This window comes from Dermacentor silvarum, chromosome 1, assembly GCF_013339745.2.
Source record: "Dermacentor silvarum isolate Dsil-2018 chromosome 1, BIME_Dsil_1.4, whole genome shotgun sequence".
NCBI lineage: Eukaryota > Metazoa > Arthropoda > Arachnida > Ixodida > Ixodidae > Dermacentor > Dermacentor silvarum.
In genome coordinates, this window is record NC_051154.1 from 66,293,722 (window position 1) to 66,408,093 (window position 114,372).

The following is a 114,372-nucleotide window of genomic DNA, read 5'->3' on the forward strand; positions in this document are numbered from 1 at the left end:
ATGAAGCCATAGGTGGCTTGGAGTGAGCCATCATCCAGTTTTCTGCCTGGGCTTCCCCACCATTGCTGAAAAAGTTTCCACAATATATATTTTTTTCTTTGATTATGCTTATCTCAATGTTTTTTGCATATGTAGATAGAAAATAAACATTTGGGGGGGGGTATTATATTATGTGCTGTCATTAAAAGATTAACCTGCCACTTTGTGTGTATCCCGAGTCTGTTGTTGCAGGCATTGGCATCATATGCCTGATATTGTAAGCATTGGAGTGCTGTGTGCACATGAAAAGGAAGATGTGCCACTTTGTGCATGCTTTGTGGAGAACAGGCAGATTTTCTTTTGTGTGCAGCCAAGTTTCTCGTGTGTTGAGTAATTAACCTGAAGCATTTGTAAAAGGGAAGGTCAGTAAGTGAGAGTCCCAACACATAGTAAGTTATACACATTGTTGAGGTTCTAGTGTAAATACATTTATTAGAGAAAACATGGGTCCTTTTGGCTATTGCTATTGCATATCCCGTTCCCGTTCTAAAGGGAAGCGTCTTGTATTTACAATTGTTGCTTGTTCATGTCTCAAAATGCTTGCTAATCAAGGTTGTGCACTATTTTCTTCATCAACTCTACCAAACTAGGAACTGCTCTACCTAACTAGAAACAACTAAACTAGGAAAAAAGTCGAGTGCTCTTGTGCTTGACTGGTGACTGCTCTGTTATGGATTGTGCACTGTTGCCCTATAAATGCGTGTTTGATTGTTAAGTGCAGTCGAATTCCTATGTAACGAAGTGCCTGAGACCTCTGAAATCATTTATTATACAGGTCACTTCCCTGTAAAGGTTGTGCACCGCACCGTTCGCATTATAACTGGGACAGAATTATTCCTTCATTATACAGGTCATTTTGCTGTAGAGGCACTCAACTGTACTTGCAATTGCTGCCTTGGTTTATTGGGAAGCTTCCAAAACTTAGCTCTGTGACCCAGATGCGTCAAAAACAACCAGTGTGAACAGAAATGTCAAAAGAGCGCTGCTGCTGTGACCTCAGCGTGAGACGTGACTAAGCGATGGCCGATTTTATCATTTATTTCTTGCTGTTACGAAGGAGAACACGATTCACCAGCGAGTTAGGATCGAAGCAGGAAGGCTGAATGCTGCCATGTTATGGGGGGGGGGGGACATGGTATATGATATCGCATAAGCGTTGGTATACGGCGGGACGTTCCGGTAACCTTATACCGGAACCCGGTGAACTCCGCGCATGCACAGCCGTGGTAGCCGTTATATGGTAATGCTCTGCTACAACTATCTCTACTTCTAAAAAAAAGGCTTTTTTTGCGCCTCCAAAGCGTCGTAACGAGTCGCAAGCGTTCTTCAAATGTAGCAAATAAAATGTGACAAATAGTCAAAATTAGTCGCAGAGTAGATAAAAGTAACGTTACGGGCGTAATTAGTGCCAATATAGAAAACCACACTGAACTATACCCCTTTAAAGGGTGCACCGCGGTAGATATAGACATGTTGAGGGAAAGCCACCTTACGGCATGCTTTTGGGAAATGTAGCCATTTGCTTGGACTAAGCAGGGCTCGCGCGAGGCAATAGTGCCTGGAAGGCGTCTTCGGCAGTGCCCACAAGAAGCGATAATTATGACAAGAGTTAACGGTATGGGCGTAATTAGTGCTAAAATAGTCGAAAATTAACCGCCTTGCACCAAGGACGACATTATCTCCGGGATCGGCCCACCTGACCTCTTGGTCAAAAGGTCAACCAAGTGTCGACGCTAAAGAAGACGAGGTAGACGTAACTGCGCGTGGAATACAATGTGAATAAAATGCGAAATGAGTGAATAATGAGCGTGAAAACGAGACAGAATAGAGAGGTATACTCATCATTTAATCATGGTATCATATGAAACCCCCTGTACAGTGCTCGGCAAGTGAAACGCAATACTGGGAGCGCAGGGCTATCTGCTTTCTTCGCGCCCACCGTGAGCGCTCGGGACACCAAGCTGATGCATCGTGGTATACCATGAAAGTGAGAGCCTTTGTTAGGCATTGTGACTGCATTTGCCACAGCAATAGCCCAGCGCTCAAAAGCGGAGGCACCCACCCGCTACGAGTGTCGACGTTTCAGTCGCTGAGCACTGTACGTCAACCTCGTCTTCATTAGCGTTGAGCCGTCGACACTTGGTTGATCCATTTTTTTAGAGCGCAGCCCGTCCTGGTTTCAGCGTCGGCGTAATCGCGCGAATGCGCTCGTGCCACTGCTCGTACACTTGTCGTCTTGTTCTAGAGCTTGCTGCGATGCCGCTCATGCCAGTGTTCCCATAGTGCCCCTTGCGCTCGTGTCACTGCTTGCGCCTTCGTCTTCTTCCGCAGCTGGCTCCCATGCCGCTCATCATGCCAGCGTTTCCATACTGCCCCTCCCTCTGCGAAGGCGCTGACGGCACTTTCCCACTGCCAGTCGGTGCGGTGATTTCGGTCTCAAATTCTTTGCCTCAATATATTGCGAAATGAAAACACGTATCCAGCTGCGTTCAAATTTCGCATTGGGAGTACCGTAATCGTGGTACGCACGGGCGCGCGTGCACGCACGCACACACACACGCACGCACGCACGCGCACACACACACACACACACACACACCATTTCGTAGTTAGGTGCGTGTGAAACTGTCTCAAGCCAGCCAATTCAGGAAGACAGAGACCTTCAAGATGCGTTTCGAAAGGCAGAACACGGCCTAAGTGGCCAGCGAGAATTTATCGGCAATCCTGCAACAGCCCTTGTGTCGCGAATATTTTATTTAACAAACTTGATCACCCAACTTTTAAGAACTTAATCTTTAATAGAAGAGAACTGCCCTGACAACTCTGATGAACTCGTACCTTCGAAGTGATTTACAAGGAAAACATTGAGAACGTTCGCGCACGTGTGGTTGTTTCGACTGTACATTTCCGAATGGACGAAACTAATCCCTGCCACTGCTACGTGATCAACGTGCTTGTGGCTCTACTCAACGGATATTTTTGCCGGCCTGGAATCCCCTCAGCTTTGTGGAGAAAACAAACAGCAGGGCAATTTAGTGTGCATTTATTGATGCTTGCAAAAGGTTGTGATTGGGTGGGATTCCGTATGAAAGACTTAGTGTCATAACAAGCGATCAAGCTTCATATATGAAAGCCGTTTTCCAGCATCGCAAGTGCATGGTTCATAACCTCAAACATGTGACTTGCATTGACCGCGCTCTTCATCGCGTTTCAGAGAAGATTCGCGATATGTGCCCTGTCGTAAATATGTTTGTTTCAGACGCGCTAAAAATCAAGTACCCATCTCCCGATGAATGTCGATGTTTATGCGATTAGCATTAAAGCAATGTAACGACACACAGTATTGCCACCACTGAAACGTGTCATGTGTGATGATGATGATGTTCCTATTTTCTTGTGCGTGCCCACTCAGAGGGATAGGTCAAGAATCGGGCGGCAGGAGGAAGAGGAAAAAATTAAGACCTCTTCCCCTGTCGATAAAATAAGGGTAAGGACAAGACGACGCTGTCGCAGGCTCTTTGCTGATGTTTGGCCTCAACGTCGCGCTCCCGCAACTCGGGGTCCGCGGCTCTTCGCTGACGTTTCGCCTGGGCTTCGGAAGCCCTCAAAATAGAATCGGACGACAAACTTCGCTTACCCCCATTTTCCTCAACAGGGGAAGGGCTGGTGATTTTGTCTGTTTGGGTCCCCACGTGTGACAAGGGTAGTTCAAGGGTGCGTTACAGGTCCCCGACCCCACAGGGTTATGTGCCAGTGAGTTTCTGCGCTATCACCAGGGTCGGCCCACATGACACGGGTATATGCCATTGAGCTTCGACCATTTCTGCACTATCACCAGGATCGGCCCACTTCTCGGAGTGACACCACCACCTGGCACGCCATCTAGCGGCGTCGCCGCGGAGTCCACGCACGTGTCACAAGTTGGTGTCGGTGAGGGTTCATTGAAGACCGGCACATACCGACTGACCCAAGTTGGTTTCGAACCCGCGGTTCCCTCAGCACAGCAGCCCGAAGCTATACCCATTAGACCATGAACTATCTAGTGATCCACTTTGGCGTGAAAGAGGTTACGTACGGACAAACATACAAACTGACCACAAACTATAGGTGAAGTTCCCAAAAAATGCTAATCGAATTAAATGTTCCCTCAGAATCGGTGAAGCAACATTCGCTTTTTGTCTGCTGCAAATCAATTCTCTTGCCTCCTGAACCTGTGGTGACCTGTTTGGGCACACTCCTACGAGCAGCCATGTACATATATGCAGAAAACCACGGCAAGGTGGCAGACTTCGTGAAAGAAGTCTGTTTCGCATGAAAGGTGATACATTGATAGTGACCCTGCGGCTACTTTAGCATAGCTCGGGATGATTGGGTGCAATTTGATTTAGAGAAAGTGTCATGACGTGTATACACACTAAACGTCCAGCGGACATTACTGTCAGTACTTTTTGGTGACATTTAATTAATGTCAGTGTGGAGCACGTCTGCACGCGGCTTCGGACGTACGGATATTAATAGTACGTTCATCGAACATAGCGTGCCGTCTGCGGAACAGGATGTATGAAGTAAATGACAGAAACGTCGCAGTTTCGCCCGAAAGGCGTAGCATTGATAGTGGTAGCAAAGTATCAGACAACTACACGAAGTAAGGTTCGTAGTTTTATAAGCCGCATAAACTGCAGTAATCATTCTCTTACTATAACTATACAAGCATGGTGTCACGCGCGCGCAGGAAGAAACATGAACTGATCTTACACGATGACCGCGCGCACATGCTGTCGCAACGCTGGCGTGATAAGAGCGTCGACAGCGGGGAGAGAACACTTCGTGCTGCCTCTTGCTTCACCGCGTCTTGGAAACTTGAGATCATGCGACTTCCAACACTAAGAGAGCGGGAACGCAGCGCATATGAAGCCACCAGCCTTCTCGGCTCTCCCTCCCGCTTTGCAACCGCCACAGATTACCTCCAAGATACGATGCGTGGGCCGCGTATGCACTCAGCCACGCAGTCACGGCCGGGCTAGAGGTCGGGAAGCGCGCTCACCCCCCCCCCCCCCCTTCCCTAGCACGCGCTTGATCCATGCCTGCAACATTGGGCGAGCATCAAACCACCTTTCATCTTGGCTCAGCGTTGCACACTTCCCTCACACCCGCAGCATACGGTGCGCGGGGCGCGATATGTTTTTATCAGACCTGGAATTTATACGGAACATCACAGCAATAGCCAAGACGACGCCGAGGAAAATTTGCCTGTAGTATCTATGTACTAATTGCCATTTGCAATAAAAATGGAAATGGATATGAAAGTGTAACCAGTGATGCTCTCACTAGTGAGCTGTACAGCATTAAGTATGTGTTTCTACCGAATGCAATTGAAGGGCTGGAGACAGTCTGGCTTGACGTAGAGGCGCAGCTTGAAATCATGGATCCTGTAGCAGGAAAGTTGGATGGTCCTGACAACGAACAACTTTTTAAGGGGGGACGCGGCTTTCGCATCGCGAAAAATGGCTAAAAAAATCGATTTTTAGAAAATCACATTTTCAGTTTCTGTAACTCTTATCCTATCTGATTCCGAAATATCATCACTGAAAACCAAGTAGAAGTGGTCTAAAAATTTTTTGTATCAGCCAAGGTGCCGTAAAATTGCGCGGAAATCACGAAAGAACGGCGTTTTTCAAGCCACGATATCGCCGGAACGGCGCAGCCGAGCGCTGCCATCTTGGTCTCGTTGGAAAGCGCATTTCTCCGTCTTCAAATCTGCCGCTTCAGCTATCTGCTCCATACAGAAACAAGCACACAAAAAGCAAATGATTGAAGGTCGTGCCGGAGCCACCGATTGGCCGCGCCCGCCGCGTGACTCCAGCGCGGTTCGCCATTGGTCCGGTGCTCGCTCCGTGATGGCGTCGTCTGCTCCGCTTGTTGCGGTCTCCTCGCGAGCTCCGGACAGTTTCCGTAATCTCGACGAGTGTTAAAGCGGGCGCTACGCGGACATCGCAGTAGCGTGGCTGATGCCGCTTTTTGTGGACGTCTCAGACCCGCGGCTAAGCATTCCGAGCATCGGTGACGCGGACTTCGCGACCGAGCTTCGGGCACGGAATGCTAGGACACGCCTTTCGCGCGTAGGCGTCTCCGACTCGGCGATGAAGCACATCGCGCGCGGACTTCTCGGATCCTTGCCTAAGCATTTCGTGCGTTGGCGCCTCCGACTGCGCGACTAAGCAAATCGAGCGTCGACTCCTCGAGCTCGCGGCTACGCATTTCGCGCGTCGGCACATCGCTCAACAGGTGTCGACTCCTCAGACCCGCGGCTACGCGCTTCGCGCGTCGGCACCTCGGACTGTGCGACTAAGCTAATCGAGCATCGACTCCTCGAGTTCGCGGCTTGGCATTTCGCGCGTCGGCACATCGCTCATCGAGTGTCAACTTCTCGGACCCGCGGCTAGGCACTTCGCGCGTCGGCACCTCGAGCGTCGACTCCTCGAGCCCGCGGCTAGGCATTTCGCGTGTCGGCACATCGCTCATGGAGTGTCGACACCTCGAGCGTCTATTCCTCGGACCCGCGGCTAGGCATTTCGGGCGTCGGCACTTCGGACTGCGCGATTGAGCTTACCGAGCGTTTGGACCCGCGACCAGGCATTTCGCGCATCGGCACCTCGGACTGCGCGAGCTCGTCAAGCGTCTATTCCGCGGACCCGCGACTAGGCATTTCGCACATCGGCACCTCGGACCCGCGACTTAGCACATCGCGCGCCGACTCTGTTATCGTAATGCCACGATATCTTGTAACAATACCTATCATACCACCCCTTCATAAAGAGAACCTCATCATGAGCGTTCACTAGGCCACTTGGGCTGGCACAGACACCTGGCTGCAGAAGTGCATCATTCAAAAGTACAGGCTGGAAAGCAGCTGCATTGCTGCCTATCTATCAGTGGCTCTCTTAACATCCATAGCCATTGTCAATGGAAGATGATTCAGAAGGCTGCTGAGAGCCTTCATTCAGTAACATGGTCGATTCTACCAAAAGAAAACAATGCTTCACTTACTGTACTAGAGCCTCCTATCAATGAGGTAGTCTGCAGGTACAACGCTAGAACTACTGTATATTTATGCCCACATAGAAACCCAGGCACCATGCTCTTTGTAGAGCAGCAGTAAAGAATGCCATACAAACATGAAAAAGGCAGAACGAAGGCTCAGCAGACCAGAGGCCACATGCCCAAGAAGCCCCACGTCACAAAACACATCAAAGATTACAGCTTTGGTGCGTTTTAGAGAACTGAAGAGAAGGTGCAACGTTGAGAGCCGTTTTCTCAAAACTGTTTTTTCGCCTTTCTGCTCAGTTTCTGGAGCTGATTTCTTCGTTACCGTTTAGCCTATTTTGATTCAGTTTTTTTTTTTTTTTTGTCACGTTCCTTGGACTACAGTGCAGGTCGAGACAGTCTCGCATTTTTATCTTGACTTTTTATAAATTTATGGCGTGGCTATTCGTTCACCCCGAAAGTGTGCTTGGTGTGAAGGTAACTTGAAAAATGACTCTAAAAAATTTGTGTTGCGAAAAAAAAAAGTAAGACTGTCACGACCTCCAGCAGGCATTGAGCTATGCAGTCAATACTCAACGAGCCTTCCATCATGTTTTTCAAGCTCCCCAGGCCCTCCAGAAAGTTAAAGACAGAAAAATTCTGCTGAATAAAATGTTCTCAAGGTATCACTCTGAAACTTTTATGGAAGTGTCAGGGAGACATTCTAAACATTTGTGTCAATTTTCATCAAAATCCATGAAGAAACCAGGAAGTTGATTTTCAAAGCCACGTCCCCCCTTAAGTCGCTCGAAAAAAAAAAAAAAAAAAGAAAAACATTGGCATTTAGCGGGTGCATTCGCCAAGAACAGCGAATGGCGATTATGACTTGGACGCTAAACGAGCAATTAGGTCTTTACATCTCGTCTATGTAGAAGTGGAGGGCTCGTTCGCTGACTTCAAGAATCTCTTCACAGAGAAAATACACTGGCTTAGCGAGTAGACGCTTGAGATGTTTTTAACTATTTCCTTCAATGGTAGAGAATAGAGCTGCATTTGTTTTCGTGGGCAGAGCACAATAAAAATTTTAAGGTCAATAAAAAAGTGGGACCTATTCAGTGCTCCGCGCATTGTACCGGAACTTGGCCAGATTTTTGGCGTTTTATGTCCTGATTTTGTCCCGATTTTAGTGATGTTCCTGTCCAGGGTTTCCCTGACATGACATGACATGACATGAACTTTATTTGAGTCCTGAGGAACTGAGATCTAGGCGAGCCGAAGGCTTCCCCAGATTAAGTCGGTGGCTCCGCCCACGATGGCACCGGGAGACCAAGTCCCGTCGCGATGTCGTGGGCCCTCTGGACAGCCTGGAGTTGAATTTGAAGATTGCTGCTCTTGGAGGGATTCCTCCCATTGCTCTTTCGTGATGGGTGGAGAGGCGTTAAGGGCTGGGCACAACCAGAGCATGTGATCAAAAGAGCATGAGTCATGACCACATTTGGAGCACGACTGTGAGTGGTCAGGGTCTACCCTGTTAAGGGACCGGACAGTGGGATACGAAAGGGTTTGCAGAAGTCTGAGTGTGCTAGCCTGAGGTTTGTTCAATTTGGTGTGGGGGGCGGGGGGGGGGGGGGGAATGTCCTTCCTGCCGAGACGATAATGGGAAACAATTTCGTGAAAAGTATATAATGGATCTTTGTGGATGTCCTACTCCAATAATTACTTCCAATTCCTGTGTGCAAAGTCTTGTCAAGTGAAAAAGCAGCATTAATGTTTATTGATAAGATTGGCTCTAAGCAATCTTAGTGACGTTCAATGTTTTCATTAGCAAAGGCTCGGGTTTTGCACTGACCGAAACCGAAAAATGCAACATGGAGGGCTCTGTCGACCAACGTTTTGCAGGGCCACCTGGGCAGTGCAACATGCCTCTTTCCGAGCTATTATCTGTCTTAACACAGACAAAGTACCGTCCTGTATCCCTGTAGAATTAGATTAGTCCTCGTTATTGTGTGTGCCACCCATAGACCTTCCTTACTGGGTAGGTTTATTCTCTGCCAATTCGCCAACTTCTCAGAAATGAGCATGCCTATGAAAGAATATTAGAAATTTATTCTATGGAATTCTTAAAATTCCATGGTAACTTATTAGTGCACAAAAACTTATGAACAGTACAAAAGAAGCTTTGTCTGCGTCTTTTGTAATCTCATTTATTTTATTTTTGCGTGATAATAGGCTAAAATGGAGCATACCCACCCCGCCTCCTTTCTTGTCTTCTTTTGTTCTGTTACAACTTTCCCGGATGTAGCGCTCATTGAGTTGTCTCAGGCTGCATTTTTTGTCTGTCACCAACTAAGACGGCACACTAAGTACGGCGGATGCCCGATTGATATCAGTCAGCGACGTCTTAAGCTGATCGAGTGGGGACATACGGGCGTCCTTACAGACATGGCCAATGGATGTTCACAGTGCCGACGTCACTGGCGCTATTTCTAAATTTACTTCGAACTTTCAGATGCCCTTTAAGCAGTGGCGCACCGACGGGGGGTGATTCGGGGGTTGGAACCCCCCCCCCCCCCCCCCCCCTGAGGCCGACTTAACCCCCCTTTTGTTTAACCCCTTTTCTTTCCTTACGCATTGGAGTACTGCAACTAAGATGTAAGACGCGCAATCGTCTGCACACTCGCAAAAAGCGCATTTTATTGACAATTTCCCGTGAAGAAATCGAAATTACTGCTGTTTAGATGGTACTTGCAAACTGTGACCCCCCCCCCCCCTCGCAGAGATCCTGGGTGCGCTACTGCCTTTAAGGATGTCCGAATCATATCGCACCTGGACCATTTCCGGCCCGCACATAGATATCTATCCTCCCAGAGGCTCTGTCTTTTAGTTTCCGAGAGAAACGTTTCCTGGTATGTTCAAATTATAACCCAAAGTTATCTTAGCTCGTGAAAACTAAAGCTCAGTTAGCTTTTTAGCATCTGTACACCGTATTTAGCCAATTTTATGATAGCACTGACTGAAAACTTTATTGTTGAATGTGCCACTTGTGCGGGGCACAGGAAGGGAGGGGGGGGGGGGTGTTAAAAAAGGAGCTGTCCGCTGCAATTCCTTGGAGCGTGCGTGCGCATACGTTCACACTCGATCTATCTGATCTTGTTGCTTGGGCACATTACAGCGTGCATAAAACTCTTCGGTGATATGTTTAAGGCAATCTTATAGACAATGACGGCCGTTCCACTACGCATTTAATTGACCACGATATTTTTTCATTTTCAGAGAATCATTCGATTGTCCATTTGTGCGGTATGACCTGCCGCGTTGACGGATCTTGTACGAATGGTCCACTGGATGTCCTTAGAACACATAGCGGCGGTAAATAGATGTCGGTGGGACATGTAAATGTCTAAAAAAGAGTGTCCTTTCTAACGTGGCAATTTTGGTCTGCCAGACATCCAAAGGACAGCCAGTCGACATGGCTGCAACTTTGTTCATGGCCGCCATGTTTACGGCATCGCGCAAGCGGTTCAAGCCCGAAACACCGTGCACTGTACGAAATTTCGATTATTGCCGTTATACATTGTTGCTATATGTGTAGGTGGTGGTACCGCAGGAATCGTTCCGGTCTAAGAAATCTAGCATCTCAAAAATTATGGGCGACTGTCTGACATTTTTGCTACCAGAATATATATTTTGAGGCACGTGCAAACAAACCCGTACCGTTTGACATCCCGAATTTTCGATATTGTTATAGCCAGGATAATACTCCATCCATTGAAATAAAGCATGACCAACCGAATTATATATTTGTTTTGTTATATACGATAATTCGTTATATAGTCGTACCCGGACATATCGAATTTGAAGGAGATCACAAGAAAGTTCGGTATATTGGTAACTCTATATATAAAATAAAAACTTTATACAAACATTTTCTGGGGGATTTTACTGCTGCTCGTTATACACAATAATTCGTTATATTTGGGTTCGATATATCGGGGTTAGACTGTATCCGTGTTTGTCATATCAATGTTCGACTGTATCAGAAAACATGTTTCCGTCTATTGAGAACTGAAAGACAGAGCCTCTGGGAGGGTGACTATGTGTGGGCGGCGGGCCGGAAAGTGTTGGAAGAACGATATCATTTAGATGTCTGGGGTAGGATGTCGGGATTTGCAAGTAAATTTAAATTTAGCACCAGTAACGTCGGCACTGTGAACGTCCAGCAAACATACCTAAGGACGTCCATTTGGGAGCATTAGTTGTCCTTGGTTTCTGAGGTACGGATCATAATCGGACATCCGCCTGAGTATAGGTTCTTGCGCTTACACATCCTGTCTTCTCCTATTTAAAGCTAAAGCCTGCATTCTTTGATCAATGTTGTATAATTGATCGAAGTAGAGTTAGTAGACAGCGCAATGCTTTGCTAAGCAAGTGGCAAAAGCAACTATCGAAGCTGCTCATGGGGCATGGACATATAACGACTGTGCATTCAATTTGCGCTCCCGCCTAAGCAGGCCAGAGGGGGTCGTGACCCCCCATGGCCCCTCCTGCGCGCACGCTAATGTGTTTATGGAACCAAGCCTTAGGTATTTTCCCCAGTGCTATGTGGCATCCATTAAACCACAAACGTGTCTTCTCATGGACCTCGTTTGTGGAATGTGGTCTTGGAGAAGACAGCTGGGCAATACGGCCTCGTATGCTACCACAAACGCAACAGACAGCTGGAGGCGAGGATCTCGCTTTGCATTGAGCCAGCAGGATTTCAAGGGGACTTAGCGGTTCGATTTTAGTCACGCAACGGGCAAATGTTGGCGTCTGAAGCGGGAGTTTTGAATGGGGAGATTGAACACTTTGTGGCGAGAAGTTAGGGCAACTGAAAGCAGGTGGTGCTACTAGCCTACTTCGCACCTCCGTCTATTAGCGGCCTCGCGTGGAGCCGAAATGCGCAGCGAGCAGCGGGAGATCAGCCAACTGAGAGAGCAACTGAGAGATCGGCCTGAATTGAAGTTCTGACCAACTATTCGGCATTAGGAGAAAGGCAATGGGATCAACAGAAAGAGAAAAGGGTTGGTGAAGGAACATGAACAGCGGAGTGTTTTCAGAGTATCAAATCGAGACCACTCTCGCGCAGGAGTTTGTTGAGAACACTTTAGAACATCTCGTCAAGCGACAATAAAGTTGATTTCTTCTCCCCCTTCTCCGGCGACGACGTGGGTCCGGCCAAGGCCCCAGAGAACCTTTTCGGATAAAGCTTGATTGTTGAACTTTAACAAATGCTCTGCCAGTGAGTCCTTCCACACCATAGCGTCGACATGTGCACTACATATATTCTGTAGTCTCAGTTATATCGCACTCTTAGCAGTGCGGACTGTCTGGGTGGTCAATTAGGTGCCGTCAGCACTGAGTGACTTCCATAGTTGTAACCTGTGCAACAATATTGCGTGATTTATTCTGTTGGCCTGTAATTTAAGTCGCATGTAAAAACGATGATGGTGGTGGCTCAGATGTGCCATGTGCAGGTGAGCTTGAGTGCCTTACGGCTCCATTTGTGCTTGTAAATTTGAAACTGTATATTTTCCCACCTGCATGGTCCTTCGTGACCGCAGTATACTGTAAATAAAAAATAAAAAAAAATAAAAAAACAAAAACATATACGCTATTCTTGGTCGTGGAAACAATTATGTACTTGTCAAGGGGCGAGGTCTGTCTGTATATGAAGTCCGGTTCCCTCTGCTGCCTCACTTCATGCGCTGAATAGCACGAACGATAAACGTAACCCAGCAGTGTGGCACAACAGCTCGCCCGCCTTGGTGGCTTAGTGGCTACTGCTAAGCACGATGTCGCGAGTTCGACTCCCGGCCGCGGCAGCCGCAATTTGATGAGAACGAAGTGCAGAAACAATTGTGTACAGTACATTGGGTGCACCTTAAAGAAGCCCAGGTGGTCAAAATTAATCCGGAGTTATCAACTGTGGTTTTGCATACATTTTATTTCTAGAAATGAAGAGTTCTAGTGGAAACCATCGGCTAAGCTGTTTCAAACAACTCGACTAAGCCGAGGGCCCATTACAAGACATATATGACGGTATAACAAGATAGCACCCCTTTTCGGCCACTCAAAGTGAAATAAGAAATCGATAATAAACGGGATTAATATGAAGGCTCAAAAAACACATTGAAGATTTAATTACAGAAATGCAAGGCTTAGAAAAATGCAACATTCCTTGCTCTTGAAAATGACAACAAAATCGAGAAAATAGAAAGTGCTAAAAGACTAATAGGCATGCACAAAATCACAAAATTCAAACGAGGATCACATGTTTATAAAATGCGTTCGAAGTTCCTTGAAGAAGCATTTATACTTTCATACTGACTTAAAATGTATGGTAGATTATGCTGCAATGGCTGTGGTTTATAGTTATTGCAAAACCGCTGGACGTACTACAACCTAGGACGCAGACAATTTCCATTGCCACAATCAAAGCTGAACTTATCCCACGCCGTACCACCTTGATAAAATTTATCCAGAAAGGGAAGTCGAGAAAGATTGTCTCACACACACACACACACACACACACACACACACACACACACACACACACACACACACACACACACACACACACAACACACACACACACACACACACACTGTGTATCGCTATTTCGCGTACTGGCAGAACTAAATCATTGTGTCAAGGACGCGGTAGCCACCAGAAAAAATTGACAGGCAACATTTTAAAAGTAAAATAAATTTAGAAGACGAAATACATAGAGCTGTTATGTTTTAATAATGTTGAGCTTTAAAAAAGCTGGCCTTGTCTCTAGAGGCCCGTAAAACCTCAGCATAATTTTGTTTTATTAACAGCTCGAAAAAGGACTCATTATTCGATTTTGGTAGCGGCTTATCGCGAGATGTTATTTCTGCGTTACCATGGTAATGGTGCAATCGTCCAAAGACCGTTTTGACGTCACTTTCACAACTTTAGCAGCGAGGGAACCTTGAAAACGCCGGCAACAAGCTAATGCTGTTTTAATACGAGGCATTCTCGGCGAGTTCAATTCAGTTTTCTGTAAAAAAATATCTGGCCATTTTCGTGGGCCGATATCGAAGTTAGTGCTGTCCGAAAAATGTGGGCTGTTCCCGTGGGTATGTGCCTCAGGGGCCACTGGGAATGTGCCACTGGTTATGGGCCCTTCTTCAGTGAACTCCGTTGACGACCAACTGCTTTGTGCGCCGGTCGCGTCTTGTGATCCTAAGTCTGCATCACAAATCATCGCATTGCACAATCATACGAGGTCCTTACCACATTTTTTTTGCCCTTGACATTGCACAGCTTATGAGCATCGCGATGTGAACGTGCAACGAAATTAAACTTCAGTGGCTTCCTGGGCCCTGCCGTCTGAAAGGCAAGCAACATGAGTACACCGAGGCAAGGGCGGCCTTGCATAATGACATATTGGCGAGCACTGTGTTTTCAATATCGGTTACAATCTTGATTGCTTACGTAATCCGAAGCTTTCAATCTGATCACTGGCCAAAAATTTTGTGCACAGGATATGTCAGGATGCGACATTCACCCGGAGCTATATACGCACCTCATCAGCTGTGAGAGCAGAGCAGATTCCCGTGTCTGGGATGTGTTAGAGACGCTAACGCACATCTCTTGCCTCTGGCCAGAGTACATGTGCGCGTGGGTGGCTTCGTGGACGTCGGCCTCTTCTTTAGCAAGCACGAATGCCAACCCATTCTCAGTGGACTTCATTTTGTATCGTTGGCCCCACCCGAGATCTGCCTCGGGTAAAAGTACGGGCCGTGTTGCAATATTCTGCGCTACCACAGCTCGGGCTTGGGGCTTTAAGAATGACATTGTGTGTTGACCACCAGCATACTCGCATCACTGTTTTTGTCACTATATTTCTCCCCCCCCCACCCCCCACCCCACACACACACACACACACAAACCACACAAACACACGCACACCTTTAATTTCTTTACCCTTTCCGCTTCGCTTCCCAGTGCAAAGTAGCAGGCGAAAACACGTAATTGCTCGAGCTGTCTGTCTGCCTTTCTCTGAATAAGTTCACTGTATATCTTAGATTTGGCACCATTTCTTGCACTGAACTTTTAACTTGCAGTGAATGCTATTATGGGGCGATCAGTTAACCGTGATGGGTAATATAGCGTGCTACTTCCTCTACTGTAGCGCACTCATCTTTCAATGTTACTTTTTTCACAGTAGCAGTGTTTTCTTATGCTACTGCTATTACTGCTGTGGATTCGGTCGAGCATAATCCTTGACGCTTGTGACGCCGTCCCTGAATTTCTGATTTTATTCACAGACCTTTGTAGGGTCCATAAACTTATCGCCGTGCTTATTTCTCATTCGGCAAAGATTGTTCACATGTTTTCATGCTTTCCTTAACAAAACAGTCGCAACATAGCGCTTCTCTTGCTTGGTGTATCTAAGCAAGGATGCCGCTATAGAGTCCCGATTATTTTTACCGCCGTCCTATACGCAGCACGCGCTTGAACGCCACCTTTTTGATAGGTCGTGCATGGTCACTACCATTATTTGTTCGATGGAGGTTGTGGGTTCGATTCCCTCCGCCGCCGGCCACCCACTGGTTCAAATGGGCACAAGCGTACCCCGGCCATGGCATTCGGCTTCCTTCAGGGTAGATGAAGGGGATGCTTCGGCAAAGGGCGCTCGGCTCATGTAAAAAGCGAAGGAGGCAGACTGTTTCCTTCCTTAGTAATTGTAAGTGTAATAAAAAAAAGTTTTATAGAATGGGGACAATGGTTACCTCTGCGGTTTGTCGTAAAAAAAAAAAAAAAACAGAAAAAAAAAACATGGGAATCGCACGCGCTGTGGATATTGGAGTAAGGGTGTTTGGTGTTTGCGAGGAACGTTGTTGTTCTTTAGTAAAGGCCCGTTTATAGTCCGACGTTATCGGCGCGCGGGCCAGCGTCGTTAGCAGCCAGTCACGCTACGCCGGTTGCGCTCGACTATAGATGCCATCGACTATACTTCAACGCGCGCGCCATCCGCAGCTATCTTCGGAGCATGTGCAGAACGATCCCCAACTCGCGCGCCAATTTGAACAGCTGTCTGCGACTGTCGGCGAAGCAGCGTGGGCGCCTTTCTTTCTTCGCGCGCGATGCATTGTGGGTTGACGATGCCATGCGGTCGCCTCCGACGCGCGAATGGATCAGGAGCCATTTCGGCGCCGGGCCCGTCGGGGCGCGTCGGAAGCCGCCGGTTACGTTGGTTGCGCCGTTTTCGCCAACGTGACGTAGCGTGCGCGCGCGCGTTACGTCGGACTATAAACAGCCCTTAACAATTGGCAAGCATAAACCACACGACGAAGTTGGTCACGTTTTCACCGTGAAACTGCTTGCTCAAGGTAAACTGGCGGTGCTCAAAGACCGCCAGACACGTCTGACAGAAACCACAGTATACCGCACACACGGTACATCGAACCGTGCTCATCTTGCACGAAGGGTTGATAAGTACTTGTTTGCACACGTAAACAAGAAAAAGAAAAGAAAGAAAAAATGTTATAAAGAATGCGATTAGCATGCTATGGGAGGTGGTTATTTGTGGCAATATGTTGGCAATATGTGTTGTGGGTGGCACTCCCCTTACCACCATGCCTAATCCGTACGCAGTAGCAAACCCGTACTTCGAGCGCCGCTTCCTCGAGGACGCAGACCAGAGGGGCAGCGTTACGGTTAGACATTCACAAGACAGTCACAATAAATCGCGGTTTATTCTAAAAAAATGCTACACCAAGCATAGTATATAGCAGGCTATAGATATGGCTAAACGCATTAAAGAGAGAGAGAGAGAATTCGCAGTTTCGCCCGAAACGCGAAGCATCGATTACGATAGCAAATTAATAGACAGCTATACAAAGTAAGGATAGTAGTTTTATCGGCCATATAAACTTGCAAACGTTCACTTACTAACTCAATTAACAAGCATGGTGTCAGTGCGTACAGAACTGAACACATCATACTCGACGAGCGCGGACACTACTACTAAGTTGTTTGTTATGAGGAAAGGAAAGGTTAGCGCTACCTTATGCAGCCCTTGAGCGAGTGCTCCCTCATACGGGCACTCGCTTTCAAAACGCTGGCGTCAGGAAGCGCAGCAGCAGCAGCGGACACTCGGTGTCAAAACGCTGGCGTGAGGAAGCGTGGTAGCAGCAGCGTCAGTACAGCGCCGCCCCACCTCCCTCCCCTTTCCCCGGAACCTAGCACGCTACTGAAGACGGCGCGCTTCCTTCCCGCTTTCCTCCCTTGAGCGTGCGAGATTGAGCTGGGATTGAGCCGGGATTGTCGGCTCCCGTTGCACGCTTTGACTCGCACGTACAGCATACGGCGTGCGGCGACGGTCTTATCGCCCTTGGACTTTATACGGAACATTACGCCGACGCAGACGGCAATAATGCGCCTGGAGTGTCCATATAATTGCTATCGCAATAAAAAAAGGAAAAAGTTGCAGTGGCTTAGCTCGGCTATGCCAGGATATACGTAGCGTTAGCAAAGGTTCAGCTGATTATTCTTAGCTTTCCTGGTTGTCTCCTACGCTCAACCGCTAATTGCCAGGCAACTACTTCGGGATCCGATTAGTCAAGCTTCTCCGTTCTTCTGCGCTGTTGAGCAGCATTTGCGCTCTCCTTCTCCGTGGCTATACCACACTGGCAAACGCCAGTCAGAAGCGCAGCGGTTCCAGCGCAGTGTCAGACGGCGACTCCACAGCGAGCGCGCGCCGGCGCCAGTGCGTCTACCACGGCTACGACGTCACTCCTCTGGAATGCGCAGACCGGCGGCGGTGAGTCGCGCGCGGCGGCGGCGGAGTGCGCGAGAGGTGCCGGCTCCGGTGGCTCCGGTGCGCAAGCCGTGTGACATCACTGATCCTTGCGCATGCGCAGCACGGCTCTTGATGTGCCGCGCGAAACGGGCTTGGCTAGGCCAGTGTAGCTAACGCTACAAAAAAAAAAGCTCGATATGGTCCCGTTCCGCTGCTGCCTCATCACTTCATATCGACGCGTTCATATAATGCTGCTCCGATTCGCGTTTCTGGGCGAAATGTTCACCGCGCTCGTTGCTCATCACCCGACGCTGCTGCAGTTCAGGTCTACGGGCCAGCCTGCGGTCACGTTCTAAGTCATGTTTCGCTGCGTATCCAGGATGTTCCTGCACCTCGACGCTTCTGGGCCTCTGTTTCCCCCGCAATCAGTATATGCTTCGGCTCCACTTTATAAGTGTTTCTTGGAACAGAAACTTCTGCCGTAATAGAAAAGTGGAAGTCTTGTTCACCAAATTCCGATGTCGAATACCTACATTAAATTTTTATCTGCATCGATCTGGTCTGGCGCCCTTCTCCTTGCGCTCATACTGTGGTGAGGATGAGACTATAGAACACTTCTTCCTGTCATGTCGCCGTTTTTCTTCATTAAGAAAACATACTTTAGAAGAAAAAATTCATGCTACTGGAGTGAATATAATGATTCCCGGTATTCTTTCTTTGGGAGCCTCTTCTCTGGGACATTATCATAGGGATGTTGGTGCACCTGTTGTTAGGTATATTATTGAATTAGGACGATTTCTTTGCTAACTTCTTTAATTTTATCTAACTTCATTCTTCTAGCTATTCAAAACTTCTCAATAGTGCTTCTTTTTAGACTCATGTAATCTTTTTTCTTAAATCACCCGATTCTTGGCCACTCCCCCATAGCGGGTATGAGCCACTCTCCGAGGCAAGCAAGCAAGCAAGCAAGCAAGCAAGCAAGCAAGCAAGCAAGCAAGCAAGCAAGCAAGCAAGCAAGAAGTGGTATCGTGTTCAACCGAGCATACCAGTCAATCACCACTACCACATGGCCAATGAGGATAGCTCGAGGCCTGGCCCTTCGTGGAGCCCTGACCCTTCGTGACCCATCTTGCAATACAGCAGCCAGCACTTACAAAGTGGTCGGAAGAGGCGGAGAAAGCGTCGCTTTAAAAAAATTCCAACTGTAGTGGTGCATGGTGGGTGCTTCTAGCAGCCCATATAAAAAGACAGAGCGCTTACAGCAATGGAACATGTGGAGGAAGAGGAAGATGCCGAAGCTTGGCCTAGGGCGCGCGTTCGCCGTGCATGGCGTTTCTCTCCCGCTTCGAATTTCTGCGTAGAGTGCGCCGAGCAGCCCACCGGAAGACCATGGTGGGCGCTTGGAGAAGCTGAGGTTCAGGAGAAGGCGGCGTGGAGAAGCTCGCGCGCGCGATGGCTTGCCAATTTCACTGAGCGCCTCCTGGTCTACAGCAGCGAGTCGTGCGAGCGCCATGCTGCCGCGTAGCGTCGAGCACAGACGGGCCCGCAAGATGTGTCCTCATAGATGCGGAGCGCGTGCCACGTCGTCCGCCGGCAATGTGCCGTAGAGACGCGGGGTGACGGCATGCAAGCGAGCAGCCCGGGCCAGGGTCCGCCAGAGCCAAGGGGCAGCGTGGGCGTCCTGTCCCCGGCCGAAGCGGAAGGACTTTGCTGGGACCCGCGGCAGCGCAAGCAGCGGCTGCGCAGAAACCTGCTCGTGGTGAGCGCCAGTTCGTTCCTCGTCAACTCGGCCTTCCTGTCGCTGAGCCACCTGCAGACGAACGTGCTGAACGTCGAGAGTGGCCTGGGCACAGTCTCGCTGAGCGCTATTTCATCGTCGTTCGTGCTCTCGTGTATGTTCCTGGCGCCCTTCTTCATCAGCGTGGCGGGCCTCAAAGTTACCATTGGTGCTTGCACTCTACTCTATACGCCGTACTTCATCGCCAACTTCTATCCACACTGGGTGACCGTGCTGCCCACGTCTTTTGTACTGGGTTTCGGAGCAGGGCCTTTGTGCACGGCCAACAGTGTGTACGTGGCCGAGCTGGCATCCCAGTACGCCGGACTACACCGCCAAAACGCCGACGCGGCGCTGGGCCGCTTCTTCGGCGTTTTCCTTATGTTCAGTCAGTTGTCCCAAGTGTTTGGAAATCTCCTGTCCTACGTGGTCCTCGGGGCCGGCAGTGCCACTGCGGATGGCACTGTGGTGAGCCAGGAGGCCAGCAGTGACAAGCGCACCAGCTGTGGAGTTAACTTCTGCCCTCAAACGACACTTCCGACCAACATGACAGCACCGTCAGTGACGAGCCGCTTTCAGTTGTGCGTGGTGTACACGGCTTTCGGTTGGATCGCCGCGCTCGTCGTCTTCCTGATGCTCGATCCGCTTGAGCGCAAGGTGCAGCGCCACGACAGGGCGTCCCTGCAACTGCTCATGTTCACCATGCGACACATGAAGAACCCGTACCAGTTATTCATCATCCCCTTGACCATTTTCAGCGGATTGGAGATTGCGTTCATTGCGGACGACTTCACGAAGGTCCGTGATTCATTCCCGTGCAGTCTGCCCGACTGGGCTGAGCAGCGTCGCGAAACACGTAAAGCCAACTCGCGCACTTGCCATGTATTGGTCGCTGTCGCTCAGAGTGTTTTTGATGGAATTACGAGAGCACCAGTGCTGCGCCATGTTACAGTTAGAAGCATGCCGTGAAATTATTTGCCAATTTCTAGTATTACTGAGCATGATCGAGAGGTGAAAACGTGCACAGCCCGTGCCATATATGTGGTGAAACGCTCATGTCTACAGCAACAAAAACATAACGCTTTACATAACTTCACAGTACCGGCAGAACTTAAGCACATCTCGGACGGGTAATATTTGCGGAATACATTTTTTATATGGCGCGCATGGATAAAAAAATATCTGTACTTAGATTTTATTGCGATAGCAATTATATGGACACTCCATGAAGTGTCCATATACGGCAGAAATGCGCCTGCTGTCGCCGTGAGGTTCCGTATAAAGTTCGAGGGTGATAAAATCGTCGCCGCGTGCCGTATGCTGTATGTGCGAGTGAAAGCGTGCGAGGGTGAGCCGGCAATCGCGGCTAAATCTCGCACACGCAAGGGCGGAAAGCGGGAAGGAAGCGCGCCGTCTTCCGTCGCGCGCAACGTTCCGGGGGGAGGATAGGGAGGGGGGGGGGGCGTCCTACTCTGAGCGGCCCAGGCAGCCGCGCGCGCCCGCCATTGCCGTAAGGATCCGCAAGGCTCCGGGGGCAGAGTCCGCCGTGCGCCATGTTTTCGCGGCTTAGTTCGCGTTGATGCGAGAGGCAGCACGAAGGTCAATTCCCTCGCTGCTGCAGCCGCGCTTCCTCACTCCAGCGTTTTGACAGGGAGTTTCCGCGGTCATCGAGTGAGATGTGTTCATGTTTGCTTGTGCGCGCGTGACATCATGCTTGTTAATTTAGTTAGTATGCCTATCTTTACAAGTTCACACGACAGATCAAACTGCTATCCTTACATCTGTCCACTAATTTGCTATCGTAATCGATGCTTCGCCTTTCGGGTGAAGCTGCGACTTTTGTTATCAGGCTCGTAAGGGGCATCACTGCGCTTGGACCATACGAGATAAATGAGCGCATTCTCCATCTCGCATCCGCTCTTTTCAAACCAACCCTCCTTTGAACCCCCACTAATGTTCCGCCTCATGTGACCCAATATAAACTTTATATAAGCGGTATAAAACAGTGCGTGGTTTAGCCTTTATGCACATAACGACCTTTCAGTGCTTGCATAACGCTGTCGCCGATCTTTTCCCTCTGTGTTGACTGAAAAACATTTAATAATATTCACATCAAAGCACAGATATAATACGTTATGCTTGGTTATCGTTACAGTGCATTTGCTATTCGGTGCAGTACACTGGCTATCCTGTCATGTGGTGCAGTTTGTGAGGAGTTGCTTCCCAACGGTTTGGCATTTACCCATTGGAAACCCGTGATGCCGGTATCATTTGATCTTATCAAGGCAATTGAAATCGCTCCAATTAGGCAGGTAGGCTTGGAGAGCAATACATTTTGTGAAAAGGACTGGAATAGACCCATCCGTGTCGAGTATTTGTGCTAGGAATATAACATTTGCCTAATGTCACCTTTCACAACGAGCTTGCGGCTTATGCGTAGTGGGGAACAACGTTCTTTTCGCGGGCTACAGAACGTCTGATGCACGTATTCTTATGATAGTCATTCGTGCGCCAAGTGCCTTGTACATCGCGTTGCAGGCATACATCACATGCACATGGGGCGTACAATACGTGGGGTTGTTCTTGGTGAGCCTGGGCGTGTCTGGAGCGCTCTTCTCGCTAAGCTTCGGCTGGCTGCTGCACCTCACCGGCCGGCCACAGATAGTGCTGCTCGGCGCCGTGGTGAACGTGGCCATGATCGTTATCATGCTTAGCTACGAGACCGGCTACCTTCTACTCGTCCTACTTGTCGCCTCCGGGGTCTGGGGCATCGCCGACGCTGCTTGGACCACGCACCTCATCTGTAAGTCACTGTGTCTGCTCAACAACGCTGCGCGTCCTTTCCAGAAGGCGACGCAAGTTACGACTTTCATGAAGTGTGCATGAAAAACATTGTAAGGTCAGATCACCTTAGCGCTTGTAAAGGCTTAGCTTTGCGAAGGTATGACGTACTCAACACTTCCACGTTGAAGTTGATATTGAAAAGCAGTTGGCGAGCGCGAAACAGCCGATGGATGCGTTTAAAGACTACACACCTTATAACGTAAGCAATACAACCCAGAGTCGTAGAGCGGCAGCAGTCGGGCGTGCTTTTTCCGGCACCTGCAAACGTTTCCTATGGCGCAGCCTTCTACGCCGTGGCCTTCTGGCAGAACCCGGAGGCAGCATTCGCCAGCTGCCATCTGTGGCGATCCGTCGGCACCATCGCTTCGCTGAGCTACAGCAATCTCGTGTGTACCGACATGAAGCTGTACATTATGCTGTGCGTGCTCACCGTAGGTGTGGCCGGGTACTTTGCCGTTGACGCCGAAGTGAAGCGCGCTGCTGCTGCCGTGGTGCTACCGCACTCCACCGTGGTCAGCGCCACCGTGACGCCCATCGTGAGCGCGGCTGGCCTGCAGTCGTTAACCGCGGCCCGAAGCCTCGACGCGGGCATCCCAATCGTCATCCCTGCTCTGCTCACCTCGAACCCTGTGGTGGGGCGCTGAGCTCAGTAAACTGGCCCCGTGCTGGCCCGTGCTCCTCTACACTGGGGGCGCTCTCCGTGTTGCTCCTCTCTCGCCCGCCTGGGTGGACCGCCATCGGCGGCTGGGTGTGTGCGTGTGTGCGTGCGCCTACTTGTTGTCGTTTGGAAACTGATCTTCGAGCATCTGCCATGTTTCACCTGACATAAGGAAACGTTTATTAAATATGTCTCGTTCGTTGCTGAGGTAGTGCGGCTTTACCATCGCATCGGAATCAGCGTGCCGAACGCGTTTAGTGAAAGATGAACATCGTGATCCCTCCCTCAGAAAGAAAACGGTGACCCCGTGGCCCAAGTAAATCTGCGTGCGCGCTGGATTTGACAGGTTTAACTTTGCTGCAATAGCAGAAGGGCGGCCCACGATTTACACCTGTGGCAAAGTCGGCTTATTGTATAGTGCAGCTTGTGAAAATAGGTGACGATTGCCTTGCTTAACAGCGTTATCGCAGTCACTGTGCGATGATAATCGTAAAATATTAGGTGGTCATTATGTAAAAATAGCCATTCTCGCATTTGCTTGTGATAACCTAAAGCAATCGGGCTGTGTGTATAAATTGAGCAAAAGTGGACTGAGTCAGCTTGTCGAGCGGAAGTTTGCCTTGTGTTCATGCAGTTGAATGGTAGTTCATGGGTGGTATTCTCGGACGATCATCTTCAGTGATAGTTTCACTTTCGCGAGACTCAGCCCACGAGAGCCAACGAGAGCTCCTTTCTCGCGCTTGTCTGACCGTTGTGCGCATACGACGAGTGCCGATTCTCGCAACATCCCGCGAAAGTGAAACTATACCCCTGAAAGTGATCGTCCGAGAATACGTCCCCAGCAAACGTAGGGTTGCGATGGGTCAGAGCAATCTGCTTGCGAAAATGCATGTAAACGCGGTTGGGTGTAGTCGGCGGTCCTAACTAGCCGAGAAAAGCTGGATACGCACGCTTTGCTGTCTCATTCCGATACAGGCTACCGCTGACACACTACCGCTGACACGCCTAGCAGAAACGCGTGCAAACGCTTCCGGGTTGGGCTGTCTCATCCTGACTCGATCTTCTCACGTCGCGTTCATGTAAAGAACGTATTAAATGATACTTGAAAGTCTGCGCCGCGCAAAAGAGGGCGCATAGTATTTGCGCTGAATAACCTATCTGATATGGAAATACATAGGATACTGGCAATTTGACTGTGAACTCGTGTACAAACGTGCATTGCGCATTTTACATCTTTATCTGTAAAACGTGCGAGCAAAGCATGCAAGTGAAGCATCATATGTTCTAGTGCTTGTTTTGAGAAAGGAGCAAAATCCTGGTCATATGCCACATAACAGTATTGCCCGCCTTCTGTCGACGCCTTGTCGCCTAGACAGCGCCGTCATCAGAAGCCTTCTCTATAGAGCTGTGATTTCACGTTCGGGCTGGATGTCAGTTTAGAGGCGAGATTCCGCTTTATATGTGTGCTCTGATCTTGTTTTACAGCGACAGCTGTTATGTGCTCTTGGAAGTACTGGAACATTCTGTAGTCTGCGATGAAAGGGTCGTGACTCAAGTTTAAGCTGATTCCCGACGCGGCTCTCCGTGCGACCACCATCGACGTTGCTCTCCCAAAGCAGCTTGGAGGTGCAGGGATGTTTCCTGTTGCAAGAGACTGACAGTCACGTACTTGTTACAGGCCTTCTGTGCCTTTTGGCCTTCTTCCGGTGCAAATTGCCCTAGTTTTTTACAAGCTTGCGCCAATGAGGCTGCGTTTATAGAAGCACGTTGCAGACGTCGCGCCACGTGCAATGATATGAATTGTGGACCAAAACGGCGACCGAAAAGTAATACGTATAGTGCCTTCTAGCATTGCGATATATATAATTTTCGTAACCATGAATTGTGTGAATGCTCGTTAACGTGAGCTATACTCTCTAGGTAAAGCTATCTTCTCACCTAAAGTCTCCGGACTAGACGCAAGACTTTAAGGAAACCACTGTGTTAGTGTATACATATATGCGTCTCTTCTTCCTGTCCTCATCATCATCTTCCATCACTCTTTTTTGTCCCCTTTCCTTTTTCCCCTGTGCAGAGTAGCAGGCGAGAGCATGCTCGCTCAGGCCGACCTCTCTGGCTTTCTAATAAATTATCTCTCTCTAGCTTCTCGCCGATCTAACGCGTGCTCGTACGATGTCGCCCGCCCCTGCCAACGTCTGTAAGGCGCTATATATGCTGTGCCAGACGTGGTGTTCTCATGGGTTTCTTTGCTAGCGCTACCCAAAAAAAGGTAGTCATCACCGTCCACAGCAGCTTTAGCTGTTGAGGACAGAAAAGGGAGTTCAAATATTCAGAGATTTCTGCGTCTTTTTTGGTAGACGTGTGTTCTTTGAAATTTATACCATGAACATTTTTGACCATTCTGCGCTGCTTCAGGACGATAACATGCAGATTTATAAATTAAAATAAAAAATAAAAAAGTACAGAACTTTAATTTTACGACCTTCAACATAATTGCATTGCACAGTTCCTGCTTGAAAGCGCATCGATTTTAAAGGAACAGATAATACTTTAAATTACAGTTCTGGGACACTGAAAAGGTCAGTCTTTCCAAACCAGAAAAGACGGAAGAACTAAACGTGCGAGTGGACTTCATCTTCAAGTTTTGCACTAGCAGCCTGTGAAGCTGCATCAATTTGAATTTCCCCGTGATGCCATAGATTTTTTCAGCATATGTTCGGGACAGGTTTATAGTTTATTGATAAACAAAGCCCATACTCATTATAAAGAAGCAAGTGACTCGAGCTAGCGAGTTACGAGAACTTTCTTCCCACAGAACCAGTCTAAACATGCTTTAGTATATTTGTAAACCCATGACGTCGTGCTGACGTACCAACGCTGCTGTTTAATTGGGCGGTAAATTCAAGGAGGGAATCTCTGGCCTTGATTTTAACAGTTAGCAATCAACTTTTTTTCCCCGCAAAATAAACAAAACAGTCATGAAGAAAAAATTGTCAAAGTCAGCGATAGTTTTCTTGTGTAACCTGCTGCATATCCCCATGCCATCCGTGAATCAGGAAACTTATGGACACATTAGCAGACATATGTAGTGGCAATTTCGCTGCCAAGCCACAATTTCGAATGTACCATGATACACTATATCTTGTTGTCATAACGGCACCCTTGTGTCACCCCTTGTGCCAACTTGGCATATCCATTCTGGGGGATTGGCCAAGAATGGGCGCACGCCAATACCACATACTCTGTGCCGAAGTTGTCTGTTCGGGCACATAACCAGTGATACATTTCGTCTAGTGACCCAAGTTGACTCTCCTCCCGGTTTTTATTGTGCGACATCAGGCGACGTCCATCCAAGGTGGGCAAGGTAGCTAAACAAGCTATCACCAGGCTAATACTCCCAGCTAGTACGCAAATACCCTAGAACTGGACAGGGGTACGTCCGCCGCTTAGACCCTTTTCGCTGAACGGTTTGCTCTCGAGGAACGCGATGGTACTTTCTGCGGCGCGCTGCACGTTGTCTCAGCGAAAGCGCACGAATACGAAACTATTACCACTTCTGCCTTGCGTCTGTGCAATCAGCTGTCGGAAATGCAACTGGGTTTTCGCAAGCGCACTGTGCTCCATTCATGCTGCAAAATGTGGAGCGCTAGAGAGAAGACGTGTGCTGTAGTTGGAGGCAAAAATAGAAACTGACATATTAAGGAATGGAATGCATCTGTGTGACCAAGTTCATGAACCGCTGCCACATAAGGACTGCCTGTGTTGCCGGCTTTTTGCGATGCACGGCTTTTTTGGAGGATAAAAAAAAAGATTCACTCATCCGCGAGCTTTGTATCACTAACCTCCAAAGCGAGGACTTCAACACTGGAACGTCGCCAAGAGTGAGTCCCGCTCGTTACACAGTGACAAAGGAAGTAGCGCCGCTTCCTGGCATAGTTAGTTTCTCGCACATTATCTACCCCAACTCACACGCAAACTTACGCCCACTCTATCACAATCGTATCCACAATAATTGAATGGGCGCACATTTTAATCAATGCGCCGTAGCATGCGTGATGGCGACTACAGCGGCAGCATGCACACGAATGTTCGAAGCTGAACGTTACGCGATGGTCCACAGATTGAGCGAGTAACTAGCGATAATACGTCTTTGCTACTAGCTATTACAAAGTACAGCACATGTACGTTCCAAGCCTTGTGCATAGCAAGAACAAATGATTGCAACTGAGCACACGCGTGAGCGATCAGGCAGAAAAAAAAGCTATCATGTAGTGGCTGCATCCAGGAACTTTACTGAGTCAGAAACATGACAAGCCGCTGCTTCAAAGTGTTTGTCAAATAAAGAACGAAGAGCAAAACAAAATGATACTGATTTAATTCATCAGTGGAAAGTTTGGACAGCTTGGAATAGATTTCTAGCGCTGCATTTAGTACAAGCACTGTATGCGCTACTCACGCCGTTTGGACAAGGCGTAATGAGCTCCGAAAGCATGTACGTTTACACCGAAGGTGTGGCCTTCGGAGTACTTCGTGTCGTTCACCCAGTCACCCTCTACGATATACGCCGAAACAGAAGTTTGCTGAGCCGCGCCGGCGTCAGGCACATCCATTATAAACACGGAGGCAACAGAGGCAGCTCAGGCAAGCAATGGACGCGTCACCACTTGATCAAACATGGCGGCGCCCATGGTATCGCCGTGAAAAGGGTCCACATAGAGTCAATTGCTGGAGCATCGCACGCGCGCAATGGGGAATATGTGAGTTCGGCTCCTACTGGCGGGCCAGTTGTCTTTTCGTCAACTGTGATTTCCACTTTCCGTATTATTATTTTTTTTTTTGCATTTCAAGTACAGGAACAATTTCCTCTGTACTTTCCTTGCGTTCATTGTCTGTTGACTACTGCTATGGGCGAAAATATGGCGCCATGACGAATTTCAGTCATTGCCAGATATTGTTTCTTGCATTCCTGGTCACGTCTGTATCATGATAAATATGACAGCTATATACACCGCATTGTGGCGACTCTTAGCAGGCCATGCAACGACCTGCTGCGAAAACACCTTCAAGCTACTGAAGTGGCATGGCCTACCGATTAAGGAGCCACTACGTACGTTGAGGCTTTCAGAATCGTTTCCACCGCGTCGATATACATTCAACATCCACTGTTATTGCAGATTATTTTCCTTTCAATTAGATATTATTATTATTATTATTATTATTATTATTATTATTATTATTATTATTATTATTATTATTATTATTATTATTATTATTATATGGAGACTCCAAGCGCACTTCTGCCGCCGCCGTCGCCGTGAGGTTCCGTGTGAAGTCCAACGGCGATAAAATCGTTGCCGCGCGCCGTACGCTGTGTGTGTGAGTGAAAGCGTACGAGGGTGAGCCGGCAATCGCGGCTTAATGTAGCGTACGCGAGGGAGGAAGGCAGGCCGGAAGGGTGCGGTCTTCTTTCGCGCGCGAGGCACGGGGGCGAGGCGACGGAGAGGGAAAGGGAGGGGGAGGGTGCGTTCTGCTCCGTCAGCGGCTGCTCACAGCGCGGCCGCGCGGGCGCCGTATCTATCTTGAAAGCGATCTGCGATGTCGGCGAAGAAAGCGATTTGCGAGAAAGTGCATGCGCCGAGTGCCGGTAGCGTTGTATGCGCTGTGCTTTCGACGTTTAGTTCTTGTTGAAGCGAGACGAGAGACAGCCCGAAGGTCAATTTGCCCACTGCTGCTGGCGCGCTTTCTCACTGCGGCGTTTTCACAGCGAGTTTCCGCGGTCATTCAGCGAGATGTATTCATGTTTGCTTGTGCGCGTGTGACACCGTGCTTGTCCATTTAGTTAGTAAGCAAATGTTTACAACTCTATACGGCCCGTTAAATTGCTATCCTTGCTTCGTATAGCTCTATACTAATTTGCTATCGCAATGGATGCTGCGTCTTTCGGGCGAAACTGACTTCTTCTTCTTCTTTATTATTATTATTATTATTATTATTATTATTATTATTATTATTATTGTTGTTGCTTTCTGTGATATGCACTGTTAGCAGTAATATCTGCTGTGCTCATATGCTTTCTTTAGTTCTCAGACTTGCTCTGTGAGTTTTGTGGTTTTTTTTAAAGCGATAGCATTATATACAGGTCAAAATTTGGCACTCAGCGATGTAGGGAGGCATTCACAATGCAACTTTTGGGGGGGGGGGGACAACGGGGCGGGTGTGCAGCGGGCGCACTGAATTGCGCAACGCTCTCGACCTCACTGAGCTTATTGAGGTGTTTGTAATAAACGATAGCTGGGGTTCGTGTAGGTGTGGGCGTTGGTATATATCAATAGGTGTGGTCAACGTGTACCCACTCCGTATAGTAATCACTGCATGGCACACTCTATAGCGATCATTTCTTCTCTGTGTTCGTGGTCGAGAACTGATTCGTGGCGTTAGGGCTATAAAACTCAGCGTAAATGTTGGTTTTGTCTTTGTGTGTGAGCGCCTACACCGATAACGACGTGTAGGAGAATCGGTTTGGCGCTTCTTGTGGTTCCTGTGAGGCACTTGAACACTTGAAATTGGAGGCTTCGGCTTTCCCCGCACAGCGCACGTCGCCACTGAGATACTATTGTCTTTGCGTGCTGTGTACGACCCTCGATGAAAGCGTGTATGCCAGAGGTTCTGCGTCTCGACGAAGAAGGGCTCATGGCGTCCTCATTTCTTTTCTAGAAAAAACGGACTTCCCTTTTGTAGAGCACATTATTTTTTTTTTCGGAGTGACGAGACCTCGGACGTTTCTTTTTCATTTTCGAGTATACTTTTTCTTTTTAAAATTACTGTGACCTGAAGCGATTTTTTTTTCTGTTCCTACTGCTTTGCTCTAGTCTTTGTCGTAGTGGTCCGTCATCTTGTTGGTTTTTTCCTCTTTCCTTGCCTTCTTGCTATCTTCAATTTCTATGTTTGTATCTCCTGCTTTTTAAATAGTAGGCAGGCCTTGTGGGCCTTCCCGGGGCAGTTGACAGCCTGCTAATTTCCTTCTTTTCGCTTTGTATATTTGTATACATGTTTAAAAAATCTATAATCAATTGAATAATTGTGTACTTAGCGTGCCTATATAGGATCAACACCAATGTCTGCATAATGGTGCACGAGTTCAGTAACAAAGAAAACTAAGTTGAAAACAACTACAAGAGAATAGTAAGGACGAGGGAAAACATACAGGAACAAACAAAGTTCACAGACAATTACGATATTCCCTAATGCGAAATTTGAGCGCAGCTGTATGCGTGTTTTCATTTCGCGATATATTGGCTGGCGCGGACAATATGTCTCGTACGGCACGTTGCAAATGGAGCGAAGTTTGGCGCGACTGCCTCGCTAATCCGGAGATCGCGAGAGGCCACGCGGGCGTGACTCGTAGGGGCGATACACAGAAGCCGCCGCAGACAGACCTCCGCTCATGCAGTGCTTTTTTTTTTTTTTCATACAGACGACGCGCGATACTCTGGCGCAATCTCGTAGACATCGTCGCCGCAAAGCCCGTCTTGCGCGGCACTACGCTTTTCCTCTCACGCTTTCGCCATACCCTCCTCCTCCGCTTTTCGCCTCATGATTCCGCTGCAACCTCCTCCTCTGCTTTCCTCCTCGCGCTCTCTTCACTATCGCTGTCTTTCATCTCCCGGTATGCGCTCCGCGTTCGCTTTCATTTTTCACTGTGCTCATTCGCTTAGCTACGAGGGACCACGCCGACGCTCGCCGCAGGAACGATCGAGTAAGGGCTGCACTTTAAAACTTCGAGGGCGCTTAAGCTTCGCCTTTAAGAGTGGAACACGATATCACTCAAGGATCCCTGACTTCTTCTCACGCTTCCCGGCAACTGCAGCTTATGTTTACCGTAATGTGTACATGCAAACGCTGGCGGTGAATGCTATGCACGAAGGCGAGCTCAGCGGGATCCGCCGCTGCCGAGGATGCGCGGAGGCGAGCGCCAGCTGGGTGGTGTTGGAAGGAACCGAGCGGGGCGCGCCGCTCCCACTAGTTACCGTGTAACAGAATTATGTTTTCTCATATTCAAATTACAATCCGACGCCATCATGTCTGTAGGTTGTGTCTAAGTGGTACTTCACGAATTTGCTGATGCATTTTACTTTCAGAAATTCAATTATTCGAGTAACGCCTATGCGCCACGCGGAGGGTTTACGTGGTTCGGGATGCATGGTTCAGGATTATTTTTCCCGAACGGACACCGCCACCGACGCCGACACCGGATTTTCTGCGACAGGGGGCCCTTATCGTTATCGCGGTAATATACACAAAAAGCCGGTCAAACGCCCATCTGACAGTATTTGGTTCGGTACATGCATGAAATAGATATCTGGTCAAAGCAACTGTAGCTTATTCACAACAAGAATACATATGAATCAAAGAAGTAATCGAAGATGCACGGTAGCACCAAGCATATATGGTATTACAGCGCAAGCTGTTATGGGCTCATTCCAATAGCCGTTTTGGTTGGCGATGGTGTCCGCCGCCGCCGGTGTCTATCGCAGTTATCGCCAGGCTCCTTACCCACTATGGGGGATTGGCCAAGAAATGGTTGGATTGTCTTCAGAAAGAAAAATAAGATTAAGAAGATTTATAAAACATGCTAAAATGAAAAACATGTATGGCATACCTGATTAAATCAAGCAGGCTAGGGGACTGTTTCTCACCGCCCCGTTTCAAAGGGGATGCCAATAAATCATAATAATAATAATCATCATCATCACTAGCATCGTATCGTGCCACGGGTCAAGGGATGTGATGTGCGCTGCGTAGTCTCTGTGTACCTGTGCTTACTCTTCGGTACACTTTATGGCGCCTCCTAGCAAGGTACGAGCCGCTGCTGAAAAAGCGAATCGTAGAGTATGCGCGCGGCTACCACCAGGCAACGTTGGGCTCAGCAGACCGCTGTGCAGATATCAGCACAAGCCGTAGCTCGCCGTCGACGCCGGGCGGACAGTTCATATCGTTCTCATGAAAACGACCAAAAGAGACTTCGCCGGGAAGACCCTCTAGTGCGTGCGGCTGAAAATGGAGCTCCTATGGAGCCGCTGCCCCAGCTTACACTGTGACTGTGCTGGGTGAGCCACGCAGGCCTGTGACTTGTTTTGTTAAAGGGAACAAGACAGATATATATATATATATATATATATATATATATATATATATATATATATATACACGAGGGGCGTTCAATAAAGATTTCCCCTGACCCACTTCCTGTGGACGGAGAACAACGAAACTTTGCAGATTTATTAGTCCTTCTCTACATAGGTGCCACCTAGGAACACACACTTCTCCTATCTTTTTATGCAACTGTAAACATCTCGCTTGTAGAAGTCGACAGGTTGCTTCAAAAGCCATGTTGTGACTTCAGAAATCAGAGTCTCATCATCTGGAAAATGCTTGCCGTTCAAACATGACTTCATTGTTGGAAAGAGGTCGAAGTCCGATGGTGCGAGGTCGGGTGAATAAGGGGGATGCGGATAATTTCAAAGCAGCAGCAGCGTGCTTCCATCTGGGCAATATGTGAGTTGTTAACTGGGGCATTGTGTTGTAGAAGGCGGACACCTTTGTTGAGCATGACACGTTTCTTGCTTTTGATGGCCTCCCGCAATTTCTGCAGCAGTAATCGTGGCACCCTTTGCTAGGTAATCCATCAAGACTACTCCGTGCTGGTCCCAAAAGACTGTAAGCATGACCTTTGACCTTGCCCTCCGAGGGCTGGGCGCGTGCCTTCTTTGGAGGCGGTGAGTCCAAGTGCTTCCATTGCATCCACTGGACTTTAGTCTCCGGATCATAGTGATGGACCCAGATTTCATCCTGTGTAATCAGTCTGTTGAAAAAGTCCTCCTGGTTTCCATGGCACATGGTCAAATGAGCCTGGGAGCATTCGACTCGTTCCTGCTTTTGGAAAGGTGTGAGCAGCCGGGGAACCCAGCGAGCGGATACCTTACGCATATGAAGATGGTCCTGAATGATTTTTTCCACGGACCCCACACTAATCTTGAAATTTTGGGCTAGGTCTCGAACGGTTACGCGGCGATTTTTTAAAATGGCGGCCTCCACTTGCTGGATGGTGTGTTCATCGATAGCGGGGTGGGGTCGCCCTGCAATCGAAGCCGTTTCCACCGAAGTCCAACCGCATTTGAATTGAGTTCTTCGATGCATCATATGATGGGGAATCCGCCACATAAACCTCTTTTATCTCATCGAATGTCTCCCTTGGAGTGCGGCCTTTCAAGTGCGGGAACTTGATGACTGCTCTGTATTCCACTGCATCCGTTATCACACCTCACACCACTTCAGCACCTGTAAAAGAAAGACCGTTATTAGTTCAGAGTTGCACATTGGCACGTGACCTATAGTGACTTATGTCATTACACATGCGCAGTTTCAGCATCCTGCAATAAATAGAAGTGAGTCAGGGGAAATCTTTATTGAACGCCCCTCGTACATCGATAAACAAGGATAAAAAGTACATATTTTTTTACGGTAATGGGTTATCATATAACACGCACAAACAAACAATTGAAATTTCTAATTGAAAACCTAATTAGAGAATGAATTATGGACATGGACTCGAGTGCTGCTTGGAAAGTGGGCAGTTGTTTGTGGAATATGTCATTTTCGAGTGAGTGTTCGTTGCCGGCGCGCACAATTTTATCCTTAGGATTCTTTGAGACGCCAGAAGTAGATACATGAAAAGGTCAAGACACACTCGTTATTTCTCGCGGAATTCTTAAACTAACGCCATTTAATATTTTCGTACAATCAATGAGGCTATTTACAAGCTTGAATAAGAAGGTCAAGTCAGATTTCGTGTGTCTGCAGTCCAGGTCTTCTAGACCGAGCGAGGACTGAGAGCGAGGTTGCTGTTCACGGCCGACCTGCCTGGAGCACTGATAGTATACTGCAGTATAGACACAAATTACTTTTGAACTCTGTCTACTCGATCTTTGTTAGAACGGCATGTACTTATGAACGGTATATTCTAGCAAAGTTTGGCAGAAGAATGTGTACTGTTTAAGAAATACACCTGCATTTTTAAGTTCCCTCGAGATTCGACGTGTGCCGAGGGTGCACAAGCCGCGCTTAGTGATACAGTTTATGGGGGCGAGAACGCGAGCTTGGAATCAAAGATGACTCCTAGGTCAATAACTTCGCACTCCCCAGAGTCTTTACCCAGGTGGTAAAGGAAACGGATTTCTTCAGTCTTGCACGTATATGACACCACTGTCGTCTTTTTGCCATTTAACACCGGTTTGTTTTGCACGCACGCCAGTCATCAAAGGCGGATATGTCTTGTTCAAGTAGAATGCAGTCACGAAGGTTGTGAATTTCTTTGAATACCTTTATGTCGTCCGCATAAAACAAGAAAGACGAGTTCTTTAACATTTCGGATATATGATTTACAAATAGACAAAAGAGAAATGGTCCTAGGACAGAGCTTTGTGGCACACCACTGGTAGCTATTTGCTGGATTGAGAACTGTCCGTTCTAGGTAACATAGCATTGTCGGTCTGACAGGTAGTCTTGCAGCAAAGACATTAATGAGGCGGAGCCACCGTAGTCAGAGAGGTTTCGGACCAACGGGACGTGACTGACAACATCAAACGCCTTGCTCAGGTCACAGTAAAGAATGTCCAGTTTCCTTCTGTTCTCGACCGCTTTCTATGCGTGGGCCATGAAGGGGGCGAAGTTTGTTGTTGCTGAACAGCCCGGGTTAAACCCATGTTTATTAGGTATTAGACTGTTGCGTAGGATTAATGTGTGCAGGAGATACTCAAAGATTTTCGAGGCAGAGCAGAGGAGAGATATCGGTCTGTAGTTTTTCACGTCTATTTTCTAGGCAGTTTGTACACGAGAATGACACGATATATTTTCCATGGTATGGGAAATGTTCGTGTTTTGAGGCAGGTGTTGTATATGCAAGTTAATATTGGAGTAAGCACAGCACTGAATAATTTAATTAAAGCCATAGGAATACCACCAGGGCTACATGGCAGCGATGGCTTTGCACTGCGACTTTGACTATAAGTTCTTCACTACAGTTGACGCAGTGCTTGGCGCATCGCCACTGGGCAGCGAAAGTTCAAACGAAATGGCGCCACCGTTCCTGCTGAAAATTGATTGAAAGTATTGTGCGAACGCATTTGAGATGTTTTCGATATTTTCATGATTGCTTTTTAACAGAGATATAGTACCTCCTTTACTTTATGTTGACCGCATTTGCACACATTTTCACATACTTCTAGGTTTTTTAGAAAGATAATTTTAGACTGAGCTAATGTAGTTAATCAGATCACAGGGATATAGTTTATTACGGAGATATTAGTACTCCTACAATTCAGCTTTCCATTTCCCCGATCTGCTCTTCGCTGTTTTGTGGGCACGCTCTTTGCATTTCAGTGACATGCGGAGTTCAGTCGAAAATCAAAATGGGTAGCTTGAAGAGCGATTTCGCTTTAGGGGATCATGCATACGCATTCCCTCCTGCAGGTCGCTCGTGAAATGTCAGACGGGACAATTCGCAATACCTGGCGTTAATATAGGGGACCAACCTGCATTAGAAAGAGAGTAATAAAAACTGATCTACTCGTAATCACCAACGGGGAAATTACACTGCGGAGAGGCCGAGGCTTTCGGTGCATTTATTTTGAAGCCTTGTCCGAGTATTGCCCCAATTGAAAGAGAAGAGTGATACTTGTCTACTCGAACAAGTTTAGTCTCACCATGGAAGATACGAACGCTTTCTATGTTCGACAAACACAAGTCCAATATGTTGCCAGGCGAGTTCGGCATGCGGTCCAACTGCTGAAGGTTGTTAAAATAAATAAAATCAAGGAGATTGGATCTTTATGTTAATATAGTTGTTAATGTGAGATATTTACAGGCTATCCTATTGTATTCCAGGTACGTTAAAATGTCCAAGAACTATAAGCTTATGCTTAGGGTGAGAAATGACGAAGTCCTCAATCGATGATAAATGCTCATGGAACAAAGGCGGATTTGTCCAGAGGGATATGTAAAATGCACCTTATTGTAAGCGCTCTGCCCCACCGCAGGACAGGTCTACTCATACAGGTTAAGGCACGGATTCCAAGTCCAAACGCCACACGCACGCAAGCGTACTACGAACAGCGATCAGGACTCCTCCGCCGATGCTCCTACCACCATTGGTGTCATGGTCGCGGCAGTAGACGCACGGTGACGCGTGCGACCGCACCGATTGTTTTCGCTCTAGTGGCAGCATGTGAAACAGCCTTTATCATCGGTAATGCTATCGAACTCACTTGCATGAAGCAGTCTTTCGCGGAGAGGTTTTTCGAATGTCTTTAATAGGCAGTTTTTTTGACCACATGGAGGGGTCTTGCAGGCGTTGCAACGGTTTTTCATCAGCGGATGCATAAACGAGGCGTACGATTAATGCTATTAAGGCTGACCCTGATCAATAAATCAGGGTTATTCCACGTCAACTGTCCCAACCATGACGCTCGAACTATATTCATTTCTCTCAAAAGCTTACAAAGAATTACATGTATATAAGTACACAGTACTCCCAGCACAGTATTCTCCCAAACTATATTAAGCGAACAAAATTTATTGCGCCCGTGAGGGCCATTTGCATTTCACGAAACGTTGGAAAACCATGTGCGAAGCAACAATTTGCCAAAAATCGACCGTGTCGCGCATTCTTTTAAACATTGCCTTTTTGCGTTGTCTGAACATTTTGGTTTCATTATAAAACAGTTTCACAAAATGCTTTTATGTTTTTCAATCCTTAAACCGAGCTAAAACTGCGCAATTATAGCGTTGTCGGGAAATTTTTCACAAAAAACGGTCACAGTAGGAAATGGAAACCTGCAATTATTTTTATAGAACTTTCTGTAAAACGTAATATGTTCTAATATTTCATTTTTGCCGGTGTGCTGTCCACAAGCTCTAAAATAAAAGCCTCGCTTTGGCAAACACGCTATTTTGGCCTATGTTCAAATGTTGGTAACACACTAAGGTGGTCTATGGAAAAGTGCGCAGAAAAGCGTAAATAACTGAGAAGCATAACAACTTTCGCCACAGAAATTTTAATCGAAGTAATTTACGTTTTCACGAAGAAAAAAAAATTAATTTGAGTCGCACCATTGCAATATTTTGCTTCGCGCTTCGACTTCACCTCACAGCATGTTGGCGGGACAACTGATGTACAACTAATGCTTATATACGCGGGATATTTTTGTAATTTTCGAGAGAATTGTTATTGGTCGAGCGCCACGTTTGGGACAGTTGGCGTGGAATGACCTATCAATGAAATGTTTATTTTAGTGGCCAGGAACAGCTACCTAAGAAGGTAAGTTCCAGTTACTTTATTAACAAAACGTCGTTTTATGCATTGAACCGCAAAAGTAACTGGAACGCCAATGCATTTCTCCGCAAAGTTCGGGGATTAATATCTCGAAACTGGTGTCATCCTGAGAATTCGTTCCAAGTGGATCCGTCTTGCGAACTCCACGGCTAGTAAATTGCTATATGGGCTATAAGGTAATTAGTTAAAAACCTAATTAGTGAATTTTGTTAATTAGTCGATTGTGAATTTCGATTTTTTTTGCAAGTAATATCCGCTTCTTCGAGTAGACCAGCTCATGAACTAGAATTGTGCTATCTTCCACAGGCAACCTTCAAAAGCTTTTGAAAGTGTTCACTGAAACACCCGGTATAAAACACAGGAAATGTACTCTGGAATATGTCAATAGAGGCAAAATACTTATTACATGTTTTTTGGAGTCGAACCATAGGACAGAGAATGCGGACTGTTGCCTGGTATACTTTTGCGGCACGGAAAATTGGACATGATTAAGACGCTTTGCGCATTGTATAATGCCATGGACCACCTTATAGAGGAACAGAAGGTCTGATTTATTAATAATGCCATGGACCGCCTTATAGAGGAACAAAAGGTCTGATTTATTAAGTTTTTATTTTAGAGGTGTGAGTTGAGGTACATTTGAGAGGACTGGACTATGGTCGCCAGAACGGCGAAAGCGGTGCTGGAAAATAGATATCAGTTTATTCTGGACGCATTCAATGAGGTCCGAATTTGATTTGCACTTCCGCTCCAAACTACAGAAGCATACTGTAGTAGTGGAAGGGACACAGTAGAATACAATTTCAGAAAGGCAACAGGGGTGTAGAAGTTATGGGGTATACGACAAACAATACCAAGACCGCGAGTACGTTGTTTCGCATACTTAGCATGTGAAGAGAAGCTTAGCGTTTTGTCGAAGTACACACCAAGATCTTTCAATTCATCGACTCTGTGCAATGGAGCACCCCGAAGGGTGTATGAAAGAAAAAAATAGCGGTGGTGTACCTGCACCGTATTTAGTAGCGCTCACTGTGGTACGACCATGTAGCAGCAGCAGTAACAACCGCAGTATATCATAGGGTCATCCTTGATAGCTCACAGACGACCATGAGGTAGAAGTCATGTGGATGTCGAACGGCAATCGTCGAATTATAGGATCTCATAATGCTATCGCATTATAATCGCTCGTTTATTGCGTGAGGAGCTGTGACTTCTTTTTTTTTTGCATATTTAATTCAGTGCCCTCGTGAGCGAATTTTCCGCCAAGGAGTGAATTGAAAACAGTTGCTTTGCCTCCAGAAGGGAATAGGTTTGGGCATGTTGGTTGTTGATCGTAATACAAATAACATAGCGCAGGTTACTGCGCTGTGACGAGTAACAAGTGGAGACAGGACAACCGCTACGGGCGACCACCTTTTTTCCGGATCAGTGTTAGATTAGAAGGGGGGGGGGGGGGGAAGGGGTTCACTGAGCTGTTGTTCATTGAATAATGTCGCTGCACCGGCCAATGTCAGCAAACGGTGAAAGCCCGTGTTGTGTTCTCAGGTTTTCCCTCCGAAGCCTTATTGTCTGTCGGTGCGAGGCTATCTGTCACAGAGGCGCGGGTTCAATTTCCCGCCATGGTGGCTGTATTCCGATGTAGGCGGAATGTTAACGCTCTCGTGTACTTCTGCTTAGGTGCGAGATAAAATAACTAAATGTAGTCAGAACGAACCCGACCCCTGCGGCTACGACGCCTCTCATAGCCCAGGGACCGGGTTTTGTAACGATCCTTTTGATTTTCTGTTCTTTTTTTTGCCCTTTGTTATCGAAGGATTACCAAGTTATCCACCGCGATCGCCTGGATCTGCCGCTCTGCGGGATGGATGATAACGTTTGATAAGAAATTATTATCCTCCAAATAAAACACCAATATAAAATACGGACACGGGTGTTGCTTTGGAACCTTCAACACATTCATTCGATCACCCGAATAACCTGCATGAATTGCGGCCCGAAACGCTTTCATAACCGCTGTTGTTTTATTTTGCAATCAACAATTTTAATAGAGACACCAAACAATTGCCTTAAGAAATATCGAAAATTGTGTATTTCTGCTTTTATTTTAGTTCATCAGTGTCAATTATTTTACCTGAAAACGAATTCGAGATTTATTCACATTTCTGCATTTTTTGCTCTCTCCCACACTCTAATATTCGAAGTTTTAATTATATATATATATACATACATAACATAGTAGTAAGGCCACTGGCTTCTTGATTGGCCACGATTCGCATTATCTGAAGCCGACAAGTTTTCAAGAATCATCGGAATGGCGTCTTCTTAAGAGCTTAGATCGCTCTTGTTGCAGCGACAAAACATCTTCGTTCGGTGTGCCCACTTCTGCACTAATAACGTCTTCGGTATCAAATTGTTTTTCACACATGCGATCGTGTTTCAAGTCAAAACAATGGCTCTGATCCCCTATGAAGGGCAGGGGGTAAGAGTCGTATAGCAAACAACCAAAGGCCAGCAGACGGTTGCCGGCAATGGCCAGCTCCTTTACGTTTTTGCACTGGGGTGTAGTACAGAACGCGCTTGACGAGACGGTCACTGTTCGCTAGCAAGCTTTATTGAATGTTTTTCGGCTGGTGGCTGCTCGCATCTGCCGCATTTACGGCGCCTTCCAGTGCCCGAACAGGAGCATAAGTGTCCGGCCCGGAAGAATAGATCAGATACCTGTCATTGACCGGCCACTTTCGCTAATATAATGTCCAGCATCACGACTGGTTGGCACCTGCTTTTAGGAACCGTCGTGGCGTTAATGCGGGCCCAGTAGAGCCGCGAGAGCCGCACTGCTTGTTCCGGAATCCGTAGCAATACATGCTTTATAATTGCTCTTTTGTCTGGGCGGAGATAGCCTGCAGGTTGTTTATCTTGCTTTGCAAAGAGCTGTGCAACGTTGAAGGGAATCGCTCGCAGCGAGCTTCCTCCTTTGCGCACCAGTTTCTGCGTGCGTGTGCAATAATCGGCTTGTGCGCACACCGCGTGGGAAATACCCGCGCACTTCAGCACGCCGTGAAATGAGGTCGTTATCACGGTTTCCTCCGCTTTGGCCGTGGTGACGCGTGATCGTTTAGTAGAGACCGTCCGGTAGTTTCGCGTTTACTTTAAGAACAAGCAAAAATAATACGCGGTCGTTTATATACTATGATAATGATGACGATGATGGCATCCCCTTCGAAACGAGGCAGTGACAAATAGTCACCTATAGCCTGCTTGATTTAATCAGATATGCTATACGTGATTTTTATCAAGCACTTTTGTATACATCTCCTTAATCTTTTTTCCCCTATTTTTTAAACACAGTGACACCTGGCTGCGTCTCCTCTCGAAAATCAATAAAATATAAAAAAATGAAAAATAAAGAAAAAGCTCTAATCATTGGTGACAAAGGAAGCCAGCATGTAAAGAAAAGAGCGTTTGCTTTCCACGTGCACTATTCCGCAACACAATCCAGTGACGTGCAACGTCACTGGATTGTGAAGCTAAGAAAAATTAAACAACGTCACTGGATGAAGCTAAGAAAAAATTAAACCGCGGGAACCAAAGGGGAAGTTTTTTTAATTGTAGAAATAATTATAGGCGAGGGTTTTATTAAACTCGACTGCTTGCCCTGCAGCATAAAACTGGTGGTGAATTTTATGTATACAGGGTGTTTCAGCTGACTCGTGTCAAGCTTTAAAAACACGTGTGCACTACGCGACTGTAACAAGCCGAATATTGTCTACTGTGCTTTCAAGCAATTCAACGTGCTTTTATGGAGATGAAGTCATTAATTAAAATAAATAATTAAACAAATTTTAAAATGATGTAAACGCAAAACCTGCATCGAATGGACAAGTTGTAGAGTCTATTTAGACATAGTTAACTGATTTCTTTCCAGGAAAGTAGATACTGTCGTTTTCATTTTTCGGTTCTCCAAAAAAATTGCCCGATATCTGGAAAAGTACGTGGTGACTAGGCGCTTGCGCGCATACAGTTTCCTACAAAAATTACTAGAGGCAACTCCAGCGTTTCGAATGTTCAGTTACCATGGGAATGAAGGTGATTGGTACATGAATTTGTCCGACCTTTGTGCTTGTGGCTTCATAGATTTTTGTGACGTCATTTATTACGCGTTATTTTTTCTAGATTTCCAAGCACTCATAATTTTCTTAGACCAGCAAGGCCATTAATGTCGGCACACATGCGTAATTATTTAGAATCGCAGCATTTCAAACGCAACATGTTGATGAAAATTAGCAATTAGCAATGTCAAAGGGCGTTTGACGCTGGAAGGACGACGTTTATAGGCCGATGCATGCACTGCTCATAATTTCCATGCTCGCTGCGCCACTGAACACCGAGCACCGATAGACACTGTAGAACCAAAGTCATATTTGTAGGAAGCTCTATGCTGGCGTGCAGTGACATTAGTGCCCTCAAACATGGTTTGAACGAATCATAGATGCTACACGCGGAAAGGATGTATATGAACAGGCTGTGAGGAAGTACAACGTTCGTGGCTTGGAATTTGGCATCACTGTGTGCTGAAGCGACGGGGCAAATGCAGCCCCGCGATATAGCGATAAATAGCGCATAACAACTCTTGTAGCTCTGTCAGCTCACAGATTTTCTGCTCACAGATTGCATAAAGGACGAGCAGGCTTTCGCGGTGGATGGCAATACGTCCAAGATGACTGTAGTGGCCGTCGGCTCTTAGCCATTCATTTTCGCTTGCGGACTATATTCATACCTTCGGTCCACGTACAATACAGATTATTCATGTCGCTGGCCCAGTCACGTCGTACTTTTAGAGCGCAGCTCTTAGACGCCCGTTCCTGCGTTCAGCGTCCCTGTCAGCTTCCTTCGATGTAACCGAGTGAACGAGCACAGCGAAGGATGAACGACCGAACGCGGAGTGCAGCAGGGGATGAAAGACGGCGATAGCGAAGAGAGCGTTAGGGGGAAAGTGGAGGAGGAGGGTGTGGCAAAATCGTGAGAAGAAAAGCGTACTGCCGCGCAAGACGTGTTCTACGATCGCCACGATATGGTGCCAGAGTAGGGAGCGTCGTCTGTTGATCGATGACGCCATCGATAAGCCATGCGGCGAGCTCGTCCACCGATACCATATATGGAAACGAAGTGCTGCATGAGCGGAGGTCTGTCGGCAGCGGCTGCTGTGATTCGCACCCAGGCGTCACCCAGGCGCTGCCTCTCGCGATATCCGATTAGCGAGGCAGTCGCGTCACGCTTCGCTCCGTTTGCAACGTGGTGCACAAGACAGATCATCCGCCCTAGCCAATATATCCAAATGCCAAATGAAAAGACGTATATAGCTGCGCTCAAATTTCGCACTAGGGAGTATCATAGTCGTCTGTGAATTTTTTCAGATCCTCCACGCTTTCTTTGAAGTTCTGAAAAATAAAAGCAGAGTAGCTATTTTCATGAAAAAAAAAAACCATCTCGCGATGAGTGTCGATGGTTATTGCGTTAGCTTTGAATCAATATAGCGACAGAACGTATGACAGCGTAAGCTGTTATGGGCTCATTCCAATAGCCGTTTCTGGTCGCGATTATTCCGCCGCCGCCCCGTAACCGCTATCGCCGGAAATGCGAAAAAAAAGTACCCACTCTCCGCCAGGATCGAAACCAGGCCCTCTGCGTGGGAGTCGGATACTTTACCACTGAGCCACGCAAGCACTTGCTATCAGGCAGAAGAAAAATTTCCTTTATACGCGCCCTGCGCCTCTGCGCCTGCGCGCCTAGGCAGACGACCCGAACCTCCGCCAGTATGCTGGCGCAATCTAGTTAACTTGCCTGCAACCACTGCGTGCGACGAGATGCGATTCAGACGCGATGCGATTCAGACGAGGCGCGCAATCAACGCTATCCCGATGTTAGATTTGCGCCACGTATTCTGGGTACCTCTTCAGTACACGTTATGGCGTCTCCTCGCAAGGTACGAACCGCTGCAGAAGAAGCGAATCGTAGAGCTGCGTGCGCGGCTACAACCAGGCATAATCGGGCTCAGCAGACTGCTGTGCAGGGAGCATTACAAGCCGCAGCTCGCCGTCGACGCCGATGCCGGGCGGACAGTTCAGATCGTTCTCGTCAAAATCGAGGCCAAGACACTTTGCCGCGAAGACTTTGTTGTGCGTGGTGCCGAAATTGGAGCTACTCTTGCGCCGCTCAACCAGCTTACGCTGTGACTGCACTGCGTGTGCCGCGCAGACTTGTGACTTTTTGCCACCGTCGAAACGAGTTATGTATAAGGCGTGTACTGCAGCGGGACTTCTCTTTCGCGCTTCCCTAAGAACACTCGGCGCCATCAAGCACCGCCGCCGTGAAGCCTGCGCGTGGCCTCCGAAATGCATGGCGCGCCGTGCGTGGGAACGCTGAGAAAAGCGTCATGCAGTAACCGGGCTCCTCTCTCGTGCTTCTTTCTAAACACGCTGCGCCATCTTGTGGCACTGCCGAGAAGTCCGCGCGTGGCCTCCGAGACGAGAAGCGTGGCGCGCCGGTGCCTGCGAAAGCTGAGAAACCTCCTTTCTCATGGCGCGAGAGCATATGCACCCTGTTCTAACAGATTAGTCGCGAAACGTTTTGGAAGGGTCGAGGGCGCGGCCGCGCGGCCGCGTGGCCGTGCGGCCCGATCTAGAGGAAAGGACCCAGAAAAAAATCAGCGCACGGACACGCATATTGCTGCAAACATTCGTGCCGTGTACCGCGTTGCGGAGAGAGCGAGAGAGAGAGAGAGAGAGAGAGAGAGAAGGGAAGAAGGAAAGGCAGGGATGTTAACCAGATTTAGTCCAGTTTGCTACCCTACACGTGGGGAGGGGGATCGGAGAGTGAAAGAGAGAGAGAGAGAGCTAAGCTAGGTGCAGCATATTACAGCCTGGCACACAAGTCTGTCGCCTTGAGGTACTGAAGAAGAGCTCGAATGGCTTTATGCGCTGATGAGCTGAGGCCAAGCTCCCAAGACCTTTGCTTCCGTAAATGGCCTATCGTCCAGTCTGTTCAAGGCACACTGGAGAGTCTGGCGTTGTAGCACAGAACAGTAGCACAGAAGATGATTGATGGTCTCTTCACACTTGCACTTAACGCACATGGGTGAGTCCGCCATTCCAATTCGATAGTTGTCTGGAGTTAGTGAGGACTACTCCTACCTACAGCCGACACAGCAGTGTCGCATCACGTCGTGAAAGGTTTTTTGGTAACTTCAGTTTCAGTGATGGGTCGAGGCTGTGTAAACGAGGGTTAGAGTTCTGCGGAGTATGCCACTAACTCAACGTTATAGTATGCACGAGATTGCGAAGCTCTCTTGCAGCGTCTAATCTCGATAAAGGCATAAGGAGTGTCGGTGCTCCAGCCTGGACACGTCGGGCAACGTCATCAGCGAGGTGATTACGAACGAAGCCGCAATCTCCCGGCAGCCACTGAAAGATTATATCATGTCCTCGTTCAGAAACGCAATGGCAAATTTCGTTGATTTGGGACACCAGCTGGTCGTAATTTTCCACGTCGTAAACCTCGCAAGCTTTGGAGGGCTGCTTTCGAATCACAAAGTATTGCCCATTTGCTAGGGGGTTCTTTTTCAATGTATTTCACAGCAGCGCGAAGTGCGGCCAGTTCGGAACCTGTAGATATCGTGACCTGGGATGTCTTAAAATTGATGACGGTACTTAAACTTGATGATGATACCATCATCGAGATGGTATAACAATGGCGCCCGTCGAACTTTCGGAGACCGAACCGTCCGTGTAAATACAGATTCGGTCAGCGTACGAAGAATGCAAAGTTACAATGTGATCTGCTTCAGAGCCGCGGTGGTTAGGCTAGCCTTCTTCGCAATTCCCGGAACAGCAATGTACACAGGAGTCTTTTTCAAGCACCACAGACGGGATGGGGTTCTTGTTGCAGGCGAGTACCTCATTGGGGAAGGGTGCTCGTTAGCCGGAATTGATCTGGAAAACGCTGCATTGGGTCTTTTCTCCGGCAAGCGAGCGAGATGAGATGGTGGTCAGGAACGCTGGATATGTGGCGAACATGCACCCGGAGTGCGTCGACAGCTATATAAGTCGTTATTGGGTGGTCTCTCGCCATGGCGATTGTTGCTATGGTTGAAGCACATCGAGGCAGCCTCAGACATGTTCGAACAGCTTGGCCTTGAATGCTCTACAGAGCATTCAAGGCCAAGCCAAACTAACATCCATGTCCTACAGGACATGGATGTTAGTTTTGTTAGCATTGGACAGCACTGGTGTGCTATATCGAAAGTATCCTAGGAAGAGCGTCCTATATAGTTGAAGCATAGATGTTACGGTGGGCCCCACGTTTTATCGGCAAGAAGCTTTAGTACATGGGCGATGGAGGTAAGCCTCTTCTTCAAGTATGAGATGTGGGGGCTCCATGAAAGGTCTCTGTCGACAATAACGCCTAGGAATCGGTGAGATTTTGCGTATGAAATTGCCTGGTGGTCAATAAAAACGGGGTACCAGGTCATGGGATTGTGGGTAAAAGCGATTAAAGCGCACGTCTCTGTCGAAATACTGAGGCCTTGAGCCCGCAGGTACGATGATGTCAGGGTCACTGCTTTTTTGAGCCGTGCACGCACCTGGGGACGCGTAACTGCCGAGGCCCAGATGCATATGTCGTCAGCATACATGGACTGTATGTGGTAGAACCTTGGCAAGTTCAATGATGGCAAAGTTGAACAAATTGGGGCTGACAACCCCGCCCTGCGGGACGCCACAGTAAGTGTAATGGTCAGTGGTTTTGTCATCCGCACTTTGCACAAAGAAGGATCTCTTGAATAGATAGCTCCGGAATTCACCGAAACTTTCGTCCAACAATTCCATTATTTTGTTGGGCATCACAGATGGCTTCATGCGTTTCATTATCATAGGTGCCTTTCACGTCGAGGAAAAGCATAACCGATCTACGTTTGAGGTGTTTTTCTTGTTGCACAGACGTCACGAGGTCGATGACGTCGTCAACATAGGAGTGGCTTCTTCTAAATCCAGCCATGGCCTCGGGGTTTATGTTGTGGCGCTCAAGATACCACTCGAATCGTGTCAGAACCATTTTGTCGATGAGGTTCCCAATGCAGCTGGACAGCGCAATGGGCCGGTAGGATGCTAGGTTAAATGGTGACTTTTCAGACTTCAGGAGTGGCATCAAGCGGCTGGACTTCGACCGTTCAGGAACAACGCCATCATTTCATGACTGGTTGTAGCATTCCAGAAGTCGTCCTCGGCCATATTCACCTAGGTGGCATAACGCAGCGTAGGTGATGCCGTCTGGCCCTGGCGACGATGAGCGACTGCATCTGGCCAGAGCAGCGTTCGGCTCCTCAAGTGAGAAGGATACATTCAATTCTGGGAAGCGTGTTGTATGAACTTCGCCCAGAATTTCGCCATTGATGATGACCACACTACCCGCAATCTTCACACAAAAATCTTCGGCTATATAAACCTCCGAACGGCCTTGATGGAGGGATAGGGCGCAGAATGGATGTCATTGTTGTGGAGACGAGCCAAGACCGCGCACCGTCTTCCATATGATAGATAGTGGCTTGCGAGGGTCAAATGATTCGCAGAGCGTCTTCCACCGTTGTTCCTCCAGCCTGTCCATACGATGTTGGATTTCCTTTTGTATACGCCGAGCGTCTCTAAGGTCATGAATTGACTTGATGCGCCTGTATCGCCCATCGGCCCTTCTACGAATCGTTCGAAGTTGCTCAAGTTCCATTTCGAAATCCGTACGTTTTGCTGTGTATTCAAATGTGAACTTAGACGCTTCCAGCACACTTGTAATGATGTCCTCAATGCTGCAGGCAAAACCTTCTTTGCATGCCTCTTCCACCTTTGTCTTATACGTTGACCACTTTACTTGTCGGTAAGTAGAAAAGGAGGAGCTGCTAAACTCCGTGATTTTCAAGTAGGTGGAAATATGGTCACTGCTGTGAGTGTCGATGTCAGAAAACCATCGAACATTTTGACTAAGACGCCGTGACACCAAAGTCAAATCCAAGCAGCTGCAATCCAAGCAGCTGTCGAGTCACGCAAGTACGTTGAACTGCCATCGTTCATAATGCTGAGTTCGTGGTCGGAAGCGAATTCCACAAGTTTCCGGCCCCTGGAATTTATTCTGGAGCTTCCCCAAACCAAATGATGAGCAGTAAAGTCACCAGTTATAATCCAGGGTCCAGGAGTCGCCGTCAGCATGCCTCGCAGTTGGTCGCTGTCAAACCGACTAGATGGGGAAATGGGGGGCGCCGATAAGGGTGAAGGCCACTTTCTTCATTGTAATGCGGAGAAACACGTATTGGTTTCCATCATTAGGTTGCACCGAATGGGGAATGTAGGTTAGTTCTGTGCGGATATAAACAATTACTTTGCTGGATTACTTGCCGCACGTCGACGCCATAAAGGTTTCGTACCCAGAGAGCCTTAGCGCTTTTGACACGTTGGGTTCACATATTACCACTATATAGGAAATCAGTTGGTAAAAACGTATTGGCGAAAACATGAGATTCGTTATAAGTCCTCTGGCATACCACTTTACAATAGTCGCACTGCGCACTTCATCACGGAAAGAAGGCAGTGGAAGAGCCATTGTACATACGCAAAATTTGCAAGCACTGGGCTCAGGGCATCCAATACTTGTACTGCGTTTCGAGCTGTTGGCCTATCCGAATTGCCCACAAGCGTGAGAATCGCATTTATCAAAGATTTGAGCATCGTAACAATTCGGCGGTCATGCTCGGTCAGCTCATCTGGGTTAGGTGTGGAGCATTGTGGCGCCACGCCTTGTTGCAGTTTATCCGCAGGGCTTGTCCTTGGCAATGGTGGCCATGCGTCATCCACGACATTCTTTTCAGCTGCTGCATTATCAATGCTGGGTTTGGATACATTGTGCAGCGGTGGTGGAGCGGAGTCATCAGCAAGAGGCTTTGCGGAACTTGTATTCTGTGTGCGCTGAGCAGAATTTCTTGATGAGCGTCTGCGACGAGAACGACGTTGCCTGACGTCGGCAGCTGCTTCTCGATGAGTCAAACGGTCCCTCACCACTTTCTTCAAGACGGAGAGTTCCCGCTTAACTTTTGGACATTCCTTTGATGAGGCATCATGGGGCCCCTGACAGTTTGGACGCTTATAAGTTTTAGCCTGGCCGTTGTCTGCAGAATGTGGTCTGCAGAATGCTGTGCTTCACAACGGGAACATATCATAGTATTTCCATAGACGGCGCTCACGTGAATTTTATGGAATTTTCAACAACGGGCCGGACAGCAGTCGGCAATGACCTACCTTGACATGCGACGAAGGACAGTCACTCTTAAAGACGATTTTGCACATCGGGAATTTCCTAGACGGGCTACCTGGAGTATTTCAGTCCCATCATTGGCAGCCTTAATCAAAAGTGGCAGATCCTCGCTTGAAATGGCCACATCAATGTCATATATGACGCCTGTAGTAGCCTCTTTTCCCAGCTGGATGATGGTACGAACGTTCATGCCACCGAGGACAGTCACAGCACTCAGAAAGTCTAAGGCTGACGGTTGAGTGACGTCTACCGCAACAACATTCTTCCGTGCGTTGACCATGACGTCATCAGTGCCATTTGGTAAGAGTCTCGCGAGCTCAACCGATGCAACTTGCCTGTTGAGGACCCTCATGTTGTCGGAGGGTAACGCAGGTAAGAAGAGGATGGTGTACTTCGGCGAACTCTGCGGCACCCTCATGCTAAGTATGTCCACAGAGGTCCTGAGCATCCGCCGTTTGTTTTCTGACTCAGGACAGTCACGAAGTCGTCGTCGGAGCTGTCATCGCTCTCGGTCGAGTATATCAGGGAAGCCTCGGTGTCACTCGAGAGGCAGTTCCGCTTCTTTGAGGCTGCCGACGCAGACTCCGCTAAATCAGGTGGGAGTGCGGGTGACTCTGCTTCCATTCCTGTCGAGCAGGGAAAAGTGTACCCCGTAAAAATTCGAGAATTACCAGAAACTTCTAGTGACGGAGAACAAACACTCAGCAACAGGATCACTTCGTCGTCGTCTTGCAACCCCACTAGTAGCTCTACGTCAGTGTGGTGCCGAAAACGTGCGTAGCATAACACTGCAACTCCACTTTTATAGAACAGAAAGCGGTCAGGCCTTCGTCCGGACTGCATCGTGAACCACGTTGTTGCCGCATTTCATTGATTGCTAGGACATTTATGTAATAACACTGCGTTACACTTGGGCGACACTTCAAAAGCATCACGTTACTGACGAAGTGATCTTGCAGCGTCGACCGTCACTTGTTGCCGATGGCAGCGCAAGCTTGATTTCACGTATTCGTTTAATGCGCGGTAACACTGCATCGTTACGAGACCGACAAGACGCTGGAGGAACCGATTTGCCAACTATTCAGCACAGTGGGTCACTGAGACCATTTTATCATACCAGGTTGACAACGACGCAACCGACGAGCGCGAGTTGTAGTGCGACGGGCTTGTCGACGGCACCGACAAAATCAGCGTGCCGACCATCGTTCGACCGAACCCGGCGCGATCAGCCGTCAAACCGACAACGCGATAGCCGCAATGACTTCACTTGTATATATAATTAATCGCGCTCAAAATGAGTCAAAACATGCATTCGAAGTTAAAATGCACAAGGTTCAGCCCTCTCAAGCCGTGTAGGTGAAGGTTGAGCCAATATTGAGTCTATTCAGCGAAGGTTAGACCTGGCGCCGTCGAGTTCGTGCACACGCTACCGATGGATCTGAACTTAATAATAAGCAGTTAGGACGAAGGAAACTGCTTTTATATAGTTCAGTTCTGGCCTTAGCGATTTGATATCAACTACTCTTTACTTCGCACGGCGCGTACACAATAAGTGCGGGAAGCGGCGACCCAAGCGCTGTGCCAACATCTGTACGTCACCGTTCCCGAAGGCTGTCGGTCGCATTCGCTACATAGATGGTGGGTCTGCACGTTTTATTATGCTGACACATTTCTTAATTACAGACAAGGACTGTTTATCTTTGCATCAAACGCGAAAGAAGAGACGGTGCATTCGGTACAATAGCATAAACAACCGCCGCGCTCAGTTATATATAAACGGGGTCAGCGATGGCATCCACGATGGCGACTATATATACACAGCCTATAAATGAGCGCTTATGCGAGCACAGTTTTCTCTGATAATACTTTATGGCATGCGCCAGCTGCAAGTATATGATGAAGTTAAAGAAAAGCGAAAATCAGTAATAACAGCCCGTAATATATGTATCTGGATCACAGTTGCCGTTCTTTAAGTGGCTCGGCCGCTCATATTGACTCGTCTCAGGGTGGAACGCCGCTCTCACACACATATCTGTGTTTTGCTACATTATTACAATATTTCATACCAATGAGGTGCTGTTTCTACAATATTTGAAGCTCACAACGGTCTGTGGCATGTAGATGTCGATGTAAACAAACGCGCCGCTTTGTCGAATCCGACGCGGAAAGCTGCGCTCAAAGACTTTTTTGAATATGCGAAATGTCTAAAGAATGTGTAAAAGGAACACAAAAAGCCAGGGGGAAAGTGCAGAAATCAACGGCAACAAACTCCAAGGCAGCCGCGTCAGCAGACGGAACTCAGCGTGCCTTTAATTATCGGCCGCACTGTTAGCGCAACAGCGCACTCGGGCCTGCTCACCCAGTAGTCTGTAAGTGCTAATGCGTCGAGTTGCTGTCCATGAGGAACCCTTGGGACGTGGGTTCGATTCCGCTCAGCATCGGAGAAATTTAAGGGATATGTTTTGTCATTGTAGAGCGGATCATCCACATTGGCACATACCTATAGTTACCCAAGTCGGCGTCAAAGAGGTTTATTGAAGACCATCACAGATCGAGTGGCACTTACCCAGTGCTCCAAGTCGGTGTCAATAAGTTTCTTCAAACAGCGGTACCTACCCAGTTCCGCATCTACAGTGGCCTTTATTGTCGGCGTGAAAGATGTTCCTTGAAGAGCGGCACGTACGTACACATTGTCACATACGCAGTGACCCAAGTTAGTCCGATGGTTGGTTTTCGAACCCTGTTACCTCAGCACAGCGGCCCGATGTGCTCGCCATTCGACCACGGACTACCCAGTGACCCAGGTATAGGCGGGAAAGCGGTTAGACACAAACTACATAGATACGAACATATACATAGCCCCCGGGAAGTGCGTGAGGTACCCGAAGAATGCTAACGCATTAAAATTACTTTCAGTTGCTCTAGAATGTAGTGAACAATACTGTGTTAGATTCGTGTAGCTCACAGCTAACCTTTTAAAAGGGTCTGTACATTTAGGGTCCTTCGATGCTTTTCATCTGGTCAGGAAACTTGGGTAGCAAACCGGACGTGTGTCTGGTTAACCTCCCTGCCTTTCCTCTCTCCTATTTTTTTCTCTCTCTCTTTCTCAGGAAGCTTCCTCGAAAGTTTCATACAGGACAGAAGGTGACACGAGAGGCGCTGGAGTAAGTAGAAGGGCATCAATTTGCCGCGCTGGAATGGCTGGATTGCGCGATCACGCGAATCTCAGAAGGAAAGCTGCGTAGCCCACACTTATTTTGGCCTTTTGGGAGACAACATATAGCGGGAACATTAAGCAAAATAATGTAGCGTGCGATGTGTTTGTGCAACAACTTGCTTTGCTCGCAGAAAAAGTTCTGGTTAGCCGTGCCACGCGACCGCAGTTCGCCACGCCCTTCCTTATAATTGTCCCTTTATTATAGCTTTCTCGTAGAAGTGAAAGCCAAGTACCACGCACATTGAGCTACCTTTGCGCAGGTCAGAGTGGAACGTAAATAGCGCGCACTTTATTCTAAGCAGTATATGCGTTGCTTACATTCTAGCTTTCAGTGGGACGAATTAATTTTGTACATTGATTCATTGATGGTGTTTAACGTCCTAAAATAGGGCTATGAAAGACCGCCTTGAGGAAGGGCTTTGGAACCCGTGACCTTCTGTTTATCGGCAGAACAGGGTAGCCACCATGGCAGATAAGCAACTTCTTAGTAGTAAAACAGATGAAACTGACGGCTATAGAAGAAGCAAATAGACCTTAGTTGATTCATTTTCTTGAGTTCTCAGTCGCGGTAGGAAGGATTAATTTAATACCTTTTTGGTAGGAATTGTAATCTGTGCTGGCTACGCATCCCCTTGCAAGACGGTCTGTTTTCGTAACGAAAGAGCAGAACGGTTACCATCTCAAAACACTTAATAGACGGTAACTGCAGACAGCTACCGTGCGAGTGGACGATACCTTGCCACTGAACGTGCCCGTTCTTTCGGCTTAGACAAGTATATAAACTGGCAGGCCTTCCAAAATCCTCGGACTGGAGTCTGCTTTGAGCTTAGATCGCTCACGTTGCAGTGACATGTCATTTCCCGTTCAGTGCGCACACGTCTGCACGAATACCGTCTTGGACATCAAATTGTTTTTCACACATGCTATCATGTTTCCAGACAAAAGTGAAGCCGAGAGCTTCTCGCCGCGAATTGTGTTTCTCTTTTCTTCATTATTTCCTACATTTTAATTGCAACCACAGCAAGTTACCCCTACGCTTTCCTTGGCCTCATTGCCTGCTGGCGTCATACGGTCACGATGAACAAAAAATCGAGTGCCTCTGTTTCCATAATTCTTGTTAATTCTTTAGGCAAAGATGCTTGTGCTTTTGTAAGAAAAAGACAACATGCATAATGAGCTTAACGTTCTGATATGCCTACCTCAGGCGCTTGTATCCGTTAGCGGATGAGAGCACTTCGTCAAATTTCTGTACTGATGGGCGCGATGGCCATCAGTAAAAGCTGTGCGTCCCACCCAACGGAAGGTAACACTTGGTGGCGAATTCATTCCAAAGATGTGATTTTATAAATGTTTCTAATCGACTGGGTATTTTTCTGTTTCACCGGCGCATGTACTTACGAATTGGAAGTCAGAAAACAACGTCTGAATGAAACTCGCTGCCACCATGAGCAGGGCTAAAAGGAGAAAACACGTGAGAGAAAAACCGCGAGAGTAGTCGTCTTTCGTTCACGGAGGAAAGGTAGGCAGTGGAGCTGACGGAGGACCTTCGGCGTAGAAGTTGCGCACACGTCAGCGCTCTTGGCACGTGCGGGAGCACTTGCTTCTCATGTGTCGAGCGAGAGGGTAGCAGAGGGGGCGGGGTGGGCAATGGGAGAGCGGCACTTGCAAAGAAAGGATCCGGGGTCCACCTGTCCGAAACGCTGGCCAAGGGCGAAGAAAAAGTAAATAAAGGAGGAGAGAAGGAGTTCGGCGCTCTCTCTTCTACCTATCGTATACGTATCAGCTCGATAAAGCCGCAGCGCGTACGACGCGTCAAGCAGCAGGTAGCTCCGTTATTCTTTCTTTGTCCTTCCCCTGTTTCCTGCGGTACGCGAATACGCTGTTGGACGTGTCGCCACCTACTGCGCCCATCACCATGCAAAACGTCCGACGCAGCCGCAGGTATTGTTCTCAATGTTCTTGCCCATCACTTTTGGCGTTTCTGTGGCAGCGTCCGCGTGTCGCAAGCTGGCGCGTTACACCCGGACGTTGCATCGTAATTATTATGCTTCGGAAAATTGTTCGCTTTAACAAGCTGTACGTCGAACCTGTTCAACACGGCGTTCTCACCGTTAGTGCCAACGGTGCTTATCTGATTTTACGAGAAAAATGAATGGCTCAAAAAAGGTTATTGCGGAATTATATGGACACAATTGGGAGGGAATCACTTCTCTCTCTCTCTCTCGCTTTTTTTCTGTGCGGATAAATTTAGCAATACCGTTAAAAACATTTCTTTACTCGGATTTAGTCACAAAAAAGAGCGTCAGTGTCACTGCACTGGAAGTGTATCTACTTTAGTTTATTTATTTATTTATTACATAAACTCGCATTCTCTCCAACAGCATTACAGCGGGGACATGTAGAAAGTGTTGTAGATATGCGCTTTTGTCAAGAGGGTGTCGCGAACTAGGCTGCCCCTTCTTTGTTTCTTCAACACACATTACGTATAGCGTATCTAAGCTGCCATAACCACTTTGCTTTAACACTCTGACCTGTAAGTAGAAATTGATTCGAGACGTGGAATTATTTGCATGGCTTGGAGCCACAACTTGAATCTGTTTACATGTTACGTACATTAACAAAAATATAAAACATTCATACAAAGAAAATTGGTGCCTCGGCTAGCACGGCAAGACTGATAGGCATAATCCTGAAATCGTTTCTGGGGCAGCATCGGTGTCACAGGTCCTGGTTCTACTTTACTAATTCCTTACAGATATCTTAGAAATGAGAAAAAAAAAGCCAAACAGTAACACGCAAATTACGATTATTTGCTGCATCGGAAAACCTGAAATATTATGTGCTTTTTTTTCGTATCAGCGCTTTCGTTCTACGTTAAAATATCTGTAAATGGGTGAAAACCTTAAAAATGCATCGGTACAATTGCCTCTGCGATGGTCAGAAGATCCCAAATGGAGTAACCGTTGGCTCGGTGACAGATAAACATAACGCGGAGTGCAGAGTTTACTGTTCGCAGATAAAGGGATAGGTTTTCCCCGCTTTTGGACTGCCGCCACTCTTAGCAAGTTGACCTTGAGTCCGAGAACGTGACATGAAAATACACAGTGCGAAAAGTTTGAAAAAAAAAAAGAAACAGTGCAAGCCTTTGTGTCGTATTTTGATATTGATTATTCTCCAGTTATGATTGGAAACATACGAATAGATGTACGCGTAATGGTTCGGACTCACAACGGACTAATTTATAAGGTAATACGAATGACAATATTTTCAAAAGGGTTGAGCTTGCTAACTGATGCGCGTTAGCTCAGTGGCTATGGCGTCGCGCTGTTGAGCATGAGGTTGCGGGTTCGGTTCCGGCCGCGGCGCCCGCATTTTGATGGGGTCTGGAATGCAAAAACGCTGGTGCGCTTTGATGTAGGTGCTCGTTAAAAAAACCCAGATGGTCAAAATTAATCCCTATTACCCCATTACACACAGCATACCTTATAATCAGATCGTGGTTTTGGCGCGTAAGAGCCCAGAATTTAATTAATATAATTGATTGCCAGAGAAAACAAACGAATTGTCGAAATTTCTAAAGGGGCATTCACAATTATAGTTCGCGCAACAGCCATTTTTATGCTTAGTGAAAAAATGATAATAGATCAATAGGACGCAAGGGGTGTTCGAAAATGTCTTCTAGTGTACAAATAAGAATAGCATTAGAAAATTGCGGGCCTTTCAATGAAAAACACATTTGCACGTAAGACGCGTATAGGATAGGCGTAGATAACGTGACACTTAAAACTCTGGTGAGAATGCTTAAATTGCATATTTACTAGAGGCGCGCGAAACAGGAGCACATATATGCGGGGTGTTTTATTTTATCGTTAACAGAATTTGTAAAAATCTCCCGTGACATGTAGCGCAATTCTACTTCTTGAGCCAGATTACTTTCAGAGGCGCAGACATTATTTGCAGAAAAACGAAAGTGAATATTTGACGAATGAACATTTCTTTGCTAATTACCTTTTAAACTAATTACGGTACGCCACATATTGCAATTTACAAATGGTAGCCCATAACTTCTAAAGTCATATCCACTTGGAACGAATTCTAAGGATGGTACCAGTTTCGAGATATGCGTTCCCAAAATTTGCGGCGAAATGCACTGGTGTTCCAGTAACTTTTCAGCTTCAGTGCATAACAAGGCGTTTTGTTAAAAAAGTAAGTGGAACAAATAACTGTGCATTTTTACGGCAAGTTTGACTGCGTTTATTTCAAAACTGGTGCTAGTTTCAAAATTCGTTCCAAGTGGATGTGCTTTGTGAAATCACTGTCTTCAAGTCATGTATTGCAATATGTGCCGATAAGTAATTAGTTGAAAAGTTGATTAAGAAATTTTGTTAATTAGTCAAATATGCGTGCTCATTTGCGAGTAAGTAATGTATACTTTTTGTGTATTCTATCTCAATAAGTAGACATGTGCTAAATGCCACAGGCGATTACAAAAATTATGTTAATGTTAAAATAAAACACCCGGTATTTGCTAAATCTAAGTACGAAAGTACTTTTTTCTCTAGTTGCTATGTTATTACAACCGATATAGGTCTGACATTATAAATAAATTTACATATAATTACTTTCGTAATACTTAAAGAATTGAAGATCACTGCCAACGATGGCAGCGTCAGCTTAATTCTCGAGAACAGAACACGAACACTAATTCCACTTAGTATTATGGTCTTAAACAGTGCCTTGTAGAATGTCGTCCTCACCGTCAATCTACAGCTCTAACAAAGACAAAACAAGTGCTCGTCGATAACGATGAAAATCTCGTGCAGCTTCGTGCACACACTGTAGCAAGATGAAACGCTGAGCTACGTGGGGTACGTTCAGTTTAGTTGTAAAACAATGCAAAATGAGAGACACAAAAGAAGTAAAGGAGACAACAGAGTCTCGAGCAAAGGCTTATTGGCAAACTGGTAAAATACAAACCAAGGAAGACAAGAAGAACGGGAACAGATTGAATGATCAAGCGATACTTTATTCGCTGGCAATAAAGCGACACTCGATCAGCTGACTCTCGCAGGCGTTGCGATGGCTTTGATTACAGCAAGGCTCCATTATCTCAAGCGTGATGTTTGAGCATTACCATCGTTTCACTGAACGATGGTAAGCCTGAACGCCTGAAGCTACAAGCACGAAGATTAGCCAAATCCATGTACTACCAAATATTCACATGCTATCCGAACGATCGCAGCGCCGGTGTTCCCTGTAGTAATTTTTGTAGGGAACTCTAGGCTGTGCACACTGAATTTGCGTGCTGTTTTTTTTTTTTTCTGGTGGCGAGTTTACAGCAAAAAGTTTCTTCAAGGCCGCAGGGTCGCGGCTTGGTGTTCTGGCTGCTGCGGCATCATGGTGGCTCCATCAAGTCTATTCGAGTAGTACACAGAGCAACAGTTCCGGGAGTCTCAAAATCTATGGAAAGTGCACTTTCTTAGGCCTTGCGAGGCTGAGCGCGTTGCATAGAATCGCCACTGTCCGGCTTTCTTCTTGATGCTTGACATGTTTGTGAAAGGGTGCGCAGTGTCCGACTTGAGGAGTCCTCTTCTGTATACGGTCGAGAGATTGATGGTGCCGCGTGCGGCAGAAAACCATTGGAAAGTAGTCCTGCGTTGATTGATGTCGTCCGCAGGGAAATGAAAAATGGAAGACATGAAAGTACGCCCTCGGGTCCGTTCCGAATGCGCCACAAATGTATCGGTGGCAGCCTTCGATTGTTGCGTTCCCACCATCACTGTAAAGTGGAATAAGAAATGATGCAAAATGTCTTTTTCATGGACATGCACTTAAAACTTTCGAGTGGTCTGCAGCAACTATTTTTGCGTAGGCCCGCATATGTGAATGTATATATGGCCGCAGTATGGAAGAAAGTAGGCATGTTAGTCACAATAAAGCGACTGAAATGTAATGAACATTCCGCACTGCGCTCACTGTGTATACATAGTAAACGAACAAGGCATGCCCGCTTACCTCCGGTTAAACACGCAAGTAAAGCTCACCTATGAAGCCGTTAAAAATCTCCCGTTTTACTGCGATATAGAAATCGTTTGGGCTGAGGCTCATCCTTCGAAATATTAGGTGACGCTCACGATTGGTGGGGGTATATAGTAGCGCTACACAAACGGAGGTAGAAGGCACGAGAAGCAGGACATCACTGACTGTCAGCTAATCCTTGTATTGGAAAGAAGTGGAAATATACTCAAAAAGAAGCAAGAAAAGTAAGAATTCACCAGGCACGCGATTTCCATCACAACAGTTGGAATCATGGTGCTCTACGTGTGCTGGCAAGATACTCAATATTTTGTGCGCGTGCTTTGTTCAGCGCATGTCTTGATTTACTTGGCCTCTTTGTTCCTTTGTGTTTCGCTGCCATACCACCATGAGTGTTCATCAACTCGCCCAGTTATCCATTATGACATTTACAAGGCATGGTATAAACCACATTACAAATGCTAGTACTAGTGTTATTTGTGTAGTGCGTCGACTACTACGATACGCTGTGTTGAAAGGCCGTGCGACCCCGGCAGCTATGCTTATGCACCTGACACCTCGTGCCAGACACTCACGACCGCCCAGAGCACATTTAGATCACATATCTCCGTATTTAGATAAACATGCGCATGCTAAGTGGTGTGCCTACCTCCCAATAACGAAATTAGTTTTTCGAAAGCTAGTGAATATATGCGCTTCTATATGACTATTTTCGTTGAAAAGGGCAGTTTGGTGCTATACATGCACGGTGGACAAACGGGGTTATGGAACAGCTTATGAAAACTTCAAGACACATGCGGTGATCATGATTTGCACAAATACTGAGGATTTAAAGAATAACTTGGCAAGTGCTTGGGACAAAGCAGCCATGAAGGCTGCGAATTGGTTCTTAAAAGTGCGACACTCTTTATGTACTGCGGATAACGACGCGCGAGACTTCCTAAAGCAGCTCGAGCTCAAGGGAGTTGTGGTCGTGTCACATGGTCAATGTCGACTTTAACAGAAATCGCAAGTGGCACATTAGGCGCTGTTCGATTTATGCACGCGCACACGAAATTCAAGTCTAGTTACGCCTTAAAACTATCTTACTTCGGGTTTTCGAACACAAGGAAATGTTATACCAAATTTCACGAAAACATTCACTACTGCGCTAAAAAGTAGCGATGCGGACAGCGACACTGGTAACCCTCTGCTTATCCTTACGGAGTTGCGCGGCAGCGCGGCAACTAGCCGCTTTAGGGCCCTAGCTTGTTTGCACTCAGCCGCCCAGCGGGAACGCAGTGCGAAAGCGGACAACGCCCATGCCGGTAACGGAAGAGAACGCTGCCCCCGCGCCGCTGCCGAGCAGACTCAGCGGAGTGGGACGATGGCTTGCCTGTTTTGCAGCCAAGCTGACTGCGCGTCCCTCGCGAAGACGCGCTTATGAAAAATGCGACCACGCCGCTGTTCTCCTCACTGCCTGGGCGCGTGAAATGGGAGAGGAGCGGACCGTAAGCGACGGTCAGCAAAAAAACTGTCCACTAAATTTCGCCGTTCTTGCTGTGCTTGTGGCGTGACCGCAATTGCAGCAAATCGGTGCTCTGGTCATTATCGCGGCCAGATGCCAAGCACGACAGAGCCCAACCACGACATGACACGCGCGCGCGCTGAGCCAAGCAGTAAGCGAGATAAAAATGGCGTCTACAATCGAGGGGCGTTCTGACTCGAGAGTATGGAGTAGCAGTAAGCATAAATGTGGTTGACAAATGCTCGAAGTGTTATATTGTGCAACAAAAATGGCTACAATCACGAGCAACGGAGTTCAGTGTAAGCAATAAATGTCGCAGTTTTGCTGAAAAGGCGAAGCATCGATTGCGATAGCAAACTATTAGGCAGCTATACGAAGTAAGATAGTAGTTTTATTGGCTGTTATAAACTTGCAAACACTCGCTTACTAACTAAACTAACTAGTATGGTGTCACGGGCGCACAGACAAACATGAACACATCTCACTCGATGACTGCGGACACTCGCTATCAAAACGCTGGCCTGAGGAAGAGCGGCAGCAGCTGCGAGTGAATTGACCGGCATGGGTCCTCTCGCTTCAACGCGAGCTAAGCGGCGACAACACAGCGCACACGCCTCGGGGCGCCTAGACTGTGTACCCACAACAGATCGCTTTCAAGATAGGGCCCTTGGCGCGTTTCGGCCCGCAGTTGCAATAGAAGAAACCGACGCATCAGAAACACCACGAGTGCAACACGATACTATGAATCACCGCTGAAAAGCTTCCAAATAATATATGTATGATGTACTGCATGTAAATAAGTGTATAAAATACCCAGTCTGTCTATACGAGGAATAAGGATTATAAACAGGGATAAGGTGCCTCAGAAAGGCTGGCCAACGTTTCGATAGGAGGACCTATCTTCGTCAAAGGCGGCCTCGTCATCCTCGGCGGGTTAGTTTTAAAGGGTTAGTGGAGTGACGTCACGTATATGTCGGCTGTGGCTGGCTGTAAAGGGAGAGACTGGGAGACTGGTCTATAGACCTTTTCACTGATTACAAACATAGGCCCTGCACGGCTTCCGGTTTTGCCCACTGACGTAGGTGCTAAATGCAACTGGCAACGAAGCAACCATGCGTTAAAACATAGCAGACTGATAAGGCACGTGACCGGAAGTTTCTTTGGGGCGGCACGCTCGCTGCTGTTATCGCGAGCATGAAACCGTCTATATAGTTAACTGAAAATAAAATAATTTCTTCGTACAACATGCTACTCTTTAATACTAATATTCATAATTAAAACTGTTGCGCAACGCGACGATGGGACTGGACTCAAGCGAAAAAAAACAAAACACGACACCCTAGCGCAAACTACAAACTGTTTTATTTTTCAGAAAGCGAGGCATGATTAGATTTTGGCGTCGCTACATGCCGTCAGTGTCACATGAGCGAACGCAGAGCTGGCAAGAGCGAAATGCACACAAGTCAATGCTATTTAAGTTCTTAGCAAAGCCGACGGGTTCTGTGTGGAGCTTCAACGTATTCAGATGGCATGGTTTGCTCTTGAGTGTGCGGAGCGATCGCTTGACCGAAGATGAAGCGTTATCAGTCACAACACTTAGGGTTCCACTCGTGATACGGTGGCATCTCGGGCGTTGGGCCCAAGGTCTTTCTGGAAAGGTTCTGAGAAATTGTCGGAAAGAGCGGTGCATCTTCCTGTCAATCTCTAGGCTGAGTCACTGGTTGGAACCTTAGGCAGGTTCCGCTTAAAGCTAGCAACATCCCTTTTACTAAATCCGCGCGTAGTAAAAACGAAATAGAAAACCGGTACACATTATGACAATGTATACGAAACGTTGGTTGAAGCCGGCTTGCACATGTAGGCGTATTATTATTTGTTGAAATAGGCGGTGTGTGTGCTTAATGCATATAACAATATTAAACAAGGAAAACTAATTACTGAGATCGTTTAAGCCCAGTTTCAGTGCACCATACTCAGAACTTACACGATTACTCGTTTCTTTAATGAAATGAAAACACAAGAAATTCAGTCATCCCATAATGGTGACGGCGGCTACTCCTTTTCACATAATAGTAACAATAATAAAAATATTGTAAGAAAAGGAGGAACAACGTCATAGATTGGAAAAATCTAGAGCAGAGTTTGCTAGAAAGAGTCAATGAAGTTCGCATACCGTCCTGTATGCTCACGAACGTAGAGATAAAAGGCGAGAACAAATTGGGGCGCCACACACTACCCTGAGTCCCGGCATACACGCGTATACAGAGTTCCGAACACGGTGAGGAGTCCGCGATGTGCCCTGAGATACGCATGTGCACAGGTGCGGAAGTACACGTATGACATAATGCACGCACAGAGATAGGACAGTCTAAAGTGGGCGTCATCACACGAGACGCGCAGAAATGAGTGTGACACGCAAAATATTCATATTCACACGCAAAAATTCGCATAAATACAAATAGTGGAAGCGGGTTATGGTTACATTACTCTATCCAGTGCGGCACACGTAGTACACGCTAAGTAGGCCCATGTCTTCGAAGGTATCGCCAATTTGTTTTTATCAGCCGTGGTCCGTTTCTGTTTATACAGGGTGTCCCAACTATCATGCACAAGATTTAAGAATATGCAAATGCCCCGTAGCTGGACAGAACCAAGGTAAGGTTGTTTGCCGTCACTTGGAGATATCCCTTACAGTCACGAATTATGATATTCTGTAGGAAAAATTTTTAAACTTGCAGGTATTGTTTTATTAGGTGTCCAGAGCGTGAAGAAAGGAATTCACATCTCTAGGGCAATTATTATGCAAATTCGATCGTGCCCTCATATGGAGACATCGTGATTTAGTACTAACCTTTTTTTTTCGCAAGTACGCTTTGGCAGTTTACGAAAAAGAGGGAAATTATTTATTCAAGATTTGGCGACTGGTGCATCAACGGGTTCACAGGTTGTAACACTGGAAGAAACAGTCATTTTTAGCTGCGATGCAAAGGCAAACACCGCATTTCCGGCAGCGGACTCTGGTTTTCGCCACATACTTCTCGTACTTGCACCTCTGCAGAAACGACCACTGGCAATTCGCATCGTACTTCACAAAAAAAAAAAGAAAGATCGCAACACGTGTAGAGCTAATACAATGACTTAAAATGAGCTTTTGAGGAAGGATATTAACAGAAACAACGCTAAATTGCAGCGCATACAAATAAAAATTCTAAAATACAAGAGCGACAGCCCGGGCAGGTTTTTGTTCTGCTTTGCTCGAACGAAACTCTGTTGATCTGGCATCAAACTAGGAGTGACTGATATCTAGACAACCACTCGACGAAGCGACATAAATGCCACAGTGATGTCATTCGCTCGATGGTCCGGCAAGAAGAGCGTCTACCATCTCCACGATCAAACAGTACCTATAGCGTTCTTTGTTCCGCGTTTAAAAATTGCCGCCACTCCACGATAAAACTAATACTCAAAAAGAAAATTTTAATTCTTCGACAGTAAACTAGATGGCGCAACAAATTCGTCTCCATACGGAGACACCGTGACTAGAGTCTAGGTCTCTACCGTGACTTACTCGCCCTTTATTTACTACGCCGGCGACCCATACGCACCGCGCGAAAATTTACCAGCTCGTGAAAAAATGAAGGCAACATTTTGTCGTCTATTTCAGCAACAAGCGAACGTCCCTTTCCTGCAGAGTTATGGTGCCGCCATCGGTTCCTTGCACAGAAACACACACGCCTCCTATCGAACTTTATTGAGGGTGATGGTACAGTCTAATTTCGCACAAACAGAAAACGCGGTAGCCATAGAATCTTCCACTGCCGGATTATGTGAGTATTATGCAAGAAGGTACGCGCTGCCGAGCTCCGCAAGCGCCAGCGCAGAAATATTGAAGTTGTCGCAATTTGCACAGGCGGCTTCATTCGCAGCTTCTTGTTGTGATCTCCGTGCGTAAATTTGCAGTGATTATCACATACTTTATCGGAACATAGTCCCAAATATTCTTTCGCTCTTCTTTTCTTGGGCATCATACTATAGAAATGACCGGAAGCACCATATTGTATTTTTGGTAAGCATTTTTTGATTGATCCTCTAAGTGAAGTCACGCTTGACGAACTGTTGATAAAAGCGTCGTTCGCAACACAACTGATGTCCACTTCTGCTCTTGTCAGAGCTGAGAACAACGCTGGTTTAGGCCGCCTGATCTATATTTCAGAGCGAAGAAATAAGTGTGCATCTTGATCTTTGAAGCAGAAATACCGCCAACAATTGATGCAGGCTCCGGTGATTCGGCCTCGGAGATAAGCTTCCGCTAACCTTGTCGCTCTCACATTGGCGTTGTAGAAGCTTCCACATCTTTTAGCAACTTCTAAACACGCAGTAACAGACACCTGTAGCTTATCACTGCACAAACTAACGGCCACAGACGACAGTTTCTCCCTCGGCCTACTTTATTTGCTGCGTGCCATCTGCCAGAAGTACCAGACGACGCGCGCGCAGTTCGGTAACTTTCTACCGTTCTACTGAGCGTAGAGAAGTGGTGAACTACGCTCCAGACGGGTCGGTCGGCACACCTACTCCTCTAGCCACCATAGCTAGGGCCTGTGGGGTTTATGTCACACTTCCGCAACCTTGTAGGCGAACCGGGAAACGTAGAGCGTACAAAGGCAACTTGTGCTACCGAATCTAATTTAGCGAACACCGGAATGCCGTGAATGATGCGTTGCATTTCAGTTCTCCACGTTAACCACGCTGACAAGATGCACGTCCTTGTCCATATGAACAGACGAAAGCTGTACCATCTTTCGGTCGGTGGCAGTCCGTTTCCGACATGTAACTGCGTTATGTCTAGAAAGATCACAATGGTTACATTCCGCGTATCTTATACGGTATACGCGGCCCTGGCGGGCGCTCCTTGATTGCAGTATAGAAGCACGTGCTAGTAGTGTTGACCGGTAGGATTGTCCTCTGGCTTGCCGGCCTTGTAGTACAGGTTTTTTATGAGCTGCCAGAACACCGTGCTGAAGAAAAGATTACGGCAGAAACTCCACTGGAGTTGTCTAAGTATGCGAAAGCATTGTGCCACTTTCTCATCTACACACAGCCCAGTGTCATTATCTGTCTTATCACGCTTTATCCGACAAGTATAAACCCTTATCAAGCCTTATGGGTTGTTATGAACCTTATAGGACTCAAACCGATAGTTATAAAACCTTATCGCAATTGATTCGATCCTTATCAACCCTGATCTGTCCTTTTAAACCTTATCGGACATGATCCGACCCTTATCAACTCTTATTGGTCCTTATTAACCTTATCGGACATGATCCGGCCTTTATCAACTGTTATTGGTTCATATCAACCTTATCAGAATTGATCCGACAATTATAAGTCCTTGCTCCCAGTGATATAGACATAGCGCACCGTGTACCGGGAAAGCAGGGCACACATATTATTGCGCGGTTCTGCTCACGGTAAAAGAAAAACAGACTTCGCGGTAAAAGCAAGAAAGGCAAGACTAAACACAAGAGCTATTGGGCTTTCTGGGAATTCAGTTGCCCCCATCTACGTCAATGACCACCTGACGCCAGAGAATAAGCGACTTTTCGCACAGGCCCTTGAGCTGAAAAAAGCTAAGGGATGGAAATTTCCCTGGACAGATAATTGCATTATCAAGGCCAGGAAATCGGAAGATAGTAGAGTGCACCGCATCTCTGGCGCGGGTGATCTTGCCGTATATTTAAATAACTTGTCATCGTACGCACCTGTTTACCACTTCAGTCGCTGTACAGAATGGATTCGTCCATATTTTCATTCGAACGCACTAAAGCACTTCTCAAGGACAATGAGTCTGTATTCTCTTTAATTCATTTTAACATCCGGAGCTTCGCAAACACTACGATGACGTTTGTGCTTTCTTTTCAGTCATCGATCACACGTTTTCATTCATATGTTTATCAGAAACTTGGTTGACCTCACATGACGGCGCCTTGTACGGAATATCTGGCTACACATATCAGAATATTGTCATCGTGAGGATAGTCGTAGTGGCGGTTCAGCTGTTCTTGTTGATTCTACTGTACCTTATCGGCGGCGACTTGACGTGTCATTAAGCACACCACTTTGTGAATCCGTATGCATTGAAATTGACCATCATCATCTGCCAATGACTAACCGTAACACCGTCATTCTATCACTTTACCGATCACCCTCTTCATCATCATATGCAGAATTTTGCGCAGAATTTGAAGTAATGTTAAACAAGTTAATCGAAGAGAACAAGAATGTAGTTATCTGTGGTGACATAAACATTAACATTGCTGATCAACACAGCCAATCCTGCTCTGAATATGTACGCTGTTTTCTTGGTTGCGGCTTTTCGTCAGTAATACGTACTCCAACTAGATACGATTCCAATACATTGATCGATCACATCTTGGTCAGTCTGCCTACCGACGATATTACAGCAGGAGTGTTGGACTATGCTATTACGGATCATTACCCGATATTTTTGTGTTTCGGGTCTAAAGAGTTCCACCGTATTAGAAATAACGTGCGCACTACTTTTGATTCAAAAAAATTTTTGGACACCATTCGAAACACTATTTGGAGCGAACTATATCACGAAAACAACCCCGAAACTGCATTCGAATCTTTTTCAACTAAGATAAGAGAATGTATCAGTCAGTCTTCTTCCGAAATCACGGTTAAGCAATGGTTTCGCACGCCTAGGAATCCTTGGATAACTAAGGCACTAATGAATTCTATAATGAAAAAAGATAATCTTCGCAGGAAGGTCAAGGCAGAACCGTTTAATCATTCCCTAAGGTGTCGGCTAAAAATTTCTTCCAATATTCTGGGAGCTGCTCTGAGGCACGCTAAACGGGAATACTATCAAAATAAGATTAGAAATAATTGTGGCAACACCAGGCAGAAGTGGCAAGTAATTAAAGAATTTCTTAACAACAATGAGCCTAAAACACACCCAGCTGCCATAACTCTTAACGAAAACAGATACACGGATTCTGGTTCCATCGCTGAAGTTTTCAGTTCACATTTCAGTACCCCTGTAGATACTAATAAAACCACTCAATCGGAACTCACACTGCCAAGTCTTCCACGTACTCCTCAATCTTTCTTTTTGTACCCCACGGCACCAGATGAAGTTAACGATATTATCTTATCATCAAAGAATACTGGCCCAGGTCTCGATCAAATTTGCGCTTCCAAAATTAAACTTGTATCAAATGAGCTTTCACCAATCTTAGCCTATTTAATCAATAAGCTTTTTTCAGCTGCTGTGTTTCCGCATAGCCTGAAAGCAGGTAAAATTATCCCGATTTTTAAGAAAGGTGATCGCGAATGCTCTAACAACTGTCGCCCAATTTGCATTTAACCTTTCTTTAGTAAAGTAATTGAAAAAACTAATCTACATCCGCTTAATGAAATACTTATCCAAATTTGACTTATTATCTGATGACCAATTTGGCTTCCGTCCAGGTTTTTCAACAGAGGTTGCACTAATTACTTTCACTGACAGAGTTAAATTGGCAATTGATGAAGGCCTACTTTTTGGAGCTGTGTTCATTGATTTTACTAAGGCCTTTGATACAATTAATCATAACATTCTCTTTCATAAACTTGACTGTTACGGCATATCTGGACCCCCCTTACAGCTGATTAAAAGCTATCTTACTAACCGGACGCAAGTTGTTCAAATAAATGATTCATTCTCATCTCCAAAGATCACTAACGTTGGCGTTCCCCAGGGATCGATCCTGGGACCCCTCCTGTTTTTGTTATTTATAAATGATTTACCACTTCGTTTGAAACACACTAATGCTCTTCTCTATGCTGATGACACTACAATTTTTACCGCACATAAGGACCCACTCATACTACAACATTCACTAAACATCGACTTAGATAACCTTCTTTCATGGTGTGAATCGAACGCATTACGTATCAATCCATCGAAGACTAATTTTATGGTGTTTCATTCCCCACAGTTATTGCCGAACATCTCTTCATTAGCGGTGACACTTGATGGATACTTCATTCATACATCTGCTTCCACAAAATTTCTTGGTGTAATATTAGATAAACATTTGAAATTCAGTGAGCATGCTCAGTCCCTAACTCAAAAAGTGTCTTTCGGTATTCATGTGATTATCAAAACACGGCCTTAATTTTCAACCGAAATCCTTCTTTCCTTATATTACGCATTTATTCATAGCCATCTGTCGTACTGCCCATCATCATGGGGAAATACGTATTGGTCGCATATAGGTCATCTTGAACGCTTACAAAAGCAAGCTTTAAGACTTATCACTTTCAACCCATTTTCATCACCATACGCCCCCATTTTTCGCAGTCTGAATATTTTGCCTCTGCGTAAACTTGTTAGCCACAAAATTCTTATAATCATGTTTCGTGTTTTAAATCATGAATTATACATTTCAAGCTTTTCTGATGTCACTCTTGTAAATACTAACAACACAAGGTTTTCAACTAACCGTAATCTACTTTTACCCAAAATACGTACAAACTATGGTCGAATGACGACAAGATTTTCATGTATAACTCTGTGGAACAAGCTACCGTTTGACTTGAAATCATGCACAATGCACTCATTTTGTAAACGTCTTAAAATGGAATTGTTAAACGATTTGTGACTTTATTGTTTTTTTTATTTCTTTGTTTGAAGCAAATTGTCATTATTACTTATATTGCCCTACTTTTTTTTCTACTCGCTTTTTTTTCGCACACTTTTTTCTATATTTTGCTGCGATTTCGCCACTGTTTGCTGACCAATGAACTAATCCTCTGTTTAATTTTTGTTAGGAGGTCCCCCTGACAGTTCTTACTTTGTGACCTCTGATTGTTCAATCACAATGCAAAACGAATGTATATAACAAATGTATATATTTTGAATAAACTTCAAACTTCAAACTTCAAACTTATCGCTCGTTCGCACCTTATCAATCCGCGTCGAACCATTATCAACTGTGATGAAACCCATATAAGCCCTCATCACTCCTTATCAACTCATTGACCGCTTATCTGTCTGTGGTGCGCGACGCGAAATGCATGAGCCCTCAGAGGTCGGTGGCATTTCGATCGGCGACGGAACTCCCCAACGGAAGGCGAATCTCGCGACCACCTAAACGCATCGGGGATGTGACGTGTTTGGCATTAAATTTTCGCGAAATCGGAATTTTCCTAATGTCTACACTGCTGCGAGTCACTGACCTTCGTGCTGTCTCTCGCTTCAACACGAACTAAGCGGCGTCCCCATCGCAGATCGCTTTCAAGACAGGGCCCGCGCGTCTCACTTCAACACAAACTAAGGGGCGAGAACACAGAGCACACGAAGCTATCAGCCCTCGCCGCACTCTGTCCCCATCGCAGATCGCTTTCAAGACAGGGCCCGCGCGTCTCACTTCAACACAAACTAAGGGGCGAGAACACAGAGCACACGAAGCTATCAGCCCTCGCCGCACTCTGTCCCCATCGCAGATCGCTTTCAAGACAGGGCCCGCGCGTCTCACTTCAACACAAACTAAGGGGCGAGAACACAGAGCACACGAAGCTATCAGCCCTCGCCGCACTCTGTCCCCATCGCAGATCGCTTTCAAGACAGGGCCCGCGCGTCTCACTTCAACACAAACTAAGGGGCGAGAACACAGAGCACACGAAGCTATCAGCCCTCGCCGCACTCTGTCCCCATCGCAGATCGCTTTCAAGACAGGGCCCGCGCGTCTCACTTCAACACAAACTAAGGGGCGAGAACACAGAGCACACGAGCTATCAGCCCTCGCCGCACTCTGTCCCCATCGCAGATCGCTTTCAAGACAGGGCCCGCGCGTCTCACTTCAACACAAACTAAGGGGCGAGAACACAGAGCACACGAAGCTATCAGCCCTCGCCGCACTCTGTCCCCATCGCAGATCGCTTTCAAGACAGGGCCCGCGCGTCTCACTTCAACACAAACTAAGGGGCGAGAACACAGAGCACACGGAAGCTATCAGCCCTCGCCGCACTCTGTCCCCATCGCAGATCGCTTTCAAGACAGGGCCCGCGCGTCTCACTTCAACACAAACTAAGGGGCGAGAACACAGAGCACACGAAGCTATCAGCCCTCGCCGCACTCTGTCCCCATCGCAGATCGCTTTCAAGACAGGGCCCGCGCGTCTCACTTCAACACAAACTAAGGGGCGAGAACACAGAGCACACGAAGCTATCAGCCCTCGCCGCACTCTGTCCCCATCGCAGATCGCTTTCAAGACAGGGCCCGCGCGTCTCACTTCAACACAAACTAAGGGGCGAGAACACAGAGCACACGAAGCTATCAGCCCTCGCCGCACTCTGTCCCCATCGCAGATCGCTTTCAAGACAGGGCCCGCGCGTCTCACTTCAACACAAACTAAGGGGCGAGAACACAGAGCACACGAAGCTATCAGCCCTCGCCGCACTCTGTCCCCATCGCAGATCGCTTTCAAGACAGGGCCCGCGCGTCTCACTTCAACACAAACTAAGGGGCGAGAACACAGAGCACACGAAGCTATCAGCCCTCGCCGCACTCTGTCCCCATCGCAGATCGCTTTCAAGACAGGGCCCGCGCGTCTCACTTCAACACAAACTAAGGGGCGAGAACACAGAGCACACGAAGCTATCAGCCCTCGCCGCACTCTGTCCCCATCGCAGATCGCTTTCAAGACAGGGCCCGCGCGTCTCACTTCAACACAAACTAAGGGGCGAGAACACAGAGCACACGAAGCTATCAGCCCTCGCCGCACTCTGTCCCCATCGCAGATCGCTTTCAAGACAGGGCCCGCGCGTCTCACTTCAACACAAACTAAGGGGCGAGAACACAGAGCACACGGAGCTATCAGCCCTCGCCGCACTCTGTCCCCATCGCAGATCGCTTTCAAGACAGGGCCCGCGCGTCTCACTTCAACACAAACTAAGGGGCGAGAACACAGAGCACACGAAGCTATCAGCCCTCGCCGCACTCTGTCCCCATCGCAGATCGCTTTCAAGACAGGGCCCGCGCGTCTCACTTCAACACAAACTAAGGGGCGAGAACACAGAGCACACGAAGCTATCAGCCCTCGCCGCACTCTGTCCCCATCGCAGATCGCTTTCAAGACAGGGCCCGCGCGTCTCACTTCAACACAAACTAAGGGGCGAGAACACAGAGCACACGAAGCTATCAGCCCTCGCCGCACTCTGTCCCCATCGCAGATCGCTTTCAAGACAGGGCCCGCGCGTCTCACTTCAACACAAACTAAGGGGCGAGAACACAGAGCACACGAAGCTATCAGCCCTCGCCGCACTCTGTCCCCATCGCAGATCGCTTTCAAGACAGGGCCCGCGCGTCTCACTTCAACACAAACTAAGGGGCGAGAACACAGAGCACACGAAGCTATCAGCCCTCGCCGCACTCTGTCCCCATCGCAGATCGCTTTCAAGATAGTGCCTGCGTGGCCGCGCCATACGCAGCCTCCGCCTTAGTGCGGTTGATCACTATTCATAGTGGCTTGACGCAGATGGATTAAGAGCTAAAGAGCGATAACGGCTTAGAATGATCGGAATGTCATCAGCGCACCTGGCGCAGCCACCTGCATACAGTAGTTTGCACGGGTCATCAATTCACTTTGCGCCGCCGTCCGCAGCAGTTCGTGTCATCGCAGCGCTGTCGTTCGTACTGTTCGGAAGAAGTTTCATAACATTTATAATGACACCGGGCTGCTTGGAGATGAGCAAGTGGCACAGTGCTTACGCGTATTTAGACAACTCCCAGAGGAGTTTCTGCGTGAATTTTTATTCCACCATCACTAAATCTTTCAAGAAAGCCGTCATATAAACTGTTCTCCTTTGACTTTTGTTTCGCACTGCCGGTACAATACATTCTCATTATTCTGATATACAGGGTGTTTCATTTTAGCTGCACCAAATTTTTAAAAATTGCCTGTGGCAGATAGCACAATTATAATCCTTGATCTAACCTACTCGATGCGGCGACCATTACTTCCACGAGAAATCAAAACGCCTAATTGAATAATTAACATAATTACGTTGATTAACTTTTTAATTAATTATTTTACGGCACATCTTTCAATCTACGAATTATAGCCGCTGAGTTCGCAAGGAGTATCCACTTGGAAAGAATTCTCAGGACTGAACCAGTTTCGAGATATTACTTTTCAAAGTGTCCGACTGAGATGCATGGGCGTTCCAGTTATCCTTTTGAGGAAAATGCAGTTTTAGGCATTGTTGCACAAAGTTAACTGGAACGCCCATGCATTTCGTCGGACACATTGAAAAGTATTATTTCGAAACTGGTTCAGCCCTGAAAATTCGTTCCAAGTGGATACGCCTTGCGAACACAGCAGCTATAATTCGTAGATTGAAAGATGTGCCGCAAAATAAATAATTAAAACTTTAATCAACGTAATTATGTTAATTATTCAATTAGGCGTTTTGATTTCTCGTGGAAGTAATGGTCGCCGCATCGAGTAGTTTAGATCAAGGATTATAATTGTGCTATCTGCCACAGGCAATTTTTAAAAATTTGGTGCAGCTAAAATGAAACACCCTGTATTCGCCTTCTGCAAGCGTGGGTGTTTAACCCAATTGGCATAAAAAAAAGGTAAAAAATTTACCCCAGGGGACAAGATATTCAGTTTCTGAGCGCGGTGTCCTATAGGTTCGATTCTCACCACTGACAACGTTTTTTCTTTCGAAGTTCGATCTGCTTTTTTACACATGAATTTCTTTATAGCTATTCATCTTAAATGACAGATGGACGGGTTTCCTCGTTGGGTATATAGGTACAGAAATGCTTACGCATTTAAAATCCTTCGTCCTAGGCTGCGCTTGCTTGCTAACCGTGTCAAGCTTGCTGGGCCGCGATTTTGTAGCGATGCCATTTCCTATGATATACCTTTTTTGTACTTTTCACGCTTCGTCATTGGTCAGAGTGACGCGCTGCCCACGTTATCACTGGTATGAGTCGGCCGAGAAAGAAGAGATAAAACCAACTATTCAAGATTATTACCATTACTACTAAATACTAAGGTTCTTCCCTAGCGCTATAGTTTTGCTTTCGTGATGCTTTACAGTGGATTTGCAAAGAGACGGTGATAAGATGACAGAATTTCAAACTATTTGCTTCACACGCCTGTCACGAGTTGCAACGAGGAAAAAAGAGTAATAAAAGGAACACGCCGTTTCCTTTGATCGGGACGCATTTTGCTGCTGCACCTGCAATTGACCATTAAGCGGCTAAGCCTACTAAGCTCAGCCAGCACCCACGGTGTCGTACCACGGAAAAGCAGCATGTCCCATGCCCAGTAGCATTGACGCCGTTTCTGAGGGTAACATCGACAAAATATCGGTCTTCTACCGGGACGTGGCGCACGCCCGGTAGAAGACAATCTTCAGGTGACGCGCGCATGCAGGTGAAATCATGCAACCTTGTTGCCAATCGTGAAAAGAACCGTGGCCATGACAGAATAACGGACGACGCCCTTGTTCTGTCTCCTTTTTTGTTATAGCGGAAAAGGCAGTTCGTCCTAGTTCTCTCCGTCACGGAAAGGCTGCACGCACCCCACAACACGGACGTCATGGCGAAGGTCCAAGAGAAAGGCGTGGTTTCGGTGCCCGAGCTTATGTGCTGCGAGGAAGTCGCCGTGAGGACTCCGAGGAACATAATAAAAAACGTGGTTACCGTGAGCTTCGGCTTCTTGTTGCTCTTCACAGCGTTCCAGTCGGTGTCCAACCTGCAGAGCAGCATAAACTCGGAACAGGGCCTGGGCACATTCACGATGGCGACCATCTACATCGCGCTCGTAATTTCGTGCATGTTCGTGCCGACGCTCATGATCCGCAAGCTAAGCCTTAAGACCACGCTGGTCGTGTCCATGTCCATGTACGTATTCTACTTCGTTGCCAACTTCTACCCGACCTGGGCGACCCTGATCCCGGCCTCCATCGTGATGGGTCTGGGAGGCGCCCCCCTTTGGACCGCCAAGTGCGCGTACCTGACCACCATGGCCAACGACTATGCGGCGCAGACTCGGCAGAAACCGGTCGACGTGGTGACCCGCTTCTTCGGGCTCTTCTTCATGATCTTCCAGACGGCCCAGATTTGGGGGAACCTCATCTCATATTACGTGCTCAGGCCGGCTGGCAGACCGGCCAACGTCAGCGTGAACATCGATAGCTGCGGGATTCGTTTCGTGACGGCCGAGGACGACGCAGACAATGAGAACCTGCAACCGCCAGACAGCGCCAAACTTTACACGCTCATGGGCATCTACACAGCGTGCTCGCTGCTCGCGGTGCTCAGCATGCTGGTTCTGTTAGACCCGCTGGCGTCACCGCCAAGGCTTACCTCGAAGAAGCCGGCAGCGCTGCTCGTGGAGACGCTGAGGCACCTGCGCAAGCCGTACCAGTGGGCCATCCTGCCGCTCACTATTTACAGCGGCGTCCAGCAGGCTTTTCTCATCGCTGACTTCACGCAGGTGACGTTGCTTCGAAACAAACTCGGAATAGGCGCAGTGCATGCTTATGTATTTAGCATCTTGAGGCCCGTATTCACAAACGGAACTTACCCTTAACTTAAGTAGCCGGTCGATGTTTAACGCGTTTCATAGACAAATCTTGTACTTAAGGTAAACTTTAATCGACACTTGAGTGCCCGAAAGTAAAGTACAGCCATTGGCAAGCTTAAGTGCGACTTTCGCTCTCGCCTAGCAAGCAAGATGGTCGACTGCTACGGCAGCCCCACCGACTTCGCTGATTTCGCCGGACGTGTGCACGATATTAAGGAGGATGAGGCATTCCGATACGCGCCGCCACTACGGCCACGCCTTAGGGATCGACAGAATCCCATGGAAGCATATAATGACGCGGAATTATCGTAGCGGTACCGCTTTTCCAAGCAAGTGGTGCTACGGCTGTTGGAAATGCTGCCTCTAGCCCCAAAAGACAACCAACGCGGTCACCCCGTGCCGCCGCTGTCCAGCTTCTGATTTTCTACGGCGCCGGAACCTTTCAGGTTGTCACCGGGGACCTCGTTAATGTTTAATTAATTGAATTGATGCGCGAAACGAGCTCCAGGAACACGGCGCATTCTTCTTCGGAAAAGTTTTTTTTCCATCGTCTGCGCTGGTTGAAAGCGCGCGCGCGCACACACACACACGCACACACACACACACGCACACACACACACACGCACACACACACACGCACACACACACGCACACACACACGCACACACACACACACACACACACACACACACACACACACACACACACACACACACACACACACACACACACACACACACACACACACACACACACACACACACACACACACACACACACACACACACACACACACACACACACACACACACTCTCTCTCTCTCTCTCTCTCTCTCGCACAAACACCGCACGATTTCAGCAAATAAAAAAAAAGTCGGGACGGCGACACACACAACCGCAGTGGCTGCGCGCAGCTGCGAGAACCAATGTGAACTTGTGGCTAGAAGAGTTTGGAGTAAAGCGCTAAAACCCAATAGTTTGTATTTTACTCAGCAGAATGCGCGTGCAAGCACTGCAACATTTATATCCGCATTACTCTGCTGCAATTTTTTTTTTGTTACGATTGAACCGATCGTACACGTAAATTATTTACGTATCCTCGACACCAGACGACATACTTGACCAGAAAAGTGTTACTTTCGAAAGTAATACTTCAGTGTCGTTTTTGAAGTACTCTCCTAAAACTTTCTTAACACTTGTACTTTTCCCGCACTTATTGACGCCCTACTTAAGTTCTGTTTCGGAATACGGACCTGATGTTTACAGGTTGCGTGTCATTTCCCGATTTTCGTGAAATTGATCCAGGGAAGCTATAGATGGAAACATTCGTTGTTTGACGTTACACAGTAATAAACGATCGAAATGCTTTGAATTATCCAACATGAATCACCAGAGTAAATTCCATCTCACATGAGCCGAATTTAAGTCAAGTATCTAATTAATCTGCGCCAGACAAGCTGGTACCTCTTGTTGGTCGTAAATTAGCCGACCAACTTTCCACTGAGTGGAAATACTATTGCTGACAGGATAATGTTACGGTCGTTGTGTGCTCGACGTCCTAGAGTACGGATATGCCTATTAATTTGTTCTTCTCTCTCATTTCAGGCTTATGTGAGCTGCACTCTTGGTATTCACTACGTGGGCTTCATCATGATAACTTTTGGCCTGGCTGATGCTGTCTTTTCGATGGCATTTGGCACCATCATTAAGTTCGTCGGCAGGATACCCATATTTCTTCTCGGTGCTGCTGTGAACGGCGCTGTAGTAGTTGTTCTATGTGTGTGGAAACCCACGCCGAACGAGTTCTACGTTTTCTTTCTCATTGCCGGCTGTTGGGGCCTAGGTGACGCTGTCTGGCAAACGCAAGTCAATGGTGAGCTCAACTGCATGTCAATAAGAAAAAAAAAAGGGATAGAACTGATCGTTTATCAGACAACGAGATCATGTTGCTCCAACCACTTGACGACGTGACTGCTTTTTTGCTCTCTATTTGCTGTCTGAACACCCCAACGGATAATAGATATTACATTTGCGGAATCATATTAGCCAGTTGCGGCTTATAAAATACAGGTTCATTGTAGCGAATATCAAACAATGCCGGAGATAAGAACGGAGTTACCCTTTAGCCCAAGTGGGCTCTGCTTTGCCGTTTTATTTTAACTGAAAGTGTCAATGACCGTTATATTAATCGCGACGACAGGAGACGAACAGTTTTTAGATTGGGTCTGTACTCTAGAACAATCGAATCGTAACGTCCAGCGTGATGCATCCCTGCGGCGAAGGGAATTCTCCGAGGTCGCGGGCGTTTGGTGTTGCTCATCCTGCCATTGCAATAGACAACTGCAAGACTTTCAAACAGCGCCTAATCACAGTGTGCTCGTGCACAAATTATACTTCATTACGCTTCGGCCAGCTTAGACATGCCATTTGACTTAACAGGTTTTATTTTAACGTGTCTGCTATGTAGAGCCAGAAGTAAAGACAGCGCAGAGCAATACTGCATTTCTACTTGGCTTCTTACCCATTGTTGGCCAAAGTAAAGGTAAATAATCAATGCGCATGACGCACACACGACGGGAAGCTCGCAAACAACGTCACGCTTCGCAAGCATGGCATCGCAACGCTACTCACGCTTGGGAAGCGTGATGAATCTGATCGATGAAAACATACGCACGAATTGATTGTGTAAGACGTGTCTTCATATCACGCTTTCCAAGCGCTAGGCGAAGCAAAATTCATGTCTAGGAAGCGTGGTTGCTATCTTTCACGAAAACTAAGCACGTAAAAGATGATAGATCATGGATTTTATTGGCGCAAGGGCCAGGTGTGGCCAAAGAGCGACATGCAAACAAGCGCGCAAAAGAAGCCTGCAAAGAGTGTCCCCAACTCACGCTTGCTCAGCGTTTGAAGATTTAAGAGCTGCAGTTTTGATTCGCTGTTTGTAATATCGTTACGTGTAGCTGATGCCGGCTGTTCCGTATCAATATGCTGCGGTTATAGCTTCATTTTGTTTATCTTGATCGTCTGCTGTTTTGCTCAACGAATTGCGTGCAGCAGCAATTTTGTTTTCAATGCCCAGAACATGCGACTTTGCCTTTCCTAATTCCAGCCTTCTATGGCACGGTGTTCACGGAGGACGAGGAAGCTGCCTTCGCCAATTACCGGCTGTGGGAGTCTTTTGGTTTCATCATTGCGTTCGTCATACAGAAGTTGCTTCCAATTCACCTCAAGGTTGCGGTCCTAGCTGCATTCTTGGTCAGCGGCATGTTGGGCTACCTGGCCATCGAGATACATCTCGCGATCAAGAAGCGGAAGATGGTGGTTGTCACAAGGCCTAGCTGATGGTGTCCTCGTGAGGCGATGGGCTCTGCGCCCAACTTGGATTTTAGCCTGTAAATAGTAAAGCTGATTTTGAAATCCGCGTCTTCTGCTCGTAAACGAGTCGAGACGAAAACGGTTACGCAGTATCCTATAAAAAATTGAGATTAGTTCGCATGACTTGCAACCCGGAAGTGTTAAATGCTGTATAACTCAGCGTGTTTTCTGGTGTGCTGCTTCACTGCACCGTGTACGCCGTTTATGTCCCGCTTATGGACGTAGATGTCACCATTAGCGTGCGGCGTGCGTAATTTAGACAGATGTAACTAAAGTACATGCAAGTAACTGATATTCTGATAGCGGTATCAGGAATCGAGAAGGTCCAGATTCAATAACGGGTACTTAAAGATCAGGCTACATTACTTGCTATACAGGTTGTCCCGCGTAACTTGAGCCAAGACTTCAAAAGTGAAAGGCACCTTGGACGCGAATCGAATCATACGTATAGCGTTGGCAAAAGCCTAGAGTAACTCAGCATATTTTTTGTTTTCGCCATAACTAATTATTTAATTACATTTAATTACCCATCGCTTTAATTAATGGCTTAAGACCGCAAGTGTGATACGCAAAGTTGTAGAGCACGTATACAGCTTACCCGCCGCGGTGACTCTGTTAGCTAAGGCGTTGTGCTGCTGAGCACTAGGTCGCGGGATCGAATCCGTGGCGGCCGCATTTTGATGGAGGCGAAATTCAAAAACGCACGTGTGCTTGCGTTGTAGTGCACGTTACAGAAACCCAGGTGGTCAAAATGAATCCGGAGCCCTCCACTACGGCGTGCCTCATAATCGGGACTGATTTTGGCACGTAAACCCCAGAAAGAAGAGCACGTTCAGAAACCGCCTAATAAATTTTCTACGGCATATGTCTCACGTAGTTCTTTATTCCGTGGGCTAGGAAGGCCGCAAAATACGAAAAAAAAAATGCGATGAATACGCTGCCTTTTTCATACCAGGCATGCGTGTTTATCACATGGTTTATGGAGTACTAGTCCTGAAGCCATTTTGACTGTGTTCTCTATGGCAGCTTGGAAATGCGGGTTGAGTGCGCTCTTTCTTTTTTATGCGTATTGTAATCTGAGATATCCCTTACTTTCTTCTTGTCGAAACTGATCAACAAGAAGAAAGTAAGGGATATCCGAAATAATAACGTGGAAAACATTGAGGAAACAGTAAAATATGGACACAGCATGAAATCAATGAGAAGAAAACTTGGCATAGGACAAGGCAAAATGTATGCATTGAAAGATAAGCACGGTAATATAATCAACAATTTCGATGAAATAGTAAAAGCATCGGAAGAATGCTATACTGACCTGTACAGTAATCAGAGCAGTCGAGCTACTTTCATTCGAAGTAGTGATGAACAGGATACAGAGGCTCCTTCTGTAACTAGCGATGGCGTTAGAAGGGCCTTGAAAGACATGAGTCATGACCAGGGGAAAAGCTGCTTAAGAAGATGGAATAACTGTCGATTTAATCAAAGATGGAGGAGATCTCATGCTTGAAAAGCTTGCGGCCCTTTATACACAATGCATAACGACTTCAAGTGCACCAGAAAGCTGGAAGAACGTGAACGTTATACTAATCCATAAGAAGGGAGACGTTAAAGAATTGAAGAATTATTGACCCATTAGCGTGCTTTCAGTATTGTATAAAATATTAACCTAGATAATTTCCAATAGAATCAGGGCAACACTTGACTTCAGCCAACCAAGAGAACAGGCTGGCTTCTTGAAGGGATATTCTACGATGGATCATATCCATGTCATCAATCAGGTAATAGAGAAATCTGCGGAGTACAATCAACCTCGCTATATGGCTTTCATAGATTATGAAAAAAGCATTTGATTCAGTAGAGGTACCAGCAGTCATAGAGGCATTACGCAATCAAGGAATACAGGATGCATACGTGAATATATTGGCAAATATCTACAAGGATTGCACAGCAACCTTGGCTCTCCACAAGAAAAGTAGAAAGATACCTATCAAGAAAGGGGTCAGGCAATGAGACACAATCTCTCCAATGTTATTCACTGCATGCATGCTTAGAAGTATTCAAGCTATTAGACTGGGAAGGCGTAGGAGTGAGGATCAACGGCGAATATCTCAGCAACCTTCGGTTTGCAGATGACATTGTCCTATTCAGCAACAATGGGGACGAATAACAGCAAATGATTGAGGACCTTAACCGAGAAAGTGTAAGAGTGGGGTTGAAAATTAATATGCAGAAGACAAACATAATGTTCAATAGCCTGGCAAGGGAACAAGAATTCAGGATCGCCAGTCAGCCTCTGGAGTCTGTAAAGGAGTACGTTTATCTAGGTCAATTACTCACAGGGGACCCTGATCACGAGAAAGAAATTTACAGAAGAATAAAATTGGGTTGGAGTGCGTACGGCAGGCATTGCCAAATCCTGACTGGGAGCTTACCACTGTCGTTGAAAAGAAAAGTGTACAATCATTGCATTATACTGGTGCTAACATATGGGGCAGAAACTTGGAGGTTAACAAATAAGCTCGAGAACAAGTTAAGAACCGCTCTAAGAGCGATGGAACGAAAAATGCTAGGCCTAACGGTAAGAGACAGGAAGAGAGCGGTGTGGATCAGAGAGCAAACGGAGATAGCCGGTATTCTAGTTGACATTAAGGAAGAAATTGAGCTGGGAAGGCCATGTAGTGCGTAGGATGGATAACCGGTGAACCATTAGAGTTACCGAATGGATACCAAGAGAAGGGAAGCGCAGTCGAGGACGGCAGAAAACTAGGTGGGTTGATGAAGTTAGGAAACTTGCAGGCGCAAGTTGGAATCAGATAGCGCAAGACAGGGGTAATTGAAGAACACAGGGAGAGGCCTTCATCCTGCAGTGGACATAAATATAGGCTGATGATGATGATGAATCTGAGAATGAGTGACAGGCACCGCGTTTATTTTATTGCGATCGCAATTATATGGACACTTCTACCGGATTTCTGCCGTTGCCGTCGCCGTCGCCGTGAGGTTCCCTATAGATAAAATCTTCGCCGCGCGCCGTATGCCCGAGCGGAAGCGTGCGGGGACGCGCCCTATCACGGAGAGCGAACGCACTCAATCACGCACGCGCAAGCAAGGAAGCGGGAAGCCAGCGCCGGAGGGAGCGCGGGGGGGGGGGGGGGGGGCGCACTTCTACGCTGCCAACAACCGCGCTCGTCGCTCGTCCGCACCGTCTCTTATCTCCACACGGCTCTGACCTTTATGAGCCGTGCATTCGCCGCTCAGTTTTCGTTGAAGCGATAGACCGCACGTACCTTCGCGCGCTGTTGCGGCGTATATATGCGCTTGCTGCCAGCGTTTTGACAGTCGTTGTCTGCAGTCATTCAGTGTGATCTATTCATGTTTGTTTGTGCGCGCTCACACCGCGCTTGTTCAATCAGTTAGTTATAGTCGGGCCACATTTTCCAACGCACGCTACACATGCAATGCTGCCCGGGTCGGCAGTGCAGCGCTACAGGTGTGTCCCTTCGCACGCGCTGCCCACGGGAAGCGCTTCTCATCAACACCACCGTTTCACACGCGCCTCCTCGTGGTCATCGAGTCTCTCTTCATGTCGGTCTACTTGCGCCGCAGCACACCTGCTTACGTGTGCTCATGTTTGCTACAATTCATATTGCTACCAAAGCCGCTCACCTTACTTCGTATGACATTGCTGTGTCGCTATCGCATTCATTGCTTCGCCCTTATGGCGAAACTGCGACATTTTTTTTAGAGCGAAGTTGTTTACCTCACCCCCCTCCCGCATGCGTTCCCAGGGGGATTACATTGGGCGGCTTAAGTCCGTATCATGGCGCGTGGACAGGAATAGAGACGGGTAGGGGAGAGGGAGAAAGAGGCTGGCGCCAGCGCTGCAGCAACGGAGACGGGTAGGGGGAGAGGAGGAAAGAGTGTGGCGACAGCGCCTGTGCACGTGGCCTGCGCTTCCGCGCGTCGGAGGGGCCGACGCGGCTGCAGCAGCGTTTGCAGCAAATGCATGGTAGGTGCGGTGACCGCGGCGGCGCTTGTGTCGGCGTAGTGTGGTGCCGTATGAAAAAAATGTGTAATTTTATGATGTATGCAGCCCATGAGTGCAGCCTAAACAGCATAGCTGGTAATCCGTCCCCGTAGGAATGTTGCGGCCCCACAATTTTTTTTTTGTGGGGCCGCAACAGATTTATACAGATTTATACAGGGTGTTTCACGTAACTTGAACCAAGGATTTGAAAAATGCGATTAACCGCATCTGGATTGCACCAACGAAGTATGGTTTGCCGGCATGTGGTGTTCCTCAATATATTTTTTTACGTTCCCCTTAATTAGTTAATTAACTGAGAGTTTGCGTTTTTTCTCATGTCCTTTTTTTGCTTTGTTATGTTCCTTTTTGATCTCTTTTTACAAAGAGCACCTTATGGTTCTATCTATTAAATGCAGTAAATTTTTTATTTATGTCATATGCGTAAGCGCAGCACTTTGCTATCGACATCTATGATTTATTTTTTGTTGCTCTTAATATGTACTTGTTCAATGCCGTCGAACTGTATACATAGCGGTACCGGACTTTGTTAAGCTGTTCTTAAACAGCGTTTACCCGACTCCCTCTTTCTCCCATGGAGATGAAATAAAGATTGTTTGATTTGATCTACGACTCCATCCGTTTCCGATTATCTCGCACTTTTACTGAATGCTTTAGCGTGTTGGTAATAAAGATCGCAGCAAAGCGTTTTTGCACATGCTCAAGCTGCATGACATTGCAATCACACTATACTAAAACGTTTTGAGAGATGTTGGAAAAAAAAGCACAGCAGGTTAGGAGGCAGTTGGCCGCTTTCATAGAAGGTGCTGTAAATGGCTGCATGAAAAGGCAGTTTGAATTTATTTTTCCAAAATTTGCTGCATATTTGACTGAACAGCATATATAATTGCATGGGATGGAAAGTCTGCGTGAATGAACTTAAAGAAACTTAAAAAAACGGCGCGCGGCGACGATGTTACCGTGTTTGGACTTTATACGGAACCTCACAGCGACGTGAAATGCGCTTGGAATGTCAATATAATTGCTATCGCAACAATAATTTTGACTGGCATGCCAACCGATAGCATGTCAGATAAATATGAGTTGAGCTTAATGCATGCGTAATACATTTCACAGACTGATGTATTTGTAAATGCATCTGAAGATTTCTTATTAACAGCCTTCAGAAAGAAAGAATGAAAAAAAAAGTCCTCAATGCAATTTAAAATGCATGGTTTGTCTGAAGACCTTTCCTTTATGTGTCAGCTGCCTGTATTTCTAGTGCTACAACGGAAGAAGGTTGTGTTGCAGGCTAATGCAAGTTTGGAATAACACCTATTATGAGTCGGAGATGCTTGCATAAATATGTTCTCCAAGTAGTCACGAGCATGCATCTCTTAAAGTTTTACGCCTGTCGGTTTACTTACCATGATATTTCTGCGCTGTGACATTTTGGTCAAGATATTTTTTCTGGCAAGTGTGTGCTATTTTTTAGTTCTGCATGGGTACAGGAACACACGCTTTAATGCACGCATAAGTACTAAAACTCAGTATTCATCGAAATTCGAACGTTGCTTTTGCGCAAAAAGCTACAATCAGAAAGCGCGCCTAGGCTCAGCCTTCCGTGTTTGACGCAAGATGGCGGGGCCAGCGGCAGCGTCTCCACCCTTAAAGGAGAGTCGGGGTATTAGGCACGCGAGTCTAACTTAGGAGGCCTCGATTTCCCCCTCTCCCAGCGGCGGGCGAGGAGAACATCGAGGCACCCTAGCCACAGAGGACATTGAAGCACCCTAGGCACCTCAGCCACAACCTTCTCGAGGCTTATTTAGGCAGGAGAAGGAAAAAGGTTAGGGTTGCCAACTATAGAGTGGACGAAGTCAGTACAGAGGTTAGAATGAGGAAGGGGAGGGAGGCGGCTTGCGGCGACCGACCCTGTCAGTGCCAGGAGCCGCCAGTCTGTACGTGCAACAATGATGAAATGTTTTTTTTTTAGTCCTACGATGTCGCGATTTACAACAAGAAAAGTGCAGTATAATGGCTTAACTAACACGGCTATCAATACGGATAGAGGTTCTGTGAACGGTGAGGGCCTGCAACAGAACTAGAACCACCACGAAAACTAAACCGCCTTGGTGTTCATGACAATGCAACAGAACACAAGAAACAAGAGTGCACAAACGAGCTGTCAGGAGTTGTAAAAGGGAAATCTGGTCTGTTTATTGTTATCCAGTAGTAAAAAATACAAAAGTCAGGAATATTTGGCCATCCAGACTGGGTCAAGTCAGGACACGGGACATTTACTCAAAAGCCGGGACAGCCTCGTTAAATTCGGGATGGTTGGCAACCCTAAAAGAGGTTGACATTATGGAGTAAAGAAATACATTTTCCTTCCTCCATGCCGAGTCGGTAGCAATCAAACGCTTCTTAACTTTTACATCGAATTAACAGAAGGTAATGGGGACTCAGTACACGGGATAAATTTCGATTAGCATGGAGCCCACAAAAATAAAGTTGGATGTCGGCCCATTTGGTGGAGCCATATCCGAACTCCGTATGATCTATTTTTGTACAAACAACATGCGGCAGCTACGCACACCTAATTCAATATCAAGGTCAGATGGTTGCTCAGCGGTTGTCCACTCGATGATACGACAAACCATCAGTTGTTGTGCGAATGAAGCGTCCTTTGATAACACAGTTTCGTCCCGCGTGCACCATTGACTGATGGGGCACGTTGAGTTCCATTGGTATTCAAAATAATTATTCAGGTGATACGACCACGGCGTCCCTTTTTTATGGAGTGACGTCATAATGCAGTAGCAAGTAAGCGCATTCCGTACTACTGCTTCATAGAACTTGTTCTGCAGGTATGCGCTTAAGGTTTCACGAACGCGCACAGCACGGGACCACTCCGGAGGGCGCCAAACGTCATGTTTCGCCATGGCAGCACCCCCCCTCTTCTACACTCCCCTTTATACGCCAACCCAGTCCGCTCGCCTACCCTCAACAGAGCAGCACTAGTCAATATTCCACGCTCCTCAAGACGAGTAACTTTGGCAGCTGAATATATTCACCATGTATAAACAGCCTATGGTACCGAGAACAGAAAAAAAAGGAACAAAAGGTATGGTACTTATGTCCTGTTGAAATTCAATGTATTATGCATGTGAAGTGTTTGTCACGTACTTTTGCCGAGGAAAAGATGGATGATAAATGGAGTATAACGGGAGGCGTTTGCGTTGAAGGCCAGCCGTACACGTATGACGCTTATGACGCAGGTGGTCGTCTCGGGAGAATGTTAGGTCAACGCAATCAACACACACAAAATGACACTGGGTAAAGACAGTTTGACGATAAAAGCAAGCGATTTATCAGCATTGATGTCTTGTGCAGAGTCGCGTAACGTGTCTAACAGAGAGAGCGCAAAGTGCCAGTTTGGCACTTGAAAATCTCAGACCTACGATCAACGTATATACAAACAAGGGGCGGAAATAGCGTCTTCCTGTCGTTGCCTCTTTGACAAGTTTAATTTTCAGTTTCAGTTTATTATTCGTTAACATACAGTGAATGAGTTACAGGTAATATACAGATGAGGGTCCCAAAGTCAAATACTTCAACGGACCCTCGGTTAATAATACAAATGTAGAGACGTATGAGAAAATCAGCAAGGTAGGTAAAACAAAGCGATATATCTAAAAAAAAAAGAACAAACACAATCGCGTGAAGTACAACATAAAAAGACAAGTGAAGGACCGCGAAAAATGAAGGGCTTGTTGTGGTCGGCAGGACGTTGTACTCGACACAGCCACAGTAAGACAGAGAGAGAGATAGAAAAACGGCCTGAAAAAGGCAGGGAGGGGAATGCACTGGGGGATGGGTAAGAGGAAATTAAAGACAGAAAGAATAGCGGAGAAAAAAAGCCGGCAGATCCAACGCCCTATGGGAGTCGATGTTATGTGAAGCAGTGTGCAGGGAGCCTACCACATTAACGAAACGAGAATGAGAGCACCAAGACGTAGGCGGCTGTTTAATGACATTCATGACACGCATGCCATGACATTCATGTCATGACCTATCATTTATGTTCGTCATACATTCTTGTCATACTATGCCAATTTTGGTAGCCACCAAGTTAACGAAACGACCATGAGAGCACCAAGACGCAGGCGGCTGTTTTATGACCTACATGACACACATGTCATGACATTCATGTCATGATCTATCATTTATGTTCGTCATACGCTCTTGTCATACTATGCCAATTTTGGTAAATGTCAAGGTAACGGAACGACCATGTGAGCACCAAGACGTAGGCGGCTAGATACTCTCCAAGTGGCAAATGTTCGCCAAAAAATGCTTTGCATTTAAAAAGCAAAGTCTCGAAAAAAAAATTGAGGAGGTTGAAGACGACGTGAGATGTGTGGCATCTTTTGCAAGCACTCGAAGTTTCTCTTCTGCATCTGTTCTGGACCGCGGGATTGGTTCCTGCACGCCGTCTTCATGAGCAGATCGAGCAGCTTCATCGGCATGTTCGTCACCCATTACGCCACAGTGACTAGGGAGCCACTGAAATGTGATGTCGTGTCCTTGCTCGACGAGGCGACGAAGGAGCTCTCGGATTTCTAGAACTAGTTGTTCGTAGGGTCCACGGCGTAGGGCTGAAAGCCAGCAATGTAGAGCTGCCTTGGAGTCACTGAAAACACTCCATTTTTGAGGTGGTTCCTCACGAATTATGCGAATTGTGCTACGAAGAGCAGCAAGCTCCGCGGCTGTCGATGTCGTCTGGTGTGATGTCTTGAAACTTTCGCAGGAAAAATCACTGATCCTGCATAACTGTCCACGGTGGTTGAACCATCGGTGTATAGATGGGTATGATCGCTGTATTTTTAGTGCAGCAAGATCAGCGAAAGTTCTTGAGAGCTGGTGATGAGAGTTGGGCCTTCGTTCGAGTTCCTGGTACAGCCAGTCGAACTTGTGGCTGAGCCAAGCACCAAGGGGGAAACAAAACTCTCGCTGCAGCTGTGTAATCTGATGGAAGGTACACACGATAAGGCAGTATCGCTTGACTGGCAGTGAGGCTAGATAGCAGAAAGGGGCGCGAGCAAGGCAAGAGTAAGAGTGAGAGTTTGCACAGCATTTAACAAAAATATCGTCCTAGGCACGTTTAAAAGAACCGTTCACGTTTGTGAAGCACTATTGCACTATATTTAGTATAGGAAACCTTGGGGACGCATACTTTGCCGCCGGCATTATGAGCATTGAATGAAATTCTGCGTAGGTTGTGGTTTACTTGCACCTGATATGGAGTGAGCCTATCGATGCTTTCCATAAACGTCATCACCGCTGTAGAGATCAGGAAACTACTGCCCATTATCTCATAAGTGACCTTTCAGATTGTTGACGCCTGGACACATTACTGGCAACTATTGGTCGGGAAGGTTGTAGCGCATATTGCCAAAACTTTACCATCACTTCACTAGTGTTGTCGTGTTATTAATTAGAAAACTATTGTGAAAGTGCCCACCCGCACAAAGAAACGTTAACATGTTCCGCTTGTGTCTGAAAGGAATATCTATGCGTCGGTTTCTAGCATGACTCTATACATACAAGGAATTACAGATGAGAAGCCGAAAGCAAAGTTTTGCTGCACACGTGAGCACAGAAAGAAAGAGGAACGCACAAGGTGCGCGTGCAGCACCGCAGGAGAACACATTTACAATAAAAAAAAATAATCAAGCAAGAATTCTACGTGCAAAAACCACGGCCTGATCACGAAGCACGCAGTAGTCGGGGACTTGAAAATAAATTTGACTACCTGGGGTTCTTTTAACGTGCACCTAAATCTAAGCACACAAGCGTTTTTGCATTTCGTCCCCGTCAGAATACAGTTACCGCGGCCGAACCTGTGACCTCGAGCTCAGCAGCGCAACGCCATAGCTACCAAGTTACCGCGGTGGGTGCGCACTTACGTACAGTGCCCGTATCGTACCTATGTTACCGCAGCGCACTTTTGGGACACGTGCACGCAAGTTACGCGAACAGCACCATCTTCAGTGTTTACATATACTGACTCGAAGGGAGCAGCCATCGGGGGCTGCAGGTGATGGCGCAGCAACGCCAAGGTCTCGTCGCTCGCTTAAGCATGGCCGTGATCTGACCTCATTGAGGCTATCGCCGTAATGCCATTTTGTAGATGGGATGATCTGCAGCGACGCGCCGCCGCGCTCGCTCTCTAACGTTATCAGGTGTCCGCTTCGCGAGGCGGAATTCGAGGATGGCCCATAAAAGCTGAGCAGCCATACATTTATGGGCAACCCCGCGAGAGGTCTTCCCAGAAACGATCATCGGAGTCGCCCCTGCAGATGATGTAATTCAACGTGGGCCGGGGCTCGCCATCGCTTCGAGTTTATGTAGGCCATGCGTCACGATTACCGGCATGTTCCTGTCGGTGCGCGCTGGCCGACGGCAACGAGCGGAAATTCCGGGCCGTATGGACGGCTGCAGCAACAGGAAGTCGAGGCGTCCGATGCTTGCGCGATGCCGGCGTCATAGGATTAGAAACACTACTGCCAAGCACTTCAAATGCATGGTACCTTGAGCGTGATTCAACGGCGGATGTGACTCCTCTAAGTCTGCCGGGATTTCGGAGGCTTCACGGAGCCCTCGAGCATGAACGTACGCAAAGATGGCTCGTTTCTTTCGGCACTGTCAGTGAGGCTTGGCTACACTCATCACTGAAGGATTAAGAGAGTACTCTGCGCCGTGAAAAACAGTGCAAACTAGATTAAGCGTTAGAACCACAAGCACTGAAAGTCAGAAGTAGAAACACATTATTGGTTGTGTATGCTTGAAACTGTTATTTTATCGAAACTGCTTTTTGCATTAAGCACTGTGCCACGAACTGGTTTTTGATTTTTTGAACATTATGTTTTTAAAAACCTGTTACACGCACTGTCGAGGTTGGGCAAATGCCTAGCTGCTTGGCTGAAGCAGCTAGGCGACATAGTGACAGCATGCTCACATGCAACGTTTTTGTCTCCGAAAGACTCCCACTTTTGACTTTACACGTGTTAGTCGTGGTGGCGCAGTACTGAACAGTAGTTTCACGTTGCAAGGTATTCGGAAGTTGGACAGAGTGCTGACGCTATAAGACAGAGCAGCAGAATACCCACTGGCCTTCAGATTGGCCTGCACTTCAGTGCAAAGGCCAAACCACAAGGAAGAATCTTTCGATGCATTTTCGGCATAGACGTTATATACGTACGCACACAAATGAAGTCCCCGCGAATGTAAGTTGGCGGTCCCACCCTTCGAGACTTCCAAACCTGCACTACCGCTAGCATGTCAGCCTACGCTACAGACAGAGGGCTACCGGATACGCAATGCTTAGGTAAGAGCCGCCCATTCGCACGGGCTCGCTTATCAACGGCGTTCCGCCAACCTGGAGCACGCTCTCTTGTAACTCTGACTTGACCAGCTCACCACTCAGACAATGAACAAAACACTGCAGCAGTGCGTACAGCCGCCTTTCCTGTGCGCACGTCGCTCCGCGACAGGCGGACCAACAAGTTGATAGCACAACATGCGGTCATCATCGTCGGGCCAGCAGCAGAGCTTCCACCGTAAGCCACGCTAGCACATTTCCGCGTTGTTGTTTTCGCTCTCTCTATCTTGTTTTAGGGACGAGCACGCTTGGAGGCGACGGAGCAAGAAGGCGTGCTGCTGCGGTATTGCGGGAGGAGGCAGGGGATGAATGCGGAGCACTGCTAACGGCAGTACGGGAAAAGCGTGTCCGTACGCGCTCGCCGCGCGTGTGCTCACGGCCACTGTATGGGCGCTTACCGGCCACGTTTCGTTCCCATGGAGACGCGGCCTGCTGTGTCGCCGCGTGTGCGGTGCGAGGAGCGTGCGTCCCTGCAGCCTGCTCAGGAGAGCGGAGCGCGGCCCGTGTTCCCTGGAGCATGGCCTTGGCCGGGCGCGCAACACGGCCCAGTTGCTAGGAGGGGGCACGTATGCGGCCGTCTACCTGTTGTTCCGGCCACGCATTGACGCGTGCCCGCACTGGCCGATGGCGGCCATGCATCACCGGGCCGTCAAGATGCGCGCGACCACCTCCCTACGGAAAGGCCCGCACGAGGTTCCCGCTGCACGCCCTGGGATTCGATTTTCTCGAGCGGTGTCGACATTTCAGTGGCTGCAAGATACTAGAGCAGCAATGACGCGCCACTGAATTTGCCGAGATTTAGCACAAAACGGAAATTCAGGCTAGTTGGTCGGGCTAGCTAGTTGGTCTCGATAAATGTAGGTAAATCACTTACAAATTCAACATCACCAAAATTAACTACATTTAGCACAGCTTGAAAGCGCACTAGCCCGCTTGAAAAAAAAAAAAAAAAATGGCACCCTTCACTAAGGTGTGCCTCGCAGGTTAGGTCATTCCACACCAGACGCACCAGCCATTCAGCTTGGCCATCTCCGATTTCTTGATCAAAAATTGTGATTGATCTCGCTATAGTGACAAGTGCTTCCGTAACGTACATTTGGTCAAAATTTTTTTTTGTTCGACCTCTTGCCGTCCCTTCTTGTTTTCCCGAATGCTCGAAAACATTACTTGGGCAATAACTGTGGAAAAAAAAGTTGTCGCAGTTTCACCTGAAAGGTGAAGCATCAATTGCGATAGCAAATTTGTAGAGAGCTATACGGAGTAATGATAGTAGCTTTATCAGCTGTATAAACTTCGACATGCAGCAGCACCAGCAACACGCAGAACTGTTGTCGACGCCGTTGGCGTTTTGCCCGCGTTCGCACAAAATGCGTGCGGCGTTGGTGACTGTTGCCCGAGCCTCTGATATAAATAGGCACTTGGTGCCGCATCTAAACGTCGCCTCCCTTCCCTCCCCCTGCCCCCCCCCCCCCCCCCCCAATGCCTTTCGCGCCTCAGAAGAAGGCGCGTTTGCTCTACATGTATGGTGATTGTGAAGGAGGAAAGAGACGCCTACTTCTGCAGCGCTTAAGGGAGCACGGCGCAGAACGCGCGTTTGTTCTCCGCCGTGCGTTCACTCCCCGTGAAAGCGCGCGTCCCTTGCGCCCTTTCACTCGCACATACATCGTTCGGCGCGCGGCGACGATTTCATCTCCACTGACGTCATACGGAACCTGACGTCATACGTCATACCTAACCTCACGGCGACGGCGACGGCGACGGTGACGCCGACGGCAGAAATCTTCTTTGGAGTGCCCATATAATTCCTATCGCAATAAAAAAAAATCATTGCTCTCAAATTGTCGTGGACGATTTATAAAGCATCATTTGTTGAGATGACATTTGTTCTGAGTTCGTTAATTTTTTTCTATATATTTCACCGGCTTGGGGAAAATGTGGAAAATTAACAGTTAGAAATTTTTAATAACATTTTTTGCTTACTACATAATCAATTTCATAAAACAAGCGACCAAAGTATTTTGTTGCTTGAGAAGAAATGAAAATTCAGAAGCATCCCTTTAAGATCCCGAAAAATAGCGTAGCCCTTCATGTTTAGCCGCAACTTACATGCTGAGGTGGTCCAAGTAAAAATATATATTTTTTACGCCTTTGTTAGCCAACATAACCAACATTTATTTCTGAGAGCTTAATTAAAACACTTTTTTTTTGTTTTAGCGATAAAATAATTTTTGAAGTTGGGCACCCGTGCACTGGGTGCTCAATACCCGACGGCTCGTTGCCGTCGGGTATTTGGACCCGACGTCTCTCGGCAATTGTACTTCACCCCACGGCACACCCACCCGCCGGGAATGCGACACCTTTTAAAGCGAAGCTATTTTTGCGAACCCTCACGCTCTTTCCTAAACGTGGCTGCTGGGTGCGGCTGCATTCTTGCTGAATAGCTCTACACGATGATGATGATGATGATGATGATGATGATGATGATGATGAATATAAACTTTTATTTCCAAAACAGTGTTCCCGAGCGTCACCAGGGTCACCCTAGGTGGGAGGGTCCCTCATTCCAGGAATCATTCCAGGCCGCGATCGCCTCCCGCGCTCTGGCGACAAGTCGTCGTTGGTGGTTCAGGTCCGGGGTGGAGATCTTGGCCTCCCACGTCTCGGCGAGGAGGTTGATGTCTTCGGTCGTTGCAGGCTTGGTATTGGCGTCTTCGGGGTGCCACGGGCACTCGAGTAGTAGATGCGCCAGAGTGTCTGGCACATCGCAGATCGGGCAGTTGTAGGTGTGAAGCGTCCCGTGGATCCGATGTATGAGGATGCCATGGGTGTAGGTGTTGCGCTGCAGTCTTCGGCATTCGGTGCTTTCCTCTTTGGTCTGTTTTGGGTGAGGTGGCGGGTACACCCTGCGTCCCAGTCGGCAGTGTTTGAGGATGGCGTTAAAGCCGCGTTATACGTGGGCAGTACGGTCTCCGCTTCCGCTGAGACGCCAGGCGGCCGGGGGCCTCGCGAGGCGGCGAGAGAGGCCCGGTTGACGTGACCGCGGGCCGCGGCGTGTGCCGCTTCGTTTCCCTCGAGCCCCTCCTGACCTGGTACCCACGTGACGCAGGTACCTGTAAGGGAGCGGAGTGCTTCTGTTCTTCAGAATTTTGACTGCTTCGACGGAGATTCGGCCTCTCGTGTAGTTGCGTACTGCTTATTGGGAGTCCGTGAAGACTGCGACCGCGTCCGTGCTCGTGATGGTCGCGAGGGCGTTCGCCACTTCTTCCGCCGTCTCGGAGTTCCGCACATTAAAGGTGGCGGACGCCACTTCTTTGCCTCTCGTGGTTTTGCCCGGGTATTTGGACGCGTCGACGCAGCGAGCATCTGGATCGTGCTTATGCCTTCTTCGGACGGCATCGACTCGAGCGAGCCGGCGTCCCCTATGATGCTCGGAATGCATGTTGCGTGGTAGTTTGGCGATGCTATGGGATTCTCTTAGGCATGGCGGTATCTTGACCTGGCGGTCCGCGTCGGAGATGTAGCTTTCTCCGTAGCCGAGGTGCGCAAGGACAGACCTATCTGTCGGCGTGAGCTTCAGCCTCTCGAGTTGGCTGGTCTTCTGTGCTTCCACGAAAAAAAAAAAAAAAAAAAAAAGAAAACTGAAATACGTGCCTGCTGACTGGATCGAACCTCGCACGCAGGCCAGCAGCCTCTGTTTGTGACCTAATGATCACCGAGTGTATCGTCTTGTGTAGCACCAGTGCGCGAGACCACATGCGCGCGCACCAGTTTTGTTTACGTCGAAGACGCAGTAATGAAATGGGCAAGCTTACAGAATTTTATTAACGGCTTCACAAAGGCTTTGCTTATCATGTATTCCAAGATGTGCGTTGGTCTGCATGATTTTTTGTGCTCTACATGCTGATAGCGAGTGTCGGTTGCAGAAAAGCCTCGGTGTACAATTGTGGGTGGATGAAAATTACCCGCGATGTCGGAATGTGGGCGTACTTTGAGCTGGATGGTCAAGTGGGACGGTGCTATCTGTCCGTTGTGGCTATCTCATGGAGGGGTTGCAGGTGACACAAACTTTCTTGGCGTTTCTCAAGAAGGCTATTCGCGTGCCGTTCTTGATACCTGAAATTCCTTTGTGGATTAGTAAGATGTAAGCCCCGCATGGAGAGTCGAAGGTGCGTATGGCTGGAAATGATGAAATTTCGGCGTACCTTTTCAAGGAGACGGCAGCTTCAAACCTTACAGAGAGTTCCAATTTTCTTTGTTCAACTGTCCTCGTCGGTATCCACAGAACGATTCCTTTGATATTATTTTTAGCCCAGGTGAACTTTTATATTATTCGAGCCCAGGTGAGGTGTTAGTATATCGCCTTCATAGGGTCTTTGCAGACTAGCCCTTGCTGCGAAACGCCTTGATGGTTCCCCTAACTTCATCACAGACACTCTTTCGATCAGAAGTGACAAAAAATCCCCCTTGGCTATCAAACTGAAATTAATTTCATGGCAGCTGAATTTTAATAAGTTTTTCTTGTTTTTATACTGTGATGAAGCGCCGTTGGAAATATAGTTTTTTTCATTTATGGTTGATGCAAAATATTCAGAACGCCAATTTGAAAAGCAGACGCAGCCCCAGCTGTGTGTCCTAAGCAATCTCAAATGACATCAAATGATTTGACCGATAAAACCGCAATACACAGACCGTAATACACAACCAAGCGTGCTCACCCAGTGGTACGACTGTGGTGCATCTTGAGCAATACATGTATAGCTTTCTGAGAAGTTCCCGAGAACAATATCCTCGTCTTTCTTTATCTCCGATTTCGGCTTCTGTAAGTTCCTTGCTTGGTTCTTGCTCACGAAGTGGTGAATTCTGAGCCGTTTCAACATTTCTAGTCATCTCTAGTCTGCAGCGGACACCGCTGATTCAAATCGGGACCTGAAGATTGTTACCATCTTCCATTTCAAGCGTTGGTGCGTTCAGGAGCAAAGCTGGCAGAAAACATCCCTTTATGGGCGCGAGGACATGCGGTGGCTCCATCTTCCGGGAGCGCGCCGTTGATGTGGTATGAGGGATAACACCGTGCGCTCGTCATAGCTTGGTCTGCCGGCGCTCAATTGAAGCATCGTGCGGGTGCGCTCCTGGACATTTCTGTGAGTGTCTTCAAAACGAGGGAAGGAACTGGTCCTAGGCAAATTCCGAACCCCGAACACTTTACACCCGCCGTATCTTCACAAAATGCAATGCACGGTCACTGTGTGCGGTCGTTGCAATGGAGTCGGGCGAGCGGGATTTTTTTCGTGAAAGAAACAATCAAATATACGGAGTATTTTTTTAAATCATACAGAATGTTTAAAGATCGCCGGTGGTGGATAGCGTAACTGTAGTTATTGAGCTGGATTACTCGAAGCAGCGGACATTACTTGCACATAAAATCGAAATGCATAGTAGACTCCTAATTAAATAAGCGATGAAAAAACCGTCCTTATGAGAATAACACTAAAGAAAAAGCCATTTATCTTCGACTATTTTGCCAACAACACTTATGTCTCCGAAGTATCTCACTATAAATATCTCGGTGTACACATATCTCACAATATTTCCTGGTCAAAACATACTGACACTGTAATGGCTAATTGTCTTCGCAAATTGTTTACCCTAAGACGGTCGTTAAAATTCTCGACACCTGCTGTCCGCCTTCTGGCATATAATGCAATAGTTCGACCTACTTTAGAGTATGCAATAATCATCTGGGACCCCTACACAAAAACAAATATTGAAAAATTAGAACGAATTCAAAAGAAAGCTGTTAGATTTATCTACAATTCTTACGGTCGAACTTCGATAACAGATCTCCTTAAACGCAGTGGCTTCTCTTCGATTACAGAACAAAATCGTGTTTCGTGATTCAAATTCTTTTTTTCAGCTAGTGAATGGCCACTACCGAATTGATACCTCGCAAATTTTAACACCTGTAACTGGTTATGCTACCCGTCATAAACATTCCCAAGCAGTAGCCCCGTTAACGACGCATAATAACTGCTTCAAATACTCTTATTTTCCAAGAACAATAGTTGATTGGAATAAACTTTCTGACGAAGTCGTTACACTAAATTCTTTATCCCTTTTTCAGGTCCGCCTGCATTCTTGACTCTGTCGCACATAATTTATTTGCTTCCTTTTGCTTGCATTCTGTCCTTTTGTCATGTTGAATTCAAGCGTCGGCAAGATTACTTGTAATGTATGTTTGTATGAGTGTACTTGTATGTTCCCACCCTGCTAAGATCTTGTAAAAGATCGCAGTATCTATAAATAAATAAAATAAATAAATAGCAAAAATTCCTAATTACCTTTTCAGTTAAATGCTTTACTGTACATATTGCAATTTACGAATTGTAGCCGGTGAGATTGCAAAGCATATCCACTTGGAACGACTTGTAAGGATCGCGCGTGTTTCGAGATATGCGCCCTGAAACTTGCGGTAATAATGCACTTTTGTTCCAGGCACGTTTTAACGCAATATCATTAAGGGCCCCGTGTCGCAGAAAATCCGGCGTCGGCATCCAGCTGAATCCAGCTGTAATCCAGCTGAATGACTAGAATTATGCTATCTAGCTGCCACAGGCGATTCTTAAAAATTCTGTATGATCTAAAAAAAAAAGAGAAAAAAAAATCGCCGGGTATATTGGGGCTGTAGGCTGTCTGTAAAATAGCACCGAATGTCATTTCAGTGCAGCGATCGCACGGACTCTCAACGAGTGTTTGCACATGCACATGTATGTTTTCATGCGATGTTTCTGTTTCCATTATTCGCGCAATATTTCCCCGTTGCAGCAAGTATCGACCGCTTATGTGTTTGGTTTCTTAGATGGTATGGTATGGTATGAAGAACTTTATTGAGTCCTGAAGGTCAACGCTGGGTTGACGCGGGCCGATCCCACGTTGGGACTGTCAGGCCGAGCCCTTAAGCCACATCGCGGGCCTTCTGGACTGCCCGTAATTGGTCAGAGAGTGATTCACTGTGTAGCATTTGCCGCCACCATTCTTGTTCCTTGTTACAGTCTGTGAAGACCGCGGGGCACTGCCAAAGCATGTGTTTAAGACTAATGATGCCATTGCACTTATTACAATTGGTTTGAATTTCCCTCTCCGGAGAGATCTTGTTAAGAAAATCTGGACTTGGATATGTACTTGTGTGTAGCAAACGCAATGTGACCGCTTGGGCTCTGCAAAGCTTACCGTGTGGCAATGGGTATTCCAGTCTGGTTAAATAATAATGCTTCGTGATTTCGTTATATGTTAATAATCGATCCCTGCGTTCCCCGGGTGAAGTGTAAGTTGCTCGGTCTTGAAGAGCATGGCTAGAAAGTCTTCGTGCTGCTTCATTTGCCACCTCATTGAGGTTTCTCCGAGTTCCGTCCACCACCCCCAGATGTGCAGGAAACCAGCGGATTTCAATCCTCTCACTGTTAACCTTGTCTAGTAATCTGGTTGCTATCCGTGTCACATATCCGTTAGTAAAGTTGCGTATGGCTGTTCTAGAGTCGCTGTATATATGTGTCCACCGATTTGCCCGGATGGCTAAGGCGATGGCTACTTGTTCTGCTACTGTTGGGTCCTTGGTATAGACGGTGATGGCATCCCGTATGTTACCTTGAGCATCTACAACAACGGAGGTATATGCATCCTTATTTTTAACCCAGGCAGCGTCAACGAACACTGCCTGCTGCTTATGTTGATTCATGTCTTGAAGAAGTGCCTTGGCCCTTGCCTTCCGTCTCTCGAGGTTATGTGTCGGGTGCATGTTCCTAGGGAACGGGGTCGTCTTAATTTTTTCTCGTAGTCCCGCTTGCAATTCTGTTAATAATTCTCCTTTGTTGGTTTGGTTGTTACTTTCTACGCCTATTTCTTCAAGTAGCGCCCTCCCAGGTCGTGTCCTCATTAGCCTCTCTTGGTGGGCCACCTGTTGAGCCTTAGCTATCTCTTCTAGTGTGTTATGCAGCCCTAGGCGCAATAATCTATCATTGGCCGTGCCGATGGGAAGTCCTAGTGCAGCCTTTATAAGTCGTCTGATTAAAGTGTTTAGCTTGCTTTTATGAGCCTGTGTCCATTGTAGCATGCCTGCCACGTACGAGAAGTGGCAAAATGCGAATGAATGTACCAATCTTATGGCACTGTCTTCTCCTAGCCCCTTATGCTTGTTGGTAATTCTACGCAGAAGCCTAATGACTTCTTCTGACTTCTTAAAGATATGTTGTATCATCCTGCGATTAGATCCATTAGCTTCCAGGAGAAGTTCTAGCACTCTAATAGTCTCCACCTGCCTGATTGGTTCTCCATTCTTGGCGTATATGTCAATGCGGGGTTCTTCCTCTGGGATCTATCCGTTCGGCTTGCGCCCACGCTTACTGCTCCGTAGTACCAATAGTTCTGATTTTTTTAGCAGAGCAGTTCAGTCCCATACCCTCAAGTATGGTTTCCACCACATAAATGCTAGTGCGCCAGCCTACCGTCCATGATTTCGATATCCTCCTCAGTGGTAATATCCTTCGTTGCCGCCTTTACATCTTCCCTGAGCTGTGTGGTCCAAGTTTGGAGTGTTTTCTTTTGTACTGTCTCTGTTTCTGTCTCAGCTCTGCTTTTCCTTGCTTTCCGAAAAAGATCCCAGTCAATGTAGTTAAAGTGCTTTATCTCATTACTGGGTGTTTCCAATACTATTTGTAATATGTAATGATCACTACCCAGGTCAATATTGGAGTTATTCCAGCCAGCGTTCGATAAATTTGATACAAAAGTAAGGTCTGGGGTGGAGTCCCTGCACGTAGAAGTACCACACGTAGTGGTCAGTGATGAGGGAGAGATTAAGATCTGTAGCTAGGTGCCAGAGTCCATCCCCTTTCTTAGTATTCCAGCGATATCCCCAGGTTTGATGTGGGGCGTTGAAATCCCCTCCAATAATGAGTGGAGCGTGCTTAGTAACAGCCATAGTCTTATTAAGAAGTGCCCTGAAACTCTGTTTCATGTCGCTAGGGCTGCTGTAAACATTGAGACAAAAGAGGCTTTGCGGTTTGCCTCTATTCCTTTTCAAAATGATTTACACGAGTAAGTATTCTAATTTGTTTAGTCCAAGGCGCAAATCATGTTCTACGTATGGTAATTTCTTATTCTACGAGCGTGGCTAGCCCCCTACCCGGCTCTTTGCCCCTGCATGTCGCTTTGTATCCTGGGAACGGTTTTTTTTTTCAAGATTGTTTGGGAAAGATAATGCAATTATGTCTGTTCAGGTGGTGCATATGAATAGGCCAATATTATACCTGTATGCACGGCAAATTAAATAGCCATGTAGATAATTAAAAATCTATACTAATAATTGTTTTAATATTTTTCACTTGTTCAAATTGTGAGATTAAATCCGAGACGCAGTGAAACCATATGTGCATAGCAGAAATCCTGAAACTGGCATCACGCTTGATATATCCGTCCCCAAGATTAGCTAAAATATGCATTGGCGTTGCAGTTATTATCCTTCCGAACTCTCAAAGTGAGGCTCTTGTGAAACTTTTAACAGGAACGCCAATACAATTTGTACAACATTTTGGAGACGCAGATGTCGAAATGGGTGCTCGTATTAAGATGTACACTAAGCAGGCATGACTTTACACAGCTGCTCAATCTCATAAACATAATATGCACATTTGAAAAGTTAGTGAATCTTTTCAATTATAGTTACCTGGAAATCACAATTTGCCGTGCAAGTATTGTCAGCATCTTCAGATGACGCATCTCAACAGGCCGAGCTGCACTTTCAAGGCAAGTTGCAATGTACGGCAACATCGTACATTGCAAACGCGTCTGAATTTAAAGCTTGATATGCGGTTTTATGCTCGAAACGCAATGAGGAAAGTGGCACAATAAAAAAGTGGTCAGGACAATGCGGTGTTCAGCCCGCTCTTGTCCAATGTACCACGCAGTATTCTTCTTTTTTTCTTCTCGTGAACGTGGTATACCTACATGTAACGCACGTATTTGCACCACGTCGTAGCTTGATGTTGCAGCATATTAGCATTTGACAGGACAAAAGCAAACATCGTTGTGAGAAAGCTTCTGGAGCTGTTCGAAAACATTTCTCTAGGCAGCTAGAGACTTCGTCGCACACGGAGACATGCGGTAGCCCTTCGCAACAATTGAATCTTTTGTTTTTCTGAATTCTTTTTTGATGTATCATTATTTATCACAAATGAGCTGCTAACAACAGCGCCCCTAAGGCTTGTCTGGCGCTGCTTAAGCTTTCGTTCTCAGCCCACTCCCCTAATTCCGACGCGGCAGCTGTGCGCACGTGATCCCTCATGCCACGTCAGGCCGACTGCCGCGCCAGTCTTTCCAGTGGTGGCGCTCGTCCCCATACGCTGGTATCACAACCGACAACTCATTAGCTGCCGTTGTTTTGCTTGATTAATTTTCTCTAACGCTGACCCACTGTGCAGAGTCGCCGAAACACCGCTGCAGCGCTCCTTGTTCGGTTTTGCACTTACACTGAACATTTATGAAAAAAAAAAAAAAATTATTGCTGGGTAAATAAGATTGTGCGTAAGCTCGGCGCCTTGCGTGCGCCGTAAGAGTGCGCCTTGAAGCAATCAAGGTTACCCAATATAGCGCACAAAAAAGCTTAATATTGCCCGCCCCTGTTGCTGCAATGCTGCGTGCCATGCGGCGAAGAACAATTGCGAAAAGACGCCGGATAGATGCCCGAGTGCTCATATTCAAAAATTGTTTTCTCACCTTAAACAAAAAAAAAATTATTTTCATTAAGGTCTCGGAAATAAATGTTGATTATTTTGGATAACAGATGAGCGAGGTTATAACTTTTTACTTGAAACTCCTCACTGTGTAATTTTCTGCAAAACATAAGAAACTACGCTATTTTTTTTTTTTTTGCTAATTTAAGAATTCTTTTGGTGCATTTTCCTGTGTTATCAAGCCACGAAATATTTTAGCAACCAGTTTGCATGCTATCTAAAGTAATAAAGTTATCTAAAGATTGTAGGCAAAAGTAAACTTTATTAAAAATACAAACTTTGTTCATTTTCTACTTCTTTCTAGCCGGTGTAAACACATAAAAAATTCAAGAAGACTCATAGAGCAAATGTAATCTCAAGAGACAATGCTTTATCAATCATTCAAGAAAATTTGAGAACAATAAAAACATAGATTTATTACCATTTTTTTTCTTCGAAATGACGTTTTTGCCACATACTCGAAAGCAAGACGGTGGCCAGTAACTGAGCAAAACTTTTTTTGAGCGAAAGTCTGCTATGGAAGCGCTTGCCAATATAGAATGATCAATCACGATATTTTAGAAAGAAATTCGAGATGGCTGAATTCAGCGTCTGGTGTGATTGGCATGGAATGACTCTGCTTTGTGGCATCGACTCTGGTTTGCACCCTACACGGAATCATTCCGTGCTATGTGAGAAAACAAACAGTGATCAACGGAGAGCGTCGGCAAGTGTCCAGGGAGGGCGAACTTAAGCTGTATGTGGCACAATATATTTTTTTTCTTTTTGTGTTAAGTGCTAACAGAATTTCAGAATAATTATACACCTATATACACATTTCAGGGCTCTCAGGGGTCATTTCTTTCCTAGTGTCTTGATGCGTCACGAATGTTTCTCAGGGTTTAGACACGTATTGACTCGTCATTTCCGTGATGTGATTGACGTAGCATTACGAGATAGAAATAACACCGTATGGATAAGGAATCGAACGTGAGCATGAATGCTCATAGATCATCATCATCGTTTGACATTTACTTTCGAGGCTAGGGTGACACATTTTCGGGTTATTTTCTTTTGTCATCTGAGCATACTGCTCCCGTATAATCGAGCCGTAATACTTGGTAAAACGCAAAGTATTTTAAAAAAGCCGCCGTATTACTGTTACAGAGGCAAGTATTAATACACTTTTGTAATATATGTGTTGTGAAAAGCAGTAAGCTCCAGCTTTCTAATGTCAGTTGAAGAATGTAGTGTGTTTTAAGATGTGCAAGAAATAAAAGAAAAGGTTGGGTGTGTATCGCCTGTTGCGATTAGATTACCGCATGTTCCGCAGGCAATTGTACTTTAGTGCGTGCCGCTATCCAGAATGCAAAGCTTCTTTATGAGGCCAACCTGAGAAGAGGTTTCACAAAACTGGAGAAAATTGTGAAAACGAGAAGGTTATGGTGTTTTATTAGGCACGCTCTTAAAATGTTATTTCGCTTATATTTTAATATATTAGTCAATGACACATAAATCCGGCATTGGTTACTTTATGTACATACTTCTCTTAACAATTGGCTTCGTAGTCATTTCTCTGCAAAGCCGACAGAGGAGCCTTCGTTAGGGATAGACATGGTTCCAAAGCACCCTATTTGCGACTGCGTTAATGTCTCTTCGTCCAACAGAAGTGTCTGAAGTTCTCTGGGTGGGACTGTGTTAGCTGTGTATCATAAAAAGAAGTCATCATATGGTCTGCTACTTCAGGAACTGTTGACATACAAAAACTAGCGATAAAGATTACGAAATCATCTTTCCGATTCTTCCTCGGAACCAGGTTTACCTGCGCACTCACTCACTCACTCACTCACTCACTCACTCACTCACTCACTCACTCACTCACTCACTCACTCACTCACTCACTCACTCACTCACTCACTCACTCACTCACTCACTCACTCACTCACTCACTCACTCACTCACTCACTCACTCACTCACTCACTCACTCACTCACTCACTCACTCACTCACCATCAATCAATCAATCAATCAATCAATCAATCAATCAATCAATCAATCAATCAATCAACGAACAAGGTTGCTATCAAAAATTCTCTAAGTAAGCACTCAAAGCGGCCGCTTGCCACGAACGCACATAGCTATTTCTCTACAAGTGTTGTCTTGTCCTCATTTGATAGAACGGCGATGAAGAGCTACAAGTACCGAAAGAGGCCTGCGCCATGGACCTAGGCCAAAATGGACTACTGTTACGGCTGGGTTAATGTCAGCAGGCGCAATTTGCGCACATCCGGCGGCAAATGGCCAAACTTGTTGTTGACGGGCTCAAGCAGCACGTTTTATAGCGGGTTGGAAAGGCAACAACGCTAGCGGGAAAGCTTAGCCTTATTGATGGGGCTCGGCGTGCATCTCGCCGCTCCCGTACCTTCTTGGTAATACGCGGGTGTGAAAGTGAACGCGCGGCTCCCAGCAGCTTAAGCGTGTCGCTAAAGATGAGTGCCCCTAACGACCTGTTAAGTAGCGCGGCAGCAAAAGGGCGAGAATAGAGGACACCCGGCGATGTTGCTCCGCTTTTGGGAGGGCAGAGAATGGGAGGCGAAGATGAGACATTTTCTCAACGCGCGCCACAACGCTTTTACGCCGCCGAAGGCACTTGTGAAAGGCGGCTTCCGGATGATAAAAGGCCGATTATTATGAATAGGCCGTGCTACGCTTTCGCGTTAGGCCTGCCTTAGGACCATCGCGCGTCGTCCCTAACAGCCTCGAGATGCGACGCGAAGAAAAACTTTTGGTGGCGCAAACTGCCGACTCGCCCCCTTGCCCGGTAATGACGCGCGATACCAACAACTGGGTTGCGGGGTTTAGCTGTAGCGGAAAGACAAAAAAACTGAAAAAAAAACTTGTGAAGTTAGTTCACGGGTGTCATAACTTCGGTCAACTCCTTTTCTTAGGGTATAAGGTTAGCGTTTGCTTTGCACACAGTAAGCTACCAACCACTATAAACTGGTACTTACAGGAAAGATCCGACGTGCACTCGTAAATGAGGCCTTATACTTTAGTGAATGTGCGATAGATGTATGAAAGATGCGCCTGTGCGCTGTAGAGCGCCTTGCACTTATTCGGCAGCCGCGAGGAACATCGCTTTTTGAGCTCCGGATAAGCAGATGGGAGAACATGTTAGCTGACTAGAGAGGGTGTCTCCTTGTCAGCGCCGTATTTTCACCACTGCTGTTGTTGGAGTTCATTAGAAAAATGGAAGGTACAGTACATGACTCATAGTCTGATCACCTCAACCGCAACTCAAGTGATAGGCGATGTCAGACAAGGAAAGTGAGGGGAAAAGAAAGATCGATGAAACACTTAAAGACTTATGCTGCAAGAGAAATGACAAAAACTGAACTGATGACTGTAATTGTGGCCAATGAATGCGTGTCAAGAACTTTTGAAGGGTGTGGCTTCTAGACGTTTAGAAAGTTTTTAGACACGACGTCTAGAAACAGTGTAGACGACATGTTAGGTGGGCGTTCACCTAAAGTAGAAAAGCGTTGCTTTAAATCCACTCGGCTGCAGCGATGCACAACAGGTTCCAATATTTTAAGCGAAGCGAAAAGCAAACAAACATCAATAAAATGTACGCTGGCGCTCGGGAGTTGGGTGGGGGTGCGAGTGAGTCCGACAACCGTGAAGTTGCGCAGAACAAGCAACCTGTGCCATGTGAAGTCACCTCTCGAAACGAACGACTTGTAGTCCTCGATCGCTCGCCAGGCCAGTTGCCTTGCTTGCATCTGCAGTTTGTCACCAGCGAATATATATATATATATATATATATATATATATATATATATATGAACCAGAGATAGAGTGCGAAGAGCACTGCTCGAACAATGACCAGCGAACCCCGGTTTGGCCGCGCGTCGGCCGTTTGTACTTCTGCGGCGGCCGGGTTCTAGCCTGGCCCCCGTGCCCAATCCGCTTCACGCGGGTTTCACTCGACGCGGGGCCGGCGTGCTCTGCCCGCGCCGCCGACTGGGTCCGGCTGCTCCGACTCAATTCGGCGTGGCTCGCGCTCCGCTGCAGCTGACGGAGGAACAAATGAGCCGCGGAGGGCGCCCCGAGAGCGGGGGCGTCCGCGGGCGCACTTCAATAATCTAATGAGAGAAGTTGAAGGAAAAGAAAATTGCGAAGGGGGGGAATCCAGCTGTTGCATCGGGCCCCTCCCGGCACCTTGGGGCTCGCGTGATGGGCCCCGCCGCTGCCTTTGCGAGCCACCGCCCCATGCGCCGCCTGGAGAACGTTATCGTGCGCACCGGCGAAACGAATAGCGCTCGCTCCAACTAGATACTGTTGGGCCTGCACGCGTTTTTCTTTTTGCTCTGTTAGTGCCGTTTTCGCCCTCGCCACGCGCTATTGCGCTCGGCAACTTTAAGCTTCGCTCGGTTGCTGTGTCGCCTCCATAGCTCCGTGCCCATTTACAATTGGATTCAAATTCAATTTCGCTTCGCTGTGGGCGTACTTGCTTTTGTTTCTTTTTCTCTTCTCTCGTTTTTTTTTACATCGAACCCCACCCACACATTGCCCTTTCCATGTTTCTACCGGCACTTGCGCCAGATTTTGTAGATCAGCTTTGTGGTTGGCACGTGTGTCACTCTAGGAGTCGCTTTCGATGCTGCCAAGCAAATGGTGGGTGGAAGGTATCCGCGCACAAATTTTATCACAAGAAATAAAGGGGAGGGAGAGAGAAACAGCGAAGTTTACGCCATGCAAAGGAATTTAAGTAAAATTACTAAGCCCCTTTAATATCTTAAAATATAGATGGAAGTATCGCCAGCGTTGTAATTGTAATATCTGAGCAACCAATCGGGCAAGTAAACTTTACTGTTTGGGATTTTTGCTGTTCGCTACCCGGGGATTGTTGTGGCACTCGCATGACTGTTTTATATTCTCCTAACGCAACGGGCTAGTTCACGGTCTTACGGAGGCGTTAAGGGTCCCACAGCTCATGTGCGAAGGTATGAAAGCAACTGAGATATCAAAATGAAGCGCCATTAAAAGTGGAATCTAGAAATCAAGTTTTTATCTTCATTTTATCTGAAGTAATACTCAAAGTAAATAAATAAATTGTTGTTTCAATGCGGAAACTTTTTAATCTTTTCACCCAAGCTTCCGACAAACCGTTTGCCAAGATTCTGTAAAGCGTGCTTTTCTGTTAGACATACCTGCTTGAAGACAAAGCACGGTTTCAGAAACATTATCTTGCCCCGTTTTGCTATACCCCTAAAAGAAAACTAATAACAAAATATTAGCCAAAGTCAAGGTAACTCTGCCACAATTTATCGTTGTATTTCCTCTGTGGTTCCCGTTACTGGCCTTCTACATAAGTGCAGAGGTCGAAACGATTTGGTTTTCTTTCTTCTTTTTTTTTTTCTTTTTGAATCACAGTCGCTTTGGGCTTTGATCTTTTACCGCTTGATTTGTTATTAATGTCCAGCCAACGATTCATCATCTTGTAATCAGGATCTTCGCGTGCTAGAGGAGATGGAAAAAATTATGCAGATTATCGGCTTGAATCATTAACGACCTTCTGTGCCACTCCACCCTCTGAAACGGGACCGCCATACGTCGTTTCATCTCGTTATCCTTCTTCTACGATTTTCCTCTCACTTTCTACGCGGAAGGAGAGGTTCCATTGTCTCGCCAAACATTGCTCGAGAGAGAGATAGATAGAAAAAGGGAAAATTACGAATGGCTGCAAATTGTTTGTTAGGTATACGGTATGAGAGGTACTATGAGACGAGCGAGCAAAGTGCTCTTTTAGCACACCAACTATAATCAAGGGTGGCAGTTTCGTAGTACTTATTTAGTTTCGTAAAGCTTTCAGTGCGAAAAAGCGATGGACTTAAAGCTTATGCCTTAGGTGAAGGTAAAAACCATCCCCCCCCCCCCCCCCCCCCCCCCCCCACACACACACACACACACACATCCACAGAAGAGAAATTCTCGCCGATATTTGTTGTTGTAATAGCATGGTTCGTAACTTGCCAGCTAAGTGAACAGCTTTGGATTGGATTATTTCCCATTGAATAACCCCATTGGATTATTTCCTTTGGTCTCCTTTATAAGAAAGGCAAAGATTGCAAAAAAAAAAGGAAAGCAAACCACTATTAACATCTGGATTGTTCTTCGAGGGGATATTATTGATGACTGCGCAGGCCTGTCTTCTTTGGTGTCGCTGCCGCAAGACGGAAGGCAAGCCGGCAGCCGTTTCAAAATTCATGCGTCACCCGCTTCCCGGACCGCAAGCCCGCGCAAAGCGCATTTGCGTCGAGCTCAATTTGTGGGCAACTGGAACGAGCGCCTCGTAGAGGTGGCGAGAGACGCTGGATCCGTCGAGTCGCCACTTCCGGCGGCCGCCCTCGGGTTCTCCCCATCTTCCATGTCTGATTCCGTCCCGAACGCTTTGCTGCCGACACGCGCGCTGTCGTTCCTCAGATCAGTGGTGCAGTCGTGTGGCGCGCGCGTCCACGTCTTTTCTGGAAGCAGGGCCACGCCTCGCACTGTCGGCGCCTCGCCAGCAGAGCGCTGTGAATTGAGACCCCGGGAAAGTCGCCTTTTCTTGCGACCCCCGATACTCCTGCCTTCCTTTCTCTCTTTCTGCAGCCACTGCTCTTTCCTTTTCTCCGTTTCTGCTCTCTCACACTTGACATGTTGCTCTGCAACAGTGTGCTGCTTGGCGCGGCCTGGTCGTTGCTTCCCATTATTCAAGCGGTCTGATCGAAGTCGGGACGCTGGAAATCGAATTTTCTCCCGAGGAAGGCGGGGTTCCGAAGCGCCGGAATGAAAACGGAGCGCGCGCGCGCAACGCCTTCCAAGGACGCGGAATCGGGACGCGCCGAAAAGCGCTCGCTACGGCCGGGCACCACCGTCGTCGCCGGCTCGACAACGACTACGAGAAGCCGAGGTGCGCTCTCTCTTCGGCAGCCGGGCTTTCCTTAACGGCCAGTTCAGTTACTGAGCGGGAATTCTCGTAACGTAGTGGTGGCGGTCTTGGGTGGAATTGAAAAAGAGTTGACGTGCGTCTCAACGTCGGCTTCCACCGGTGGTTTCGGGCACAACCGCCGTCTGTAGCCCCTCTTGTCTGAAGCATTATCATGCGATAATAGCCTTCTGTTGTGGAATAGAGTTCGGAGCGCCCCGGAAATCTCGGTGAAAATGAAAAAAAAAAAGGTTTAGGGGCTTCTTACAAGTTTCTCATACTGTTATGAATACTACAAAATCTGTTGTTCAGAGCTTTGCTGCTGCTTTACGCTTGTTTTATTGCGATAGCAATTATATGAACACTTCAAGCGTATTTCTGCCGTCGTCGTCATCGTCGTCGCCGTGAGGTTCCGTATAAAGTCCAAGGGCGATAAAATTGTCGCCGCGCGCCGTATGCGCGAGTGAAAGCGCGCGGGGGACGCGCGCTATCACGGAGAGCGAACGCACGGCGGAAAGCAAACGCGACGTCGCGTTTGCCGGGGGGGGGGGGGGGTATGGGAGGGAGGGAGGCGGGGCGATGCTGTGCTGCGGCACCAAATGCGTATCTTGCATCCGGGCGCAAAGGGAACTGGCCACTTAATCTCCCACGCGAAAGGAGGAAAGCGGGAAGGCAGCGCGGGAGGGAGGGGGGGGCAGCTTCTACTCTGCCAACAAGCGCGCTTGTACTTTGCCCGGCTGCGGCGGTCGCCCGCACCTTCTCTTAAAAGCGATCTCCACACGGCTCTGACCTTTGTATGCGCTATGCATTCGCCGCTCAGTTTCCGTTGAAGCCATAGACCGCACGAACCTTCGCTTGCTGTGGCGGCTGCGCTTGCTGCCAGCGTTTTGACAGTGGTTGTCTGCGGTCATTGAGTGTGATCTATTTATGTTTGCTTGTGCGCGCTGACACCACGCTTGTTAATTCAGTTAGTAAGCGAATGTGTCCAAGTTTATGCAGCCGATAAAAGTACTGTCCCTACTACGAATAGGTCTCTACTTATTTGCTATCGCAATTGATGCTTCGCCTTTCGGGCGAAACTGCGACATTTTTTATGCCTGTTGCTAATTAAGTTTCAATATACGAACGTAGAATATGCCAAGAGAGCGTCGGCGCACCTTTGAGAGCCGTAACCCACTGTTAGTTTTTTTCTGGGGTCCCCATCTGACCTCTGGAAGCGTTAAGGAGAAAGGTGAAAATTCATTGACGGAGCCAGTTTCTTTAGAGTGCTAGAAAAACTCACTAAGACATGCGCGAGTTGCAGAAACCATCGACGATGATTGTTAATTGTAATCGAATAGCTTACAAGAACGAACGAACGAACGAACTAAAAAAAACGAAAGAACGAACGAATAAGAAAGCAATATGTTACTCCTTATAATGTGTCTCCTCAGACTGCTAATGAGTTTAATGATTAATTCTCAAAAATTGGCGAGGCTATACAGGGTGTCCGATCTATAACGCAGCACGATAAAAAAAAAGAGGAACGGCGTTACGCGAAACAAACCTAGTGCGTATTGTTTCCAGTACAGTGGAGTAGCTCCCAGTAATTTTTTTCGTTACTGAAATTTAATTAGGTAATTGTAAATAATTATCTAACTCGAGAAGTATTGTCCTTATTATCAAAGTGTCAACGAGAAAATTGTAGAGCAGCATGAAAAACTCCCCATACAGCTTTCTGTTGCTCAATACGTGTTACATAAAAGTGTTTTTTCGAGCGTGAAAGACGCCCGCGAATACACGCAAAGTGCCTCGAGCGGCCAGTCGCGCGGCAATTCTGCGTGTATTCGCAGGCTTCTTTCACACTCGGAAAAACACATTTATGTAGCACGTATTGAGCAACAGAAAGCTGTATCGGTAGTTTTCCATGTTGCTCTACAATTTTCTCATTGACACTTTGATAATTAGGACAGTCGTTCTCGAGTTAGATATTTAATTAAAATCAACTAATTAAATCTCAGTAACGAAAAAATTACTGGCGGCTACTCCATTGTACTGGAAACAATGGGCACTAGGATTGCTTCGGATAATGTAATTCCTCGTTTTTTAAATCGTGCTGCGTGATAGTTGGGACACCCTGTATATATATATATATATATATATATATATATGTATAGGCAGTCTGTTCTTGCAATTCCCACAACGAGGGTCCACAGAAGCGTAGACGGTGATTTCGGTTTTCGCGAAGTAACACTGCCGTAACAATTGGTAAGTAACAAGTGTCGGCTAATAAGGCACCCGGACTTGATGGTATTCAGGTTAGGATCCTGAAAAACAATACTTATGTCATATGCATACCCCTTTGTCACGTGTACCCGCCGTGGCTGCTCAGTGGTTATAGTGTTGGGCTGCTGAGCACGAGGTCGTGGGATCGAATCCCGGCCACGGCGGCCGCATTTCGATGGGGGGTGAAATGCAGAAAACACCAGTGTACTTAGATTTAGGTGCAAGTTAAAGAACCCCAGTGGTCAAAATTAATCCGGAGTCCCCCACTATGGCGTGTCTCATAATCAGATGCTGGTTTTGGCACGTAAAACTCCATAATTTTTTTATTGCGATAGCAATTATATGGACACTTCAACCGGATTTCTGCCGTTGGCGTCGCCGTCGCCGTGAGGTTCCGTATAGATAAAATCTTCGCCGCGCGCCGTATGCCCCAGCGGAAGCATGCGGGGACGCGCGCTATCACGGCGAGCGAACGCACTCAATCTCCCACGCGCAAGCAAGGAAGCGGAAAGCCAGCGCCGGAGGGAGCAGGGGGGGGGGGGGGGGGCACTTCTCTGCCAACAACCGCGCTCGTCGCTCGTCCGCACAGTCTCTTATCTCTCCCACGCGCAAGCAAGGAAGCGGGAAGCCAGCGCCGGAGGGAGCGGGGGGGGGGGCACTTCTACGCTGCCAACAACCGCGCTCGTCTTTCGTTCGACCGCACCGTCTCTTATCTCCAAACGGCTCTGACCTTTATGCGCCGTGCATTCGCCGCTCAGTTTCCGTTGAAGCGATAGACCGCGACCGATAGGCAGCGTTTTGACAGTCGTTGGCTGCAGTCATTCAGCGTGATCTATTCATGTTTGTTTGTGCGCGCTCACACCACGCTTGTTCATTCAGTTAGTAATAGTCGGGCCACATTTTCCAATGCACGCTACACATGCAATGCTGCCCAGATCGGCAGTGCAGCACTACAGGTGTGTCCCTTCGCACGCGCTGCCCACGGTAAGCGCTTCTCATCAACACCACCGTTTCACACGCGCCTTCTCGTGGTCATCGAGTCTCTCTTCATGTCGGTCTACTTACGCCGCAGCACACCTGCTTACTTAATCAGCTCATGTTTACTACAATTCATATTGCTACCAAGGCCGCTCACCTTACTTCGTATGACATTGCTGTGTTGCTATCGCAGTCATTGCTTCGCCCTTAGGGCGGAACTGTGACATTTTTTTAATTTGCACGTGTTTAACCATGCGATAAGTAGCAATTCTTACCGAAATATACTGAAAGTTGCAAAGGTTATCCCTCTGTACAAAACTGGTGATCCGAACCATCCGGGTAGTAATAGACCAATTTCAATTCTTAGTGTATTCCACACACTATTTGAATAAGTCATTGTACTATGGTAAAGGCATTTCTAGTAAGCAGTAACATTATCTGCCCGCAGCAACATGGCTTTGTTGCGGGTAGATCTACATCAACCGCAGTTTTAACACTTTCGCAATTCGTTCCGCAATTCACTTGCGCAATTCATACAAGAAATGCTTTTAATTGTAGTACAATGACTTTTTAAAATAGTGTGTTAACTGCACTAAGAATTGAAATTGGTCTATAACTACCCGGATGGTTCGGATCACCAGTTTTGTTCACAGGGATAACCTTTGCAACTTTCAGTATATTTCACATAAAAGAGAGAGCCACGAGTTGAGTTAGTGAAACGTCTGTTTTTCTGTTTGACAACGAGATGAAGCTGTTAAAAACGTAACTGTAATCGCCTCAGACGACACTGACACACGCATGCGCATTTGTTTAATCCCTCCTGCTCTGCTGTAAGAATAAAACAGTTGAAGTTCAGCGCCCGACCTATCGTTTCCTACTTTTATTTCTAAGTCTTTGTTTTCCTGTTAGCGCAACCATGTATTCCTCAGATCTCAACCAACTGGCCCAGCAACGAGTTCTACTCATTAACTCTACTCTTAAAAAGCAGAAAATTGTTGTGTCAATTTTTCTTGATATAAGAAAGACGTTCGATACAATCTGTCACTCCATACTGTTGGAAAAACTGGAACCTTATGGTATTGTTGGAAACGACGCTACAATTCATCCACAGCTATTTTAAAGCACGAAGGCGACAAATGGTAATTAATAAACATCACTCCACTTTCATTGATGTCATATGCGGTGTACCACAAGGCTCGGTTTTAGGCCCTATACTGCTTTCATTATGCATAAACGATTTACCGCACGCACTTAAGCTGACACAAGTCTTAATGTATGCTGACGACAGCGCCTTAATTCACTCAGGTGACTCGCTCGCCTCATTGCAAGACATTATATCTGGCGAACTGCTAAATGTAGGCAAATGGTTTTCAGAAAATAGACTAGCCCTAAATAGTGATATAACTAAATATATCATATTTCACTCCAACAGGAAAATCCTAGATTACAGTGCCTTTAATTTGACTCTAGCGAACCAAACTCTGGATCGTGTTGATACATTTATGATATATATATATATATATATATATATATATATATATATATATATATATACATGATACAGCTGTTACACCCTGGCCCGTGCCCGGCAATATTGTCCTCGTGCTTTGCTTCGTTGCATATATTTTCTTTATTTCATACCCACCTGGGTTATTGTTGTGAAATATGGGGCCTAACATATAAAACTTACTTAACACCTATACTGCAGTTGCAAAAGCGCGCTTTGAGAATAATAACATTTTCCTCTGTTTATCACCCTAGTCGCTTTCTGTTTATTGACATTCGTCTCATTTCTTTTACGGCTTTACGAAACTATAAGATCACTTGTTTAGTTCACAAAATACTCAACACCAACTTCCCTTTACCCAGCACCATAGTTCACTTCCCACGTGCAAACACCATGCAAGCAACTAACTTTAACTTAAACCTTTCTTATGGCAGCAATGTCTCCGGTGAACGATTATTGGAGTTTTTTGGCGCTATAACTTGGAACACTGTGCCTGTGGAAATAACGGTAACCAGAAACTTTGACCTGCATATAAACGCTTCGTCTTGTCTAGTCAAAGGTAAAAAGTCCAGCTTTAGAAATTAAAACTTGTTCATGTAAACAATATTCTTACTCATTGAGTAAACATGAACGTGGTTGACCTATATATGCTATTTCTGTATTGGACTAGGTACTAGCCACATAGGCTATTGGTACAACTATTTTTGAACGCGTTCCTTGAATTGTTTAAATAAAGCTCATTTTGATTGATTGATTGATTGATTGATTGTTTGATTGAACCAACGAACGAAAGCTCACGCGTGAGAGTCGCCACCACCTCTCACTCGCACCTCCCAGCAACTCGGTTGTGCGAGACGCCGTTTCTCTCGGCGCCTTTGTATCGCAAGTCCAACCACCGACCACCAATAGCCGCCAAGCACGAAAACGGGCGAAAGAGGTACAGAAAGCTATGCCTTTTAAAGCCCGCAGCATCAGGCATGCAGGGTCCCGCAGTTAATTAGAGAACCTGTTTACACGCATGCATGCACGGCGCATAGTACGACGGAAATTATCGTTACCATCTTGTAGTACATTCACCGCCAAGGAAAGATGTTTCCAGCACTATTCGCATTTCCACTCAAGCGGACATCAGCTAACCAGTTACACAGCATTGCACGTTGAAGCAATATTGCGCGTCACGGAAAACGGAGAAGCGACGTGCCTGTGTTAAAGACTGTCTTCTCTCTCTTTTTCTCGGTGATACATACATCTATATACATGCGCCAACCGCAGCTGTAATCAAAGCGAGGGAAAAGAGTCCTATACGTAACTAAAGTCCTGCAAGAGCGCGATCCATGCCGAGAGAATCGTACAAAAAGCATCTCGACCGCGCTCGTTGCTTTCCTCTTGGGCGAAACAGGCTGCGCGCTTTGAAACCGGCGAGCGAGCCTTGCTCGCCGAGAGACTGACGCCTGGCGCCAGTGGGGGCAAACTTTTTTCCTGGCCGGCCGCGCAGCAGCCGATAAGGGCTCCCCCGTGGCCCAGGGCCGCTATCGCGTCCACGGCGGAGAGCCAATGGCTCGGGCTCTATGACGGCCGCCGGCCATTGTGGCGACGGCCGAGCCACCGAGCCGTGATGAGGCGTCTTGGCTCGGGGCCGCTCTAGCGCGCCTGCACGCGCCGATGCCGGACGCCGGCGCCTCGCCGGTTGCCGAGGCGTCCTTTCGCACCGGAGCAATGTCACGCTCACCGGGGCCTCGATGCGCGCAAGGGGCGCGCGTCGCGGACTCGGCCTTTTATCGGGCGCATATGACCCGCGACGCTGCCCGGAACGAGCCCTGGTTACGAATTCTGCTAAGGCCGCGGGTGCGGTCTTCGGCTACCCGCGGTTTGGACGGCTGTGATGTGGGAAGGGAACGGAGCGTCCTCAGAAGTGAAGTTGTGAAGGACAATCGCTGTATATCAATAAGAAAGAAAAACAGAACAGCAACAATTAATTGGAGTTGGATACAATGGCGTATACTGTATTTGCTTCTCGCGATTACGATTTATGTATAGCCTATACACGATATATATGATCGTAGAAATTCTCGCAGCGATGTGCAGGTCACAATGCTGTTAGCATTATAGCCTCTGTACCCAATTATAGTTCGTGACTGTATTATAGATAAAACTAATTTTGCACGGGAATAGAATAACAGCAGCAGCACAGTAAGTGACGAAATATTGCGATTTTTTATAAGCAAAGAAAACTGAAGAGCTCTAACTGTTTTCTTATGTGCTCTCACAGAGCCGTCAACAATACCTGAAATGTTCCCGCTCTTTCAATGCCGTGTATATATATATATATATATATATATATATATATATATATATATATATATATATATATACAGAGTTGTGCTTAAGGAAATCACGCTGGCCCCGGTAGTATAATGGAGAGAGTATGATGTACATTATATATATATATATATATATATATATATATATATATATATATATAATATATATATATATATATACTTTATTGACCAGTTGCCATCACCAAGAAAGATCACGTGCTCGGGACGCCTGCGGCAGAAAGAATGTTCCACATCCGCCCTATGGTTTGTGAGTGGTGGCGCTGGCTACACTCCCAGGGTTAAATTCTAGTTGTAAAACATATTTACCCCAGAAAGTGGATGGGAAAACGGTCCCGCGGTAGCTAAATGGTGAGAGCATCGCACGCGTAATGCGAAGACCTGGTTCGTTCCCACCTGCAGACAGTTGTTTTTCATTCATTTTCATTATTTAT

The 114,372-nt window shown here is 47.0% G+C and overlaps 1 protein-coding gene across 1 annotated transcript; it reads left to right on the top strand.

Moving 5' to 3' along the window:
* Nucleotides 1–19,166: 19,166 nt before the first annotated feature.
* Nucleotides 19,167–78,235, top strand: LOC119464873 (uncharacterized). The gene is made up of 7 exons (XM_037725759.2): nucleotides 19,167–20,453; nucleotides 22,194–22,458; nucleotides 22,782–23,131; nucleotides 53,940–54,053; nucleotides 73,215–74,183; nucleotides 75,879–76,146; nucleotides 77,383–78,235. The coding sequence occupies exons 1-7, from the start codon at nucleotides 19,443–19,445 to the stop codon at nucleotides 77,613–77,615; spliced, it is 3,210 nt and encodes a 1,069-aa protein (XP_037581687.2). The 5' UTR covers nucleotides 19,167–19,442; the 3' UTR covers nucleotides 77,616–78,235.
* The last annotated feature ends 36,137 nt before the right edge of the window (nucleotides 78,236–114,372 follow it).

Bases quoted from the DNA above. Each gene is read 5' to 3' on its own strand.
- LOC119464873 (XM_037725759.2), top strand. From the start codon at position 19,443: ATGCGGAGCGCGTGCCACGTCGTCCGCCGGCAATGTGCCGTAGAGACG. The intron at 20,454-22,193 runs GTCCGTGATTCA...ATCGCGTTGCAG, and splicing joins TTGCGGACGACTTCACGAAG to GCATACATCACATGCACATG. The intron at 74,184-75,878 runs GTGACGTTGCTT...CTCTCATTTCAG, and splicing joins TCATCGCTGACTTCACGCAG to GCTTATGTGAGCTGCACTCT.